Source organism: Dysidea avara, chromosome 8, assembly GCF_963678975.1.
Source record: "Dysidea avara chromosome 8, odDysAvar1.4, whole genome shotgun sequence".
NCBI lineage: Eukaryota > Metazoa > Porifera > Demospongiae > Dictyoceratida > Dysideidae > Dysidea > Dysidea avara.
The window spans coordinates 36,146,059-36,269,766 of record NC_089279.1 but is presented as its reverse complement, the minus strand read 5'-3'; the positions used below and the strand labels follow the sequence as shown (position 1 = coordinate 36,269,766).

General features: G+C 38.2%; 8 protein-coding genes and 2 long non-coding RNA genes across 13 annotated transcripts; 8 read left to right on the top strand and 2 right to left on the bottom strand.

Annotated features, from left to right (window-relative positions):
- The first annotated feature begins 10,566 nt into the window (after nt 1-10,566).
- LOC136265192 (galectin-3-binding protein-like) lies at nt 10,567-20,706 on the top strand. Its single transcript, XM_066060032.1, has 4 exons — nt 10,567-10,662; nt 10,716-10,887; nt 16,875-17,014; nt 20,286-20,706. Exons 1-4 carry the CDS (start codon nt 10,602-10,604, stop codon nt 20,582-20,584), a joined length of 672 nt encoding a protein of 223 aa, XP_065916104.1. The 5' UTR covers nt 10,567-10,601; the 3' UTR covers nt 20,585-20,706.
- A 3,249-nt stretch (nt 20,707-23,955) lies between these two features.
- Nucleotides 23,956-40,084, top strand: LOC136265193 (macrophage scavenger receptor types I and II-like). Its single transcript, XM_066060033.1, has 4 exons — nt 23,956-24,124; nt 24,180-24,351; nt 38,493-38,632; nt 39,831-40,084. The coding sequence occupies exons 1-4, from the start codon at nt 24,064-24,066 to the stop codon at nt 39,944-39,946; spliced, it is 489 nt and encodes a 162-aa protein (XP_065916105.1). The 5' UTR covers nt 23,956-24,063; the 3' UTR covers nt 39,947-40,084.
- A 6,056-nt stretch (nt 40,085-46,140) lies between these two features.
- LOC136262894 (egg peptide speract receptor-like) lies at nt 46,141-66,521 on the top strand. 2 transcript variants are annotated; one of them, XM_066057312.1, is made up of 4 exons: nt 46,141-46,358; nt 46,404-46,575; nt 63,537-63,676; nt 66,153-66,521. In XM_066057312.1, the coding sequence occupies exons 1-4, from the start codon at nt 46,301-46,303 to the stop codon at nt 66,416-66,418; spliced, it is 636 nt and encodes a 211-aa protein (XP_065913384.1). In that variant the 5' UTR covers nt 46,141-46,300; the 3' UTR covers nt 66,419-66,521. The 2 variants fall into 2 exon arrangements, with proteins under 2 accessions (XP_065913384.1, XP_065913383.1); XM_066057311.1 differs by having other exon boundaries at nt 66,114-66,521.
- A 6,250-nt stretch (nt 66,522-72,771) lies between these two features.
- Nucleotides 72,772-78,495, top strand: LOC136262892 (galectin-3-binding protein A-like). Its single transcript, XM_066057309.1, has 4 exons — nt 72,772-72,911; nt 72,962-73,133; nt 77,110-77,249; nt 78,129-78,495. Exons 1-4 carry the CDS (start codon nt 72,854-72,856, stop codon nt 78,398-78,400), a joined length of 642 nt encoding a protein of 213 aa, XP_065913381.1. The 5' UTR covers nt 72,772-72,853; the 3' UTR covers nt 78,401-78,495.
- A 31-nt stretch (nt 78,496-78,526) lies between these two features.
- On the top strand, nt 78,527-84,856 carry LOC136262891 (galectin-3-binding protein-like). Its single transcript, XM_066057308.1, has 4 exons — nt 78,527-78,680; nt 78,735-78,906; nt 84,321-84,469; nt 84,521-84,856. The coding sequence occupies exons 1-4, from the start codon at nt 78,614-78,616 to the stop codon at nt 84,787-84,789; spliced, it is 657 nt and encodes a 218-aa protein (XP_065913380.1). The 5' UTR covers nt 78,527-78,613; the 3' UTR covers nt 84,790-84,856.
- Nucleotides 84,857-86,059: 1,203 nt separating this feature from the next.
- Nucleotides 86,060-109,154, bottom strand: LOC136262890 (scavenger receptor cysteine-rich type 1 protein M130-like). Its single transcript, XM_066057307.1, has 4 exons — nt 108,974-109,154; nt 89,033-89,222; nt 87,677-87,825; nt 86,060-87,623 (listed from the first exon to the last, which is right to left on the bottom strand). Exons 1-4 carry the CDS (start codon nt 109,062-109,064, stop codon nt 87,391-87,393), a joined length of 663 nt encoding a protein of 220 aa, XP_065913379.1. The 5' UTR covers nt 109,065-109,154; the 3' UTR covers nt 86,060-87,390.
- On the top strand, nt 102,357-104,724 carry LOC136262889 (zinc finger MYM-type protein 1-like). The gene has a single exon (XM_066057306.1). It carries the CDS (start codon nt 102,964-102,966, stop codon nt 104,551-104,553), a length of 1,590 nt encoding a protein of 529 aa, XP_065913378.1. The 5' UTR covers nt 102,357-102,963; the 3' UTR covers nt 104,554-104,724.
- Nucleotides 105,089-107,287, top strand: LOC136262893 (uncharacterized). 3 transcript variants are annotated; one of them, XR_010704386.1, is made up of 10 exons: nt 105,089-105,776; nt 105,923-105,966; nt 106,017-106,194; nt 106,244-106,303; nt 106,355-106,539; nt 106,579-106,730; nt 106,781-106,861; nt 106,913-107,000; nt 107,054-107,111; nt 107,163-107,287. It is a non-coding gene; the product is annotated as an uncharacterized lncRNA (long non-coding RNA). The 3 variants fall into 3 exon arrangements; XR_010704384.1 differs by having other exon boundaries at nt 105,102-105,776; nt 106,590-106,730; XR_010704385.1 differs by having other exon boundaries at nt 105,103-105,776; nt 106,244-106,299; nt 106,590-106,730.
- A 2,074-nt stretch (nt 109,155-111,228) lies between the features above and the next one.
- LOC136264183 (neurotrypsin-like) lies at nt 111,229-113,998 on the bottom strand. The gene is made up of 4 exons (XM_066058892.1): nt 113,782-113,998; nt 113,457-113,637; nt 111,787-111,923; nt 111,229-111,738 (listed from the first exon to the last, which is right to left on the bottom strand). The coding sequence occupies exons 1-4, from the start codon at nt 113,834-113,836 to the stop codon at nt 111,512-111,514; spliced, it is 600 nt and encodes a 199-aa protein (XP_065914964.1). The 5' UTR covers nt 113,837-113,998; the 3' UTR covers nt 111,229-111,511.
- Nucleotides 113,999-114,195: 197 nt separating this feature from the next.
- On the top strand, nt 114,196-115,538 carry LOC136264184 (uncharacterized). The gene is made up of 2 exons (XR_010704995.1): nt 114,196-114,518; nt 115,233-115,538. It is a non-coding gene; the product is annotated as an uncharacterized lncRNA (long non-coding RNA).
- The last annotated feature ends 8,170 nt before the right edge of the window (nt 115,539-123,708 follow it).

Sequence of the window (123,708 nt, the reverse complement as noted above, 5' to 3'; positions counted from 1 at the left end):
TGTGGGAAAGTGGTCTGGCTACACAAGACTGCATAATAAGACTGCATAATACTGCAGTGGTCTGGCTACACAAGACTGCATAATAGGGAGCCCCTGTTGAAAAAATATAAGCTTTGAAGAAAAAATTAGCAGTTTACATTATTGGTATTATCAATCTTTTACGATGTAAAATTGCTGCAGCTTCTAGGGGTTGTTCCTTCCAGCCCCTTGAAAATCCTACTTTATATTACAGCCTTACATGCTGTGCTCTCAGGTCTAGAATTGCCACTGATACATGTACCCTTCTGGAGAATTATTAGACTGTTCTATACAAGTACTCTTGACTGAATATCTCAAATGACATGTACCTTACTTTTGAGAAATAAATGTTTGTTGTGAACTTATTGCATTGCCTTGTTATAACTATGATTTTGATAAACTTTGTAACTGCTGCAAACCTATACTACATAAGTGCAATTTCAAAATAGCCTAAAGAGATTTCCAGAACTTCAGAAATGCACTAATCATCCCCTATATCTATAATACCTGCAGCTGTATATATAAACCATAGCAAATTCAGGGACTTTCAAACTATAGTATAGAACAGAGAAGCCTCATTGGACATAATATATGAATGGTGGCTATCCAGAGAGAATGGTTAGTGTTTGTGGTCACTGGAGGTATAGAACCACAGTCATCACTGATATTTTGGAAACTGCACGGCGTCTATATTAGCAGTAAAGTAAAATGTTTGTAGCTTCAGTGCAGACTGTTTTGCAGTGATTCTCTCATTTAGGTCAGCTGAAATATGCACTTACTTGCAGAGTCATCGATCATCAGTCATTCCATACCATCTAATGGCCTATGCCCTTGATTCTAACACAGCCTGTTTAGTTTTGCTGCATGTCCAGCATTTACGTTGTGCAAAGGCATAGTCTAGGTAAAGCTGACAAAACAAATGATAGACATACAAATCTGACATGTACAGACACACATGAATAACTATTGATCTGAGCATCAGCTGGTACCTATAGTGCTAGCAAGAGTTCATATAATATTTGTATGGGGAGAGTGTCTAACTGGAGTACATTCAGCAAAAGCACTGCTATTATAGTAAATAACATCTCATTAGAACAAACACTTTCCCTAATAGAGCCACTTATCATGGGTCCCATAGGTGGCGGAGCTTCAGTGTACTTGTGTATTGTATATGTGGTTCAGTGTGCAACTGTGCATGTTTCAAGACGGAATTTTTTTGTGCACAGCATAGTTTTAGCTCAGATATCTAAATCATAGTAAGAAATAAGAGCTGCATGTAGGATCAGGGACAGTCATGAGTTGAGCTATGACACTATCATATAAGAATGACATACACAGGAAAAAAGTGACATTTCCGAACCAAAAATCAGCATGGAATTATACAGGAAATGTCACTATTGAATTTAGTATCAAACCTGGAGTAAACCTGCATACCATAAATGTCACATGTTGTGACATTTTCTAAAACATTGGAAATTTCATATGTCTGGACATTTCCTCTGCCAAAAAGTTGACATATTGTTAGATTCCCTGCATGAATTCAGAAATTTGACATTTACATGAGATTTCCTGAGTGCAGGAAATGTCAAGAATTTATGAAAATTTGATCTTACCTGTGTTTCAGAAATGTCAGTAAATTTCATCTATCCTGCATTACAAAATGTCAAGAAATACCATCAATCCTGCTATTAGGAAATGTCATGGAAATTGTGCCCTATACTACTTCAGGAAATGTCAAGGAAATGTGCAAATTTCATGAACACTGGAAATGTACAGAAATATGGAATTTCAGCACATTTACTGTGGATTTCCGAATACTTGAAATGCAGCTTTTCTTCCTGTGATACAAGGACCTTATAATTTATAAAAAACCTACAGTTTTCATACTCAATGGAGGACTAGATATAGTGTTAAGTACAATGACTGTTCTATTAGAGCATCTGACTGACTGCTCAGACTGTATATCAGTAAAATTATAGTGAAAGATTCAGAGGGGAGCACAAGTGGGCATGTACTCCTACCAAAGTTTTTTCTATACACAAGATGAAGTAGTTACATGAGGAAATTACAAAACCAAAGAAGAATATTAATGTGTACATATCTGGCATTCTGGTTATTACACTTACAGTGCTACCACACACATATATTTAACATAAAATATTTTATATTTAACATAAAATATTTATTAGTTAACTACTATAGTGCCTGAATAAGAAGGCTGGCACTGCTAGATGTTACACTAGACCACAGCTAGGATCACTAATTTGGATCACTGATTAACTCTCTACACTATTAAGAGTTTACACGAGGGTGCATAGGCAGTCATTTTGTTCGAAATGTGCTATACTTCAAGAGTCATTGCTGAGCTGCATTTTCAACTGATTAATCCACTAGTTTACAATGATATAGCTATGGTCACTACACTACAGTTTATTCATTGTATATAATAGAACATTACATAACTACACAAAGTCTCTTGAGTACTAAATGAGAAAGTCTGGCAGCTATAAGGTATCTAGCACTCTTATCAGTCTCAGATGAAACCAAATTGTCTGAGAGATATATGTGACCCAGTCAGACACAATCAGTCTTATTGCCCATCAAATTTTGACGATAATGTCAAAGTTTAAACTTCAATAACTTTTTCTGTGGACGTGATAGCTGACTACACTTATGTAGAAATTTATGGGGGGTTTCCTGAAACTTACAGAATTGTTATAGATTACAAATACAAAATATTAAGCAAACACATGTATTCTCCAGCTATAAGACCGATTTTGTCAGACTTGGTCACATACAGTCTACATGTACAGTAAATCATAAATTACAATGTAGACAATAGGCATATTTGCTCACATATGCATTAAGCAGTAGCTAAAAATTATTGTCTTACAGTACATGCAGTCTGACTTATGTGCACTGTTACATTTAAGTATTTGCAGAGCTCAAATTGAGGGTATATGGGGTACATAGAGTAGTATACCTTGTTAAGATCAGCTGTTTAAATATATAATGCAAAAATAATGAAACAGATTTTCTGCAGTTAATCTATATTATAAGAGTGAAAAGCCGTATGTCCGTCCGTCTGTCTGTCTGCATTCCATTTGATGTCACGCATTGTACTCTCGAACCGCTGCGCGTTTACAGCAGCGTGAAACAGCTGCCCGTCGACTTGCGCGTGAAGACCCAGTAACAAGGAGGGAGGAGCAACAACAAGATACAGCTTCCCATCAACAAGCTCGAGCTGATCCACTCTACAGAGCTCTGGAGCAGCAGGCTAACACAGCACGCAGACAACAGGTACGTGCAAGCACACACCCAAGCTTTAGGGGGCTTAACTATCAGCCACACAACTTCTTCAACACTACAGATGTAGGCACACTTAGTGTAGAATGCACACACTGCGGCGCATTAAAATTTCTCCAGGAGACCGAATCCCTTTGTTGCTTGAAGGGTAATGTCCAGTTAGAGGCATTTCCACAGCCCCAGTCATTCTTGAGACACCTGTATGAAGGTACAAACACAGCAGGTAAACATTTTCTAGCTAGCATACGTAAGTATAATAGTGCATTTCAAATGACAAGCATTGGCTGTAACGAGATAACTATGGCTGGCTTCAATCCTTCTTTTAGAGTACAGGGTCAAGTCTATCATCGTATAGGTAGTTTAGTTCCATCAACAGGTGAGTCTCCTAAATTTTCCCAAATTTATTTTATCGACAACCAGCAAACTGAAGTAGCTACAAGATGTGGGATAGTTGATGGGTTAAGGCTTGACATAGTTAGGGGTATTACTGAGCTTTTGCATGACGATAATCACTATGTTCAACTTATTAAGGTAGCTAAAGAAATATTTGAGCAGCATGATGAGCCAGCAAATATTAGGGTAGTGATTAATGAGAACAAACGGCCTGTAGGAGAGCATGCTAGGAGGTACAATAACCCGATGTGTGACGAGGTAGGAGTGCTAATGCCTAATGATAATGTAAATAATAGCGTCATAGTTTTGCACTATAGGGATGGGTCTTTGCAGCGCATTTCTGAACTTCATAGGGGGTATGATCCTTTACAGTATCCTTTACTCTTTTCTTATGGCACCGATGGATGGCACATCAACCTGAAATTGGCTAATGGTAGGAAATTGACAGCCATGGTGTATTACCGCTACCACATCATGGTCAGGCAGCAAGTGCCTGTATTGCTTAAGGCTAAAAGGCTTTTCCAGCAATTCCTGGTTGACGCCTACTGTAAGATTGAAACTGAGCGCTTACAGTTTCTCAGGCGTGAGCAAAAGGCACTACGTGCTGATTGCTACCAGGATTTGCGGGATGCAATGGTAGATGGGGATGGTGACCCCAGGAATGTTGGTCGTAGGGTGATCCTACCGTCGTCATTTACTGGTGGACCACGCTACATGCATGAGCGTCAGCAGGATGCAATGACCTACGTTAGGAAGTATGGCCACCCCGACCTCTTTATCACCATGACCACCAATCCTAATTGGCCAGAGATTAGGAACAATCTACTACCAGGTCAAGAGCCTCTGGACCGTCCAGACTTAGTGGCCCGTGTGTTTAGGCTTAAGGTGAAGAAATTGTTAGAGATGCTCACAAAGGAGATGATTTTTGGGAAACCACGGGCTTGGCTCTACTCAACAGAATGGCAAAAGTGCGGTTTGCCACATTGCCATTTGCTGCAATGGCTTATTCCAGAGCACAAGATCACTCCAGATAAGATTGATGACGTCATCTGTGCTGAGATCCCTGATCCAATGGTTGATCCTGAGCTGCATCAGATCGTGATATCCAACATGGTACATGGGCCCTGTGGGAGCATCAACCCTGACTCACCCTGCATGGAAGATGGCCACTGCAGTAAGAGCTACCCAAAGCAGTTCAAGGATGATACCCAACTACGTGCTGACAGTTACCCACTGTACAGGAGGAGGAGCCCTGAGGATGGTGGACAAGTGGCTACCATTAGTATGAGGGTGATGGGGTCTCACGTTACTCAAGAGATTGACAACAGGTGGATTGTGCCTTACAACAAACTTCTGCTTCATTCTTTAAACTGTCACTGTAATGTCGAGCTTTGCGTGTCCATCAAATCCATCAAGTATGTACTGAAATACGTACACAAGGGTTGTGATCAGGCAACCTTTGCTCTGAGGTCTGATCAGGTGGATGAGATCTCAGACTTCCAGAATGCACGCTACATCAGCAGCAGCGAGGCTGCCTGGAGAATGCTGGAGTTCCCCATACATGAAAGGTTCCCTCCTGTTGAACAGCTTGCTGTTCACTTGGAGAATGGCCAACGAGTGTATTTCACTGAGGAGACTCCAAGAGAACAGGCTTCTGGTGACCCTCCGAAGACTACGTTGACAGAGTTCTTTGTCCTCTGTCAATCTGATGATTTCGCCAGGACTCTGTTGTATGAAGAAGTGCCTCAGTACTACACGTGGAGCAGGAAGACTTGGAACAGGAGAAAACAAGGAAAGGATGTCGCTGACCATCCTGGAGTTAAGGAGGCTCAGGTTATAGGCAGAGTCTACACCATCAGTCCACGTCAGGGAGAATGCTTCTACCTTCGATTGCTGCTTCATCATGTTAGGGGACCCCAGTCTTTTGCTGACTTGAGAACTGTTGAAGGTGACCTCTGTAGTTCCTTTAGGGATGCATGTTTGAGGTTAGGTCTTCTTGAGGATGATAATCAGTACCACTTGGCTATGGAAGAGGCATCAGTCAGCAACTCACCTGCAAGTCTTCGCACCCTGTTTGCAGTGATCCTTAATTGGTGTGAACCATCCAACCCTCTGGAGATTTACGAGAACCACAAGGAAGCAATGGCAGAGGACTTCTTGCACCAGCAACGTACTCAACATAGGGATGATGACTTGGAGTTCAATGATGACATCTTCAATGTGGCTCTCAATGACTTGCAGGAAAAAGTTATTTCCATGGGAGGTAGGGAACTGTCTGAGTATGGGCTACCCCAGCCTCAGGCAGTGGATAGCGATAGGTTTGCACGTGTGTACCGTAGGGAGATTGACTATAATCCTGAAGAGCAACAGGCATACGTAAATCGTAATGTTCCATTGCTTACTGCTGACCAGCAAGATGTCTATGACACCTTTTGCTCCATGATAGATAGAGACGAGGGAGGCATGTTATTCTTGGATGCCCCTGGTGGAACTGGCAAAACTTTCTTGATCAATCTTATTCTAGCTAAACTTAGGTCTGTAGGTGACATAGCATTAGCTACTGCTTCTAGCGGAATAGCTGCTACTCTCTTGACTGGAGGACGTACCTTGCATAGCACCTTTAAGATCCCTTTGGACTTGCATGCATTGGACATCCCCATGTGCAACATCAAGAAAGGAACTGCACTATGTAGGGTGATCATAGAGGCTAAAGCCATAGTAGTCGACGAAGCCCCCATGACCAACAGAGGTGCTTTTGAAGCTTTGGACCGTACCCTGAGGGATCTGACAGGGAATGATAATCCAATGGGAGGCAAGTGCATGCTACTGTGTGGTGACTTCAGGCAGATTCTACCTGTCATTCAAGGTGGCACTAGAGGTAACATTGTTGATGCTTGCCTCAAGCGATCTCATCTGTGGGACAGTGTGGTGGTTAAACAACTACACACTAACATGAGAGTGCACCTGTGTGGGGATGTGGCAGCTGGACAATTCGCTGAAGAACTATTGGCCATTGGAGATGGGAAGTTTCCTATTGACACTCTACCTGATGTTGTCCAGCTACCTGACACCATGGGAACCTTTGTGGATAGCAAGGAGGAACTGGTTTCCAGGGTGTATCCAGATTTGCTCTCTAACTTTAGCGACTTGGCTTGGCTTTCTGAACGCTGCATTCTTGCTCTTCTTAACAAGACCACTCATTCCATCAACATGACTCTGGTGGAGCAGTTACCTGGTGACTGCTGTGACTACAGGTCCTTGGACACCATACCTGATGAATCTCAGGCTGTTCACTTTCCAACAGAATTCTTGAACTCTTTAGAGGTATCTGGACTATCTCAGCATCTTCTCTTACTTAAAGTAGGCGCTCCTATTATTATTCTACGCTCTCTAGATCCTCCAAGGGTTACTAATGGCACTAGGTGTGTAGTTACTAAACTGTCGGCTAACACAGTAGAGGCCAAGATTTCTCACGGTAGATATGCAGGACACGATATTATAATACCACGCATTCCTCTCATTCCGAGTAACTCGGTTTTGCCTTTTGAATTTAGACGGCTTCAATTTCCAATTGCACTTTGCTTTGCCATGACCATTAACAAAAGCCAGGGCCAAACTTTTAAGGCTGTAGGATTAGATTTGACGGACGAAAGCTTCACACACGGCATGCTTTATGTGGCACTATCTAGGGTAGGTTCAGCAGATAGATTGACACTTTTAGTTAGAGGGGATTGCAAAACACGTAATGTAGTCTATAGTGAGGTTTTTAGATAGGCAAACACATGCACTTTAGTTAGGTTTGTCTGCTGCTACTGCTGCTTTGTGATATTGTGGATCAGCACCTGTGGATGGTGGTAAGGAAGGTATTATGGTAAAAAAATGTATCAGATGGTTGCTTTGTATATTTATGTATATGTGAAACTATTTATCTTTTCTATTCTTTTGTCTTTATGCATATCCTGGATGGTTTGCTCGGAGGAGGGATGACTGCAGCTACACAGTGAAATGATACGGTCCCGTGGCAGACTGTTCTTCACAACGTGGGGCACGTTGTGAAAATGGGAGCTATTTATAGACTTTGCAGCAATGATTTGAACTCTTTCTACACATGCATACAAAGCAGAGTGGAGCATTTTTCGGTTTTTCCTGTGCAGCAAAACAAAAGAAAAGGCTGGCAAGTTTTTTCCATGAGCTGTCTTGGGCTGGATGACTCAAAATTTTTTGTTTTCATTTATTATTATTTCTTGCTAGCCCCCACTCTGTGCCCATGCTGTTATATTTTATAAAGCTGTTATATTTTGTCATAACAGAATCGTTGTAGTGCAGATTACAGTAATTCATGGTATGTTTGGTTGATGGTAGAATTTGAGCAACTTAAGTCACAAAATATTCCAATAAGAGTGCACTTCTCCACAATTATTGCATTCATGCAATCCTTACACCACATTGTTTCCTTAGTCTTTTATAAAGTATCTATAATAGTATATTACCAACTGTAATTTCATTTAATTTCCATGTCATTGTACATACTGCCCTGCACGATAGGGCAGGTACTACAGCTAGTATCACAGATAAAAGAGTGAGAGCAGGGGTGGATCCAGGAGTTGGCAAGGGGAGGGGCACAAACAGGCTAAGTTGTAGGTGGTTGGGAAGGGCCAGATTCTCTTGTTAGTTGCTGCATTTTTGAAGCAACAAATAATCACCTCTGAGTAGTGTTTCACTGGTGATTTTTGCCATTTTGGCCTTTGCAGATAGTTGCAATGCCTTAAAAGCTGTTTAAAAGGCCCTGAATGTCTTAAACAACAGCATCACGATAATTATTTTAGAGGCGCTTATATGCACGAAGGTGCTGAGTGACAATTTTACACCGTACAGTTAGTAATAGTTTACAGTTTGACTTTTGTTTCAGGTGAATTTGTAATAGCTACTAGTAAAATGTGCATATTGATGAGTTTTATAAACTGATCTTGGCTTGACAAAGTTTAATGTTTTAATCAGAAGTATGACTGGCTCCTCCACAAGGTTGGGGGGGGGGGGGGAATTTGTCCCAAATGCCCCATCCTGGATCCGCCACTGGAGAGCTATCTCAAACTATCCCAACAATGTGTATAAGAGTACAGGATCTGGTCCCAGATTGATTTACTCTAATAGAACAGTCATACATTCTTTCTAATAGAACAGTAAAGTAAAGTACATGTATACTCTACTGTTATAACCGGAACAGTAATAATTTTCAAGATAGTCTGTTGTCAATATAACTAACCTCCAGCACCCAAGAACTAGAAGTGAGACAGCTATAGCTGTGGCCAAACTACTGACTGGATATATCAATAGTCGACTTGCACCTCAAAATTCTATATGGTATGCAACACATAATTTCATGAATAACTTTGATCCAGACAAGCAACAGTGTCCATTTTACTTGTCCTTGCTGTTCCAAGCATCTCAAGCCACCTAACTTTGATGTACACAACATGTACAGTCAATTGTATTTTGTAGCCATCATGTATATAATATTTTGGCCTAAATAAGTGACCACCGGACTTTGAGATTCTGTGACTTTAGCATCTCGTGGAAGGTCAAGTGTGACGACATAACCTGTACTCGCTTAAATAAAATATAAATGCATGGTAAGTATAACATCACTAGCTGATTTATTTATTTATTTACTAGCCGATCTGTAAAAAAAAAATCCCTATAGCTGATCTAGTAACATCACTAGCTGATCTGTATTAGTAGAGTAGCTTAGCATCAAATTTTGAGGAAATCATTATGAAGCGGATAAAAGCACCAATTTTTTCTGAAGGTTTGTTGAAGCATTTGGACCATTTTTAGAAGGGGTGTCACGCCCTCATTATTATTGGTCACTGCTTGTAGCAAGAAATCTGAATACCCTAATAGAGCAGTCAACCGTTAACATATATATATTGTAAATATCTCCTTTAGTAAACTGTAGCTAATAATTTGTTGTTTATTTAGTATTAGTATTGTTAATTACCAGTAAAGGCACTGCCTGTATACCGGGTCAACACAAAATTTGTACAATCATAAGATGGCTATACAAAAATAAATCTAGAATTAGCTAAGTGAGAATCTAACAATGATTTAAAACAATTAATTGAACTAGCATTTACAACATAGCTAGTCAGGTAAGCCATTCCAGTCATTGAGAATCCTATTAAAAAAATAATCAGATCTACATTTTAATCTTGAAAATGATTTAAATAGATTAAATTGATGTCACCTTGTGATGGTATTAGTAGTGCAAGAGAAGAAGTTGTGAAAGTATGAACTAAAATAATTGTTTAGAATTTTGTATAACAAAATAAGATCACCTCTTAGTCGTCGATGAGCTAAGGATGGCAATTGTAGTGAGGATAATCTTTCAGAGTAGGATTTATCAACCAGTTTTTGTTTTGCTTTTTTTGAAAGTATAAAATTGTAACAACACACAAGTAGCTAGCTACAGTAACCAACACGCTGTTACATTTTTACATGCTGTTAAATTTCTGCTCATAACTCCTCAGCAGTTGATTGCATCGAAACGAAATTTGTACTGCAGGTGCACCATAAGATAGGCTTTAAAATGATCCGTAGGGTTTGTGCTAACTCATTGTGAGTGCAGTGTTAGAGTGATTTTATCAGAGTGTCCGGAATTACCCTCATTTACCTTACCAAAAATGGTGCTTTTATCCATTCTGTAGCAAATTTTGCTAAGCTACCCTACTATTTAGAGTCACTAAATAGCCGGAAGCCTGGGACAAGGTAGTCTCGTGCCTAGCCGGGCTCGCGCTAATGCGCAAACACCGTATTAGCGCGAGCCCGGCTGGGCACGAGACTAGTCACGAGGCACGTCACACCCCCTGAGTCAAAGCTGCAACAGGATGAAGAAGATCCTTCGATTAGTCATCGCATTGGTGGTCATTGCGTCGCCTGCTTTAGCAAGTAACGGAATGCAACTTTAGGTTAGATTTAATATGCGATGTATTTTCTTGCAGAGTATGGTAATCTGAGGATTTATAACGGCGGAGATTCCGGTAGACTAGACTTTCAATTGGTTAACGGCACGTGGGGTACCGTGTGTAATAGTGGATTTGATGATGATGCTGGAGACGTGGCATGTAAACAACTAGGATATCGCCGATCTACTGATATTCTTGATAGCCAAGAGTGAGGAATTTAATTCAATGTTTGAACATAACATGATTACAAAAACTATAAAAGAGTTTCTAATGCCAACAGTGTTGGCATTAGAAACTCTTTTATAGTTTTTGTTACAGTAAGTGGGTCTGTGAAAACTTGTATTGAGCATGGATGTTGTTGCACAAACAGTGAAGCATTCCTTGTAGTAAACTCGAGTAAAGGTTTCATATGGGGCAGTTAACCAAACATGTCTAAGGCCACACCAAATAGTTTCTGGTCACCCGCCCACATGGAAAAACCTGGAACCAGTTTATGAGAATTATTATTAATATTAGTGCTGCTTAAGTGCACTTGACCCAGCAAGATGATTGTTTTACTGGAAAAGATCGAGATACTCCAATAGAGCAGTCGTACTACCCTTTTGTCCTTAACTATATAGCTGTTATTAATGCTTCTGTTACCAGTAACCAAAGTAGTTTGAGTAGCATTAACCACTAACCTAATAGCATCAGATAGGCCATAGTTTTAACTTTCCTAACAATATAATTCAAATGTGGTCCTCTAATGATTAGTCTAGTAAACTTTAAGTTACTTATCACTGAGCAATGGTATGGAAAGCCGTTAATATTCGGTAAGCTCAAACTTCAATTTTTCCAAGACTAAAATGTATGGTCCAAGATTGGCAAGTGGCAACCCTTAGTTAAAACATCAACTTTCCTACATTATCACTGAAATACACTAGCCTGGAGCACTCAATGACTCAAAACTTTGACAGTTAGCTACTTTACTTAAGGTTTACTGAAAGAAGGCTGGAATCACATAGGCTACATTTGAATGAAGAGTTTCTAATGTGTATAAGTTCATTTTGGATCATTTGAACAACTTAGCTAATAAATCATAGTATAAATACTTTTCTGACATAGCTCAGTATCACTTGGAAAGCTACATGTCCTATATAGTGCTTAGCTATAAATTGTTGTGCTCAGTTGTTTTAAAGCAGCATAGCTAGCCATGATTCATAACAATTTTCATAGTACATTTTTGCAGAAGTATAACTACTTACGCTGTTAGTTAAACTTGGCTAAAAATAAAATCAACATGAATTTGCTAAATTGAGCAAATAATAATAGTATACTGTGTGTCATCACAGTATATACATTACTGGTGTATATATGCGAGAGTCTAAAGTCCTGAAGTCCTGATCATCCACCTGCCCACATCCATTTGTTGGCTAGGTAGTGACCAGAAACTAAGGTATGCCTAAATAGGACGCTTCCACTGCCAGGATTTGTCTATAGGGGAATTCGTGAATCATATGAGTTGCGCATATTTATGAATTCTTCATGCATCACGAAAGTTTACGACACTGGACCATGGCTGGATGTATAAAACACAGTCAATGGACAAAATGTGAAAACGCTGTAGCTCTCTCAGGTACTCTTATATATTAAAGAAGGTTTAGAATTGGTTGCTGATGTGTTCTAAAGCTTTCTAGCGTGTTATTTAGTGAGAACATTTGCTAAGAGGATAGTTTTGCTCATGCCTATGCCCGATATGGACATTGGCATGACAGCCTTACTGATAAAGCTTTAGAGCTCAAACTCCTGATACAACATTGCTGTGAACTGGTTAACAACAAGTCGTGTTTAATTACAAAATTGGGCTGCTTGTTCAGTAGAAACCTCGACTTAAATATCACCATTGGAATTATGTGTTATTGAAGTTGAGGTTTCTACTAAACAAGTAGCCTTATTTTGTAATTGAACACAACTCGTTAGCCAGTTCACAGCAATGTTGTGTCGGGAGTTTGAGCTTCAAAGCTTTAACAGTAAGGCTGTTATGCCAATGTCCGTATCAGGCATGGGCACAAACAAAGCCACCCTTGTAGCAATTTTTCTCACTAATATCTCGCTAGAATGCTTTTAAAAACATTAGTAACTAATTTCTAAACCTTCGTTAATACATAAGAGTACCTCATAGGGTTGCCTTTTCACGTTTTGTCCAGTTACCCAATGAATTTATACGTCCAGTTTTGGGCGGTTTTATTTATGTTCCGTATACTTCAAGTCACAAATTCCCCTATATTCGCATGCAATGATTTAGTATGGACTGATGTTATTAAATTATTGATTTTCCTACATCAGGTTTTAAGTTATATATATATTTTTTAATTCAGCAGCTGTAGATTTTGGCTCTACCTATAGTCATGCTTGTACTCACCTGAGCCCCCATTCACCTGAGCCCCACTAAAAACAGTAATATCAAAGAGGTGAACATGTGTTCGCTCCCAATGGTTATGTACTGGAACAAGCATATTTTCATGTTGTAAATGTGTTTGTGTGCCTGAATCATCCATACTGAATGTGTGAGATACTTTTAAAGCCTCATAACTCACTTGTTCTTGCTGGTATCAAAGCATTTTTTGACTATTAGTTCTGGTTCATGTATCAAGAGCTATTAACAAGAAAGAAGGGCTCAGGTGAACACAAACTGGCTAAAGTCCGAAGTCACCCTACGACAAACATATAGTCCAGTTCCAACTGTCTATCGCTATAACTCCAAGACTATTTATCACATAAGGCTGAAACTTTCTTTTAATTGTGTTTTGTTACAAAAGTACTGTTGTGCGTAGATCAACAGCTTTAATTTCCCGTCACAAATAAAGACTGTATTGTACTTCTGTACAGGAAAGCTTATATAGGCTCAAAGGTGGTTTCATTTCCTAGTATTCCCATTGGGATTTACCACCCAAAAAGAAAACCTTTGCAGGGCCTGTAGACTACCAGGAATAGCGTTTCTTTTCAACTTGAAAGGGGACATGTCCCCTACATGTCCCCTACATATGCAAACAAAAATGATTGGCAGCTTCAAGGCTTTGTTGAGTGAATTTGCAGGAAATAAAACTTATAAAACAATGGTTGAAAAAGAGATTCTCTGTATTATACGGTTTGTTTAGCAAGTGCTACCTTAGTAAGAATTGCGACAAAGTATCTCATAAATTACTGAATCCAAAATTACAACAACTTAATTAATTGATGTATTATGTTACACCAAGGTTTCTATTGTGTCATTCTAACACCTCCTATGAAGCATTTATGCCTAGAAGACGATGGTATGTGGTATCTAACTGTCTTAGAAATGGTCAGCCAGCAATGAAAAGAAACATTGTAGCTATGCTTTGCAGCGAAGAGTATTCGAAAGGCTGCATGGGAAACCCCACTCAATAATATACCTGCCTCTCAAGGCTGAGATGACCATAGTGATAACCAATTAACTAGTGTGGTTAACCACTGAGTCTCTTGGTAATTATTACTAAGCGACTTCTGTTGGAGTTTCTTCAGGAATAAGAAACTTGTAGCATTGCTAATTTCTAATACAACATAAAGCCTATTAGCTAAAATGTGACCCAGTCTGGGAAAACCGGGCTTATTGCCTATTTAAAAGTATCGAGAAATGCCAGTTTTAAGTATTTAGTGTGTCGTAGCTGGCCAATGGTTGAAGCTATGTGTACCAAATTTTCACACGTTTTACACCAATTCCTTACCTTCCACAGCATCCACTGTGCAAGTAGCCAACAACTAAGTTTCCCGCCATTTTAGATAGTTTTCAAACCAAGGTTGGCTGTATCAGGTGAGCTGCAAAATGGGTGGGAGGCAGGGGGCCTGGAAGGTGGGCAAGATGGTGTTCAAAATTTGAAAAGGAAGGCGTAAGGATAAAAATAGGCCAAGCTTTGAGCCATTGAGGTCTCAAAATTGGCTTAAATGAAAGGAAATTCACAGCAGAGGTACTTATTCAACACCACAGAGCTGTACAGCCACATGCAGTCATCCCCAGGCTAACCAGAGCTCCATTAAGGCCCCACACCGCACGTACGGATCGCCACTGGGCTTGGGAAAAGCAGTAAGCAAAACCAGACCACTCAAATCTAGCTGATTTTGATTGTGGAATTAGATAGTTTATTGATGTAGCTTTGTGTCCAGGGTGAAAAATTGAATCTGCTGACATGGGCGATAAGACTGGTTTTCTCAGACTGGGTCACATACAACTGTGTCATGTGAGATCACGTGATCCACCCAATAATACAAAGTTACAAACTGGCTGCTGTGGCTGTTCTAAGTGGCTAGTACTACTTCAGGACGTGTTTCATGGCTGAAATAGGTAAGTTAGCTTGTATGGAGTATCTGGCTATAAATCTGTAGTTGTATGTGACCCAGTCTGGGAAAACCAGGCTTATCGCCTATTTAAAAGTATCAAGAAATGCCGGTTTTAAAGTATTTAGTGTGTTGTAGCTCGCCAATGGTTGAAGCTATGTGTACCAAATTTTCACATGTTTTACACCAATTCCTTACCTTCCACAGCATCCACTGTGCAAGTAGCCAACAACTAAGTTTCCCACCATTTTAGATAGTTGAGGTTGGCTGTATCAGGCGAACTGCAAAATGGGTGGGAGGTGGGGGGCTGGAAGGTGGGCAAGATGGTGTTCAAAATTGAAAAGGAAGGCGTAGGGATGAAAACAGGCCAAGTTTTAAGCCATTGAGGTCTCAAAATAGGCTAAAATGAAAGGAAATTCACAGCAGAGGTACTTATTCAACACCACAGAGCTGTATAGCCACAAACAGTCATCCCCAGGCTGACCAGAGCTCCATTAAGGCCCCACACCACACGTATGGATCGCCACTGGGCTTGGGAAAAGCAACCAGCAAAACCAGACCTCTCAAGTCTAGCTGATTTTGATTGTAGGATCAGATAGTTTATTGATGTAGCTTTGTGTCTAGGGTGAAAAATGGAATCTGCTGACATGGGTGATAAGACCGGTTTTCTCAGACTGGGTCACAAATATTATTTCCAGATGAGTTAGCTAGCTGTATGGTGGCTGGTTTTTAGAAGTAACATAACATCAACTTGTTTCACTATTTATATCTATGGTCCAGTTTGAAGTTAAAATTTCCATGGTACAGCCAACTTGCTCAAAGAACACATTTTCATATGTGGCTCAGTGTTTCTAATAGAACACACACCTGATACAAAACAGTTGATGTTCTGCTACTTTTAAAAGCCAGGTGCCATGCAGCTAACTATAGGCTCAACAGTGCATAAATTAATGTTATATAGTATGCTATTTGTTTTGCAATGATCAGAGTTGGGGGTAACTAGTTACTTTTGTAACTAAGTTACGTAACTGATTACTTTTAAAGTAACTAGTAATATAACTAGTTACTTGCTTTGTAACTAGTAACTTGTAACTAGGAGTAATTGTCTGAAAAGTAACTAAGTTACAATAGTAACTAATTACAATAGTTACATTAGTTACATTGTAACTACAACTAATTTTGCCGTAAAAGCAAGAGCACTTCAATTTTTGTGTCATATATGCTACAGACACATTAAGTAGACAGATTCTGTGTACTGTTCTCTATGATTCAGCTTGGGTAACAGACGTAGCAATATTTAGAATTGACCTGAAATAGCCACAGAAATATTATTGTAAGTGCACTTATGTAATGCATCCCTTAATGATGCATAACTGAGCAAAATTCATGTTACAAAAGCTAAAACAAGTCATAATTTGTACTACGAAAGTAACTAGTAACTAGAGTACTTAGTTACCTTTTGAAAGTAACTGTAACTGTAACTAAGTTACATGGGATAACAGTAACGTGTAACTAGTAACTAGTTACTTTTCTGAAGTAACTACCCCAACTCTGGCAATGATGCATACAGAATTGTGCAATTTTGTACTTCATAATTAGTGAATTCTTTGTAATTCTCTAATTATGCTGCTAAGGAAACACTATTCAAACAAACTGCTTTATATGCATAGAACTATCTTCTCAAACTGTTTTATAGTTATCTATCCATAAATTCTGTCAACAAAGCCACAAGGCTGCCCTACATTTTAATTTGTGTAAGAATGAGACACTTTCCTTTTCAGCTAGGCTATTCCTGAGAACGCCAATCAATACGGCAGTACATAATGAGGTAGTGTATTATGTTTATCACATTGCCTCCTACAGGTTTCCCCCGTCTACTGCTCCAGTTGTAATTTGTGAGACTATCTGTGGTGGATATGAAGATAAGCTGATAGACTGTTTCATATCATTTTGTGATTCCTTCTATCAGTGTGAACACTCTGATGATGTCGGGGTGACATGTAGTAAGTGATGACAATGGTTGTATGGTTAGATGTTCACAAGCAACTTTTCAAAGGGTTATGCAAATAAGATATTTGCAGTACCAGATTGTGCACCTTACACTGTTGCTGTATTTGATTACAAGCTGCACCACATTCTTAATGCTGCCCTTGAATAGCTACCGTGGTTATTGTTGGAATTTGTCGAAAAGTGTTTTGCCAGTGGAATACTGGATTTTTATAAGTATACACTATTCTGTAGTATTGTTCAGTGACAAGTGTAGAAAGTGTAGATTATTCCAAATGACATCATGCGTATTTTATCAAACAGTATATACGGTAGTAATGTTTAGAGATTTCCCAAAAGTGACAGGCACCGCCTAAAATGTTACCTTTAAAAATCATCCTAGAAACATCTTGCGTGACAAAAATAACCTTTACAGAATAATATTAGTCCATCAAATACATAAGAAAACACAGGCAGCCGTATTTGGAATTTTAAAAATCACCAAAACTCAATTTTTTTCTGCCTGCCTGCCTATCTGCCTGCCTGCCTGCCTGCCTGCCTGCCTGCCTGCCTGCCTGCCTGCCTGCCTGCCTGCCTGCCTGCCTGCCTGCCTGCCTGCCTGCCTGCCTGCCTGCCTGCCTGCCTGCCTGCCTGCCTGCCTGCCTGCCTGCCTGCCTGCCTGCCTGCCTGCCTGCCTGCCTGCCTGCCTGCCTGCCTGCCTGCCTGCCTGCCTGCCTGCCTGCCTGCCTGCCTGCCTGCCTGCCTGACCACAGTTGCAAGGCTGGAGGCCAAATGAAGCAGCACACAGCCACCATTTTACTCCACATTAACAAATTCACCAGTGGTATGTGCCTTTTTAGGATGCTAACAAGTGTGTGCCCTCTGTGTCTTATCTTTCATTTATCTGATAGTCGTCTTCTTCATGATGCAATGAAACCATATCAGGGTTTTAATTTTCTGTGTCAACACCTTCCTCGAGCAGCATATTTAGATGCCACGAATTATTCAAAGCACTTATACTCAGTAGATACCTTAGTAGGTTCAAGACAATGCCCATTCATGGTCTTGGTTGATTAATGACAATCGAATGCAGAGACCATACAGTATATATATTTACTCAATCATGATCCCTTATTATTGGTATAGCTGCATTCATAATGTTAGTAGAATGAAAAATATGAGATAGTGAAATGTGAAGAGATACTCTAATACAACAGTCACCCTAATAGAACAGTCATCTTGGATAGCTCTATATAATTTAAGAATATGTTAAACTAACTACAAACTTGTACTTAAAAATGATGTAAGGTTCCAAGCGATGAAACAAGAGATGAATGATGGTATTACAGCATAGCTATATACCATGATTGTTATAACATGCCAATGTAGGGATTTTCCCACCAAGCAATGCTGTAATATATACCATTGTTACACTACATTTTATTGCTTGGATCCCTCAAATTAAAAATTAGTCAGTCAGTCAATGAGAATATCCAGAAGAAATTTTGTAGAAACTCATTGGAAACATTTTGAAGAATGCATGCTTAGACTTGGTTGTGCACATCCAATACTGCCAAGGTATTGTAAGGAAAGTTATGGTATATAGAATGTCAGCCTTTGTGATCTCTGCTATATACGATACTGAATAGTTGTTGGTTTTAACCTACTGTATGCAATCTACACCTGGGCCTTCATAGGGCAATACAGCTTTGCTCTACTTAAAATTTTTTGAAAGGAATACTGGTTAGTAGCTGCGGCTACTATAACTTTCAGCAAGGAAAACCTGTGGCTACTATGTGAAGGCAGCTACTATGGGCTTGTGTGGCAGCAGCCCGCAGCGTTTATGGATTAATGAGTGACTGACCTTGTTTAATCATCCTTCAATACTATCATTCATTAATTAACTTCTCTCAAAAACGTTATTTCCTGGCTTAAAACAACTCCTTTGCCTGGTTTCTGCTTCAAATGTGTCTTATCAACACTTGGATCAGTATATTCCGATACAAGCTGCAGCTCTTATCCGAGGGAAGCTCTTATGACAATAATTCTAAGCTGTGGAGCTGCTACTATCCAGGGGTGGCTATTGTGTGAGTTGTGACTATTAACTGGTCAAATACGGTATTATATTGCTAAAATGACTTTAATGTTTGTAACAGATTACTAATTTTGCTTCTCTGCTTACTTTTGCTGGGAAAAAGCTTGCCCGCCCTCCCTAGTGTTCACCCTTTTGAGGCTTGGCTAATGCTATGCTTAAACAAGTAAATGTGGTGGGAGATGGACTTTGCACAAAGAAATAAAGACCGTATAACAGTAAGTACCGGCAAAACTAATATTTTGACGATTTGCTATAAAATTGCAGTTGGCAAAATGCTTTCACTGAAAAATTGGCAGTGCACTGAGGTTGTACATGGTGTAAGCTGGCAGAAGGACTAATCAATACATGTACAGTACTCCCTCATTTTTTCAAACACATGCTGAATCCGAACAGTAGAAATGACTGCTCTTGTCTAAGATGTATGTTCTATTAGAGTATTTGAACAGGGCTCTGTATATAAATGAACGGACTTTGATTTTCCGAACTTCTTGATTGTCTGAACATGCCTTGGTCCCATGGAGGTTGGATAATCGAGGGAACACTGTACAATCCTTTTTGAGCAAACTTATATATCTGGCTGGGTCACTTTAACAGGATCAGGTCATCTGGGTCTGACCCTTTTTATAGAATATATGGTTCCTGCTTCAGCCCAATTTCTTCGTGAACCACACCCACTTATCAGGATCATGTGTTTCTGTCATACGTAGAGCCTCACCCATTTTGTGCATGAATCCATGTATGTGGAACCACACTCACTAATTGAGTACAACTTCTAGTATAGTCCTACAGCAGGCAGCTTCTGTTGTGAGCACACCTATTTTTGCATGCATAGAATTTACCAGTACAAGGTGTGCTAAGTAATATCCATAACCATTAGCCACACTTGAAACAAATGCCATCAAAAGCTTGGACACAAGGTATGACAATAATATTGACAAATTTTAAATTAGGCAGTTTGGTAACATACCAATCACCAAATTTAATTTATCGCCGAATTTTGTTGTTATATGGTATATGTGTGTTCTATTAGAGTGATGAGGTAATGAGTCATCTGGAATTTTAGAACTAAGTGTCATTTTAACTAAGAGTATATAATGGCCCTCCCCATCATATACTCTTGTTTTAACAGAGAATTAATCTAGTAGATGATACAAATCATAGATTATGATCTGTAAATGTTTATTTCTTCATAGCTGATAGTCTCACTGCTGGGGAGGTCATAGGGATCATAGTTGGAACATTGTTTTTCTTCGCCTTCATCACTTCCATGATAACATTGTGTGTGTGCTGCTTCATCCCCACTTGTCCCTGCTACTACAGGGGACATGCTTACTACAATGTACGTACCGTACTAGTGGAGCCACCACAAGTTGTCACAACTACTGCAACTGTTGCTGCTCCTCCTGCATATGGTAAACCAGTTGGTTATTCTACTATGCCACAAACAGGATATCAACCTGTCCCCCCACCTCCTACCACACAATATTATTAACTGTATACACATTAACTGTGTAGTGCTATTAATTGTGTGTCTGTTTGCTTCGATTTGTATACACTTTTCTACATAACAAGATGCTGTGTTTGTTATTATTAAAATACTACGATTGTGAACAACACTGTACCACGCTAGTTTGTGACAACTACCCATCAATACACCAGTTACTTAAAGTAATATTTATTGAGCAATTGCATACAGACACACTTTAATTGATGACCATTTGTCAAGCACACTAGTTGTATGTGTTCAAGGAGCTGGGGTGGAGTGGAAGATATTGTGTTTAACAGGCAAACCTAAGGTTAGTGTTAGGGTTGGGTTCAGCTTTGGTTTCTTCTTCAACCTGGCTGTAGGTATACAGGTTACACATTTATAAGATAGAAAGTGGGAAAGGTGGTACACACTCGGTGGTAATTAATAGCTGCTATCGCTTTCCAGGAGTGATAGGGCCAGGGTTAAGATATGTGGAAGTCAGACTGCATGCTGAATGATATCATTAAATTGTACATTTCATGGAATGGGCAGCCATGTGGTAATAGTTGCCTTTAAATTTTTGTTCTAAAATTCATGATCAGTGCTGAACTGAATTAATTGCCTATGACTTTATAAAATATTACTCCAAGATCTCTATTGTACAATCCCAGTATATGCAACAAAGAAATTCTGTCAGTTATATCCCTATAAATACTGTGTATCACTTGTCAGTAAGGTTTCTTCCTATAGGGTGGCTATAGGATAATAACAAAACACTCTGCCTTGGTAGCAAAATCAAAGCCTGATATTAATTACATTCCCCACATCAATTTCAGCCTTACAAACAGTATAATGGACATTGTTGGTAGCTATATTGTTTGTTCTCATCCCTATATAGGTACAACAAAAACATAGATGGGCAGGAAGAGATTATGTTATACTGATAAATTTTGTTAATAGCTTTTGTATAGTGGCAGATGCCTTTAGCATTCCAACTGATATCATGAACCATCAACTTCTTTGATGAAACATTCAAAGTGTGTGATTTGAGCAATGATAAGAAATGATGACACACATAAAATCTATGCAGTCATTACAACTGTTAAAAACTGTCATGATTCATATACATGCATGTGCATGTTCTATTATAACCCACATGTGATTTCAGTACTGCATTGCTTGTTAGTTGTCTTTATCACCATAATGTGCTGCTGCTGCTTCAACTACCACAAGAGACGTAGGAAATGCTCTTACTATAGTGTTGTTAGTAGCTTACAAGTCACTAGAGCTAATGTCACTACATTGGAACTGTCACTGATGAATCATGACAGATGTAATGTAATAGATTTTAATATGTATAATCCTGTCATCAGTATTGTTTCTTAACATTGCTCAATCACACACTTTGAATGTTTCATCAGTCAAAGAAGTTGATATCAGTTAGAATGCTATAAAGGCATCTGCTAGCTATATGCTATTAACGAAGTATATTTCCAGTATAATTATTATAATCTCTTCCTGCCCACCTGTGTTTTTGTTGTATATGCCTACATTATAGGGATGAGAACAAGCAATATAGCTACCAACAATGTCCATATACTGTTCGTAAGGCTGAAACTGATGTGGGGTCTGTCTCCCACCTAATAATAATGTACGTATTTGTGTGGTATTTAAAGTGTTTGTATTTGCTTTTGTATACACTATAGAATTACAATTTGTAATGCAATCGTTTGTATAGCCATAACTACAGTAATGATTATTATATTGCAATGCTAATAAATTCATTGGAATCTGTGGCAACCACTTCACATCTACAGTACACCAACCAATTGGATACATTAACAATTGGTTATGTGAGGGGAAGCAACATCATCTCAGGCATGGATATCTGCATGGGATATTTTCAGAATATATATGTGACTGAGTTTGACAAAACCACTGCAGGCTTCCACATGCACGCATCAGTTTCATGGCTTTGAAGGACCATATAACTTAATGTAGGAGTATGCCATCAATTTTGAATTTTGACCTGTATACTACACTGTTAATTGAAGAGTAACCACCACTCTAAAGTGTTCCCAGTGTATGGAGGATTTGACACCCTGGAGAGTTATAACCAACACTCTTATGAGAACCATTACTCTGAAGAGTAAGTGACACCACCTTCAGAGCATGTGTCACTCCTTTAGAGTAATGGTTACTCTCCATGGGTATTACTATTATGAGAATTCATTCTTTAAGTGTTGTGGTTACTCTTCATTGTAACAGTGTATAAACATAATTGTGTGCTAGTGTCTTGCTATAAGTACCTTATTAGACTGTTGACCATAACTATACTAGTTGGTATGCTAAGTGCATGACTTTAGGCAAATATCACTAGCTATCATGCCTCTAATATAGGCAAATTGATTTGATCGGCTAACTAACATATTGAGACCATAATTCATCCTTCTATATAGACATATAATTAATATAGAGGCATACTTTGATTATTGTAAGAATTAGCTATAGCTACCTCTCTTATAGTCATAGTATGTGAAAATTAATTGACTATATAAAGCAATACCACAATTAAGTAGAGATACAACCCACAATTGATCATGTAAAGAATTCATGCCCTCATCTGGAGCAATAATACAATATAGTGTCAGTATAGACAAAATTTTTATTGCTATATTAATTATTTGATAATTAGCAAAGCCCTTTAGGGTAAAATGCTAATGTACAAAAAAAGAGTATAAATCATGTAAACGAACCCTTAAAAATGTTCAAATCTAAACTGTCATGGCCAGATCCACGAATTATTCCAGTTGGGGATTGCTGTAAGTTTGTTCTAGACTAAGTGTACAATTGTTAAAGAGTGGTTGTAGCCGTATAGTTTAGGCCTTTAGGGAGATGGCACTGGTAGATACGTTTAGAAATGTATTAACTTGTTCTCTGAAAAACTTCAACAGTTGCATCAAACGTGACTTTTTCAAGTGATAGCCAAATTCAATGTTAGTAACATGTTGGTATGATTTCTCCTCTATAAGGTCTGTTTAACATAAAAACATGAATTATATATGATATATCTTGTGTACACCCTCCAGTGCCTAACTAGTAAAGTAGATAATATCTAACCAACGTATATATATAGCTAGCTCCTTAACAATAAGTTTACTTTTGACATACTGATCAGTGTTCTGTATACAGTAGTTATGTGAGATTGTGTTGAGTACATTGCATTCTGTTCATAATGAAGGTGCTGATCAGATGACAAAAGCAGGATCTCTAATGAGTTCAGTTATAGCTCTGCCTAATGATTTCCTGTTTGGATGTCCAAGCAGGAAATTAATCAGTGTCATAACAGAGGTCATGTTCATGATCTGAACTCTGAACTCATGCACACATCTCAGTAGGTCATTAATTTTTATGTATCACTGTACGTAACTGTTCTGTATAAATATGCAGTAGCTACGGTGTTCAGGTACTTCTCGTAGTGAATCATTTCACTGAACTAAAAGATGAAAGTTGTTCGACTAACTTTCTTCACGCTGGTGGTTATTACATCGCCTACTTTTGCAAGTAATGAGATGTAACCTAACCTTGTGTAGTAAAATGAGTTTTGTTGCTCTCGTAGGTTATGGCGATCTTCGGATTTATGGAGGCGGAGACTCAGGTAGACTAGAATTTCGATTGGATAACGGCACATGGGGTACTGTGTGTAATGAAGGATTTGATGACGATGCTGGAGACGTGGCGTGTATACAACTAGGATATCGACAGTCTAGTGACGTGTTTTTGAGCCAACAGTAAGCATGCGTGTAACCAGTGGTGGGGACTATTCTACGGAACGGAACGGAACGGAACGGAACGGAATGATGGACTAAACTGCGGAACGGAATGCTTTCTCAGATTGAAGCTTGCAGCTTACCATTGCTGTACAAGTTATCAGTGGCACTTCCAGCAGGTAATCAAACGTACCCCAAGAAAGATAAAACGAATTTAAGGATCGATTGTGGGTTCTTGTTGGTTGTCATTAGTAACGAAGTACTAATTGTGGGAATAGCTGACTCAGTGATTTCATCTTCGGATATATCAAGTAGGGAACTTAATGCATGACTTTTTTTTACTAGTATGTGAGTTATTTTTACTTACTTGACTTCAGAATGTACAGTCTGAGGCCCAGCCTTTCTAATCGGCATAAATCAGTATGTGTATAGCTACACTACAAAGGAAACAAGTATGGTGACAAGCTGAATCAACTCAGTCTAAGTAGAATCTAAAGGAATTTTGTGCAGTGTGTGAGGAGCAAACATTCAGATACCTCAAGGAGGCTATATTGTGTGAACATCAATGATTCATTAACAGAGTAGTGGACTATTGTCAGATATCTCAGCCTGAGTACTGAGTTGAATTCTGGATGGGGTCTATTTTACAGAATGGAGTGCTTTCTGAATCAACTTGCAGCTTGGCTAGCTGCATTTTATTAGTGGAACCTCCAGGAAAATGGAATAGGATAATTATAAAACATTAAATTAAGTGATTGTTTAGGTAATCATGACTTTATTCAGTCTAATAAACAGAATATATGGTTGATTGAGTGAGGTATCACTTTCAGAATGTTCAGACGACCAGTGATGAGATGCATGGATTCATCGAATTTTTGTTGTGGTGGAGACATTAAATATCCAAAAGCAAACTGACTGTATAATATTAATTCACTTTCTTTATATTTTCTCAATTTTGAGCCTGTATACAAATAATTGAATTTTCCTTGTCAATAGAAATCTAATCCAAAACAGCCAAGCTGTAAAAAAAAGTGTGCGGCCCTCAGAAAGGCTATGGTGAAAAAAGATGTGAAATCCAAGGTGGCGGCCAAGAAATGGCTGTGATGGTAGGTTAATGGTAAAAATTTTAATAATGACAATTTAGGTAAATTTTGTGAAGCAGCACAAAAATTCACCTGAATTGTCGTTATTAAAATTTTTACCATTAACCTACCATCACAGCCATTTCTTGGCCGCCACCTTGGATTTCACATCTTTTTTCACCATAGCCTTTCTGAGGGCCGCACACTTTTTTTACAGCTTGGCTGTTTTGGATTAGATTTCATTTCTTTTGTATTTGTATACCCCAAAGCCGGCCTATGGCCAGCTTTGGGACTTTTTTAACCTATGTTTTTTTCTTTACTACAGGAAGAAGAAAAGATGAAGTAGATGTACTTTAAATATTTTATCAGTAAATGTACAAATTATATATACTGTATAATACATATGTGACCGGATTTGCGAAAAGGGGTCTTCCACACACATCCAATTTGCCAACTTTGACAATTGATAACTTCAGATTGGAAAGAGCTATTGCCTTGATATTTGGGCAGTGGTGAGCACCACTATAGCTGAATACATGGTGAAATTTTCAGGTTAATATGTTACTTGAACACTGAGTTATGGTCTGCAACATTTACGGAATTGGATGTGTGTGGAAGACCCCTTTTTGCAAATCCGGTCACATATTGATTACAGAAATCTCCATGGTGGTTTCTTTGTAACTGAACACTCTACAAGGTGACTTCTTCTAATTGCTCTCTCTACAGGGTGAATTGTTTGTAGCTGAACGATCAACAAGGTAACTTCTTCTAGCTGATCTCTCTACAGGGTGATGTGTTTGTAGCTGAATTTTGTATAGGTGATTTGTTTGCAGCTGAGCTCTTTACAGAATGGTTTCTTTGTAGCTGAACTCTCTAAAAGGTAACTTCTTCTAACTGATCTTTCTACAGGGCAATTTGTTTCTGGCAGAATTTTCTACAGGGTGATTTCTTTGCAGCTGAACTCTCTACATGGTGGTTTGTTTGTAGCTGAACTCTCTACAAGGTAATTTCTTCTAGCTGATCTCTCTACAGGGAGATTTGTTTGTAGCTGAACTATCTACAAGGTAACTTCTTATAGCTGATCTCTCTACAGGGTGATTTGTTCGTAGTTGAATTCTGTACAGGTGATTTGTTTGTAGCTGAACTATCTACAAGGTGACTTCTTCTAGCTGAACTCTCTACAGAGTGATTGATTTTTTTTGCAGCTGAACTCTCTACATGGTGGTTTCTTTGTAACTTAACTCTCTACAGGGTGATTTGTTTGTAGCTGAACTCTCTACAGGGTGATCTGTTCATAGCTGAACTCCCTATAAGGTAACTTCTTCTAGCTAATCTTTCTACAGGGCGATTTGTTTGTAGCTGAGTTCTCTACAGGGTGATTTGTTTGCAGCTGAACTCTACATGGTAGTTTCTTTGTAGCTAACTCTCTACAAGGTGACTTGTTTCTAGCTGATCTCTCTACAGGGTGACTTGTTTCTAGCTGAACTCTCTACAGGTGATTTGTTTGCAGCTGAACTCTCTACATGGTTTATTTCTTTGTAACTGAACTCCCTGCAAGGTGACTTCTTCTAGCTGATCTCTCTACAGGGAGATTTGTTTGTAGCTTAACTCTCTACAGGTGATTTGTTTGCAGCTGAACTCTCTACATGATGGTTTCTTTGTAGCTGAACTCTCTACAAGGTAATTTCTTCTAGCTGATCTCTCTACAGGCCGATTTGTTTGTAGCTGAACTCTCTACATGATGGTTTCTTTGTAGCTGAACTCTCTACAAGGTGATTTCTTCTATAGCTGATCTTTCTACAGGGTGATTTGTTTGTAGTTGAACTCTCTACATGATAGATTCTTTGTAGCTGAACTCTCTACAAGGTGATTTCTTCTATTATAGCTGATCTTTCTACAGGGTGATTTGTTTGTAGCTGAACTCTCTATACATGATTTGTTTACGGCTGAATTCTCTACATGATGGTTTCTTTGTAGCTGAACTCTCTACAAGGTAACTTCTTCTAGCTGATCTCTTTACAGGGTGAATTGTTTGTAGCTGAACGATCTACAAGGTAACTTCTTCTTACTTATCTCTCTACATGGTGATTTGTTTGTAGCTGAACTTTCTACAAGGAAACCTCTTTTAACTGAGCTCTGTACAGGGTGAATTGTTTGTAGCTGAACTATCTACAAGGTAACTTCTTCTAGCTGATCTCTCTACAGGATGATTTGTTTGTAGCTGAACTATCTACAAGGTAACTTCTTCTAGCTGATCTCTCTACAGGGTGATTTGTTTGTAGCTGAATTCTGTATAGGTGATTTGTTTGCAGCTGAGTTCTTTACAGAATGGTTTCTTTGTAGCTGAACTCTCTACAAGGTAACTTCTTCTAGCTGATGTATCTACAGGGTCACTAGTTTGTAGCTGAATTCTCTACATGGTGGTTTATTTGTAACTGAACTATCTACAAGGTGACATCTTCTAGCTGATCTTTCAACAGGGTGATTTGTTTGTAACTGAACTCTCTACAAGAAAACTTCTTCTAACTGATGTCTGAACAGGGTGAATTGTTTGTAGCTGAACTCTCTACAGGGTGATTTGTTTGTAGCTGATCTCTATACAGGTTACTTATTTCTAACTGATCTCTTGAATTCTGTTCAGGGTGACTGCTCTATTAGGATGACTGCTCTATTAGAGTATCTCGATCTCGCACTTGCTACACCAAGTTGGATTTCGTGTTATAACTCCGTGGCTTTAAGTCTGATTCTTCTACACCATTGAAGAGCCTTTCTAAGATGATAACTCCATCTGTACAGCGATTTTCAAAGCATTACCCCAAGTGGTTTATCTGGTAGGCGTGGCAAGCATAATAATAATAATAATAATAAAATAAAATAAATTAAAAATTAGCTAATCTCGATTGCGTAATTGTTACACACTGTTGATTTTTTCGCTGTATCTTCCTGGTTTTTAGCTCGATTTCTTTCAAACCACAAAAGGTTTGAGGTTCAATAGTTAACCTATTCACCCACCGATTTTCAGCTTCTTCCCATACGCGGTTTACCCTGTAGGCGTGACAACATATTGGTGTTATTTTTCGTGCATAATCGCTCATAACTCTTTGCCTGTTTATGGTATTCCAGCCAAAGTTGGTACCGAGATGCGCCTTTATACCCCCCTTCTGTGTGCCAAATTTCAAGGCAATCGGATAACGCGTTCGCGTTTTATGGCAGTTTTTGTAAGTGTGCGAAAAGAGGAAGAAAAATAAGAAGAAAAAAACGAAGAAACTAAGCCAATTTTTGAAGTCGCATATCTCAGGAATGCCTGAAGCGATTTCGCTCAAATTTGGAATGTGGAGTACTGAAGTTAGAGGGAATGTACACAGCAAAATGTGTCTTGTTTCATCAAGGCAGCACAGAGCTACGGAGGTGCGAAAATTGCGTTTTCTTTCTTCCTGTCAATATACTCACGGGGTTGCGCGCCGGCTTCTTGGGCCGCACTACACACTACCGTGTGTCTTGATCCTAGAATAAGATGGGAGAGAAACTTATCTTTGTTTACCTATACTGTACAACCAAGAGTTCGTAATACTGATTTGTATGGGGGAGAGTGTCTAACTCTCAGTATGGCCTGTACAAACACCCTGTGTAAAGTTCACCTTTCATCAAATCAACACCTTTACTGGGGGATAGAAAACTGTTGATTAGAGTTGCTGAAGAAGGTAAAGCCTTTGTTCTGAAATAAGGCCGAGGTGTTACTTTAAGCAGGGTGTTTGGTGAATGCATTCAAGTTAGACACTCCCCACCTTATTATGAACTCTTGGTACAACTTCAAAGGAAATGAAGAAAGCATACAGATGAATCAATAAAATCACTACAGTAAGGTGAATTACAGACTAGTGAGATCTTGGTTAATTAATGACAGTGGTTGGAGATTAAGTGTGGTAGCTTCTTGCTCTTGAATATGTTGCAAAGTGGAAGTACAAATCAAAATGGGATATCAATTTCATTATGAAAAATTTGTATACATAAATAATCTAGCATTACTATTTCATTTGTCCTCCACTTAAACATGCTACAACAGTACTAGTGTCAGTAAATTGGCAGTGAGTCTACCTTGAAATCTCAACTCTAGAGTAGATCCAACACAGGGCAGCCCGCACTGTAACAAATACATGTGATCCCATTGTAATTTCATGGACCAGCTGGACTGGGAATCACTTGAAAATAGACGAACAAATTTAACCTGTTTTGTTTGAAGTGAAGCATGTGAAATGTTACACTTTAGAAATCCTAGGATTCTTAGGTGGTATGTAATTAATGTAAGTGTTTCATTTCAGGTCTGACTAGATACATTGAAATTACACACACATCCTGGTCCAAATCACGTTTGCCTGGTGGCTACGGGCATGGTTTCACATGCAGCTTATAATAGAGATTTGGCTGATCTTGGAGTTTTGACATTTAGCCTGATTCAAGGCTAGCAGTCAGACACATCCTTGAATTGTGCAACAGATAAAATCAGCTCACTATTGAATATGGCATTAGTCCACTGCACCAGCTGTTAATATATAAATAACTCCATGCATACACTTCAGTGATGTTTGCAGAATATACCCTCCTTGCGGTCTGCCAAAATATTTGCTCTTCACACACTGCACAAAATTCTTCAAGTTTTAATTCAGCTGGCTCTTTCCTGTTACCATGCAGTATCTTCCTGCTTGCTTTATTTATACACTGACTTATGACTTGAAAGACCGGCCCAGACTGTTTTGTAAAGTCTAAATAAGAAAAACAGCTCACATAAAGTTCCCTTCCGTATGGATGAACATCACTGATACAGCTCATCCCACAATAATACTTCGTTACTAATGACAACCAACAAAAACCCACAATCGATCCGTTAATTCTTTTTATCTTATGTTTAACCACCCACTGGAGATGCCACTGCTAACTTATAAGGGAAGTTTCAGCAATGGTAAGTTGCAAGCTTCAGTTTGAGAAAGCGTTCCGTTCCGTGGTTTAGTCCATCATTCCGTTCCGTTCCGTTCCGTTCCGTAGAATAGTCCCCACCGTAACCAGTCTGTCAACTTATGTTTAATAGCTAACTTTAATAGCTACATCATTAGAAATGAGGGTGTATGGTATATTCGTATTCACTATAGACTCTGAATAGCCCATTTTCAATAAGGCTAAAGCACAGATTATATATTCCCTACCATAGATAATCGGGAGATTATCTATGCCATAATCTACGGCTAAAGTATGCAGCGCATTTTTTGGCTTCTTGTATGGCTTTACTGGGGTGCCTCGAAAGTCTGTTTTCCATAGGTCCAATGTATGACATGTTCGCAAAAGATTTTCTTGGCCCAGAATTGTAGTGACTGGTCAACCGAGCACTTAATTTAATTTTATCTTGTAATTATTGTTGTTGCTGTTGTTGTTGCTGTTGTTGTTAAGTCTTCTTCTTTTTTTTTACATGTACACACTCCTTGCCGTGCCCACAAGATCTCATTTTGCTTGATCTGACTGTGGTCGCACGAGACCGAGGACTAATAATGTATTGTATGTATCATCTTATTACTAATGATGGTTCTCTCTCTCTGACATCACTTTTGATTAGCTGTTGATCTCTTATGTTATGCATGGTGTAGCAATTAGTATAGGGTTTTCCACTCTAAATAGGAAGGTGCTTCATTTAGTTGTTTCTGATGATTTTCACACAGACTGCCCTTAAGATAAAATTATTAAACTGTATATTGCTTTCAATATCAATGCAGTTTTAGCTGTAAATATCCTAAAAGTGGTCATGTGGCCAACAATCCTGTTACTGCTATACAGGATATGCTATACTACTTCAAGATGTGGAAGTCTTCATTTATAAGGTAAGAAATATACCAATTGTGACTTAAAATGCAAATATTTTTGAATAAGCTGTCCAATGTAACTATTATGGTATTTTTGGTCACGTGACCACTTTTTGTATCTTTTTGTGTGTTAAACTTATGCCGATACCCAATGCTACAAGCAATATAATAACAAATTAGCACTTGTTTGCTTTGTCTTGAAGGCCAGTCTGTGTGAAAATCTCCAGAAACAACAAAAAAGAAAGCACCTTCCTATTTTTGAGTTGGAAACCCTAAATTAGTAACACGGATTTTCAGAAGCTTCTGGAACCACTCTATTAATTGATCCTTGTTGAATAACGCTGTGACCTCTAATGAAGTTGATATGCAGCGATATTGATGACTTGTCAATTATGACATCATTTGTACATGCGAGTTGTCTTGTAGCCATTAGCAAGTGCTGTATTGCTCCCACAGAAGCCATAAACTTAATTGCATAACTTGGTTGCTTATTGAAAATGGACTTATGACTTAATTAAGATTTTTATATGGGAGTGATCTCAGGATAAGATGCCCCATGCACTGTTAAGAAGTTAGCGCACTTTAAATTTTTTTCCCATACATTCATATAGGGGAAGCTGTTTAAGAGGAATCCTTTGAAGCGAGCAACTAGACAAATTTGTGGTTGAAACCCTACTGGAATCTGGTATGGGAGTTATATATGTAATAGTTGAACATGGGCATGAGGGCTTTGCCTGATATGTATGCCCGACTACCTGAGGGCCACAGGCCCATGGGTATACATATCAGGCAAAGCCCAAATGCCCCATGTTACAGCTAATATGTAACACTTATTAGGCTGATAGGGCAATCAATCACCCAAGCCAATACGAGTGCAGCCACTGGATGTATTGTATGCATACCTTGATTATGGGTCAGCAGCTAGTATGTTTTGGTTCCGTCTGGTTACAATGAACGGATATATCCTAGAGATTTCACGATAATGCAAGTGTAATGTTTTAATCAGTGCTATTGAATCATTTTTGGAAAAATTACAAAGTTCACTAAAGGCCTATATAGACAGGTAAGCTTGCTTATAGAGTGGTTACTCCATGCAGAGTGGTAGCTTTGTGATGGGTGTGTGTCCATATTCAAAAACATGCAGAAACGATTGGTGAATAAGCTATAGCACTAATTCTCACCTTAGCCCAATGTTTTCCAACTCGTAAGATGATGAGGATAATGCTCTCCACCTGAGTGGTTTTCATGGCGAAATCCAAGTTGTGCATCCTAATCACGTGAGTATTAAGCGATCCCCACAATCGATTTCCGCCTCAACGTCTATATAATCACTGCCCAGTTGTAGCCCGGGCTACATACGAAATGTAGCCTGGGCGGCTCCTTTGATCTTATGTGTGAAAGTATTACATCATTACATAACACCTGTTCTTTTCTTCAAATAACCACTGTATACCATGGAGTTCTGTTGGTGTTCTAGAAGGCATAAGTACACAAAAAATTTGGAATTTTCAAATTAGAGTAGGGACCATGTTAATTGTTCAACTGTGATTTAATATCATGCACTACTCCAGCTTGTTCAGTAGCTACTTTTTATCAATGTGCTATGATCCCTACTCTAGTTGAAAATTGTTTGTGCACTTGTTTGTTAACTTTTTTTTGTAAATAATCATGACTGGTGAGCCCATGCATACCGTGAAAGAATGGCTCCGTGCTCCCCAGCTATATCAATTATCGTCTGAAAAGTGAAGTATCCATTACACTTCGTTGTCAGCTATATTAGACCCGTTACACAACATTACGAATCAAGAACTTTTCGAAAAGCACCCCTGCGATCAAAGTAGCCACTATGAAAAATACAGATGGTTTCCATTACTAAGGGAAGCCATCACGTGCTACCACCAAATCAACGCTTTTCGCTGTCAGCAAAGATGAATGGGACACAAAGGAGGACCCTGTTAAGCCCATGAAGAATGCATTGTATATGTACTGTGGTATGCCAAAAAGCACCTCTCGGGTTGAAGCAATGTTGAACAGTGAAAAAATCAAGCCTGTAGCCTTAACCATTATCGAGTTACGCTTGTCTGAAGGCATCGGTCAGTTAGTCAGTCAGTTACTTAGTTACTCAGTCAGTAAAAAATTCCGTTTAATATATACAAGTACACAGGAATTTTCAACTAGAGTAGGGACCATAGCACATCGATAAAAAGTACTGAAACAAGCTGGAGTAGTGCACGATATTAAATCACAGTAAAACAATAAGAAGTGCAAAAGCTTCTGCTTCTTTGTGAGCAACCACCAAACTATTTTTCTATAGGTTTTTATTGTGTTTTAACAATGCAAAATAGAAAGCTTCATAGGTGTTTATATACTGTAGCACAGGAAGTGATTTTGGAGAAATAATGGCAATCAATGACATTCCAATGTGGGTATGAGAGGTGGGAGAACAGAACCTATATCAAGACTTGGGAAGCCATTTAAGAAGCCACACAGCTCAAAGGAACCATAAGTTAGCTGTCGCATAATGAGATAAGTGTGTGTCATTATGTAAGCCAGTAAACTTTGCAACAAGTCACAATGGCATTGTCAAGTTATAGAATCATACAGTACTATTCCACAAAGGAGTGGGTGTGGCCCATGAAAAAGCATCACCCAAAACCAGCCTCACTTTTCCCTGACAATGATCGGTTAGGTAAAACTAAGCCCAAAGAAGTCTTCAGATTGACCCTAAAAACTTTCAACAAGTTGTTACGGAATATTAAAATATATCATACAGTACGATATAAACAGAATAATGTGGAATTTTCAACTAGAGTAGGGACCATAGCACATCGATAAAAAGTACTGAAACAAGCAGGAGTAGTGCACAATATTAATTCACAGTAAAACAATAAGAAGTGTTATATCCCTACTGTGCATTTCCATAATGGTATCTTGAGCACAGTAGGGATTCTCTGATTCTTGTTGGATAAGGCTGCTAATATGCAATGATATTGATGACCTGAGCTCTTGTGAGGTAGGCACATAAGGTGAAGCTTTTAAATGATTTCTGACCTTGCAGCTATTAACAAGTGTTGTGTTGCTTTTCCACCTAGTGATAGTGTTGATAGTGGAATTTCCCTTAATGTAACCATCAAGTCTTATAGTTTAGGAATTGTACAATTGATGTTCTCTTTGTGCTATTGTTTCTAGTAATATTTCTTATGAGGTCTAGTCTTGTCTTCACTGCTTTCTATATATATATATATAAAGAACTTTGCGTGGGAGTATCAAAGCAAAAAAGTGTTCTATATTCGCCATAATGGCACAAGTGTTCTATATTGGGCAGTTATAGAACACTTTGGGCAGTTATAGAACACTTTAGTAGACCACAGTTCTTTATCAGGTAGTTATAGAACTGCTATGTCTATTTCGTAGGCTGATAGCCTACTTTGAGTGAGTAATCACTCATTTTGGTCAGTACAACCAATCAACCAACCAAGCCAGTGTAGGCTGATAACCTGACTGTGCTGGCTGACCAGTCAACCCAACCAGTAAGATGAAAACCACTGGATTTTATTTATAGACACACTTGAAGATTTCGATGATGGTTTCTTGTGGTCAGCAGCAGTGAACGTTCTTAGTACGTTTTGCTCACATAAACGGACGAGTCCTAGAAATATCACGGTAATATGCTTATTAATATACCACAATCAAAAACTTTACGTATTGAGAAGACGGACTAGACTCACAAAACGACTAATGAAGGCGTAGCACAGTGCAACGCAGGTGAAACACAGGTGCGATGCCTATTCTACCAATGATAACACTCCTCCATGAGTTTCTAATTGTTTCGTGTGTCTTGTGTGTACCTCAAGTTGACAGTTCTCTATACCAGATAAAGCACTGCCTTCGCTTGTGATATATGGGAAATATAGCACTCAAAGAGTGGTATCGAGACGAAATATAGCACTCGGCTTCGCCTCGTGCTATATTTGTCTCTCGCCCACTCTTTTCGTGCTATATTTCCCGTATAGCACTCGCGGCAGTGCTTTATCTAGTACATATATATATATGCACAAATGTGACACCAGATTTACACAAAATGGCAGGTTTTTCACATGCACACATCCAAGTTGGTTGGTTACATTGGTGCTGAGTCTGCTGACTACTAACCAAACTGTAAGTCAAAACCATTTTTCAATCTGAAGTTATGAATAGCAAATTATTTTGATGTATGTGGAAGAGACCCCTTGTTACAATCCGGTCACAATTAGGCCACCACAAATGAGGCTGTAGTTTCTCGTCTAGATGTTTTTAAAATTTGGAGATTTATTATCATAATTAATTTATGTGACTGCTCTATTAGAGTATCTGAGAGGATTTCAGGGCCAAGAAACTATAGAAATCTGTATCACTTATTGCTACACCAAAGTAAATAGGATTAACGGCTGTTCAACACAAGAAGCCAAAAGTGCACAGCATTGAAAATGGGCTATTGAAAATTTTGAGATCTGGAATTACAGTGGTCCTTCAATTATTTGAACTCATTGGGATCTAGGTATGTTGGAATAATGGGGAAGTTAAATGAAACCCATACATTTATATACAGAAAATACTCTAATAGAATACACACTTTAGGCAAAATTATCTAATCTTATAGAACAATCACTTCACAGGTTGGATAACAGTATGTAGGATCCCAGTAGCACTTCTTCCATGAAGCCCAGGTCCCTGGCTGAGCTGCACAAATTCCCAAAACACACATACCATATTGAATGACTTATTATTCAACAATATAAACAAAAACGTTGAGCTAAAAGTTCTGGTTAAGTAGAGCTGCAACTTTCTCTGCTCGACTGATTCCTGGATTCTCATTACAGTTGTCCATGGTATCACATGACTTCTCACAGAAAGTTCAGATAATTGATGGCTGGTTAATGGAGGAACCACTGTATACAAAATTGGCTATTTTCATTTCTGTCTGTTCACAAACTTAATTATGAATCCTTTGAATAAAATCATGACAAATATGTATTCTCAAATATGGCTTTGAGAAAGGCTTCAAGGATGGTTTTGACAATATATGGCTGAGCTATTTGGAGTAGCTAATTGACTACTGGATGTTTTATTAGTTAATCTGTGCAAAGTACATACACCTGTGCCTGAAGTTGCTGTTGTTCTGACAGCTGGATGCATATTTCCAGGGCTATTGTTCTGGCAGTCCACTGATCACCAAACTCTTTAAGGGAAAGAGCAAATGCTAGAATTGTTGTCTGGGAAGTCATCCCTGAACACGGTTATTTGTGCTACCATTTTGTGAGTGAGCTGGAGTTATGTTGAGTCCTTATTTTGACAATAACTGTTGACAATAACACGAAAAACTGGCAAACGAGACCTGTTATCATGCACATATGCATTTCAAATTACCATTTTGTGTAAACGGACAATTACTAAAATATCTTGTGTTGCTATTTTACATAATCATTATCACAAGCTAATACACCCCGTGTGATACTCTTGGTTACCATTATTTACTCTTGCCGTCACCTTAAGAGCAATTAGGTAGTGAGGGCAGGTGGCTATTATTGTTAATAGCTAAACTTCATTGCTTTGTGGAACCTTCAAAATGACAGTACAAGGGAACCTGTACATGTGTATAATGGTCACCTTCAGACTAGAATGTGTTTTGGTCTTTGTGTTATAGAGAAAAACTGTATAAAGTGGTCAGCAGTATTTCAGTGGCTATGACCAATGTAAACATTAAGAGGCTTGTGCGAACTGCTTCATCATTTTGAGAATATTGCTAATGACCATTGAACACCTTTAATAATGAAGCCAGATGTATTTAAGCAGTGCCAATTATTCAAGCCACTTACTGTTAATTCGTTATAAGGCAGTGACTGCCATATGGAGTTGAAGTTATGTATACAGTGATTCATCACTGACCATTTAATACATGCATAGCTACATTTGTATGGGAAAATATTTGGGACCTTGTGACAATGGCTGTTATACAAAGATGTCCACTTAATTCAGGTGACTGTTCCACTGTACAATGTCTAATTTCAAAACAACAGATTAGAAATGTTTCAAAAGATTGTAAGTTTTTTTGTAAGTGTAACAAATGACAGCATAGCACCTTACAAGTTAGCAAAACTAGCACTTTAGATCTCTCTAATAATGGTTTCAATTGCTGTAAGAGAATAACTGGGTATTATATTAGAGTGGCTGACTGCTCTATGATTATTTTCGCTTTGTTTATTTAATAACCTGAATACTCAAGTGAGCACTTTCAGAGAGGGGTAGAGTCCTACTCCCATAAGTGGCACATTTTTGTATCATCTTTAAGTTCTTATTTTGAGCAGTTTGAAATAGTGTATGTAATGGGTGTGCCTATTTCAGGAATAATGGCAATGGTATGTGGTGTGAGTTTGTTGTGATTTTTATTTGAAAATAGATTATTAGGAGGGCGAGTAGATCAAATTTATATGATGTTATTCAGATTAATAAATGGGATGGTTATGGAGAATCTCGGAAAGATGGGAGGGCGATATTTTCCCTGAATCAGTGGTACAAATCATTGCTACTCCTGTTATATCAACCTTTTGAAAATCACTGAAAGTCTCACATAGTGGCATTTTTAGTTGTATGTCTATAATCCATTCCAGGGTTTAAACTGTGTTGAGCATCCAGGTCACTGCTCAACTACTGGATGTAAGCATCTGCAGTATTGATTGTAATGTCTTCCTTGACTCTACACTGTAATTCAGTCAAGCAGTTTGGTGACCACATTTTTAGTTAATCAAACTGTATTGAACTTGTTGAAGTGTTTGTGCATACCTGATATGGCAACATAGGTGGTGGAAACGGGGGGGAGGGAGGGGGCCATGCCCCCCCCCCCCTCCCCCACTTTTATGGGACAATATTTGCAAGAAAAGATTGAGGTACTTTAATAGAACAGTCAAGATCTAGATACTCTAATAGAGCAGTCACAGTATATTCAGAGAAGCAGTGTAGCAAGCTACTTAGCTATGTATGTGTAGTTATAAATAAGGAGATATAGTTGGTGGAGGGTGGCTATTGTCAGCAGGTAATTACCTTTATTTTGTCTTCAGCTTACAGCTGGCCTGGCCCTGTCACTCTTTGGCCCGCTCCACCGCCCCTGTATGGTAATTAACAAGCTAGTAATATGATGTGATTCACAATGCAATACAAATTGTATCCAGGGAGAATAGTATTGTATTTGTCACTGCAGGTTTGCCCCAACTGGTAATCCAGTTGTGATTTGTGACACTCTGTGTGTTGGGGATGAAGGTCGTCTGACAGATTGTATTTTGGATTCTTGTAATTCATTTGATCAGTGTAATCACTCTGATGATGTCGGAGTTACATGCAGTAAGTAATAAATAAGCAACTAGAATACTTGTTTAAACTGATTTGTGGCTACAGCATGTTATTGTGGAAATGTTGTTATTTTTATAAATCTGAAAGTGTTGGATTCATACTTACTCGGCTACTTGCCTAATGATAGGTAGATTATCCTCTGTGTATGCAGTTAGTAGCCAGGGCTATCATAACTTTTAGGAAACCTTGTGTAACAGAAATCAATTATCCAAACGTCTGAATGTTTTGATTTATAATATTAAAGTGCTATGAAATGGTTGTATGCTCTAATAGAACAGCTAGATGCCAAATATATTTGTGACCAGATTTTACAGAACCGATCCAAATCGCACATCAGGCAAAATCAAACTAACACCACCAGTGGATAGCTACACTATCGTACTACAAGTTTTGACCCTCAGCACTACTCAAACTACACGAGGCTGGTTTTTACACACGTCTTATCTGGGTGGTGTGGAGTGCTCAAATGGCGGTTTCAGGCCTTGTGAAGGACCTGGCTTGGCAAGAGTCAGTGGTTTACTGGTGGACAGCCTTATAATGTTGGCCAGACGTGTTCTCTGTTGATTTTGCTACATATCAGCCACTAAGGAGCCAGCACAGCCCTGTAATCTCGTCTCTGGACTCCAATCGTGGTCTGCCTCCATTTTGAGGTCTATCTCTTGCCCTCCCCGCCACCCCCCAGCCTCCACCCCATTGTGAGCACTCGTGATACTACTTCGCTCGTCCAACTGCTCAGATTTTTTATCTTATTTGGCGGGAAACTGTACAAGCAGCTACAAGTACTGGAAGTGGCCTGAAAGATAACAGATTGATGCATCTTTTGTGTAAATTTCATACGCGTGCTTGCTATCCTTGGAGAGTTATGCTGGCTTCAATTCTTTAAAACCGTTTATCTCGGAACTTCTAATGTGCGATTTGGATCGTTTTTCCAAAATCCAGTCAGATTTGTTATTATTGAACTGACCTGTATACAGTAAAAGTGTGTGCGATCTTTACAAACTTGTACAAGTACCCTGCCCCTCAATAACGGCCTCTCCACCGTAACTCAATGCGGATTCCCATTTTATGAAGATAGAGTGAGAGTCTTTGTAACTCAGTAAATCATTTTTGTATGCATGAGTATTTGTAAATTGTGTGGTCCATTTCTATCATGTAGAAGATTGTCACATCATTGTTTGTTTCCTCATAGCTGATAGTTTAACTACTGGACAGGTTGTTGGGATTGTACTTGGAGGAGTTGTCTTCGTCATCCTTGCTATCGTTATTATAACTGTGATTGTGTTTTTGTACTGCAGAAGACGTTAATAATTATGGTAACTATTTTGTACATAATATGATATTATGTTATTACTTCACTTCACTTCATGCACTGTACTAGTTTGTGGCAACTACTTCGCCAGTTAATTAAATAATAATTGAGTAATCACAATTATGCATATTGGATATTTATGTGCTTGTTGTTATTATTTAAGAAATTTTCACTCCTCGTATGACTATAGCATCATCCCTGCACGCATTACCTGTATCCTGAGAAATTACCAAATGTCCTTGTCTAGTGTACATCATGTGTGGTCTACTTGCATGGACTATTGGTAAACCTGCAAGTATAATATTTGCTTGTATGACCTCATAGAACCAAACTGTACAGTTACACGTGTCCAACTTTGTCACTTGTTTATGTCTGCACTGCACATTATAATACTATTCATTTGTGGTGTTGTCTATAGGAATATGATTATGAAATAATACTACAGTAATTATGTACAGTACATGATACACAATTCTGCGTAGCCAATTGTAAAAGTCAAATGTGTCAAAATACAAATTATTTGTAACTATGGTTAGCTTGGATGGCAAGGAATAAAATCCTTAGCCATATAATCACTTTCAGGAAAGAATAACAGAATTCAGTTTTAAAGTATTGCCTATAGAAGTATTAATCTGGTATATATGTCATTGTGACTGCACATTGTTCTTGCATGGAGCATGCATGATGTGTAACTATATGCATTGATCCTCTAGTAACAAGCTTAAGGACACAATAGAAAAACCTCAATATAATTTTTCCATACATTTTAACCCTCTGAAAGGAATTTTTTTTTATCTGTTATGTCACAGCGTTCTTTTGAGACATTGGAAACAGCTGAAGCTGAAAAACTAAAATTGGACAAAACTTCCTATTAACAGGTACTTCTTGATAGACCATCTCTGTAATAAGACCACCTCATTATAGTAGTAATGTCAAGTCAGGGCCTAAAATAAGGCCTTTACACTGCACGTATTTGCAGTGTTTAAAGTTAAGTGAGCAGTGATAAAATGTAGTGTTAAAATTATGGTAAATTCCATAATAAAATTACATCATACATCACCAAGAGTATGATACCACATACTCACATACGTAAGCAGCTATGTCCATCTTCACTGAAAACAAGGATAAGGAAACAACAATTCAAGTATCTGGTACATTACAAGTGGCCGGGCTTAAGTAGTCCGATAACATTTGTATGTTTCAAAAGCTTTGTAAAAAGTTAATAGCTAGAGCTAAGCCATTATAGTGCTGATCTGGATTAACTCAGTGTTGACATAAACAGTTCTACACAATTTATGACCCGCACTGTAATACTTTCATGTGCTTAAATCTTCTTTAGTTGGTAGTTATGCATGTGCATGCTTGCTATGATATACGTACATAATATAAGCATAAGCAGCATACTTCATGTCACCATAATGCATGTATTGAGTGTGTTGTGGGTAATCTATGGTTATTTAAATACCAATTCTTATAACTAAAATTATCTTTTTTGCACAAGTAAATGTTGATAAGCTAATGATTTACTTTGCTGGTATATATAGGTCCAGATTGTACCTTGATGTAAGTTAACACATGCAGTTTTGAAGTTTAAAAGTGTTTAGCTATGTTGAATTCCTCTACAAAATTGGAATTTTGTCAGCATAATGAGGGCTTTGCTCCCAAACTCCTGCATCTGGGATTTATTGCACAGCCACAGACTGTTCCTTATCTATGAGTCAGCTCTGTATATCACTATATACCATGCTTTATAATACAAAATTGTACATAAAGCTACTGATATGTTTTGCTAAAAGATGAGAGAGCCATGAGGAAAATTGACCCTGTATATGCCCATAAATCTAGTAGGGTAAGAAGAGATAATAGCCCCATGCCTACATATATTATTATATAGATGCATACCTTTGCACACTAGGTGTGCTGTCCTTGTAAATTAATACAGTTACTGTATCACCTGGCCCTGGCATCATAACGAGTTATATAGTGTGGCTATGCCCCTGAATGTGCAGTACACCCAAAAAGGTTGTTTCTTTTGCCATTCAAACATAGAAGCCTGGAGAAGTGTGCAGTATTAAATAAAAGTTACACTGTATCAACATCAAATATAGGTCCAACAAATATGGCTAATGGGTGTACTCATAATGTAATAAATTATCAATCAATCAATCAATCAATCAATCAATCAATCAATCAATCAATCAATCAGTACTTAAAAATTCATGACAGCTACAGGGTTGTACAGAAGGTCTTACCATGCCAAGAACTACTAAAGTCCATGGCCATGTCACAAATGAAAATGGAGTAATTGCATACATAGTTTACTCCACTGATACTGGATTTGATAATGGATTTCTCATGAATTTTGCATGATTTAAGAGTTGCATAGTTACAAAATCAAAATAAATTATGACTTTATGTCTTGGTAATAGTTAGACATTCGTAATAGGCGTCTTCGAGGATTTAAAAACCTGAGGTGACATCAATAATAACCAAGGCGCAGGTAATTATTGAAGTCGACTCAGGTTTTTAAATCAGAGAGGTGTGAACACCATAACATAACCTTAAAGCATGTGTTACAACAACTATTACTGTAAACAAGGCTAGTTTACTATCACCTATAAGGACTTTCTGCAGGAAGACTGAGCAGTACACTATGTAGCACCAGCTATGATTGACTATTTGTAAGTATCATGAACTATTCAGTATCATGAGTAATCGATCATGATACTGTATCACTCAGCCCTATGGTTAAACTACCTTTTCAGCTGAATAGATAAAGATACTCTAATAGAACAGTCATCATGATGTGTACTCTGATAGAACAGTCATTGCAATACTCTAATAGAGCATTCAATAGAATATAGCCACTGTTCTAATTACACCAAGCCATTTTAATTGTCTTTTCACAAGTTCTAGTGAATCATTTGCATGATCATACGTGTGTTGCATTAGCAATGTCAATCAAAGTTAATTGCTTCTACTGTAAATCTTGACTCCATTGGATGACCACTCATAATCTCTGGGTTCTGGCCCTGCTATTTATTGTCTACCTGCTTTTTTCTTGTCGCACCTAGGGAATAATTATTAAGAAACAAGCAATGTTCTATGTTATGTGATCAGTGCTCATAGTGCAAAATACCGATGTAATTTCTGTACCTCCTCATATAGCTAATAGTCTCAATGACGTGGAAATTCTTTTAATTGGAGTTGGAGGATTTTTCTTCACCATCTTCCTCATTGTCATATGTTCATCTATTATTGCGTGTTGCTTCATCCCCACTTGTCCCTGCTACTACAAGACACTACCTGAAATATGTTGCTGGTGCAAAAAGACATATTATACTGTACTACATGAACTGCCAGAGACGGTCACTATACTACCAGACTTGTTCCTACTGCTCCTCCAGCACATGATACACCAGCTAATTATGATACAATACCACAAACAGAACATTACATTGATGAACCTCCATGCACCTCCTTATACTAAATTTTAACCCAATACAAATTATGTGCATGCATATATGTGTGTGTGTGTGTGTGTGTGTGTGTGTGTGTGTGTGTGTGTGTGTGTGTGTGTGTGCATGCGATGTGATGTGTAGTGCACCATAATAAATAATTTTAACTATTATTGTGTTTATACTACATGCAGAAAGACACATGCCCTGTGTATTAGTTTGAGTACTGTCCAAGAGTACTGAATTGATGTGTTTACTGTATGTATTGATGTCGAGCAACTATTGCTTCAGGTTGATGATCATTCCTCTCAATTGTTCCAACTTGACTATTTCATTGATCAGTTATCCTCAGCAGTTGGCAATAGTATATGATCGCACCTTGTTAGAGCTTGTTATAGGCATTATAGCTTGTTATAGCACATGCAGAAACACATTAATTTCGCTAATACTTTGACCTACTCACTCGTGGAGCAATCAATAAAATAACCAGGGCACAGTCCCTTTATATTGTAACCCAAGTTATATTTCATTGTTTGTTCTTTGCATGTAATTGGTCAATCAGTTCCACTTTGATCCCATGCATGCACAAATATCGTAAAGTAACCAGCGACTACCATGGCCACTTCATCATACTACTCGTCACGAGAGGACATAATGTAATGCCGTATCATGTGAGTCAATGACCTGACCACCTGCCAAAATTACACATTGTAAATGCAGAATGGGAATTATATTATGACAATTACAATTAAAGGTTCTAGTGAATGGTATTTCTACAAACTTGACATTACAAGACAGAGTCTGTCTTGGAGCAAACTCACATAATTATAATAGCTGCTAGAATATACAGCTAAAGCCAAGCTACTTAAACTACAGCTGCATGGCCATAGTATAATAGCTACCAATATACTTATTGCTTGTATAATTATTACAAAGTGCAATTGGCATTTTACTGCCACAAAGTCACGGAAGTCACTCACTTCTGTAATTGCCAGGTGGTTTGGTTCTACAAAATTACACATCGTAAAAAGTGTATAATTATATACTTACACACTGTCCACCTCCCAAAATTACACATTGTAAATACTGTACAAGTATATTCCAAAAATCCATTAACAGTGACACCTTTCACACCATTTACATCAATTGAAGACAATCCATTTTTACCTCGCTACATTTTCAATACAGCTGACCTGCACTACATCAAGTAGCTACCTCAACTGAACATGCACACACCACGTGCACACCAATCCAAGGACCATGCACATATTACTGTAAAATGTTCACCCACACAATCCACTGAGTGATCTCACTGTACATGTCTCAATACACAAAACACTTAATTACATTTTGTTGTACTATATTGCACTTTATCTTTAGTACTTGGTTGTATAGCCATGATGTGCATGTGTATAATCTGCAGTAGTAAGTGGAAAATTCTCTGGAATTGTAATGAGTTAGCTTTGTATATTTCCCAGCCTGTTGGCATTCTGCCATCATGTGCATCAGGGTTTGTTATTCATCCAGTCATCCCTTTAAGGTCATGTTACAGCCTCAGTTGATCCGGCTGGGGTTGTTTAACCCCCCACCTCTTCTGTTCTTTGTCAGTTCTGCTTTTTAGTTCTGTAGGTGTAGTTATAGGCAAATAGAACATCTTCACTTATATATAGAGTTACAGTGTACATAGGGTTTGTTATTGTTATTAGTGCTTCTTCTATTCTATCTGTAAATTAAGTTATTAAGTTATTAGCTATTATTGTTTGCCATGCTACTGTGCAACTTCAAAAAGAAGATGGCATGCAGAGAGAGAACCATCATTATTATAAATGAGAAAGCACAATAAGTAGAGTTAGCTTACAGTATGTGCAACCTTGGTCTCGTGCGACCACAATCAGATAGATCTGTGTGGGCACAGCAAGGTAAACACAAGAACAAAACTGACAAACATACATACATACAGAAAACAACAAAAAAAAAAGTGATTAGTAATTACAAATTTAGGGAGACCACTCACTGCAGTTCCTAGCCAAGAAAATTCGTTGTGAGCATGTAATGCAAGTGTTGGCTGCTCTATCTAGAGTCTGTCTTATGTTAGATTTGGTGGCAATAGACGGCTGAGTGAAATCAACAAAACTCTTTAAAGCGTGAATACTGCTAGGCAGATAGTGACCTAGCACACTAATTTCTATTGCTTCATAACAGTTAGGAATTTGTAAGTGGTCAAATTCCGAAAGCAGCTGTAAATATTCAGTCTTGTTTTGCTTCCTGGATCTTGCTTCCTGAATGTGATGCTTAAAGTCCAAAGGAAAAGTCAGTTCTAGTAAAGCCACGGTAGATGCTTCAGAGTTGTAGACAACAATATCTGGCCTGTATGGCGTGAACAGTAGGCTTGATGGTACAGTTCCTTAAGGTCCTTCACTGGCTCATAAGCCATGTATGTCTGCATACACTTGAATTGATGAAAAGCCGACAAAAATGTCCACAAGCCAAGATGCCAGAAGATAGAGAACCTTGTCATGCCTATATGTATAGCGCTGTTGAGTTAGTCACATTGCCACAGGACAACCACCTAAGATGTGAGCTGTTGCAGGGCGAGAGTATGCACATAACGTGCAGTGTACGTCAGACTGAGTGCACCATCGTCTCAAGTTATGAAACAGTAAAATTACAGTACATTAAATGTATACAATACATCAGTAAAACATTAAAGTACATTAAAGATAAACGGACGAAATCGGAGGTGTTTGCATCATAACTAGTTAGGATTAGTCTCTTCTACGCCCGCTTCTACACTGTTCTACCGAGGTATGTAAGAGTGGGTACTCTCGCTCAGAGTAGTATCATTATTGATAAAAGTGAGATTCAAGGACTCCCGGCAAAAGGAAGTAAATCATGAGCCTCCTAAGGGTTGTTGTCACTTTGATGGTCATTGCTTCTCCTTCACTAGCAAGTAAGAGTACTTCCCTTACTCGCCTGTATTTACTGACTGCTTTAGTTTATGGCTCCTTGCGTATCACTGACGGTGGTGACTCCGGGAGACTGGAGTTCCAGGACGATAGTGGTGTTTGGGGCACTGTGTGTAGTAACGGATTTGGTGATGATGCGGCGTACGTAGCGTGCAGCCAATTGGGCTACCATCGAGCGAAAGATGTACTGCGTAACAAGGAGTGAGTGAGTGTTTGTTTGCCCTTTATGCTAACCCTTCCACCTGTTTACTGATGTATTATGAGCGTTGCTCAGCATGAAACAAGGGGGTTCTTACTGTAGGCAGATCTGCAACTGTGGTCAAATTAAAGTCAACGGTCAAGGCCACAAAATTGCTCTACTGTAGGTCAAGGGTCAAAACAAGACGAAGAGTTAAAAACCCACAATCAAAAACTATATGTATTTAAAACCAAGTTTACAGAATTAGCACAACTCACAAGACCGTAAGAGTCTCCAACACGATGTTGTTACAAAGCTTCGGCACTGAAGCATTTTGTTGTAATTGTAAAGATGTTTCTTCCATAGCTGTTGGTAGCACACACCAAGAAATTATTATACCAAGTTATAAGCACAAGTGCATGTTAAAAAACAGCTAGGGAAAAAGTAATTATAGTCACAGCTTTGAGAATAAATACTCAAATCACAGGTCAAGCACTGATAGACAGGTCAAGGTGAAAATTTACCTGGTCAAGACTTTGACTTTGGTCACAGATTGACCTACAGTGCATGCCTAGGTGACACCACTTTGTGAAAGAAGCCACAGGCATAAGGATAAGAACAAATTAAAGTTTGATAGCAATGAAACAAGGGAGGTTCATCTACACTTGCAACTATATAATAGTGGACATTTAATCCCTACTTCTGTTGTGCACTAAGGGTTTTGAAATCTTGTACAAAAAACACGGCAGAAATCTTACTGTAAATCAATAGAATTCTGAAATCATGATAGATAGCATATAGTTCTGTAGTTTTCTGCTTTACATTGTTTTGACACAACGTGCTGGTGACAGCTAGTTGAGTTTATGTTTCACAGGGCTTCCTTCCTTCCACTGAAACTACAAGTTAGATATAATATTTATATATTGGGGTTACTATCACGTTTGATGAGAAGACATGGCTACAATTATGCAATCTAAAACTCATGTGAATTACTGGTCTGCCGTTTTTGTAAGGTAAAAACATTGTTTAAGCTTTAAGCAGTGATGGCTTTCAGCAAGTTTTCATTGTACTCCAGATACTCTCTTTTGATCAGTTGTACATCTCAGTAGTGTCATGTGGAGGAATAGAGGGGATATCAGTTGGATAATCTGATAGTGATGTACGTAGGGATGGCCAGGCCATACAAAGGAACTGTAGTGCCCTGTATGCTAAACCAAGATACTCTAATTGAACAGTCAAAGCTAGAGCAGTCTTGACTTGTATGTAAGTAACAGCTTTAGGGGTTACTGTCCATTTCTTATATCAAGTTTCCCATTGTGACCCTTGCTAAGTCTTGGATCAAACTTTTATATAGCCAATAATTATAGAGGAAATTAAGTTCATCTGTATTCCTTAATATCTGCTGATGATTTTGAGTGATGTACACATGATCCTTTACATTATAATTATATATGATTGGGGTTTCACCCTATGGGCAAACCAACTGAGCTGATAGCCCAATAACTAATCACATGATCTTTCTTTAAAATAATAGTTACAAATATTATGAACGCTTGGTGTGACTGTCTACGTACTTAGTATTTCAGTTGTTTTGCCAGTAATTGTTCTTATGATTGTAAATGTCCCAGACTTGTATATCAGGCAGTGTTCTAGCTAACCAGATAGTATAGACATGCAACTGTATGAAATTGTACTAATTAAATTTATTTCTTCTGTTAAGAATGCCGACCCAAAAATATTCATGAGGAGTGAGCCACACTCCTGTTTAGGTAAAGTAGGCCCTCATAATGTTCATTACACTTTAGTGCATATATCAGCAACATTGCAACTTTGTAATATCCATACCAAAAGGAATTGTCATAGACGAGCATAATAGAACTTTATTCGCAGACACTTTCCAGAAAACCAATTTAAATTTGCTGAGTTCATGATTTTTTGGAGCAGATTGTATTCAGTGGGAACTGTATTAGCTTTGAATATAGGAGCATGGTAAACAGATCATATGTAAGAATCCATCCCATCAGCTTGTGGTAATGATTATGAAGATTTAGTGCAATGTTATGTTTACATTTAAATTGCAATGAAACACACAGCACTGCATTATGTAGTATTATCAATTGTGTCATATGTTCTGTAAATTGTGTAGCATCTCATCCACCTAATGTGCTATATGTGAATTCTATAGCATTTGAAAGTTTCTGTGATAGCTACATTTTATTTTTATCAACTTTACAGGAATATTTGGACTAAGTACATATTGTTCCTAAATCTTGAGACCTCAGTCTGCAAGTGCTTAATGTGTGAGCTTGTCAAGGAAACCACTCTTGCTATAGTTTTGTCTGTTGCATATCCTGTGTTAGGTATAGGGATGTTGCCATCTGGACTATTTGTACACATTGTCCTGGCTTAAAGGTCCACTGAAATGGTAAAATACACTTTTGTTGTTATCAATACTTGCTATTAGTGGGATAGGTTGGTGCATGTGATTTAGTCAGATTTTGTTTTGTTTGGTAGATATAATACATATTAGTGTATTGTGGTTAGTCAATTATATTACATCATATTGCATCAGACAAAGAAACTTTAGTATGTGTGAGGTGTGATAAAGCGACAGAAGTGGTCCATATACAGCTAGTATAGTTTCACATCATATCTACCATAACAACTTGAAACATGACAAGAACTTGTACTGCAGCCAGTTACAAACCTACGGGAGATAGTGAATTTACGCTGATGTTGTGGTGAAGAATGCTTGAGAACGTCTGTTAAAGGGACTGTAAATCAACAGTACAGTGGTCGCAGTTTATTTCTTGGATGTTTGAATACGTTTAAGGGTACACAACAGTGGATGGAAATAGAGAAACACGAGGAAACACAATTGTGATGGTGCCACTGGCAAGATATACATGAGATATTATCCCTACCAGGTGGAGAAGCGACTCAGCAACATAGATACCATTGTTTGTTTCATGGTATTGCTAACCCAGCTTTGTAAGCAAACTGAACTAATCTTGCATAGTGAAGTGTGAGCTTTGATAGTGCGAAGCACTACAGGCTGAGCTACTGGCAACTACAGAACTTGTTTTCTAGCAGAACATTCAAGAACACTATGAAGCTGAAAAGGAGAGCTGGGCATTGCCATCTGCACATTAAACTTTCACTGTCTATCTACCTTTCCCATTGTAAAGTGTGTAATAACAGTACTTCCAGTTCTTTGTCTTACGTCACAACGTGACATACACCCCCTGTAACTAGACTTTGTTGCTTAATATATCGGAATTGCACTATCAAAAGGATGTTTTTGTACATTGCATGATATAAACAACCTATTTATTCAATAAAATGGCAAGTGAATTTAAATTTCGATGGACCTTTAAGCCCAATTGAAAAATCCAGGTAATGCTTTCTTAATTGCTTCTTGATCAGGCCACTATACAAGTGATGTGACAGGATATCTGTCCACTCAAGAAATTCTTCCAGAAAGATTGCTATACATCAATCCTGTATGCCTAATAATTAATATTAGGAACTCCAGTTCTCAGTTTTGCCAGTCTGAGATTTTCCTTACTGCAATCTATTGGGATTGTAGTGCTAGACAACAGATCATAGTTTATCACACAAGGCTTCTAGCAAAGCATTGAGTCCTGAATTATAATGACCATTCATCATTTACTAGCCTTTAGGACCTACTGGACTTGGCCGTGCTCATTCTATAGAGAACCAGTGAATTATTTAATTGATACTCCCATTTCTCCACATAACACTTTTGAGATGTACAACTATTCAAATGAGAGGAGCTGGATGGAATACAATGAAAACTTGCTGAAAGCTGTTGCTGTTCCTGAGTTTTTGCCCTACAAAAATGGTGGACCAGTAATTCATGTGATTTGTAGATTGCATAATTGCAACCACGCCTTCTCGTTAAACCTGTCTATTTCCATATGTAGCTACAGCAACAGAGTAGCTAATATCCTATATGTACGGTGGAACCTGTGTATAAAGGTCACCTTCAGACCAGAAAGTTTTGGCCTTTATATATAGGTGAGAAAACCTGCATAAGGTGGTCAGCGTATTTTAGTGGCTATGACTAATAAAAAGGCAATTGCTATTGTGAGCTTGCTATGAATGTTGCTAATGGCCATTGAATACTTTTAAGCAATGAAGCCAGATAGATTATATGGTATTCATTGAAAGATAGGAAGCAGAGGAGGTTGACATGATTTAAGCACCCCTAAAACAAATTATGTGAAACTCGTTTTATTGAAGAGGTTTATACATTAATCTCAGTTTAATTCAGTAAAGTATCATTGTTCTGATTATAGAATACGTACATGACAATTCTGGATAAGTTCTACACACCAAACCGCAACTTATTAATTTCACCCCAATCACCAAGCGCTTTTACAAAACAGAGTACATCACCTTGAAGCTTACATGAAGCACCATCCGAATATCTAATCAACCCCAGTCAACCCCATCGTTTTTCAAATTTGTATTGTGACTATTGAGGGTCACATGAAATACCAGATAAAACAATGCAATTAAGGGCAATATATTTTATGTGGTGCTTAGAACGCATCCAACCTCCTCTGGGTAGGAAGTGTGATAAGTGCCATTTTAGTTTGAATGGCCAGTCATGGTGGCAGATTATTGACTGAAGAAACCACTACCTGTTCCTTATAAGGCAGCAACTGCCAGAGTCGTATATAGTGATTCATAGGTTGGCTGATTTGTGTTAGAAGATGACAGGTAACTGCTTACATAATGCATACAGTTGTATTGGAAAGTGTTTGGAACCTCATGACAGTGGCCATTGTACAAAGATGACTGCTTAATTCAGGTTACTGTTAGCTCAGGCTCCATCGTATCAATGTAGTCATAGCTACTTATTAATACTGTTATAAGGTCAACAGCTTATAGCTCCCTTCTTAAGATTAGCTATAGCATACTGGAATGTATATAGTGCAGGCCTCAAGATATAACTAAAAAGGATGTAAAATTCTAGTAGCTATAGCTATGTATCTAGTTAGTATTTGTGTAGCTATTCAATCAAGAGCAAATAGACAGACAGACAGATAGATAGATAGATAGATAGATAGATAGACAGACAGATAGATAGATAGATAGATAGATAGATAGATAGATAGATAGATAGATGGATGGATGGATGGATAGATGGATGGATAGATGGATGGATGGATAGATGGATAGATAGATAGATAGATGGATGGATGGATGGATGGATAGATGGATGGATGGATGGATAGATGGATGGATGGATAGATGGATAGATAGATAGATGGATAGATAGATAGATAGATGGATGGATGGATGGATGGATGGATGGATGGATGGATGGATAGATAGATAGATGGATGGATGGATGGATGGATGGATGGATGGATGGATGGATGGATGGATGGATGGATGGATGGATGGATGGATGGATGGATGGATAGATAGACAGACAGACAGACAGATAGATAGACGTGCAGGAAGCATTACAGAAGAATTTACATTGAAAATTGCCTTACCAAGAATAATTATTGTAACAATCAAGATAAGATTGTATAATGTTTTAGTTATGGCTATATCATAACAGTTATGCAATACACACATGAGCTTTGTATTGTATTTGGGTGCTAGAGGGCTCACAAGGCAAAAGTCAATCCATGTTAGAATTTGACTAGTATACAATGTAAAAAAAGATTTTTTGAAGAACTTATTATCCCTGCTGCAAAAAACAGCAAACACATCATTTGTTAAAACAACAACGGGCAATTTTTGTTGTTGTAACATCATTTTCTCGTTAAAGTAAAAAAATTGTTGTTATACTAGCAGTCACTTTTCATTAAACATCTAGAATGTTAACTAATTTTTTTTTTAAACTCTGGTGGTTTTTTCCATTCTTCCACAAATCCCTATTTCAGCTCAATTAACTCAAAATAATAATAATATAATAATAATCATACAGGTGAAAAAGGCAAATGCCTGTGTGTCCTGCTCTTTACATAACATAACTAACTATTATTGATTGCAAAATAAAAATCATACAATACTAAACAAACAAATTGTAGACAAGCGATTGGGGGTAGTAGTGATTATCTATGTTCCTCTTGAAATCATTAACGGAAGGTGAGCTGACAGCAGCTGCAATAAACATTTCTTGATAGAAAATCAAAATAGGTTTACATTACAATGACCCCTTCTTTCACAATTTCTCCTATTCCCCTTTTGAATTTTTTCATTGTTAATCGGATGGCTGCAGGTTCGAGGCTGCCCAGGTCCAGTCATGGATTTTTTTTTTCTCTTTTCTCCTCCTTTTCAACCATTCTTTCTGTAACAACTTTAAACAGGCTGTAGGACCAGGTGTCCTACAGACCTTCAGCACTTGTGCTGTAAAAAAATCTATAGCTTGTGTGGTTTTTATTGTGGATTTTGTACATTGTTAACTGATGTTTGGATAGAACAATTTTGCATTCTGCACACAGTCAGTGTTTTGGTAGGAGTGACTCAGTGTTGTACAATATGCAATATTTCATATATCACCTATCATGATTGTTGCACAATTTTTGATCATAAAACTATAATCAATTGTCATGATATGTACATCAGCATGAAACATGGTACAGTAAATAACTGACACACAGGGACCTAACCTGGGAAGCAAACATCACCAGGAACATTTATACTGCCAAATCCAGATCCAGTTCCCACGTGCGCTGTACTCTTGGTCATCATGAATTTCAGTCTTACACATGATGTCTTTATTCATGATTTCATCAAGGTCGCCATCTCCTGTCTTGACAGTTTTGCTAGTGAAAGTGACACTGGAGTTTCAGCCATTGTGATTCCATACGGACCACCCACCTTGAACTTAGTCTATCTCCATATCATTCCACAAGGGTCTGGCTATTCCAGACAACCTTGAACTAGTAGCATGTTAAATCTGGACAATCAACAATGGTCAGGTTTATGAGAGAGAACAAAGGTATCGGGGTTACTTTACGGGCTCATTTTTCACAGCTTATATCGCAGTTCGTCACTCTTCTTCACCCATTATATGCTCTTGATGTACAACACAAAATCACCTTTCAGCAAAACTATCAACATAAATTAAACTGCCTAGTCTATATTGACAACAACAGCCTACACCAGCTAACCAAACTGCGGGTGCATTTTTATGGCTTTACACGCATAATTAGCCTGACTTTAGTAGTGGGTTTCAAAGTTTCCCAAAAGCCAAGATCTTATACATTTGTGGCTTTGGTGATGCTTACTCAGTTCGACAAGACACATACAAAGCCATTCTAGAAACAGCTACAAGCCAGAGGAGACTAATACCATTTGAGAGTACACTTCAAGTTTAGTCTATTCAACCAGTCTACCCCATTCAACCCCACTACTCCAGGCACGTAAATTGCTCTTGAAATCTATGGGGATCATGTGTGAAAGCGTTTGATGGTGGAATTGACGTGTAATACTCTATAGGTACGCCTTATATTCATAAATTTTAGCACAATAATTGTCAAAGAAAGCAATGTGCATACTCACAAAGCCTCCCAGGGAAAGAAAAGCGGACGCCGCTAGTTTGGCCTCACAGAGAATCAAACAGAGAATTAGAAACTCGCACACTCGCCTTGCAATAAGAGTTAGCTATTCATCTTAGGTAATGTGGTGTGGACATTGGTAATGCTAAACATTTCTTCTATCACTTACTCCTCACGACTCCTCATCGCATACACAATTAACCATAACAAATTTCAGACACTTATATCATGTCCAACCTCCTCTGGCTACATGCATCCACATGACATGTTTTTGTGCATGACCTATTGATCAGCATTTCTGCTGCAGACAGGTACCTTTTGCATTGCTAAAGTATCAAACCTAATTGTAATATTTTTTAAGTCTTCACATGTGACAGCTATGTGTAGGAACTATATGACTGACACATGTATACACACAGTAATTGTATTCATAATTGTAACTGTCATGTGATTTATGATATGGTTGTTCCTACATGGCACTGCAAACAGTTGACCAGTTGTTTTAACCAGATAACTGAATCCCTGTGCTGGATTGAGGCACCCATTAAGTTGAATTTATGTATCATAGGCATTTTTTAGATGTTTCCTTCCTACAGCACTCAACGATGACGTAATACAAAGCCAGTTCTTTCTTACACTTTCAGACTCGGATGACGTCCAAGTGGACCAAGGTGCAGACTATGGAGAGTGCAACGTATGTTAGCTTATCTGGACTGTCAACTGAATCTCCAGCAAAGCAGGTACAATCTTTAAATTTCTCCCGCGAAACACTCACCATTCATAGGCTTACAGCGGAATAGCAAAAGGATGTCAAAGCTATCATTTCAGCTGTTAGGCTTTACATTGATGTTATTGAGTCTGTAGAATGGCATAATTTGCAGACACTTGCAGCAAAGTGTTAAAACCTTTGATGGCTTCCTGGTGGCCTTACATGAGCTGAATAAAACTTACAACTTTTGTTTACTGCAATATTTATCTAATCCTTCCCCATGTCCATGATCACTTTATAAACCATACATGGGTCACCATCCACCCTTTGCTCAATAAATTACTTGCTCTCCATTAATTGCCAGCATTTCTGCATATTAAAGAAGCCTTACAACAATTAAATTATGTCAAGAATGATGTTGCATGTTATTTCACTTGCTTCGAGGCTATAGTGTCTTCTTCTTGTACATGATTTGTTACGAAAGCATACTCAAGCATCCACCACTAGTGTTGGTACCATCATATAAATTTGATTTCTATAAACCATTCCTTTTTCAGACAAAGCCAAAAGTAGCAGAAGTACTAGTGTTCTTTATTGCATTAAAATATTTATGGTGGTGCCTTATTGTTTGACCACAATTTGTAAACAACTCTCATGCTGACTATAATTTCTTGACAGCATCATCATTCCTTTTAGAGCAAATATTGGGTCAAATAGGGCAAAATGTAGGGCCAAATTTCATATTGCTGCATGTAAAATTGAAAGATTTGTTGTTACATCAAAGATTTGCCAAAATATTTTTTTCGTAATAAAAAATGTAAATGCTAGCTACTGGCAGTTAATTTTCGTGGCTATAATGTTCATTACATGATATACAGACAAACTTCTAACCACCTGGCAGGTGCTAGTGATTGATGACATTGCCAGAAGTAAGTTTTCTTCTTGCGTGAGAGGATTTTATGTATAACAAGGACAGGTGGACACCAATTCGAGGCAGAAGTACTCCTTTGCCAGAGGGAGATAGGAAATGCGCATGATCCGTTTACTGTAAAAGTAACAAAGTGTAGAAATATTGTCGGGAATTTGCCAAAAAAGATCAGCTCAACATGTTTGTTATTTCTGAAAAGAGGGGAATGCTAACATGTAAGATTACAACCCCAAAACAAACGGTACTCAAGGGATCTGGAACAAGGGGGCCTTGAAGTTCCTTGTCTTCTATTTTTTCAAGGCAAACAGAAGTTGTTGAAAAGTCATTAACGAGAAATTGTCAACAACAGCAACAACACAGTAGAAGTCTGGTGAAGAAGCAAACAGTGTTGCCTTTTACACACCTCAGCTAATCAATTAAAAGTGAAGCACCTAGATGAGCTAACAGGTGAGATAAATTATAGCAGTACTTCAAGAGAAGTATGGGCTACTTGCACGGGTATGGAATAAAACTCTACAGAAATGACAAACTCTTGCTAGAGGGAAACCTCCAACTGAACAACAAACCTTGTTGTAATCCCTTGGTGTTTTTTTCCAGAAATCTATTATTTTCTTACCTTAAAATTTTAATTTTACTATATATGTCTAGTATTATTATTATTATCAAATGTTGTGAACTCTTGCATATTGTTATTTTGTTTCACAGATGTACAGCAAAAGTTATCTATTTTTTCATGCTAACACTAATAGCCCTGATTTTCTGAGTCCTCCCATGTGACCATGACCTTTTAATAAACCCATATTCCACAGATCTCCACTACCTCGATAAATTTCTACGTTCTCTTCGCCATTACTGTATTGGCACAGTTCCTTATGTGTATGAATAATGCCGTATAACAATAACATTACAGGATTCATTGTGTGAGCTCCATTGCCTTGTAGCTTTTAGTCAAGGCTGAAGCAGGACTCCTTATTAGAAGTATAATATTGTCTCTGCATGGTGTGTCATTCCTGTAAGAAATGATTAAAAACAAACTACCCTTCCAATTGCAGAACTCTATTAGCCATTAACCAGTGAAGTGATCCATGACCCTCATGTGACAACAAGAATTCATAATGTGATGTAGGGGTGACAGTGATGTCTGTGAGAATATATTTTAGGCTGTGTGTAGTTTAATCATTGTTTGATCACCCAGAACACTGCTACTAGTTAACATACGTATCTTTTTGTTGTTATGTACATTAAACTTTGACTGAAAGTTATGTTAATATTATCACTGTGGTTGGTTGATTTAAGCTTTATCTATGATGTATAACTTAATGTGCCATGAAGCCACCTAACTTCAAAGGAAAATTTCAGGGTTCATATCTTATAAACTCTGGCTGGCCATGGTACATTTAAGTTAAACTCTGGCTGGCCATGGTACATTTAAGTTAAACCACGGCCTTGATGTGGGACCAGTACCGCCGAATTCTTTATATAGAAACTCTAGCCGAAATCGATTGTGGGAAATTATTATTTGTCACGTGACGAAAACGATACTTTCGATTTTGCACCCTACAATACTCAGACCGAAGCGATTTGTCACCCTTTCCTCCTATGAGTTAAGAAACGTTGGTTTAAGGTGAGAACTAGTGTTATAGCACATTCAGAAGCGATTCGCCGCATTTTGGAATGTAGACACACCCACTTTTTGAGTAACACGATATAAACACTCTACAGTGAAGCTTATCCCTAGAGATGTTTAGTAAATGTTGTAAACAGTCTATAAAACAATGCAGCAGCGTAAAATCGCTAAATTGAACTTTTCCAGGATACTCTTAGAGGACTTTCCCGTTCATGTTTACAACGTAGTCACAACATTTTGTACCATAATCGAATTTTGCAAGTTGGTCTATATAATGAATTCAGTATTCTGACTCGTATCTGGGTGGTTAATCACCCACGGGCTATCAGCCTACATTGGGCAAGGTACATATCAGTTGTATCACGTGCCCTTGTGATTTGCCTGATATGTACACCCACGCGCTCTCGGGCCTAACGGCCCTCGAGCTTGGGGTGTACATATCAGGAAAATCACTCAGGTACATGATACAACTATTACATATTCTCTGTGTTGTCATACGTGATCAACTGGCCGGCACCAGAAAATCCATGCATACCATATTTGACCAGTGGCTCTTCTAATTGCTGCCCCCAGATAGTAGCTGCTTCGCAGCCTGGAATTATTGTCATAAGAGTTGCCCTCGGATAAGAGCTGTGGCTTGTATCTGAATATACTAATAAGACACGTTTGAAGCAGAAACCAGGCAAAGGAGTTGCATTGTTGAATAGTATTAAAGGATGATTAAACAAGTTCAGTCATCCATAAATCCAGATAAACACCGTGGGCTACTGGCATACAAGCCCATGTGCTTGGATAGTAGTCACATGGTTTTCCTGGCTGAAAGTTATAATAGCCACAGCTATTAACCGGTCAAATACAGTACTTATTATGTGTCCTCCTCCACTAAAGTCATAGAAGGGTGGTCATGCATCATCATTCATCACATTCTAATTCAACATATAGACACTTCAGATCAATACCAAATATTGTAAAGGACAAATTGTATATCCATGTCTTACCGTATGGAGGGAAACTTTGGATGAGGAAAAGTTTTGCATATCAAGCAAAATATCACTGTTGGCAAAATAAAATTTGATGAATTGTTAGCAAAGCGCACTCCCTATTTAATTAGATTACTAATCACTGTGTCTGAAGCAAGGATCTGGAATGCCACGCTTCTTTGGCACCTGGAGTCAGTAATCAACTAAAAGGTAATACTATATAGACAGTAAATCTATACCCTCTGGAATAGCGAATATCGTACTTGATATGGTAGTACTCACTACCGTATAGTAAAAAACTTTGACGGTAAAAAACTTTGGCGAATTTGGCGAATAAGGTTCGATTCGCCAAAGTTTTTTACCGCCATTTTTTTTTTTTTCAGTTATCACATGATCACAATCGAGTGGCCACGTTGACGGATTGTGATGAAGTCTATCCTTCAATATTTCAAACCGCTACCAAAAGAGAAGACAGAAGATATTGCTCTACCTGCTCCACATGGACCGTTAAGCAGCAAAGTTCCACCGGGAGCAATCGAAGCGGCCAATGAAAGGGTATCGTCTAAGCTACAACCTCCGCCGTCAACGAAATCCTCCAGTGATGCTGATTCCAGCAGGGGTAACTACATAAAAGTGAGTGATGCCCAAAGATTTGCTATCGCAAAGCGAGCGGCACAGTTTGGAACAACCGCTTCGATGAGATATTTTGCTAGCAAATACCCTGATCAATTTGCGTCTTTGAAAGAACCTACTGTTAGGAGGTGGAAGAATAAATATAAGGCAGACTTGGCAAATAATAAATCTGTTGGCACTGTGAATGACGATTCTGAACAGGAAGAATCACGAGAACTCTGTCTGAAAAAGACTGGACGACCACTCAAGCTGGGTGAAGAACTCGATAAACAGGTCAGGGAGTATGTTGGGGTTCTAAGAGCTAAGGGCCTTGTTATCAACACTGCTGTTGTTATAGCTAGTGCTGAGGGTATACTCATGCACAAAGATGCCAACTTATTACAACAAATCGCTTTGACAGAAGGATGGGCAAAGTATCTGTTACGGCGAATGGGGTTTGTGAGGAGGAAGGCTACAACAAAAGCTAAAATCTCTGTTGAGGACTTTGAAGAAATCAAGAGAGACTACGTTTTAGACATGGAGGTAGTGGTATCAATGGATGAAATTCCTAAGGAGCTTATAATTAATTTTGATCAAACTGGAATACATTATGTTCCAGTTTCAGATTGGACGATGGCTGAAGAAGGGGCAAAACGGGTTGAATTGGTAGGCAAAGACGACAAAAGACAGCTAACTGCTGTTTTTGCAGGTTCCATGAGTGGAGAGTTTTTGCCACCTCAATTAGTTTATCAAGGGAAAACAACACGTTGCCTTCCACATTATGACTTTCCGTCGGATTGGCACATAACATTTTCTGCTAATCATTGGTCAAATGAGGACACGATGAAAGAGTACATTACCTACATTATTCTACCATACATCCATAAGAAGAGGGAAGAATTAAAGCTTGCTAGTGATTATCCAGCATTGCTTACCTTTGATAATTTCAAAGCCCAGTGTACTCATGCAATCCTCACTCTCCTCGATCAAAATAACATTAATGTTGTATTGGTTCCAGCAAACTGCACCGATAGGTTGCAACCACTAGATTTGAGTGTGAACAAATCAGTGAAATCTCACTTACGAAACGAGTTTCAGACCTGGTATGCCAAGAAAGTATGTACACAGTTGCAAGGAGAGTCGAAACACGAACCTGTTGATTTAAAACTTAGCACAGTCAAGCCATTGGGAGCTGGGTGGATGAAATCTTGCTATGACTACATTAAAAGCAAACCTGACATCATTATAAATGGCTTCAGGGAAGCTGGAATTCTACTTTAACTCAACCAGTATTTGATTTTAATGATAATTTTATTAATGCAATAAATTATTTAATGAATCATAACATAAACTTATAGCAAAGCATGAGAAGTAGTGGGGTATATATCCACATTATTTAATTGCATGCCCTGAAAATGGAGTCATTTGTTTTGCAGCAAAACAGCGGACTAGGTGCATTCTCATTGCCGACTGTTTATACTTTTGCTTGCTTGGGTGTAATCCAAAAGCCAAGGCTGTAGCATTAGCAATAGAGAACAGCCCACAATCCATCCCTCCTTTCTGCTTTTGACAACGTCCCATTGTTATGGTGAGCTTTGGAAAATTTGCTGTAGCAAAGAGTTTGTGAATTATTCCAGTTGTTTCTTGATCACAGTGATTGAACAACGTATCAAAAACCTTCACTTCACCTAACTTGCAGTTTATAGTCGAAGCTGTAACCCAGTGATGCCTTGCTTGACAGTGAACAATTTGGATGCAGTTAGTGAGAAAACCATTTGGAAAAAGCTGATTTCTTTCTTGAAAAAGTGTAGACTGAAGTCCACTCACTTTTGGATATTGAGCTTTTAGCAACTCCTGTGAAAGATTGATCTCAAGATCAGAGAGTTCTTGGCCCATTATTATGTCTTCTTCACAAAAGTTTTTTGGCTTCTTTTTTGGTGGTGACTGATCAACCTGATCTTGAGTGCTGCATTGAGCAGTTAAATCCACCATTGATACAGACCCATCTATAGATTCCATAGCAACTGGCGGTGCAGTTGACTCAGCACTGGCATTAGCAAGAAAGTCCAAATTAACTAAATCATCCACACAATCTGCAGTTTTTATGCCCAACTTTACATTGATGGTTTCCTGTGTCTTTGCCCATTCCTTTTGGTCATCTATAATGTAGGTTAAAATACAAGGAATTTCTAATCCTCCTTGCTCAAGGTCAGCTGAATAACGTCGGTGCCCATTTACCCTACACTGAATCGTGCCACCACGCCTTATGAAGATTGAGCTCACTTTAGAAATCTTCCTAGGAACGTGTCCCACAGTCGAAAGTACTCCAGAAATATATTTCTTGATGGCAACGGCATGTGTATCGTGACTATTTCCAGGTTCTCGTTCGCATAAAAGTTCATCGTATGCGGTTGGATTCGGCCATATACTTTGGTACTCATGATAACCTCTGCTGCTAGAGTCCACTGAAAAACGAAACGACGATCTTGGCATCGCAGGAGACTACAGCAAACTACACGCTTTCACTAGCACGTGGTTCCGGTTTGACCAAACCAGTTTACGAGAGTCCACGTGCCTTGTCGTACGCCATTACGTAATTTCACAAAAGCCACCCAATCGTCAATGTTTTTTCCGTCAATTTTCAAACTGCGGGCATTCGCCAAACTTTTTTACCGTCAAAGTTTTTTACTATACGGTACTTGTCATGCCCATTTCGAGGTGAAGTTTGAGGATCAAGGATATAGCTAGCTACCTAGTGAAGTAGTCGAGGCAGGCTTGGCTCTAGTTTGATGCCTGGCCCAGTAGCCCTTGGTAGAGTAGAAAATTGTTTAGTTCGAGGCTTGATTTGCTCACTAGCAAAATATTTGGATGAGGAAAATTTGACAAATTCATGGTTATTCGTCATATTTGCCAAACTTTAATGGCACCAAGTTTCCCTGTATCCCAGATCCCTTACAAACCTTCTCAACACATTACTTTTCCAGCTAATAAACAACCCTTAACACTTGGTGCCATATTTGGTAATGTACCACTTTGCGTGGGCAGTTCAAAGGCACCGCCAGTGCCATAATTTGTATATTGCACTGCTGCAGACCGCAGCGAGTGCATTATAACTATTAATGCACTGGTTGCGGTTTTGTAGACCACAACGAGTGCATTATAAGTTATAATGCACCGACCGCAGTGCAATATACAGATATTGCACTGTACAGATATTGCACTGGCTGCGGTTTTGTGCAGCATAGCACAAGTGCCGGTGGCGAAGACCACTACGACACCTCACCTAATAGGTGGAAAGACACTTCACAGATCACTCAAATTCTTTTATAGCCTGACTTGTAAAGGTCGATTGTGGGCCATAACGTCACCAATACGTATAATGTTTTCAAGCAGCCAATGGCGATTGAAAAAGCCAACGCGGGTGGCCACAACTCTAGTCTACATATATAAACGTACTTATACACCTTACTAGTCTGGTACCATCTTAGCCCAGATTAAACTGTAGTCCACTTCGACAATGACTCAATAAAACAAATATATTCTAAATAATACTAACCTTTATGTTCGATTGTGGGAACCAGTTTTGTCATGCCACCAGATTCGAGTTTAGCCAGTGTAAATAGTAAGAATTAGACTAGTATCGTTTAGTAGTTAGGTTTTGTTTACTTAAACCGTCAATCTAGTTGCTTTTTTTCGCTCAAGAGAATCACTATGGTGATTAGTCTGGTGCTTAGTCTATATGGCACGTTGGCATGCTGAGCACTACATGATGAGAGTCGAACAGCAAATGCAGGTTAGTGATATAACCCATAGCGTACTAGCTTTCAATATCTCAGGTGGCTGCAGTACTGCAGGGGGAACGTCATCGCAACGTCTGGCTTGGTTACCCACAATCGATGTTAGAAACCTGGCCTTTATAAGTGTTACAGCTGTCTTGTGAGACTCTCCCCACCTATTAGGTGAGTGGTACATAACAGTTATACAACGTGCACTCGTGCTCTGCCTGTATAAACGCACTTGCCTTCGGGCCTAACGGCCCTCAGGCTCGTGCGTTTATATCAGGCAGAGCACTCGTGGCCGTCATATAACTATATAGTGTAACCACACATCAAAGGGTTATGATAGGCGACCAACCTCCACTGGTACACTATAGTTAAAGGGAGAGTATCCAATACTGTATTGCTGGTGCACTGATTGCATCATACCTGGTCTGCATAAAATGTTCACCTGGCTTTCCCAACAAAGGAGCATTGATATCACAACAAAGGATTTGAAACATTTAGCATGCCTTGTTCGAAAAAATACTGTTTTTCAGTAGCATGCTTATAGCTCTTCAACACCTTTTGTTAAAAAATTCGGTACCTTTTGGTGACGATAGACATTGCAAAATCATTCTATTATTGAATTAAATACTCTTACAACATTGGTTTGAGAATCTGTGGTTTATTACTTTGGTTACTTTGTGGCGTGTATAGTGTGTATAATGAATTATGCAAATCTCTGTGGGGCAAATCTAGTACATGTACTTATACGCACACTACAGTGTAGAGCACATGTTAATTGTTTATGATGTTACAGTTATCCTTCAAGAGGATTACCCATTAACATTTGTGGTACATCTTGTGACGGTGATGAGGACAGACTGATTTATTGTACACTGACCCCATGTGGGACCGTACCAAGTTGTGAGCACTCCCAAGATATTGGTATCAGCTGCAGTAAGTACATGTACAAAATATTTTTTTTTAGTAAAATTGCTCAATTAAAAGGATCATCACTTCAAGTGTAAATTTAATTTTCAGCATGGCCAAATTAGGAATCAAATTTGCAATTGATGATGATTCCCTTTGTATAAGTACTTTTTATTGTAACGATCCCAACTAGCTTGTAAAATTGATGTTTCCATACACTTGTTTATAGACTTTTAATAACGTAATTTATCATTAGTGAATATACGACATCAAAGAAAAAAGTTGTCAGACAGATGAGGCTTTATTCTATGCACCTCTCACCAAAGCTATTTTCATATATTTTTTGACTACGTTCTGCCCATTACACAGCCTTACAGATAGAGAACAACTAGTCTACAACCAATCTTTAACCTTTAGAGGAGTGGTGCAACAATTATGAACGATTTTTGTTCTTCTTAGGATGCTTTATTGCAAATCACCACCTTGCACTGACTGTTAGCAAAGTGGAAGACGGGTGAATCCAGACTTATGGAAAGGGGGAGGGGGGGGGGGTCAAAATGAACTGAGACACTACATTGTCTGGTTTGGTAAGGTGAGACCAAAAAAAAGGTCACAGCCACCTGACAATAGCAGCCCACCTCACCAACTACGAATTTATAGCTGATAAAGTACATGAAAATCCTTACATAGTTTGCTCTAATACTGTGACTGCTTTATTAGAGTGACTGCTCCATAGAGTATCTCGATCTTGGTATACTAAAAATTTTTGGAGGAGGGGGGTCAAGAGCCCCCTTTGACCCCCCCTGTATCCGCCCCTGGTGGAAGAGCATGACAGTTTTCTAACATGTTCCATTGCATGTATTGCATTGGAAAACTTCAAAGCAACTGATTATTTTGTAATTATAGAATTATTATTTACTGCTAATCGATAATGCAGTTCACACCATATACATGCCTGGTTGTTTAGATGTGGTTGAAATATTGTTGTATAGTTATAACTCCCTGCTACACTAGTAACTTTCGAATAGCAATTCTGTTGTTAACAGGTTTCTGCAATTGAATTCGTCGCCTTTGCAATTGACTTGGTCCCATTTGCAGTAGAGTTCGTCACCTTTGCAGTAGAATTTGTCCCATAGAATTTGTTGCGCTCGCACAAGAATTTGTCCGTAACAAGGTTGGAAACAAGATTTAGCAGCTGCTTCATGATCTTGTTGAAGTACAACTGTTGTAAACAACTCTTTATAAGGCAATAATTCTTCTGCTACGGCTTCTGCAGCAACATTCGCAACTGTGCTTCGCTATTGGCAATGGGTGTCAGTGGTCACTCACAAACAAGCTAATTAACTTGACAGACAGCTAATGGCTTCACGTATAACCAGCTTCAATTGCTCTCTAGTGTCTCAAGATTCTCCATGGTGAAAATGATTTACCTTGTTATGAGCGGCTGGTTTCTTGCAGTCAGTGTAGTTATGACGAATTCTTGTGCAAACAAGACGAATTTAATTGCAAAAACCTGTATAATAATTCTTATAGTATAGTAGTGGTACTAGTACATATAGTGCAGTTGCTCTAGCACGTAACAACATCTTTACTCAACTCTAATACTTTATCAGCAATGTTCTTCCCGCCTGGTAATAAATGATATTGTTGTTGTATTGCATGATCAGATTGTTGAATTTGATGTAGATAGCCAGAAATGCTTTAAATAATATGGATCTGGTGAAGCAGAAAATACTCTACCCCCTGTTGATAACAATTAGGGTATTGTACCCCTGTTAGGCTATCATTAGGAGCCCGTCACATAACATCAGTTATATTCTGTTAACCAGGACTAGAGCCCAGGGTCCAGCTGGTCTGTCACTGGTCAGACTCCTGTTCAGCTACTTTGTAAAAATCAAGATACTCTAATAGAGCATTCAATAAAATATGGCCAATTACACTAAGGCATTTAAATTGTCAAACATTCCAGTGAACCATTTGCATGGTGCTAATTAATCTTGCATTAGCAATATCAATCAAAATTGCTTTCAAAGTCTGCTTTTTTTTGTAAACACCAAGAAAATATTCTGGTATTTTGTGCACAATATAACATTTATTGCCATGGGGCCCATGGTACAAAAAATGGATGTTTTAATTGCAAGAGACTTTGTATTTAAAAATAGTCTCCAGACACAATTTCAGAACATCTGTTATTTCCAAAAAAAAAATTCTGTAGGAGACTTTTGGATGCTTATATACAAAAGGAGATAATCACTGATTTAAATATCACATCAGAACATTAAAACTTGTGCATGACTATGACCTCCATTGGATGTATGGCCTGATCACTCAAAATCTCTGGGCTCCAGCTCTGCTATTAACTGTCCATGTGTTTTTTTCCGAACCTATAAGAAATAATGTACTGTACTTGTAGTGTTTTACTGTAAAGTACTTACTCTTATTGTACTTCTACATTTCCTCTTAGCTGATGATCTCAGTACTGCAGAAATTATTTTTACTGCAGCTGGAGTATCTTTCTTCTTCATCTTCATCATCGGTTCTTTTATTGGGTGCTGCATCATCCGCAGGTGTCCCTTTTACTACAAGAAAGTACATGTACCTCCATTTTGCTGTTGTTGCTGCTGCTGTAAGACACAAGACACTGCACCATATGAACCTGTACGATATGAACATGAGACAGTCACTACTACTACTACCAGAATTTTTCCTTCTGCTCCAAGCTATAATACAATCAATGATGAACCTCCACCACCTTATACAAAATACTGAATACAAATTGCATTTGTGTACTATGTATCTCAGTATGCATGTATCTCAGTATACATGTATCTCAGTATGCATGTATATAGTTATCATTAATATATCATAATGACACAGGTCCCTAGTGGGATAGCACTTAATATATAAACCCTTTGATGGCAAGAAATCAATGTCTAAATAGTGGTTGAATGGGGAAATTGGAAACAGTGGAAATGGAAAGTGGAAATGGAAAACGGAAATGGTCAATTTGTCTTATAAACGTACTCTAGAGTAAAACCCTTGTTCAGTGGCCACCTCTTAAAGACCACCTCTTTACATGGTAATATTTGGTAAGCTTCAAACGTGTATTTCATGCTTCATATCAATGTCTTTTCTTTGTCCACACTTCACTCGAGTCATATACCATCATCAGTTAGTTTGTACCAGCATAGATAATACTATGGTACCAGAATGTGTCATACAAAAATATTCCACACAAGTGAAATGTAGCTAGTACACTACAACCTCCTGTATCAGCCTAGTCTTTTTAACTGTTTTGATAAAGCGGTCTGACAGAAGATGTTTGGAACCTAGCTATTATTGCGATGTGAAGAGGTGGTCTTTGTACAGAGGTGATCTTTATAAAAAGGTGACCATGATGTGGTCAGTATGCCTTAGTCATCTTTGAGATCTAATTATAATGTGGTCTTTGTATAGAGGTGGTCTTTATAAGAAAGTGATCTTTAAGAGGTGGCCACTAAACAAGGGTTTTACTCTAGGGATGACGATTTGACCATTTCTGTTTCCAGTTTCCATTACCACTGTTTCCCAATTGTCCCTCCAGTGGTACTGTATAGCTGCTGAAGCTGAATAAACTAATAATCTGCTGGCCACAGCCCATTACAACCAATTTCCGATTATGGTAAAAACAGCTAATTATCGGCTTCTACTGATTACTGATCTGATTATTCATTATCGATACAACTCTTGTAGAGTAAACATCAGTACTCCACATTAAACAACAGCTCTTTTTAGCTTCTGAGAATGACTCTGCAGTTTGCCAATCAGTTTTGGACATTGCCTGTATACAAACAAAAGAGGAAGACATAAATGCCAAACATATTATTGTGGCTTAACACACTGTGAAGGTTAAATTGAAGGAATTCAGCACAAGAGGTTGGACATGAGGAAAATCAGGTGATCACTAACTTGGGAAACTGCTGTAAAATCCCGAATATCATGGTGCCAATTATTCATGAATAGTTTGCCAATAATTGATGTATATATGCTGATAATAACTTGCTCTAATAACTGCAAATATCTGAGGATGGTTACCATGGGCTTGTGTATAGCAGTAACCCATGATGTGTGTGTAGTGTGAAGGATGATTCTTTTACTTCCAGAATAGTACAGCAACACAACGTACACTTCTTTATAAAAGCATGAAACTTTCCACATTAGTACTCCTCGCAACAATTTTTTGATGTAGTGCAATAGCAGATTTGACCCCAGAAATTTGTCTTTAACTTGTTAAAACATGTGCTAAAATAAAAACATTGCTGAACAAAGCAACTTAGTTTTTATTTTATGTTATTAGGTGATTCATTCCAAAGTTATCATCATTTATGTTACATATATACTTTACCTCACATGAGTAATTTACACCTCAAGGGCAGATAAACTCAGAGAATATTGCCACTAATAAAAGCAGTCATAACTTCAAAATGGAATTACCTATTAACTTCAAAGTTGTTTCATTCAACAAGATCTTACTTTTGATGCCATGTTTTAACACATCAATTACTGTCTAAGGCGAATTAAAGACAGGCATGGTCAAATTTCTGGGCAAAATGGCCATAAAGGTTGCCAAAGGTCAAACCTATATATGTCATGAGGAATACTATATATTATGTACTCTTGGTTTCATGCTATTATTTAAAAAGTGCACGATTTGGCTAATTTTGAGGGCTATGCTGCTGTACTAGAAGGCAAATGGTTTACTAAACCAACACTATACATGTATGTCTATAGGTACTTGCCATCAAGTGTGTTAAGGAAGCTCTTATATTGATCTATCTGGTTTTGTTCTCTTGTTATACCAGATAATGTTGGACCCTTGATAGATGGACTTTAAATACCACATTTTCTCAGCTATATCACTAGGAGAGCTGTGAAGTGTTCATACTGATTAGTTTTTACTTCAACATATTCTACAGTTTAACTAACACCCAACCCCACTGCTTCTGTTGCACATTCTCAACTTTCCTTTTGCTTATTTCCTTACAGATGAGAATGATAACATCATTTTTTTTTGGTAGTCATTGATGATGGTGGTTTGGTGCATGGGCAATAGAGTTGCTTCCATAGGAGAGCAACAATGATCACAAATAAACAGGAACCAGCTATATGTTTTTCACCACAGAGTAGTGGGAATTTCTTGTGATAAAAGTCTGCTAATATTACAACAACAAGTGTAGGAATTTTACAAGCTGGACACTATAGAGCCTCACATGTGTACACACATAGGGACATGCTTTTTATTATTTTATTTTTACCAGGGTTGCCCACAGGGGGGGGGGGGGGGGGGGGGGCAACGGAGGCATTTTGTCTCGGGGCCCCAACATGAAAGGGGGCCCCATCAAGGACCCCTTTAATACCTGTTTAAAAGATCGATATACTCTAATAGAGAAATCAACATCCACAGTATTCTTCAGAGGATCAGTGTAGCAAGCTTATCATGAGGAGATATAGTTGGTGAGTGGCAGCTATTGTCATTGTAGCATGTAATGACCTTTTTTTTTAGTCTTCGACTTACAGCTAGACTAGCTGAAGTTGTGATTCATAGTGGAACCCTCCTTGCCCCTGGGGCCACACTTTAACTCTTTGCCCTGGGCCCCTTAATTTCTCTGGGCGGCCCTAATGCTTACAGCAGCGACAAATAGTCACAGTGGTCTAGTCACAGTAGTAACTCTGGTCTCTTTCTGACTTGGGAAGTATTGTCAAGTCACCTTGTGATGTAGTGTTCCTTTTAGATTGCTGTGTATTTGTGTTTTCTGGTCCTGGTGGGGGGAGTGATGGTGTGACTAGTCAGAATAATTGTAAACATGCATCCTCCTATGTGCATGTATGCATGCATACGTGTGGTATAGTGTATTGTTGAGAGTAGCCTGCATGCTCCACATTGCAGCGTGACAGGACCTGCTACATAATTATAATTTATATAGGCATGTACTAGCTGTGGGTACTTGTGTAAAATTGGGAGTGCACACCCACATAGGCGAAAAGACTATCCCAAGGAATGTACCAAAATATGAAGGAGGTTAATAATAATTCTCCAGATGAATAGGCTGCCTGCATGTCTTACATTACAAATTTGATTCCCTAATGATATTGTCTATAGGAAAGGCAAACCATCTCTATTCAAAGGGTGGACATGATAGTTTCAAAGCAGCTTCATACTGAAGTGTATAGCTATGAGTGACTGAAGTGTATAGCTATGAGTGACTGAAGTGTATAGCTATGAGTGACTGAAGTGTATAGCTATGAGTGACTGAAGTGTATAGCTATGAGTGACTGAAGTGTATAGCTATGAGTGACTGAAGTGTATAGCTATGAGTGACTGAAGTGTATAGCTATGAGTGACTGAAGTGTATAGCTATGAGTGACTGAAGTGTATAGCTATGAGTGACTGAAGTGTATAGCTATGAGTGACTGAAGTGTATAGCTATGAGTGACTGAAGTGTATAGCTATGAGTGACTGAAGTGTATAGCTATGAGTGACAGTTGTACCTTCCATTGGCAAACTGCGAGGATTATTACTGAGTAAAATTGTTACATTAATTATTAGCTATTTGTTGTTTGCTTGTTTTTGTTGTACCTGTAGAGATGAAAAACAAGCAATACATAAAATGCTTGTAGTGTTTGTACAATAGCTACCCATTAATTTTGTGTATTTTCTGTATTTCCTATAGTTAATAGTCATTGTTTTTATTTCAATTGGACTGCCTTATCTTTCACCATTGCCCTAGTCATGTCTGTTGTGGGTTGCTTCATACACACATGGCCCTGCTACTACAAGAAACAGATTATACTACGTGGATTTCGCTGCCCGAGGACACAAACTGCAGTGTTTGAACAACCAAATGCTGTCACTACCAGACTTGTACCTACCGGCATGTTTCTCCTGCCTGCAGCTCATCATATTCCAACAACTAGTTATGCTACATTACCACAAACAGAACATTACTATATGATGAAACTCCACCTCCTTATACTAAGGTGTGTACAAATTGTGTGTGCTGTGTATTGCACATTGCCCAACAAGTGGCAACAACGCAATCATGTCACGTGATAAGGTGGTAGTTTCACACATGACAGCTTAAGGCTGTGGACACAAAGTAATATAATATGTAATATTATTATAGTTACTTTACTTTTTGGGTAATATGTAAATAGTTCCGTTGTAATTGTAAATGTAATTGTAATTTTTTAACAGGGGATCCACTCAGTAACTGAATACTGATTTTCAGTGGAGTAAAGATTATAAGTAAAATACAATAAAGCTAAATACAAAACCACACAAACACACATACACTAAACAATTGCAATAATAAATACAACAGACATACACACACATACAAAACAAGTTAATGAAAATACAACTTTTTAAACCAAGACAAAGAAGCAGCCTCTAAAACAGCAGATTTTAAATTGTTTCCACAGAACAGACCCACGAAAATAAAAACTTCTCTTTCCATAATTGTTTGAAACTCTGGGAACGAAAAGACGATTCAGATTGCGACCAACACGACCCGTAACATCTTTAGAATATTCAAAAATACCTTGCAGATATGATGGGGAATATTTACATATCAACTTTAAAACTTGAATAGTTGTGTGGTACCGTCATCGCTCAGTTAAAGTAAAAGACAATCTATTAGATGGTGGTAACCTCTTAACAAACTTAGAATGTACTCTTTCAATCATTGCAGTCAGCTTGGCAGTAGTAGGACACCAAACAACATCACAGTAATCAAGTAATGGCAACACAAAAGCAGTATACAGAAGACAAAGTACCGCTGGTGGCAGTGACCCATAACGAATAATAGAGGCAATACGAGACCTGACTCTGGAGACCACATTGGAGATGTGTAAAGTCCAGGACAATGTATTGTCAATTAAAACTCCTAAATATCAAACAGAATTTACCTGAGCCGGTAAGGTACCTCCCAATTGACACATTAAGTGATTTATTAGCAATTCTTTGTCGACTTCCTATCAGCATTAAGCTAGATTTAAACTCAGCTGTGAACTACATAGCCAACAAGCCACAGCATTTAAATCAGACTGTTCTACAACACACAAATCTGAATGACTACAGTGCAACTCAGTATCATCAAGTAATGTGTAGTGTAACTAGTTACTTTTACAAGTAACTGTCCCAACACTGACAGTGGTGACACTGTCAACACATTCACAACCATTATACAAACAAGCCGAAGGGCATAATGTATTTCGCTGACTGGACTCACAGATTGGACTCACGGACTGAGCTGGAAACAGCTTTTAACAATTATTGGGAAGTGCCAGATGTGTCCATGTAACAACCATGCATGGCTTCAGTATCACTTGTGAATGTTGTATTTTTTTAATGCAGTGGATTGTCACATCATTGCGTTATTTCCTCACAGCTGGTCATAGCTATCTCCTTTGTATCATACATGATATGATAATGTTTGTATGTACGTGTGTGTATGTACGTGTGTGTATGTGCGTGTATGGTTGGTTTCATTCAAGAATATATTCTTACTAAAAGTGTACACTAAAAGTGTAGATTACAGCATAATATACTGTACTAGTTGAACAACCACAAGTTGTCACCATTATAGCAACTGCTCCTCCTCCATACCAAGATCATAAACCAGCTGGTTATATATACTGCCACAGGTTATATCAGCCTTGATCTCTTGAAGAGGCCAGCATAAACTGGCATCAGTGGCATGCTTATTCATCAGGACACATTATTTGGAATTTAATTGAGGAGTGCATGTTATCACCAAACTATATACACAGCGTATGGGGCTTACATCAATACTGAAATGTTTCTTAAAAATTACTATCAGTAGTTTGCTGCAGGGCAGCTAGTACAAAAATAATGGGTAATGGCAAGAGTTCATAATATACCTCAGTATATGAACTCTTGGTACATGTCAGCCAGATTGATATGATGTCACCATGATAGCAGTAGGCCAATGGAAGAGACAAGCTGTACTCAAAGTTTTGTAAGTCAGCATAAACCTTAACCTTTTAGCTAACAAGGTGCAGGTCAAAATATCAATTAATTTGGTCGCAAAACTTTAAAGGTTTCACAGTCTGTAGGCGTGCGCCCCAGATCAGATTAGGCGTGACTACGGAAATCACAAGACTAGACCTAAAGACTCCGCAAAGGGAAGAACGTCAAGAGCCATGAACATCCTACTTGTTGCTGTTACTTTGATAGTCATTGCTTCTCCATCTTTAGCAAGTAAGAGTAGCTGTCTTTACTACCCGTCTGTTATTAACTGACTTCTACAGATTATGGTTCCTTGCGTATCACTGACGGTGGTGACTCCGGGAGACTAGAATTCCAGGACGCTGATGGCGTGTGGGGCACCGTGTGTGGCAATGGATTTGGTGAAGATGCTGGAGACGTAGCCTGCAGACAACTGGGGTACCTGCGAGCGGAAGATGTACTGCGTAACCAAAAGTGAGTGCTCTATTGTGTTTTACACATTACCGTGAAAGAAAATCTGACAGTTTTAAAGTTTGCTTTATCCCTCTACGTGATTCTTAGTCTTGCCCCAGACTGCAAGTGTCTGGTACGTGACACACACACACACACACAATAGAAACACTGCAACTGAGTGACAAATCGTCAGTTACAGCATAGATCCTTTGATAGGAATCTCTGCATACTCTCTGTACTTACATGCTGGACTGTCTGCACCGTTAATTAATTGGTGTTAACTGGGAGGAGAAAGTCTGAACAATGTGTAGGTGAATTTCATGTTGTTTGATACAGTAATCTTGTTCTTTACTTCGAATAAGGCGGAAAGGTGATTGTGGATGCAAAAACAGTGACAAAACTCGCTGACAGACCCAAGCGATTAAAACTTTGGCTAGCTGTAACTCTGGAATTGTTCACTCTATGAGCGTCAAATTCAGTCCGTAAGTATAACTTGGGATAAGGAATCGAACCAGCACAGTCATTAGTCCATGTCTCCGTGTTCAAATCTTGCCGCTTGAATGGTGGTGACAAATTTTGGCTAGCTCTACCCGCCTGAAACAACATCTTCTTAACTTACAATTTGTTTTGTGTACTTATCCATCCTTTGTTAATCAAACTCAAGTAAACTCATTGCCTGTACTGTCCACTAAACAGAGAATTAATACGCTAAAATCGAGTTACTGATGCATCAATTCATAGATCTCTTTGTAGAAAGGTGTTGATGAAGGTGCGGATGGAAGTGTTAAAAACAGAAGATTCCAATCCCGGGGGTGTAAAGGATCTATGGTTACAGGGGGGTGACACAGACACTTACTGTAGGTAGATCTGTGAGCGCGGTCCAAGTCAAAGGACAAGGCCACCAAATCTGTGCCAAAGTCAACAGTCAAGGGTGAAAATTTCCAACCCACAATCGAAAAGTACTGAAATATTGTTGCTAAGTCACTGGTCAAAGATTGAAAAATACTCTTATAGTGGTCAAAGTGAAATTTTAGGCTGGTCAAGACTTTGACCACGGTCGCAGATCTACCTACAATGCATACCTACATGACACCCCCAAGAGCACCTCTGACATCAGGCATTTCATGCAATTAGAATTCCTTTCATAATCTCCTTGTCAACGGTTTTTGATGGTTCTTTACGGTACCATTTTAAATTCATGTAGTATCCTATCTCTAACAGTCACTCATCTTGAGTAGAGTGTGTGAAGGTGCTGGGTTAGTGGTTTCAGGTTTTGTCGCAGTATTTCAGGTTGTTTTTACTGAATTTAAGAAAAATACTTTTCAGCAGCTCATCAAGTTACATTAACTTGAATCTTCCTAAAGGGGGTTACATAGAACCCTTTAAATACCCTTACCCCTGGATTTGGCCTTGGCATGTAATAGGTGGTGTAATAGGTATGTATATTTTCACTCTGGTAGTGGTTGTATGTGGTATAACTTCGTGTGTATTGAAATATAACTCGTGTGCAATATTGTACTATATTCTGTAACAAGCCCTCAACCATTGGCTTACAATTAAATTGATGTTAGCCATCACTGTGACAAAGGTTACAGGTACAGACATCATTTAGTGCAGTTCATTATTGTATGTGCTACTGCTAACTACATTCATCTTGTCATATCTCACTTGATTCATACTGTTACCATCTGTATAGTCAGTTAGTTGACGCAGTTCCCATTGGCCTGAGCATTTTATTTTCAAGATGGAGTAATTAGCCAATATTGCTTATCAAAAAGTGCTTTCATACAAACGAGGATATGATGAGCTTTTAATAACAAGTGTAAGGATTCAATTAGGGATCATTTTTTCTATGATCCCTAATCGAACTTAAAATTCCTAATTTTTCCTCTTACACTTGTTTGTTTACTTCTTTGTAACATTATGACTGGTGAACCCACGCATACCACATCAAAAGAAAGGATGGCACCAGAATTAATATTTTCATCTGAACACACGCCCCAGCTATCAATTACCTGCTTCGAAAGTGCAGTGGCCATTATGCTTCACTTTCAGATATGTTTAGCCCATTACACAGCGTTACAAATGAAGAACAGTGTTAGAATCATCTCTGTAATCAATCCAGTCACCATGGAAAATACCTCGCGAAGTACGGATGATTCCCATTTTTACAAACGCACTGTGCCATGCATCGCGCTACCGCGAATCGGCACCTTGGGCTGTCAGCAAAGGGGCACAGAAGAGGACAAAGGTAAGTCCATGGTGCGGGAATTGTATGTACTGCGGTTTGCCAAAAGGCACGTCTCCGGATGAAGCGACGTCAAACAGTGAAATAATCAAGCCCATACATATCCGTTATCGAGTTACACTTGCCTGAAGGCATCAGGCGGGCGGGCGAGCAGGCAGGAAGGCAGGCAGTCAATAGAAAATTCTATTGAATTATTATTTTTTTGCCTTTTAGGATTGTACTAAAGGCACTTTTGGGCTTGGTTATACCTAACCAATACTGCCAAGGTGATGTGACTGTTTTTGATAGGTGATCAGGTGATATATACTAACAAAATATAGTGTCGCAGAGAAAATTGATGACACATCATAGTCCTTGATGTGTGATTACACTACCACTTATAGCACCAGATGTTAAGGGTTGTTTGTTAGCTAGGAAAGTAGTGTGTTGTGTTGAGAAGGTTTATAAGGGACACGTATGACGTGGACATACAATTCGTCCCTAAACATGTTTGGAATAAATCTGAGGTGTCAATGTTGAATTAGTTCAATATATAGATCACATGATGCATTCTATGTATTTGTGCCAGTCAGCTCACCATGTATTGTGGTTTGTAGTGAGCAACTGGGTTAGTACAAGTGTTACATTTTACACATTGTTTACCCTATGAGGCATGAAGTAGAAGTTCTGTTGTGTTCAGTTTTTTTTATGGTTCAAGGATGACTAGAACACTGTGTGGCTTATTTGTTTGATTACTTTGTGGCATTGTATGTATAAAATGAATGTAGTCCGGTTCCGGATGCTGACTTAGTCAGACTATTCGTCTGGCACTCGCTCATCATAACTACAATTGTATGAAGGAAAGTTTTTGGTGAGTTCGAAGTAGTGGTGTGTGATATCAAGATTTTTATTTCGATACGATATTGGGGGTAAATATCGAAATTTCGATACGATTTTCGATAATTTTTAATTGTGTGGGTGGTGTAATTGCGTGGGCGGCCGATATTTATAAATATGCTTGAAATACAATTTACACACTAAAACTATTGCATAAAACTAATAAGCCTAGAAAACTGGTAGACAGGTTTTTAAAGTGGCTAGATAGTACAGAACTAACCTTCATTTCTAGCATGATTGTGCAATCGCACACTAAATGCTGTAGATTTATCGAAATATTCTTCGATATTTCGATAATTATCGCAAAATATTACTCTGCTAAAGCAGTATCGATACGATAATGATATTGACAAAATTATCGCGAAATCGATATTTTTTCGATATATCGCACATCACTAGTTCGAAGCAAGCGAATTGAGCATCCTGGGCCAACCCTCAAACTATCCAAAACTTACCTTTATACAGACAGTGAAGGACATCCATTATGCTTAACAGGCACACCTATGGTTTGGGTTAGGGTTGGGTTTAGCTTTGATTTCTTCTTCACTCCGGTGTATAGGTTCTTACTATAATGACTATAAAGGTTACTTATAGAATCACATTTATATAGAATCAAATCACAAAAAGAGGTGGGTAGCTAGCACAGTCAGTACCACACTGGCCTTACATGCCAGTAGTCAAGGTTTGAGCCCCAAAAGTTTTGCAAAGTTTTTGGGTTTTGACAACCTTTTTGTCTAAGTGTTTTTAAATTATGTATGGAATTGGATGAAAAGCCCCTTCCTATAATGAATTACATACAAATCTCAGCAAATCTGGCATACTTATGCACGCACTACAGTGTAGAGCACTTGTTAAATATTTATGATGTTACAGTTATCCTTCGAGAGGATTACCAATTAACATTTGCCGTACATCTTGTGACGGTGATGAGGACAGACTGAGGTATTGCCAACTGACCCCATGTGGGACCATACCAAGTTGTGACCACTCTCAAGATGTTGGCGTTAGCTGCAGTAAGTCACTGAGGCATTGTGTATGTATTCACGATGACTCCATGCATCCTGTTATGTACGAAAAACAAGCATTGTACGTAACACCTCTAACAGTTGAAGTAAGCAGTTTGGTTATAGGCTAGCTAGTTCACATATCTTTCTATAGTCAAAAACTATAAAATTACTGTTATGTTCATAAGTAGTACACAGAGGTGTGTGTTTGGTTGTACAATTAAGCCTCATCCACCTGGTGCCATTCTTTCCCTTAATGTTGTATTCATGAAGGTGGGGCAATTCCAAGTGCAGGGTAATTTCATTTTTTCCCCAATATATTATGGTATATACCGCTCAAATGTGACGTCGTCTCACACGAGTGCAAGTGATTTTAAAAATGGCTAATTAAAGGGTGTGGCACATATTCGCTTGCAAGTATTCATCCCATTTCAGTTGGGATGGATCCGTATGAGCAAAAACGGGCCCTATGCCCTTTAATTAGGGAGTTTTTAATCTCTCACACTCGTGTGAGATGACGTTGCATTTGAGCGGTACCATATATTCTGTGGTATGGAGTTGCACTGTCAACAAAAAGAAAGGTGAGGACAAAGGTCAGTCCACGGTGTATGCATTGTACCTACTGCAGTGAGCAAGTCTCTAGCAGCAAGCCAGTAGCATTAGTTGTTGTTGAGTTACACTTGTCTGAAGGCAGTAGTTACTAAATTAGAAAAAAAGCAAGCATTATTTACTGCACTGAAGGAACTCTAACCTAAACAATACTGCTACAATGTTTAAAGGTATTTATCTAGTCAATATTATTTTCATAAATAAGTGTAAACGTTTATGGTCCCTACTATGTGGTACTACCATACTGTATGATATAACATGTTCTTATTGTGTTTGTAGCTGATGAGCTTAGTGCTGCAGCCATAGTGGGAATTGTACTGGGAACAATCTTTTTCTTCTCGTTCATTGCCTTTATGATCACTGTTTGCTTCTGCTGTTGCCTACCAAGCTGTCCGTGTTACTATAGAAACAGATCCTACTACAGACGTACAGTTGTGGTCACACAACAACCACAAGTCCTCACGTATACTCCTCCTTCATACAGTGCAGCTACTCAGGGGTATTCCCCAGCACCACCTTCAGGATATCCTCCACCTACCAACAAATATTAACTGAAATTTATCAACGTATTGGTGTGAATTTTGTGCAAACAATCACTATGTATTCCATGTGTGTGTTGTAAGAACAAGGTGTGATATGTAACTAATTTGGGCGAGGTACTTAGTGGGCGTGGCTAGCCAACGTTGGGAAGTGACGTAATTATACCTGTCGGATGTATAAATGAAGGATGAGATTGTTTTATCGAAAGCTGTGATTTCTTCAGTATGGGATCTGAGGCACAGGTTATTGCCGCTATCCTCTTGTTGACCATCGTGTCCCCAGCTGTTACAGGTATATGCGTACCCAACCTGAATTTGTTTTGAGGGCTACAATCGCTTATTTCAGATTATGGTGACCTGCGTATTAGTGATGGTGCGAAGTCCGCGGGTAGACTGGAGTTTCAGGAAAGAGATGGCACGTGGGGCACCGTGTGCAGCTATGGTTTCAGTCACCATGCAGCAGGCGTAGCTTGTAGACAACTGGAATATGACAGCGGTCACGTGCTCAACCATCAAAAGTGAGTTTAGCTGAAAAATTTTGTGAGCATGTTAATTTTGTGGCACTTGAAAGTTCACTTTCAGGGAGGTATTTAGAAGGCTTCCTGGGGTTCTGATCATGAACTTATGGGCTTGCAGCAGGAACACCGGACTAGTTTGGCAGCACAAACATGTAGCTAGAAAATTGAGAACGAAGCAGTTGGGGTGGTAGCTAGAGCTACAGTGTATAATAGGAAACTTACATTGATTGTTCAAAAGTGAAATTTAAAATGGGAGAACACACTAGGATAACCTGTGTTCAACTACAAGGAGAAATTTTTAAAGATTCAGATACCATATAGTGGGAAATTTTCGAAAGGTTAAATTTTCGAAAAAGAGTACTTGATTGGAAATTCGAAAAAATATTTTCAAAACAATGCCTCTTTACTGCGCCGCCGCACCATAGATAATTAATTCATGGAGGGAGCTAACAGTGGTTGCGTTGATCACATTAGTACATACTACATAGCTAGAATTTGCTGCTGGCTTTGATTGTTCAGTATAGCTAGATAAACGCCCAATCTGGCTTTGATAGAATCTCATCTAGCTATCCTAGGGTCTTCCTTTGTAAGTTGAACCATGTTGTTTGGCAGATTTTGCCTCAGTAGTATTGAGCCATAGCTAAGTACGTACATGGCGTTTTTCAGCCCATATAGCTAGATGTTTGCTGATAATTATAGTCTTTCCTAGTAATTTCTGGTCTCTGGAGTTCTTATAGACTTCAAGACTCGTGGTGTCATTCTTGCTCACATGCGCGTGTGTGGTGGCTATAGCTATATGGCTAGCTACTTTAGTATGTTCACGTTGAGCTGAATCCTCAAAAACATTTAATATCTCATGGATGCAATTACACATGATCTTGAAATTTGGCTCATTTGTAGTACTGCTTGACCCACTGAAAATGTTTCAAAATCTTTTTGTTCAAATGTTTGACATAATATTTACGACCAATCAAAATTTCCACAATACATTTCCTATGGGGGAAGCCATATAAGCACATTGTCCATTACAGCCTTTCCCGAACTTGTAATGGAGCCAAACTGTATGTGTCTGTTGTTGTCACCTTTGCTGTTACCAATAATCATCTGGTTAGCTGAAATATTAACTCTCTTGAGGAAAAATCCATTTTTAATTTTTAGCTGTTTTTCAGGATTCAGCTCAACGTGAACATACTATTGTGTCTGGCCCAGTGCCTAGCTATAATACATTAGGCCTATAGCTAACTGATATTAGTAGAAACTATGCATGCGTGCACTCGCAAAAATCATTTATATATACGTATACCTAGCTAAATTTTTTGATTGTCAATTAAAAGCCGGGATGTACTATTTTCGAAAAAATATTTTCGAAAACACATTGTTATTTTTGAATTTTTCGAAAATCTCCTGCTATACGGTACTCTAATAATAGCATTCTAACCAAACTACTCTAATAGAACATTCATCACAATTCTAAAAAAACATGGCTAAATATATTGTACTTTAAAGGAACCAAGAACATATTTATATCCATGATGGGGTGCAAGGAAGCAGTAGAGATGTAGAAATCAACATTCTGCTTGCTAAGAGTCACTGCAGAGTGTTGTGCAAGCACACACTGGAATACAAAACATGAGCCTTCTTGGAGGGTCTGGAGGCATTGTCTCCTCCTCCATGGCCAGAAAATTTAAGGCCTTTGAGATTGAATGGTTTATGCTTTGTAAAATCGAGATTGTGCTGGAGACTGTCTGATTAGAACTTCTTGACTTGAGTGACCACTCCATTAGTAGCTCATCTGAAGCGTAAATATTATTTGTCTAGAAGCAGCAATTTTAATTACATATAATGCAGTGGCAGATCCAGGGGGGGAGGAACGTGCCCCCCCCCCCAAAAAAAAACAATCGAGATACTTTAATAGAGCAGTCAGTCAAATACTCTAATAGAACATTCATCACACAACGTTATTGAGAATCCAGTTGATGAGTATAAACAAACTAGCATCTACAGCACTATTTAATGCATGAATGGACACACTTAGCTTGCTAAGGATATTTTAATGCATATGGTCTTGTGTATGTCATTCTTTAGGTCCATAATAATTATATACAGCTATAACTAGCTGAACTACTCATGACTGCACGTACTTATCTCTACACAACTCTTGATCAATGTAGAAAGCAACATGATTTAGATATTTGTGTATAAAACTACTCTACATCAAAACTTTCAGTCCTGAAACACATCAAATAGTTATAGCTTCTAGGGGACCGGACCACCAGTTCACCCCCCCTTGCCAAACCCTGGATCTGTCCCTGTAATGGTTGTTAATCAGGACACACTATAGTGTGCCATGCATCCAAGTACAGCTAGTATGGATGCATGACATGTATTTTACAGAAACCAATGCAAGAAAACACCATTTTCATGCATCTAAAGCTTGATAGTGCCTGAATCAAAATGAGGGAGCACCTCCTATATTTCAAATTTGAATCAAATCTGCCCAGCCATCATTACTTGTTTCCTTTATATTTTTCTTCTTAATCTTCTTACATACTTTCAAGTCTTTTTCTTTTTGCACACTTTAGAAAAACCACAATAACTCATGCATGCTTTACTCCATTGACTTCAAATTTGAAGGGTTATAGGAGCATAATGTAGCACATTTACCATCCAATTGTTATACAGATCATCAAATTATGAACCAGGAAGATATGCACAATTTAGAAAGGTGAATTGTTGTCACACTTATAGGGTAATCCATTTAGCTTGAAGATTGGTCTATACATGCAGTAACTATCATAGTTTGTGATTTGAGCGTATCAGCTAAGGAGATATAAAGCAAAACCCAAACATGTGAAACAAGCATGATCAAGATACTCTAATAGAACAGTCACAGAGAAATAAATAAACATGTAGAAAAAGTTTCTCAGGGACCTCCACACCTACATGCCCAAATCTTTTACCACTCTGCCACTGCTGTCAGTTTCTCACCTGTCATTTCTACCTTATAATTCAATTCATACACTAGATTAACAATCTCATAGATCTATTAGTGATTTATTGTATAGAAAATTAGAAATGCTCAGAAAAGCTGTGTGCTCAATTAGAGCACTACAAAATATAGATACACAGTAGTGTGTTGTGCGGCCAAGTACAGCTGGTGCAAGTGCATGACAAGTTCATTTTAAAAAACACCATTTTCACATATCTATAGTGCTTGAATGGTAATTAAACATTTTTTTCTGCCTCAGGGTAGGGCCGGCACCTCCCATCCCAAATTTGAGTCAAATCCACCCAGCTATCACTAACATATGCACCTTCAAAGTTTGTCTATTATTCTCTTTTTTATTCAAGTCACCATGTAGAGCCAGTTATAAACAAGCTGTCACCCTGTAAAGCATTCAGCCGTATACAATCACCCTGTAGATATTACTGTAGATACATAGTTCAGCTGTACATACAACAACACCCTGTACAGGGTTCAGTTGTGTAGTTAACAGGCCATCCTAATAGCTACATGATAATCATTCAGTTTCAAATGTACAATAAATACATAGATTCACACAAAAGCAGCAGTCATTGACAATTTCTAGCTAGCTGTAGTAAGTAAAACAAATTAAAAGGAAGCCTCAAAGCCAACCATAGGCTGGCTTTGGGGAAAAAGAAGTGATATCTGTGCCAAAACAGCCAAGTTGTTTAAAAAGTATCATTGTAGCCATTTCTTGGCCACCGCTTTTAATTTCTTGACCCACTTTGCCTTTTTTTGGAGGGTTATGCTTTTTTCACAGCTTACCGGATATCACTTACAATAATAATTATGTGTAGTGTGTTCATTGGTTGCTTTATTTTAGGTAAACATGCACTAACTACATCACAAATTTCGTTGCATTCATCGTAAGTTATGAGTGTAAGTACAAAATATTCATGGAGTTACCTCTCTTTATGATGAGGGCTTGCATACTGTATAGCAACAAGCACTATTCCAATATGATATATAGGAATAATTTTTAGAATGTGCCAAACTGTGAGTGATTCAATGTAGCCATTATGAAGATGTGGCACAAAATATCTGGCAAAATATCCTGTGGTGTTAAAAAACACTTATGGAGCTTTGTGAATTTCTGACAGGCCTAAATGATCAGCAAAATCGCTGTAATGCAAGAGAACAGTCTTATGGTACCTTGTTAGAAACACACCAGTCCTTATCTCAACTGAACTATTTGTCTTTCAGTGCTGCATTAACTCCCTCAGGGGATATATCATCTTTAATACAATATCAGTAATACTATGCGATCTTTGAAACTAATACTTAGCAGCTACTTTCTTGCCATACACTGTTAATTGTATTGCTCTAGTGCAATATTAATCACATCCAGATGGTATTCAAGGTTCAGTCTACTTAGCTTTTCCTTCCTATAATTCCTTCCAGTAATTCTTTTTATTTTTAGCCAATTATGTTCAATGTATTACCAAAAGTATTGTGTTTCTTAGCATGTATAGCATATGCAAGTCTGTGTTGAATGGGTTTATTGTTGATGTTCTGTTAAGAGTAGGCTTGAGTACATTATGCTTTTTAAATTACCTATTATTCTTCTGGCAATTCTTTTTTTATTCACCTATTATTCCCAAATATTCCTGGAGTAATTCCTGGAATTGTAAAAGTTAAATGGATATTCTTCTGCTGCTGAAAATATAACCACTTGCAAGCATAAAAACTATACCCAAAGATCGAGATACTCTAATAGAGCAGTCACAACTACACTGTTCTATTAAGGTAAGTGACTGCTCTATTAGAGTATCTCGATCTTTTTGCCCGATTTTGTGCTTGCAATGATTGTGTATGTTCCTTTGCGAATTTTTCTGCGATACTACACGAAAAATGTGTGAATTCTAATTAATTATTTCTGAAGATCACCCTATTATTCCAGAATTATTCTGATTCTTTTTGCCACCGATTATTCCAAAATTATTCCGGCATAATGTACGCATGCCTAGTTAAGAGTAAATGTGATTGATGACTGCTCTATTAGAGTATATAAATCTCCAGTGATGACTCGGTTTGTGAACTTCTGAAGGAGGCATGAAATTTATGCACCCCGATCATACCCAAAATTTTGCTAGCATAGCACAATGACGATGATAGCTGACACAAGTGGTTTCAATCAAAGTTCAGAATATCAATAGCTACCGATTACTATTAAAACAGAAAATATCAGCTTAAATTCCATACTGATGCAAGTAGCTATCAGTGGATACTACACAAAGTTTAGTGTGATTGTAGCTGATGACATCAGTAGCCTTCAGTTGACACAACTCACTAGTCTTGCACCACCAAATAATGGCACAAAACTAGTAGGGGCTTTTGGTTATATATTTGTACTGTCACACAATTCACATCTCTGGTGATGTTATTGCAGTTATCCTCCTGACAACCTGACCATTGCAATATGTTATACATCATGTGATGGTGATGAGGATGAACTGATCAATTGTAATATAACACTTTGTGGTAATCAGATCACTCCATATTGTACCGATCACTCTGATGATGTCAGTGTTTCTTGCTGTGAGTAACTACAATAGTAGCTATAATGTGTTATCATTGAATTGTGTGTAGTTAACAATGATGATGATGAGGAGGACCACACCACAGTGATTGTACTTAGTGTAATTGGAGGAATAGTATTAGCCGGAATTGGAATTGCTGCAATTACAACAGTTCTCTGTCTTAAGATTTCAGTTTGTCCATGTTACCATTGTATGCACTCAAAATATCAAAAACTTAGTGGTAAAACCACAACACTTAATGGGAGTACAAGTAATAACAACACCGAGGGTGATCATAACAGTATATTAAATGACTCCCTACGTACACTAATAAACTAATTGATTTTACAGATACAATTTGTAAACATTTATGCATATATGTATAACAAGCAGCTATATAACTGTATATACAGCAAATCCTATACTAATACTGTTAATATAAATGTGCAAGTGAAATCACAAAGTGTACAATAATCGTATACATATGACATTTATGTATAGCAGATGATATACTGCATGTACATTATGTGTTTTGTGGTTGTATATATTTTGACTATTTTGATTTGATTTTTAGAGTAAGCTAAAAGTTAATTTACAATCATAACTTTAATAACAAAAATTATAGTCTTTTGGATGGTCATGATCAGTTGTAGGAAGCTCTATACTATTTATAGGCTGATCACATAGCTGATACATAATGAACATGCAAACTATGCAGAGAATTGAAACTGGAACCTTGTGTAGCTACATACCAGGCGAGCACTTTAGCTATGTATATACCAACAGTGATTAATAATGACTATAGTGTGTGTGTACTGCCTCCCAGACTTTGAAAGAGGGAATTGTCATTGTTCCCAGGATGAAGGAAGCACATTGTAAGCAATCAGCCATACAACACATAACTAGCTATAGTTGACAGCATTCTATTATATGTGCTGTCAGCAAGAAGAAATGCGACAGAAAGGAGGATAAAGGTAAGTCCATGATGCACACAGTGTGCATACTGTGGTATGCCAGGCACCTGTCAAGCTGAAGCAACATCTAACAGTGAAAAAATCAAGCCCATTCATAGCGTTAAGTTAGCCATTATTGACTATGCTTGTCTGAAAGCATAAGGCAGGCAGGCAGGCAGTTAATCAGTTAGGCCCAAAAGTGTCTTTATAGAGTGGCCAAAAGTGCTTCCAACAAATTCCTACAGAACTTTTAAAAAAATTGTTTAGCAGAAGTTTCTACTAACCAATACCATGAAGGTATTGTGAGGCTGTCAATATTTTTTTTGTGAGAAAGTGCAAACCTCCATGATCCCTAATATACACTACCAACGTACTGTATGATCTAACTATACATAGTCCTTGCAATACTTGGCTTAAGTTGCACACATTATGGTATTATGTACAAGTATCATGATAGCTACACATTTCCTAGAAACACATATATGTTTGTCCTCCCACACCCACTACAGGAAATAGTACTTTTGCCAGCCTGGATGTGAAAAATCCAAACATGGTATATACATGGGAGTACACTGGAATGTGCATTGCTATGACATTAAAAGCACCTTTAGCTACAATATTACTTCTTCACCACTCTGTAACTAGGTAAATAGAAATTCAAGGAAATAGCTAGGGCATTGCTGAAACAGGCAACAAACAAGAACATACAACACAGTAAAGCACAACTATACAGGTATAATACAACTGATTGTTACACTAATACTAGACAGATGCTAACAGCATCGTGGGGCAAGCCTGAGTGTATATTTTTGAAGTATTGATGGCAGTGAAAAATACTGAGGAATTCTGTTTCTCAAAGACAAAGCATGCCAGTGTGCACTACCTCTTTGCTGCTGGATTCATGTTGTTGTCTGCAGAATATAATTTAGGCATGTGCTTATCATTAGTGCATCTTCTGCAAATATTCATGACATCAACAGATATAGAGGGAAAACGTTCCATACACTGAGACTGAACAACATGAAGATGGTAAACTTAGCAGGCTGTTATGAAATTCACACATCTTTCTAATGATGGCAGGATCATTAAACGAAGGAAGTTCCTGATTGAAAGGCGTCGCAATTTGCAGAGAAGGTTGGGGTGTGCTAATGTGTACATCAGTTTCTGGTTCTTTCAAGTCTTCTCTGCTCCACTCTTCGACACCGGATATATTCACCGTTATTTCTATGCCTTCTACTTTCTGCCTCTTCAGGAGTTTCTGCATCCCTTCTGAGCCTGTACTGCTCCCTCCTATGTCGAAGACGTTCGTCTGTATCGATATCCATCACTCACATGGCATAACAGTAATCTACACCAATAACTCTCGTGATATGAACCATTACACATACCAAATATGGCTATACGTCCCCATTATGCACTTGTCAATTTCATGCCCCACTCCCCCACCCCCGGGCGTCCCCACACCCCAGGTGGGGATTTGACATTGCTTCTTGCCCCCACCCCTGGGGCAATTGACAGTTGTCCAATTCACTGACCGATTTTTGGTAGTTGCATTTCTAAACAATAAAGTCGCACTCGCTATAATTTTACTAGCTACAGGTGTATACCAGGCTATTTATACTAGCCACATGCATGAAATATACACTTAGTCAACCTTGAGGTGTTGTCAAATCCCCTACTATGAGAGTGGGGACATAGTGGGGATTTGACAGCCGATTTTGCCCCAGTAGTGGGGAATTTGACACCACGATTTGTCAAATCCCCTGTATTCCCCACCCTCCCCGGGGGTGGGGGGTGGGGCATGAAATTGACAAGTGCATTACACATACCAATTATGGCTAAGCAGTAATCAGATTACTAAATAGTGTGGGGCTCGCTCAGGCTCGCCCCAAATAGTGCTGACAGATGTTATCCACCATATAGAACACACAGGTAGCTAGCTATATGCAGAAACAATAACACAATTATGTGTTGCTATAAATTTATGTCAGGAGGTGCAGTTCATACAGTGACATAGAGACATTGTACCATCTACAGTTAGAGTGTCTTCATCACCACCACTGCTTTGTTGCTCTATACGTATATAGGAATGTCTTTTCTTACGAACTAATATACAGCAGATGCACCCACTGACAGCAATGAACAGCACTAATAATATAGCTCCTCCAGCACTACCAGCAATGATAATCCATAGCTTGTCATCATCTTGATCAGTTATAGCTATACAATTTGATAATAATACCTTAAATGGTAGTAGCACTATAGCCACTTACAGCAAGAGATACCAATATCACGTGAATGTGTTGTACAGTATCGTGTACTAGGAACATGGCACGATTCAAGAGTACAATTGTATAGCACTTTCTCATCTCCATCACATCCTGTATAACATACCGCAATGGACAAGTTGGTTGGAGGGAAGCTAATAATAAAATAATAAGTATCTTTCACACATGTTGCAGGTTATAATACAAACTACCATTTATCATGAGTTGTACATATAGTGCATGCTTATAGAAAAAGGCTATATATGCTCTCTGAACTGCTTATCATGTAATCCACTCTATATGTGTGTATATATATTATAGATCTATTTTAGGGAGCAGTATTTATATCACTTAGTTGACTATGTTATATATTAACATTACAAACACACACCCCAACATTCAGCTGGTACTCAAGTTGGTTCCATGGTATGACCATTGTATAAATAGCAGTTTAATGCAGTACTTCACTTTTTGTGCATGTACTTGTAATTCAGACAACAATCAAAGGAAAGTTACTGGAAAGAGAAATCTTGTTTGGTTATACACTGTCACTAATACACACTGCTAGCTGTGTACTTTATGCAACACTCACATATTTAATTGTGGGTTTTAATAAGCATGTAGGCTGGCCTTTGGGAGCCTTGGGACTACAGCATTTATAAGATCAAGATAAACATTGGTAGTATTTGTGTAGCTAAAAGTTACAAACAGAAAGATAAAACATCACTGGATGAGATTTTCATGACATATAGCTATAGCACAATTGACATGTAGCTATACTAAAAATTTTTGGACGGAGGGTCAAGCGCCTTCCTAAATTTGCCATTGTGTGTAATTCCTGAGTTGTAAGCTAGTTAGTCATATATTGACAACACTAATAGCTAATCCATTTAAGCACCACGTCCTGTCAAGTGGTGCTTAAACAGCATTATCCATCTCACTAGGTGTTTGCTATCAATCAAAACAGCATTACATAAACCAACCTATGACAATAAAACAACAAACTACCTTCATTTCCAAGTCTACAAGTTCAACTATACATTATTCACAAAACTAAAACCCACAATTGGTTCAGCAAAGTGTTAAATATTAAAGCAGAGGAGATAACAAGTTTCATCAAAGAAATCTGGGAATATCTGGAATGCATTAATGAGAAATGGATGTAGTATATCAAAAATATAAGGGATATCTATTTGATATGACTCTGTTTCTTGTTGATGTATTCCCGGCTGCATGAGCACACAGTTTTTAGCAGTGCTATATGGCATTTATACACCTCTTCTCTTTGAATTAAAAGGTAAAAGTGGTACGTTATATTGCTTGCTGACATCAAAAAAATTTCAGACCATAGTTACAACTCACTGTTGATCACTAAGTAGATTTCCAGTGTGATATCCCAGCTGTCTACATACCACTTGTACAGCATTGCTATTATCATCAAATCCATAGCTGCACACGGTACCCCATGTGCCATCCTCGTCCTGAAACTCTAGTCTACCAGACTTTACACCACAGCCACCATCATCATTACAGATACGCAAGTCACCATAATCTAATATCATAGTGTTGTGACAAGTTATGGCAAGATCATACAGTAATAGGAAGACATGCATAGCCACTATATTCTGAAGGTTTACCAGTCACCAACACTGGTATGATTATAGACAACCAATGGACTAAACTGATGGAATGGACTATACACAGTTGCCAAGACACCCATGTATGCAACCCTTCCTGCATGTGACATGTATTGGACTTTAGGTTTGTTCCTTATAGTGATAATCGACTATAAGCTATGTATCAAGAGGTAATGGCATGTACCATTAAAGAACAAGTCCTGATCATGAATCACATGATAACTGCATGTCAAGCAAAAGCATCTTATGGCTACAGCTGTGCAATACACAGTTGGCTAAAGAATTTCATAGGTACATTATACAATACTGAGGCCAGAAATTAAAATTAACATGTAGATTTTAGTCTACTTATCCCTCCTTTGTAATATGCGTACGCAAGAAATTGTAATACAGCTATAGTATTTCCCACATAACATAAGTGATCATGCTACAAAATAATGAAAACTTTGGTACAGCCTTTTCATATATGCCAATAAACCAGTAATACAGTTTCAATGAGTCAATGAGTTGTGGCAGCATGCATGGCTTATGGCCATGATGTTATGAAAATAATTGTCATTCACTCCGGGCAATTGGAAACAGTGGAAATGGAAACCAGAAACTGAAACTGGAATATCAAAATGAATATGCTAAGTAAAACCTTTGCTTAGAGGACATGACTACCTCTTTACAAAGACCACATGTAATAGTGAGTCTGTCAAGTATATATAATTAAATTCTATGATGCATACTTCAGGACCTCATTAATAAAGCTTTATTACATTGGGCAAGGCATAAGGGTGTAATTTGTGTAGAAAGTTTCATAATTGCATCACAAAATACGTGAAATGCCCATTTTTTTTGCAGTATGCCTAATATGAAGTTTGTCGACATTTATTTTTTGATATAGTACCACTGCAAATCTGACCTTTGGTGACCTTTACAGCCATTTTTACATTGAAACTTTACCATTTATGTATTTATTTCCCTGGGGCATATAACGCCAAATTTGGTCTGGATCAAAAGTTGGTCCGGCCAGACCAGTTTTGGTCAGCCAAAACTGGTCTGCTCGGACCATTCTTGGTATCCAAAACTGGTCCGGCCTGACCAAAATCAGTCCGGGTAAAACCAGGGGCTTCCAAACCAATTTTCAGGTCTAGTGTGAGTTTTGGGATGTAGTCCACCAAACTACATGCAGTATGTAGCTATCATCTTTGTTCACCAAACTGGTCCGGATGAAGCAGGCTTACCCGAGAACTTATAGCTACCACTGGATGTATGGAAGCTTGGTAGGTGCTTAGCCGGATTAAGCTCTTTTATTTTTTCAGATTTGGTGTATACAGCTATACATTATTTTGTTCTGGCTGGACCAGTTTTACTCATTTTCAGTTACATACTTTTTGGTTAACAAAGAGTTGCAGTGCTGGTGCAAGTTATAGCAATCCATTGCAAGCATGCAGACTGACTTACCTCGTGGCCAAGCCCCCTCAGCTGAGCCACACCTCGGTATATGTTGTAGGTGATATCTCCTCTATACACTCTGGCATCGACTATTCAGTTCTACCAATAAAGTGAATCAAACCATAGATCTATATGATCAAACAAAGTTGCTATGTTATGAACCGTACGTGTATTTTGCCCCGTACACGTATGGGGCATCCCATTCACTGTATTGTAGATGTCAAAGGGGAGATCTAATTGAGACCTACAAGATATTGAATGGTTACTATGACATCAACCTTACCTCATTTCTCACTTTGAGTAATACGGATACCACCAGAGGTCACCACCGTAAACTCTTTAAATTTCGATCTCGGCTGCTAGTGAGGCATAATTTTTTCACCAACAGAGTAGTTAATTTGTGGAATTCTCTTCCAGCAGATGTTATTTCTGCACCAACCGTGGCGGCACTATTTAAGAAGAATCTCGATGATTTATGGAGAACAACAAGATATGGGCACTCTCAAAGGCCTGTGGCCTAGCTTGACAGTCTTGTACTGCCAAGCAATTTTTGTCCATTAATAATAATAATAATAATAATAATACGCGTATGGGGTACCCCATATGCGTATGGGGCAGATCACTTGCCTAGTCTCGCATGGCCAGACCACTTTTTCTCGGCACGGCGTTTATCGATTGCATTATAAGCACAGGCGCTTATTATGCAATCGATAAGCGCCGTGCCGAGAAAAAGTGATCTGGCCATGTGAGACTAATCACTTGCCCCATACGCATATGGGACACCCATACGTGTATGGGATAGCTCTCCTTTCTATTTTAGCTACCTGGGTTTGATGGACTGCCATCCCCAGCTCGCCCCAGCCGCATGTGATTTAAAGATGGCACATGTATACAGTATTAGCTACTGACCCTGCCCAGGCCAGTCAGGGGCGATTGTGAGGTTTCCAGAAACTGAAATATTAATTGTTGCAAAAAAATCGAGATGCCTTAAAACTAAAATAGATGTTGCAAACTCATTGGCTGATCTAGGATTTTTGTAAGGGGTTTCTGAAATAATATAAAAGTTCTGAGGAAACCCAGCTAGAAAATTTTGATATTCTAGTAAGTTTTGATATTCTAAAAGATTTTGGGCTACCTTAACTACTGAGCACTTAACTAATTTGTGGCAATGGCTCAAATCCTACTTAAAGTACCAATCTCAGTGTGTCAAAATGCTGTGCAATGTTCTCTCAGGAGTACCACAAGGTAGTATCCGAGGGGCCACCATTATTATCAATGATTTTCCAGAGAGTATTCGCTCTTCAATTCCTTTTCTGTTTGCTGATGATACTAAATGACTACAGATTATCAATTCATATAAACCAAGGACTTAACATCATCTCACTCTGGAGCTGCAACACTAATATTCTTTACAACGAAGCTGAATTTAGCTATTCATGTACAATTCTGGCCAAGAGCTTCAACTCTCCAAACAAAGCATCGCACAAAAAGACCTTGATATGATTACTTTTACTGACAATCTGCAATGGTCAGAACACTATAGCTATAAAATCATTGCAGGAAAAGCCTAACAAACCCTGGGACTTCTCCATCGTACTTTTAGGGACAAACACTATGATCCTAGTGAAAAACAATTATACATTTCTTAGTCAGATCTCAGTTGCTTTATTGTTCTCAACTATGGAGTCCACAGTTAATCAAGGACATAATACACATTCGAATGCATTCAATGCAGGACAATGAAATTCATAATATTAAATCTTTTAACTACGATTTTAAAAACTCGACTTGAGCAGCTACAATTGCTACCACTAATGTACACATACTACTACACATTATGAACTCAATGACTAATGTTTCAGTAAAGTGCCCTAAACAGCTATCTGATCATTAACATTCATTAGTATAAAATTAGCAGTAAGCTAATGAAATAGCTGTAAGGTACAGGTATACAAGATCTGGAAACTCTTGCAAGTTACCGTAGTTCATTCTAATTCACCTTCTTCCATATATCAGCACTTTTATTTCAGCGGAATTGTCAGACTGTGGAACCATCTCAGGGCAGATCTAGGAATTTTTTGAAAGGTATGGCTAAGCCAGACAGGGATAGCCAGACATTAGATGATACCAAGCCTTTTCACAGGGATAGCACTTATATATATATAAGGGGTATTTTAATGCAGATACCAAGTGATAAGATTCATCTAGTATCCATAGCTGTTTGAAATAAAGGCTACATTAGTGTGCAAAGCACACCAACCTAGAGGGTCTGGGGGTACCTCCATTAAATTTTTGAAACTTAGACTCAAAAGGTGGATCTGATAGTGTTTTCAGCTGTTTTTAGTGGAAAATAATGATACTTTATATCATTTACTTTTCCATTGTATCAAGGCTGATTGCAATTCAGTGAAAGCTCAGTTATTCGGACCCTACTTACCCAGATTCTTGCTTAACCGAACTACAGAAATGACTGCTCTATTAGAGTAGTGTCTGTTCTATTAGGATAGTTGAAAATGCATATATTTTAAAAGGCTATTTATACACAGTTTCAGACTTTTCAGACTTATGGACTACCCCTGCATGGTCCCAAGGGGTTTGGATAACTGCATGAGGTTCCACTGTATATGCACTGCGTATCACACATAATATTATAATCTTCATTTGTAACTACCAAGTTTTCATTGTAGCTATAGCTATATACCATTGTTACCTAATGAATCAACTCCTCTTATAGCCATGGAGCTAAATCTGTGATATGGAAACAGGTGTGGCAGTATAGTGGGGGAACTGTGTCAAAGGCTTTTTGAAAATCTAGATATATCACATCAACAGAGTAACCTTCGTCTAAGTGTTTAGTGAAATAATCAAGTACATGAAGTAATTGAGTAGTACACGATCTGCCAGGTACAAATCCAAATTGGTAAGCTGAGAGCAAATTGTTCGATATTAAATGACTGATCTTTAACTCTTTTCGCACACTTACAAAAATGCGAACGCCATATCCGATTGCCTTGAAATTTGGCACACAGAAGGGGGGTATAAAGATGCATCTCTGTACCAACTTTGGCTGGAATACGATAAACAGGAAAAGAGTTATGAGCGATTATTCACGAAAAATAACACTAATATATTGTCACGCCTACAGGGTAAACCACGTATGGGAAGAAGCTGAAAATCGGTGGGTAAATAGGTTAACTATTGAACCTCAAACCTTTTGTGGTTTGAAAGAAATCGAGCTAAAAACCAGGAAGATACAACGATAAAACCAACAGTGTGTAACAATTATGCAATCGAGATTAGCTAATAAAAAACGACTGCTTGCCACGCCTATCAGATAAACCGCTTGGGGTAATGCTTTGAAAATCGCTGTATAGATGGAGCAATCATCTAAAAAAAAATTTAAAAATCATCTTAGAAATAGAGGTGTACCGATAATCGGATCGGCTAAAATATCGGCCATCGATATGGCATTTTTTACCAATATCGGTATCGGTACAGAACAGTAGGAGGACCGATATCGCTACCGATTTTTAGATAGTAGCAATAGTTTGTACATAAATGGATTATGCATTGGTTTTCTACGTTATCCATGTGACTGTTTAGTGCCAGTGGCTTATTGTTCTCTCTGAAACAAACGCTATGCTACGAGAAGCCATATAAATACACGCGAGTCTAGTGTTTGTTGCTGAAAAGCTTATCACAGTCTTTACAAATGAAGCAACTATAAAGTACCTTGCAATAAAAGAAGGGTCAAAGGATAACCAATGTACCAGCTTTCTCACAAGCCATTAGAATACAGAGTAATGCAGAAATATCCGTTTAAGGCTTCATGGGAGTATACATAAAAATGTTTGTGAGTGCCTAATTGTCTGGATTGCACAATAGAAACCCAAGCTGTATACCACCACAGGCAGAGTATAGCATGCACATGTTATTGTAGGGTAGGTAAATGTACACTTTTAACTATAATGCAAATATCGGATCGGCTATAGGTTATTGGCTTCTTCTGGTGGCATCAATATCGGATATCGGTACATGCCAAAAACTCATATCGGTACACCTCTACTTAGAAAGGCTCTTCAATGGTGTAGAAGAACCAGACTTAAAGCCACGGAGTTATAACACGAAATCCAACTTGGTGTAGCAAGTGCGAGATCGAGATACTCTAATAGAGCAGTCATCCTAATAGAGCAGTCACCCTGAAGAGAATTCAAGAGATCAGCTAGAAACAAGTAACCTGTATAGAGATCAGCTACAAACAAGTCACCATGTAGAGAGTTCAGCTACAAACAAATCGCTCTGTAGAGAGATCAGCTAGAAGAAGTTACCTTGTAGAGAGTTCAGCTACAAAGAAACCATCATGTAGAGAGTTCAGCTGCAGAGAGTTCAGCTACAAACAAATCACCCAGTAGAAAGATCAGCTAGAAGAAGTCACCTTGTAGAGAGTTCAGTTACAAAGAAACCACCATGTAGAGAGTTCAGCTACAAACTAGTGACCTTGTAGAGACATCAGCTAGAAGAAGTTACCTTGTAAAGAGTTCAGTTACGAAGTTACCTTGTAAAGAGTTCAGTTACAAAGAAACCACCATGTAGAGAATTCAGCTACAAACTAGTGACCCTGTAGAGACATTAGCTAGAAGAAGTTACCTTGTAGAGAGTTCAGCTACAAAGAAACCATTCTGTAAAGAGCTCAGCTACAAACAAATTACCCTGTAGAGAGATCAGCTATCTTGTAGATAGTTCAGCTACAAACAAATCACCCTGTAGAGAGATCAGCTACCTTGTAGATAGTTCAGCTACAAACAAATCATCCTGTAGAAAGATCAGCTAGAAGAAGTCACCTTGTAGAGAGTTCAACTACAAAGAAACCACCATGCATGTAGAGAGTTCAGCTGCAAACAAATCACCCTGTAAAATAATCAGCTACAAACAAATCACCCTGTAGAAAGATCAGCTAGAAGAAGTCACCTTGTAGAGAGTTCAGCTACAAAGAAACCACCATGTAGAGAGTTCAGCTATATACAAATCACATTGTAGAGAGATCAGCTAGAAGAAGTTACCTTGTAGATAGTTCAGCTACAAACAAATCACCATGTAGAGAGATCAGCTAGAAGAAGTTACCTTGTGGATCGTTCACTACAAACAATTGACCCTGTAGAGAGAGCAGCTAGAATTAGAAGTCACCTTGTAGAGTGTTCAGTTACAAAGAAACCACCATGGAGAGTTCTGTAATAAATATATGTATTAATATATATAATTTGTACATTTACTGATAAAATCAGAAATATTTAAAGTATTTAACATCTGCTTCATCTTTTCTTCTTCCTATGGTAAAGAAAAAAAAGATAGGTTAAAGAAGTCCCAAAGCCAGCCATAGGCCGGCTTTGGGGTATACAAATACAAAAAGAAGTGAAATCTAATCAAAAACAGCCAAGCTATAAAAAAAGAGTGCGGCCCTCAAAAAGGCTATGGTGAAAAAAGATGTAAAATCCAAGGTGGTGGCCAAGAAATGGCTGTGATGGTAGGTTAATGGTAAAAATTTTAATAACGACAATTCAGGAGAATTTTGGTGCCTCTTGGTCTTGGCACAAAATTCACCTGAATTGTTGTTATTAAAATATTTACCATTAACCTACCATCGCAGCCATTTCTTGGCCGCCACCTTGGATTTCACATCCTTTTTCAACATAGCCTTTTTGAGGGCCGTATTATGCTGTTAAACATTGTTTCAAATTAAAGGTGTTGATCTAAGACATAAAAATAGTAGTTCGTTTAGTTTTTGTTGTAGTAAGGGTACAGTGTAACTTGTGAGCTATCTACTAAGTTCCTGTACAACTTATTAAAGTGCATACTGTGCCAAAATTGGAAGCACATAGGCCAGTAGTAGGATGCATAGCTTACCTTTGATCATAGTAGCAGTGGCGCTCATCTATGACCTGTGTCAGTATAATAGTCTGCATTCTATCCACCCGGGCTGGAAGTTGTTCGAACGAACAGCCCCTTTCAGTTGTCTGGAGCTTAGTCTTGACTAACAGGATGAATTAATACAATTTCCACTCGAATACTATCCAATCACCCGCTGATCTCGCCATCCAGCACTGAGTGGCTGAGTCAGTGTGTTCAGAGAACAAGCCATCGAGTATCAGTACATCTATTAAGTAACAAATTTCTTCGTCGATTGCAGTCCATGCATTGGCAAAAGTCGAAGTGACAACTCAGCAGCCTTAATGTTTCACATTCAACACTTGAAATTATAAGCGCCCCACTCTTTCAGCAGCATAAGCATTTTCTGAAATAATTTGTGGTGTCTACAGAAAAGTGTTGATATGGAAAATTAATGCCTCAGTATGGTTTTGATGCTTGAAGAAGAAGACTGGTTGAAGATAAAAGGAAAGACAAGGCGCACAGGACGTACACTCATCAGAATCCCAAAAAGCACATCCCACTGGTGAGTTTGCTGTTGTGGCATAAAATGGTGACTGTGCACTATTCGTTTGGGCTCTAGGCTTGCGACCGTGGTCTGTGAGTGAGTGAGTGAGTGAGACAAAATTTCAAATTTTGGAGATTTAAAAAAAATTCTATATCCAGTCACCGGTAAGTGTTTTCTTGTTTTTAATGCTGTATTCATGTTAGATGGACTAATATTATTCCGTATAGGTGATTTTCATGGTGTATGATGTCTCTAGGATGATTTTTAAAGGTGGAATTTTAGGTGGCGTGCATCATTATCGGGGAGAATTCCTACTTAAATAGTACCACCGTACTGTTTGATAAATGTCATAAGGAGTGGAATTTGTGTGGAAAGTTTCAGAATTATATAATTTTTTTTTGCACAAAACCGCAACAAGATCACCTAATTATACTATGTCAAGTGTGTATATAGGTTCCAGATCTCATAAAAGGTCAATGTCATCTCTGTCCACACTTCACTCAAGTCATCAGACTATACTCATACCATAAATCAGTTAACAGAATGTGTCATACAAAAATGAGGAGGTTTGTGCATGCGAGTGAAGTGTATTGCACTATAATCTGTATCAAAGAAAAATGTACTCTCATAAGATGACCTCAAGTGCCTATTAGCCTAGGCTGGACTTATATCATATTCAATGTACAGAGTTGGTCTTAGTAAAGAAGTGTGGTTTTTGTAAAGAGTTAGTCTTTGTAGAGAGGTTGTCTTTGTAAAGAGATGGTTATTAATAGGTCAATAAGTATGCATGCCTTAGCTATCTTTGGGACCTAATTACATTGTGGTCTTTGTACACAGGTGGCAATTGTATTAACTGTAACTGTGTGATAACTAGCAATCTAAAAGGTCTGCTGAGTTGAGAAAAATTTAATAGACTATCATGAGGCTGAATATGATGGTATTTTCATAGTTATTAGGCCATTTTCAAAGCCAAGAATACTTTTAAAACTATATAACTTGGCTTTCTGAGATTAAATTTCTGTTGCTATTTGAACTGAAAGAAAGCTGGCTCAGAAATTTTAATTTCTGTTTAGGATATTTTGTGTATGAGTACTATTTTGAATACAAGCCTATTCTATGTAAAATTAGCTTCTCAGATATTGAATAGCTACATTATGTATCACAGTGTGGGAGTTTTTGATCGTTGTATATGCAACCATGGAACATCCGGAAAAATTAGACTACGTAAATCTGCCACTTTATAAGGCAGCAGGGAAATTTTAGTAAACTTTTGGAGATTAAACTAAGGACATTTTGGATAGCTTTGTGTACTATTGGCTGTCACTCACAATTTCTGATCTCATAAGAAACCAGACCATAGAAAATATATTGATGGAGTGAATGGGGAAACAGTAGAATGAAAAACACACCAGGGTCAGCAATCTGAAAAATCAACTTTTACAAATCAATCCCCTATCATTGTGAGATGTTCATTGTAGTATCCCATTGCTAGATCCACCATGAAACTGGAGGCATGATTGTTGTCTTCACAGAAACATTGATGTTTGTATTTCGCAAGATGCAACATTTATTTTAACATTTCAAGCTCCACACAAAGGACAGAATAAAATTAGCTAGATATTATTTAGAGTTATTGTAGTTAAAAAGTACGTACAGTAATAAGCAAACGATTCACCAATTTGAGTGGGAGAAATGGTGAAGGTGTGAGCAAAGAGTCCGTGAGGTAGGAATGGGTTCATTCACCCCTTTGGTGTTTCCACCTTTGGGGGAATGGACTACTGTTTATAAGTGAATTGCTTCCCTGCTCTCCTGCTCTGGGAAGAGGGAACGGCCCTGTAGCTTGGTGATGTCTTGGCTGTGGTGCTACATTAGTTTTTCCTTACTGCGGTCTGCTATAACCTGCCTATGTACGTGGAGCTAGATCCATCCGTGGCAGCCCAGTAGTAATTGGAGCACTTGACCCTACAACATCTGAAGGTTAGGTGCTTCCTTCACATTAGTCTAAACATCTTTGTCCAGCATCTTACCATCTGATGCTGTGGCAAGGGTTGCTGGTCACCCCGGGGGAAAAAAAGCTTCCCTTGCCCTGGGTGGTAGGGCAGTTTGAAATCAAAAGTTCGTATTTCTTTGCCTTTTTTTTTAAAGAAAGCAGCCCTAGCTGTGCTGGGTACCAAGCAAATGGTTTGCAGTTACTGTGCATACTTTTAAACTATACAACAACTCTAGATATGATCTGGCTAAGTAGCAACTTTTGCTCGGTCCTTGTTGAGCACGAAATTTTTAAAATAAATTTTGTATATCACAATATACTAAAAACAATATTTCTGTCAAGACAGCAATGGTGCCTCTGGATCTAGCAATGGGATACTACAATGAACATTCCACAATGGCAGGGGGATTGATTTTTAAAAGTTGATTATTCAGATTGTGGACCCTAGAAATGGTTAAACCGTCATAATTATTATGCGCTATGGGTAAAGCCCTCTCTTATTTGCCACCTCTTAAAGACCACACAAATCGATCATTTGACAGATTCTATATGTATGTCATCACCCAAGCATCAAGCTCTATACCAAAATTTAAAAATTGCCAGGGCTGGCCAATTAAATGCCTAATTAAAGCATAGATACTACAATACAGTGTTGGGGGTAATGCATATAGGTAACGCGTTACATAATAATTATTACTTTTGTGGTAATGAAGTAATGTAATGAAATATGCTGTAAAAACAGGTAATATAACTCAAGTAACTTTACTTGCAAATGTAACGCGTTACCTAATTATAAGTAGTGAAGTTATACTGTAACGAGTCTAATAGCTATTATATAATATTATTACTTTAAGTAACAAAGTTACTAATCTCGTTAGTAATCCACTGAGTAACACCTAGTCACTACAAAGTAATGAAGCCTACTGAATGAAGCTTATTCACCAGCTTCTTGCTTATAACCAAGATTTGCACATTGTCCAACAATGCAACCATGTCACGTGATAAAGTGGTAGTTTCACACATGACAGCTTAAGGCTGTGGACACAAAGTAATATAATATGTAATATTATTATAGTTACTTTATTTTATGGGTAATATGTAACTGTAACTAAATAGTTCAGTTGTAAATAATAATGTTATATATGTAACAAGTTACATTTAAAAAGTAACTGTCCCAACACTGCTACAATACATATTATTATATATTCTAGTTGGATGTGGATTTGATTACTGTGAAAGACAGCCATATGGCTGATACAACTCAAACTGTATATATTGCTAATGTACAAACTCAATCATGAGTATACTGAACCGTACACATGTAGCTACTCAGTTACAAATTTATATAATTATTTAATAAGTCAAGAGATGGAGCTTGGATAATATGATAGCCTCACAATAATAAGTAAATAAAAATCATCAAGTTGTCCCATAATTTTATTGTACAACACAGGGGGTGCAACTGCACAACCCCAAACAGCGTTGAAACAGGGACACTACTGCTGACCCGGATGACCTACTGACTATAGGATCCGGACTTGACCAGGATGTGACCTGGATTAATTAAAGCCGAGGCGTGTGATAAGAGCTATGTTTTGGGTAGTCTTGAGCGAGCGAAACTACGTTTTGAGCGTTCGATTCGTGTTGAGTATACAAGTAGTTATGTGATAACTAAGCCGGTAAGTTTATAATTTAAATCAGTCAGTGGGTTTGGTTCCACGTAGCTACTGTGAGTTTACAGACAGCAATTGGGTGTGGCTTCATGCATACCTAGTATTACAATTTTCCGATATGTGACCAAATTTTGGAAAATCACCCATATGGGCGCATTTGATACCTAAAATATTTAATGATCAAATCACAAACTTTATAGTAGTGTAAATCTACTTGTTGATGGTTTTAAGCCATTCTCAATACCTTAAATTACAAGAAAACTCTTGAAATATTTTCAAAACTGCACCCTGCTCTTATTAACAACCCACTAATCATGGAAATTCTAATTATTTCATGCGCGCCCATATGGGTGGTTTTCCAAAATTCAGTCACATATATTAAAGTGGGTATGGCTCACAAAAGTACTTATCCTGCTGCAAGACTAGACTATGTACAACTCGTACAATAATCGATTAGTGGGCGTGGCTCTATGTAAGCTTGCCTACACAGTTTTATGCTACAGACTGCACTTGCTAATAAATGGGCGTGGCTGAGCGTATGTTTGTAACGCGATACGTGGGTGTGGCTCACGAAAAAGCTGCGCGATTAGCGTTAATAAGTTTCGTTTCTCACGTGATCCAATCCGGGATAATCTGTAAACCGGGTCGGACCTAGTCTCGCGTGGCCAGACCACTTTTTTCCGTATATTGGGTGGGGAAAAAAGGGTCTGGTGCAACTCCAATAGCTGTTTACTTCTGAGCCGTCCCCAGACGCTGGGGACGCTAATTGAATAACATTGGTCACAAAGGAGGTGCCATGACGTCAGTAAACCAATGAAGTATTCCTACACTCCTGCTCCGGTTGTGAGTCTTGTTATACGATGAGCATAGGCGTAGGAAGCGGGGGGGCCATGGCCCCCCCAACAATTGGGAAGTTGAAATACAAGACCATGGTTGAAAAAGAAACAAATTTTCACTATCAATATGAAGGGACTAGCTGGTTAGCAATACAATATAATCGAAATATGCGTACATAACTAGCACTCACGATTTTCCTTGGTTGCCTTATTCTGCAATGGCCTCGTCTCATTTTCGTTACGTGGCAACAAGCACCCCTAAAATTATTTTATGCATTATTTGGAATTGCTATAAATAGTGAGTAAATTTATGGAATTTGTGATGGAATCAACAGAAGAGCACCTAGAAGAGCAAGAGGTAACTGTTTGGTGTATATCTGATGGCTTATTATTATTAAATTATATAAACAGGTGTGCTCTATCAAGCCACCAGCTGCCAAAAAATTTAAGCAGGGAACACTTTGTTTTGCTAGCAAACGTTCCAGTGGCAGCACAAATAATGAGCCTTCATCAAGTGTCAGGGGGAAGAGTTCCATTCCTAGTGATAGAAACATTGCTGATCAATTTACTGCTCAGCAAAGTAGCAGCACCACCACTACTACCACCACCAGCAGCACCACCACTACCACCAGCAGCAGCACCAGCACCACCACCACTACCACCAGCAGCTGCACCACCACCAGCAGAGATGTTCAAATGAACAGCATGCCTACTTCTGTGGAAAAATGCTCAGCTAAATGTTGTGAGCTGTCATTAACTCCATTTCAACCCACTAATCCATCTGTGCTTAACAAGTTTCAGCAGCAACAAGGGAAGCGCTGTCGTAACTTTTCACCCAACTGGTATTCTACCTACTCATGGTTGACATTATGCACCACCAAATGCAAAGCATTTTGTGTTTTGTGTCGATACTGTGCAGAAAGCAATCTATTGTGCTTTGCTAAAAAAGGAGATGATGCTTTTGTTAGTAACGGTTTTAATAACTGGAAGAAGGCTCTTGAAAGATTTTCACAACATTCTCAGTCTGATTTGCACAAAGAATCTATTTTAAAAATTCAGCTGATAAACCAAAAGGGTGTTGACACCCTCAACAATGAGCAAATTATGGTTTCACAGAGGAACCATCGACAAATGCTAATTAAGCAGCTATCATCACTGAAGTTCTTATTGAGGTAAGGCCTTGCAATTAGGGGGCATGATGAAATTCAGAGCAATCTTGTTCAATTATTGAACCTCAGAAGCAATGATTGCAGTGAATTAAACAATTGGATCAGAGAACGCAAGTATATGTCACCTGATATAGTGAATGATCAAATCAAATTGATAGCTGATAGTGTGCTAACAAACATTATAGCAGACATTAGAAAAGTGCACTGGTTTTCAATCATTGCCGATGAAGCTACGGATGTCAGTAACAAAGAGCAGTTAACTGTATGCATCAGATGGGTAGATGATGATTTTTGTATATATGAAGACCCAATCGAATTGATTCAACTCCCAAAAACTGATGCTGAAACAATCACTAGGGAGCTGAAAAGTTGTTTGGGTAAGCATGTTTTACCAATTGCTCAGTGTCGTGGCCAAGCATATGATGGTGCCAGCAACATGAGTGGTCACTTAAATGGTGTTGCTGCTAGAATTGAAAAGGATGTTCCAGCAGCTTTATACCTACATTGCTTTGCACACTGCACAAATTTGTGTTTGCAAACAGTAGGTAGGAAATGTGTTGTAGTTAGGGATGCTCTAGATTTAGTTATGGAGATATCCCAGCTAATCAGATTCTCTCCAAAAAGATCAACACTTTTTTCGGATGTACAAAAAGAGCTTGGAGCTTGTTCTGTTTCATTAAAACCATTATGTCCTACACGATGGACTGTTCGTACTGCAGCTGTATCTGCTGTTTTAAGTAATTATTCCAACTTATTAGCTGCTTTAGAACAGATAAATGCTGAAACTCATGATGACTATGGTCGAAAAGCTGGAGGTTACCTTGCTCAGATGGATAAATTTAGTACCTTTTTTGGACTGAAACTAGCTCATTTAATTTTTTCAGGAACAGAACAGCTCTCTTTAACATTACAAGGTAAGGACACCACTATCCAAGAAGCTGTCAATGCTACTGAGTTAGCTGTAAAATATTTGACAAGGCTAAGGTCTGATAGTACTTTTGTTGACTTTTACTCTAAAACAGTAGAAGAGGCTAAAGAATTAACTTCTGACCCTGTTTTACCCAGATATAGAAGACCCCCTCATCGGATTGATGATGGAGAAGCTCCTGTACTGTTTTCTGACCCTAAAAGCTATTTCAAGCAACAGTATTTTGAAATATTAGATCTGCTTGTTAATGAACTTAAGCGAAGATTTCAACAAAAACGAGGATTACCTGTAATGTCAGTCTTAGAGAAAACCTTACTAGACTCTGCAAATGGCAAATTTTGTGCTTTAGAATTACCAGAAGAATTTGATATATACAACAGTGACCTTGATTTATCTCGATTGAAAATTCAACTGACAATGTTGCCTGATTTGATTACAACACATAATACTAACAGTAAGGTGCCAATAAAAAAAGTGACCAATGTAAGAACTATCTGTGATATCATCAATGAACCTGGGAAAGTAATGTTCTCAGAAGTAATAAAGCTTTTAAAAATCTTCTACACTCTACCTGTGACAACTTCAACTGCAGAGAGAAGTTTTTCTGCACTGAGACGATTGAAGACCTTCTTGCGTAGCACGATGTCTCAATCTAGATTAAACCACACATTCATTACATTTATACATAAAGAGCGTACAGATAGTGTTGATGAGAAAGACATTGCTAAGACATTTATATCAGCTAATGATAAAAGAAGAAAATATTTTGGAAATGTTTAACAATAGTAAATGAAACTATCACTGAAAAAAATTTATTTTTAACTGTCTGCATGAGGTACAGTAAAACGATTAACCATGTTACTACAAAGACTATGAAAAATTCAGTCATATGCAAGTAAATTTCCAAAAGACATGTACATCCCGGGGGCACATGGCCTTAGACCCCCTATAACTGAGTTGAATACATATACAAATAAGTCTAATTTGTTTGACTGAAAATTGCTCCAGATCCTATCCATGTGCATATAAATTTCAAAATTTTCCTGGGGGGGGGGGCATGCCCCCAGACCCCCCTAGACTGCAGCTGCTTCGCAGCTGACTGATCCTCAATCAACAGCATGCAGTCCATCTCAATAAGTATAACAATATACAATTACTGTGACCCCCAGTACTTTATATAGCTCATGGCCCCCCCAACTTGAAGATGCTTCCTACCACTGTGAAAAAAGAGGAATATAAGATGGTATATCTAATGGTTTAAACTATACAAATAATCTCAGTATAGTCTTGCATTATACTAACTATCTTATACTTTAGTATAAACCCCATCTTATATTATGGGAAACAGATTATATTTTAGTTTAATACACATTCTTTGTATGGCTTTGTTTACTTAACTAAATGTGATAACTTTTTAGCTTCACCATCAGGTCTCATTATTGTCTCATTTTTAGCTTCACCATCTCATTATAAGCATCTCATGTGACTTAAGTTTTTTTTACTGTACCAAACAAAGTCATGATGATTTTACAATAAGTAGCTACACTTCTGTTAATCACTATAGCTAGCTAACTAGCTATAGCTTCAGTTTGTTGTGATAATTTCATACGCACACATTTTCATATAGCAAAGCATATAATACCACTAAAATTAATTATTCAATCTAAGAGCCATACAAATCTAGATTTTCTTGCACAGTTAGCACACCTGCAAAAGTTCGTAGTAATGCCTGTTTAAAATTGAAGGGGTCAGTGGTGTGCGCATGCGTATTAGGTGCAATTAAGTCGCCATCTTTGTCGCTATTGTTGTATCAGAGGTTGTAAATGTGAGTGATACGACGGTGTATCTCGCGGAGAGAGTGTGCGCGATCGGCGCTATCGTCCAATGAGCCACGATGATAGTTGTGGACCACAACTGTACGTCCCTGCTGGCTGTAGTGGTGAAGTGGCGCGGCCAAGTGGACAATTCCTTCGATGACAGCAATCAAAAACAGCTCTAGATGAGTAAGTATTAGACTAAAATGATAGCTTGTACGATAGGTTTAGCCGTATTAAATTGTTTATTGTGTATTGTATGACAATGGCCTGCAAACGATTCAACTTTGGTGTTGCTGTGTACGTATTACATGTTTTATATCCTGTTATCTCAGCTTATGGCGGATGACGAGTGGACACAGTTCATCAGCCATCAACGGTAAGAGGATACATGGTCTGCTCTTACGATTTTGTATATTATCTCTTCAGAGGTACAGTTTCTTGTCGAACCTCTTAGTTCTACAGGCTGTCAGTGTACAACATCTGTAGTGTTAGTTTCCTTCAATGGCAGCTGCTTCCTTTAAATAATCTGGTAGTGACCATATGCGGACAGTTTTGTTCTGTTTTCACGGAGTTGATCAACGTCATCTTCTAATTACTTACAGCTGTAAGTGCATTAAGCCTGATTGTGTTTTTATTCATTCTCTTTTCAATAGGGTAGAATTACAGACTTGGTCTCAGTTCTAGGAGATTCTTCTTATTGCTAACATCTGTAAGTAAGTACACTGAGAGTGTCCAGTATACAATTTATATTTACCTTCGTTTAGGTTTGTGGAAACTGGTCTCATTTCTTCTGGGAACCGGTCTCATTTCTTTATGTTTTTCACTACTTTTTATCAACAACTGACAGCTGCTACCTTGTCTGGTACTGTAAATGAGTTGAGTGTTTTCAAGAACCTGTTCTGTCTTGTTTGTCCTTATTTCACTGACCATGCTCGTATTGCTAACAAAAGTAAGTTCACTGAGAGTATGCAAATTATATTATATTTAGTCTTGTTTCAGTTGTACTTAGTGATTACAAGATTCTTGGACTTGGTTATCAGTGTATCAGATGCTTCTTGTGAGCTTACGTAACACGTTAGCCCAACAAAGTCACATACTAAGTGGCTGTTTTATGTCTGGTTAGACTCACTGATAACACCTGTAAGTGCACCAAATAATCCAGAATATGAATTATGTTTGCCTCCATTTAGGGTTGTGAGACCTGGTCTTATTAGACTTGTCTTAGATGTACATGGATTGTCGGTCTCAGTTTTAAAAGATTGTTACAAACTGTAAGTACAGTGATTGTTCAGTATACGCATTATATTTACCATCTTTAATAGAGTTGTGGGACCTAGCCGCCGTTCTACATGGTAATACTAGGTTTCCAGACAAGGTCTCAGTTTTATGAGATTCTTATTGTTGCAAACTGTAAGTCCAACGATTATCCAGAATACACATTATATTTACCATCTTTGTATTAGAGCTGTGGGAGACGACTATCAGATTGTCACAGAGTTCTACATAGTGATGATAATACAGGTAATTTGTAATGGAACTTGTGAATTGTATTTACTGTCTTACCTGCTGCAGTTGGATAAAGACTGATAAATGACGAAATTGATTTGATACTGCCATGGCCAAGGAGACATTGATTTACTAGCTGTACTTATTGTGGTTTTAACATATTTACAGAATTAAATTCATTACAAATATAATTATAGGAATTATTTAATTAAGGTAGCCACAGATTATAGGAAAGTAAAAAAGTACAGTAGTATAGTAGCCAATATATGGTTGAAATAGGCTTAGTATAGTCTGATAATACACTGCACTATACTAGTGATTTAATCTCTAATATATGACTGTCTTAAATGTATTCAATAAGCTTGTTATAGTAAAGTCCTAATCTAATAATATATGCTGTACTATTTCATTCCAATACTAACATAATAAGACTGTTATAGACCTTATTATTCTGAGCTTTTTTCACAGTGTACGCCTATGATGAGGATGAACTTTCAAGACGCTATAAAAGAGACATCGGAGCAAATTAAGATTCGTTTAAAGGATAAACAGATCCGAGTTGTCGTCAGTAAGTAAACTAGGGATCTGTTTATCCTTTAAACGAATCTTAATTTGCTCCGATGTCTCTTTTATAGCGTCTTGAAAGTTCATCCTCATCATATAACAAGACTCACAACCGGAGCAGGAGTGTAGGAATACTTCATTGGTTTAACGTCATGGCACTTCCTTTGTGACCAATGTTATTCAATTAGCGTCCCCAGCATCTGGGGACGGCTCAGAAGTAAACAGCTATTGGAGTTGCACCAGACCCTTTTTTCCCCACCCAATACACGGAAAAAAGCGGTCTGGCCACGCGAGACTAGGTCGGACCTGGCGACCCGGTTTCAACGCTGACCCCAAATAATAAGCACGATACATTGTAAAATTTTATGATTGTCTGAATGTTCAGTCCAGAGCCGCTGCATGATCATAAAAAAACTTAGGTGATACGAGAATTCATCTAGGGTAGAGCATTCAATAATTCCATTCGGTAAATTATTCCAGTCAATAATGGTGTGAGGGAAGAAGCTTTTCTGATAATAGTTGGATGATGTTAAAGGTGGAATTAAGCGTCAGGGCTGCCCGGAGAAATTAAGGAGCCCAGGGCAGAGTTTAAGTGGGGCCCCATGGCAGAGGCAAGGAGATTTCCATTCTAAATCACAACTTAAGTCAAAAACCAAAAAAGGGGGGCATTACATGCTGAAAATGACAATAGCTACCCCTCACCAACCATATCTCCTTATTTATAAACTTGCTACACTGCTCCTCTGAAGAATATTGTGACTGCTCTATTAGAGTATCTAGATCTGACTGCTCTATTAGAGTATATCGATCTTTTAAACAGGTATTCAAGGGGCCCTTCGTGGGGCCTCCCGGTGCCCCTTTCACTGAGACTGGGGCCCGGGGCAAATGCCCCAGTTCTCTCTCCCTCCTTCCTGTGGGCGGCCCTGTTAATCGTTGATGGTGTTATAATCATGTATAGTGAGATAAAAAGTGATGCGAGTAATGCTCTGGGTCAGGTGGATCTTGATGTAAAAATTTCTAAAAAAATAATTAATTCTACTATCTAGCTATATGATTAAAGTATTATAGTTACACCTGTCCGACCCCAGCTCACCTGACCCCAAATTCCTGAGACACTGCGTGGCCAGGCTATATGGTTCCTTTGTCACTCGGTTTCTTCCTTACCCAACTGGGCTGATGAAAACAATATAAAAAGCGGTCTGCATGCATGGCCACGTGAGTCGCGAGACTATACCGTCACGGTCACACCGTTTCCCTGTTTGTCTACATTCCCTTACACCTTGCCGATATACACAATACAATTTGTAGCCTACTTGCAATAGCTGTGGAAGCGATGAGCATCACTAAAATAAGCTGCGTGCCTCGCTGAGTGCCAGTGCGGGTGCACGTGGTAATAAATTGCATTTCCAACGAACGTAGTAGTAGTTAGACAGTTACTGATAATGAATTCCAGCAAAACGTGCAGCTACGCAGCGACTCCGACACTCCCACGCACTAGCACTATGACGTATTGCTACGTGTGCATGACCACACATGAGTAACCGTTCACAAAGAGTAATCCTTGATAATAAACGCAAAGCTTTTCTTCTGATGTTCTTTCTAGTGTTCCACAGGGCACTGTTTTAGCCCCCTTGTTATTTCTATTATTTATAAATGGCATCCCTTTACAAGTATACAAAGCAAGATCAGACTATATGCTGATGATGTCATTCTTTACCGCAACATACATATACATTCCATAGAAGACTGTTATGTATTACAGAGAGATTTGATCTTCTCACACAATGGTCACACAAATGGCAGATGATATTTAATCCTAAGAAGTGTGAATTTTTAAGGGATTTCTAACAAAAAGAACATCATACCTAACATCTATTATATTGACAACCACTCAATAAAGGAAGTCACCCATGCCAAATATCTCGGAGTAATATTTGATCAGACCCTTTCTTAGAATGAAAATATAAGCACATAGCAAGCAAAGCCACCAAAGTCAATGCCTTCTTACATCGCAACTTATACCACTGTCCTGTTAATACCAAACTTAACTGTTATAAAGCTATATGGTGAGACCAGTAATAGAGTACGCTTCTCCTGTATGGGACCCCCACACATCTACCAACACAAATCTTCTGGAAGTGGTTCAACGATCGGCAGCAAGGTTATGTTACAAGGACTACTCTAGATTCTCAAGTGTTTCATTAAGGGTGACCTGCAGTTCGAATCCTGGGGTTGGAGGGATTTTTTCCTTACTTTGGCCCCTTTTCTGTAACACCTTGTTTGCTATAAGTTATTGTTTAAGTCTGAGTCCTTGTAACTAGGTTAGGTAATCCTAAGGCTGCAGCACAAGTTGTTGTCAGACCTTCAGTGCTGGTCACTGTAAAGCATTAATAATAATAATAAATGTTAGAAAATCTACCCTTAAAAGCAGGAGGAACAGAGCCAAATTACAGATGATGTATAAAATCACTAACAACCTGGTGTGTATTCCAAATGATTGTTTGACTCCTATCCGCACCCTTCTTGAGAAATGGCTACTTCAATCAACTAGATACTAGAATTGATAGTTTTAAATTTTCCTTTTCCCCTCGACAATCAAACTGTGGAACTCAATCCTCCTTCATATAGTCAACTCCCCCACACACGATCAGTTTTGTACCCTCTTAGATAATTATCACAATCACACCTGTGCGTTATAATCACATTGATTTCTGCACAGCACACGCAAATAATAATAATAATAAAACACATGGTGCCAATGTTTTGGTTGGAGCAGAGCTCTGGTTATTGATATTATTTCACACATTATATCGATACTGTTAAACTTTTCTTTGAGATCACGAGATGTTTGATGACGCATGACCACCCTCCTCTGATAATGCACAATAATACCAGCTTGCACATTATAGCTTACATCACGTTGCTTCTTTGATTTGATTTGATATGATTATGAGTTTACAGTCAGACTGCCAGGCATACATGCATTACAATCACTGGTATTGGGGGTACAGTGCTAGCTCTGGCTAGCGGCCATTAAAAGAAAAACCTTAATCAATTACGGATCAGGACATGATGCAAACCACTGAACTTTATGATTAGTTAAGTTGTTAGTAATAATTTTACTTTATGATATGGCTGTTGGTTGCTACCAACAGACCTTTGGTGTTCTGTTTTCACACTATAAAGTTTAATATCCCTGGTCAGCCTTGCATTGGATTATTATCTGGTATATATATGACCAGCTGTGTTGATGTCACAATATAATTTTACATTTGTATTAGTATCTGTTGGATGATCACAGGATAAACTATAGACCACAACTATATTAACCTTACTATTTCCTAGAAATGCATTTCTATGATTTCATAAGGCCATAATTTAAATAATCACCTGACTGATGATTGTTATTACACTTGCTAATATCAATTATACCAGTATACATGTAGCTACATCAAAAATATTAAGCAACCCTTACATGCATGTATTATGCATGCACACTCAATGCCTTTATAGCAATTATATGGGAAGATGTAAATCACTGGTATGGTTATATACACATTGACTGTGGTCAGCAACATGTACTATTAATACAAAAGCAAGCATATATCACAGATATATAGGTCACAAAATTTTAGATATAAAAAGAAATTCAAGTAAGTGAATTACAACTGTTGTAATGACTATGGGATACGTATGTTCACAGTGAAAACCTCATTACAGTGAGACCTACTAAATGCTTGCCACTTTATAATAAAGCGGTTTATTAGAGAGATGACTGCTAAGTGAGGGTTCACTAAAATTCCCAACTACAAGATTTGCGTTCATGCAGTGTAGCAGTTACATACATAATATTATGTAATACAACAACAACTGTCAGAATTATGGTCACTATTTAAACTGTTACGATTGCCTTCTGATGGATCTAGAACCTCATATTTTTTTCGTCTCTTGTAAACTTTATAGCCAATACATGATGATATTGTAGTAACAATCACACAAATGATCAATGCTAGTCCTCCTGCTGAACTAATAACAAATACCCACCGCTTGTAAACATCATCATCTTTATCCTCATTAGCTACACATGTACTGTCTGATAACACATTACAACACTACAACCACTTACAGCAGGAGATGCCAACATCAATTGTATGGTGACAATACGATTCACTGCAAAATTCTAGGATACAATCGGATAGATTCTTCTCATTTCCTTGGCAGTTTGTATGGTATATCACAACAGGAAGGTTGGTTGAGGGGAAGCTGTAACAAGATTACAATAAAAAACCGGCACTGATGACTTCCAGTGTTCCTATCAGAGGCAGGTTGCATGGACCTCCCCTTTAGGAACTAAGAAGAGCCTTGATAACATTAAATACTGCATGCTTGAAATATGATATTATTCAGTTTATCATCCTAAAAGTTACTAGATACTAAATCAAGGAAATCTCAGTACCACCCCCAGTACTTTCATATGTGCTTGATTTTGTTACTCTGATGTCAGTTGCTTTGCCAGAGGCCTGAATTATATGATTTACCTCATGAAATATTGCTGGGCAGTGATCACAACTTGGTAGCTACAAAACTGGACTCCTTTTAAAAAGACTGGACCCACCATGCACTGATAATATATATGCATGTGCACCTCACTATAGTGTTACACTTAAATATGGTGCATGACAATTTTTTGTTTAAGAAAATAAATTATGGTGGTTTACCTATTGATCTAGTATAGCTGTCACCTAATAAGGTTTATCAAAATAGCAAGCAAATTTAAACAATTCTCCAAAATTTTGTCCCTTACACAAAAGTTTTCAAGAGACGTAACTTTTACATTGATCATGAGGATTTTTAATTAAAGGACAATATAACCAACCCCCAAAATACAGCCCTCAAAGGGATGCCAACTGGATGCTACTAACCTCAGACTTGACACTATTTCATGGGGGATATTCCTAGGAATTAGAGTCATGGACAAAGATTTAGTCTATATGGTGGGAATAAAGAGTGATCCTTGGACAAGTGTAGCAAGTAAATAAAATGTTTGTCAGCGTGTGTCACCGAGCCTACCTGCACTCCCACATTAAGAAAAGGTGACTAAAACCATTTCAACACGACCATAACTGCATGACAGCAGACCACAAAACTTATGGGCAAGGGCAATTGGAAGCAGTGGAATTGGAAACTGGAAACGGTTTTTGTCAAATCATCATACCCTAGAGTAAAACCCTTGTTTAGTGGCCACCTCTTAAAGACCACCTTCTTATAAAGACCACCTCTGTACAAAGACCACAATATAATTAGATCTCAAAGACGGCTAAGGCACAAAGATCACCTCTTTACAAAGACCACCTCTTCACATTTTCCAAACATCTTATGTCAGACCATTATATCAAAACACCTAGAAAGACTATAGGTTCTTTGTTGATACAGTAGGTTGTAGTGTACTAACTACATTTTACTTGAATGGAATATTTTTGTATGATGACACATTCTGGTACCATAGTATTATTTATGCCGGTAAAAATTAAGCGATGATGGTATATGACTTGAGTGAAGTGTGGACAAAGAGATGACATTGTTATGAGTAATGAAACACTGACATGAGTTTGAGGCTTACCAAATATTACCATGTAAAGAGGTGTCTTTATCAGAGGTGACCACAAAGCGGTCTTTGTACAATGTGGTCTTTGTACGAAGGTAGTCTTTAAGAGATGACCACTAAACAAGGGTTGTATACATTTATATGATGATTTGACCATTTCCACTTCCAGTTTCCATTTGCCCAAAACTTACTGTGGTTTTTCAAGCACATCACCACTTTGGTATTCCAGCTGTCTGCAAGCCACACCAGCTGCTTCCTTGTGAAATCCATATTCACTCACAGTACCCCATGTGCCACTTTCTAACTGAAACTCCAGTCTACCAGACTTCACACTACAGTCATCATCATCACAGATACGTATGTGACCACAATCTACATATATATATAGGAAACACAGTATCTGCACACTACATCTATTATCTGCACACTACATCTATTATCTGCACCACTGAGTATAGCTAAACTGATTTATAAGCCAAAAACATTGATACCAACACAATTTACTATCCTGCCTACTTGTAACAGCGAGGCCCTTAGCAAGTATAATAATGGCGGCTATGACAAATTTCATAGCTTGGCTGCTTTAGGACCAACGATCACGAAGTCGGGACGCGATCAACGCGCCGTAGACGTAGCTGACACGATATGAGCAGCACTTCAAAGCCAGAGTTTCCTTGGGGTTTTCAGGATGCTCAGAGTCAGTTTTGATTACTAGCGAGGGGTCACCAACGGCATAGATTATCTCTCTATAATCTATGCCAACGGCCTGGGATTTTCTCTGTCACGGCGCTTATCGATTAGAGTTTATACCGTATAGGAGGGTGAAATTTTTCGCTGGTGCAGTTTTGAGTCAGTAGCGCTGGTATAAAGTAAGTAAAAGTATATAACACACTTGCTGCATGGCGAGTTATTCCACTAGGGAAGGTTTTTTGCAATAGAACGCTCCGGGCGAATTTTTTTTTTGGGCACACTTTCGACTTAGAAAATTTTCACGCATTCCTTTTTCCGGATAATGTTGCGCATGTAACACCGGATACTAACTTCGTCAAGACTTGGAGTCCATAGACAGAGACTTGGTTCACAGTGCCTCAATGTCGTGTTCTCCGCCAGGTTGACAGCAGAAAAGAAGGACGAAATGGCTTTAGGGGAAAGGTGGTTTTTCACAGCCTGCCTCAACTGCAATGGCGTCTCGCATTTTAAGGCACAGCACAGAGCTACCCGGCAGTATCTGATTCAGTGAAGCTGTTTAACATGTGAGTATGAAGCAGCTTGTGTGTTCACTAAATAAATGGACTGAAGATTAATGTACTATCTTGTCTCATTAATGATGCTGGGGGTTCACTGAACAGGAATCATTCAGTATGAATTCTGGCACTAGATAACTGAACCATAGGATTTTTAGTATCTATAACTGAACAAGGAATAGTTACTACCTAACAGTATGGACTTGTAAAACCCTCTGTCACCGGGATCAAGATGTTTGATTAATTGTGATATCATTTGAATATGGGCCTCGATTGCTTGACTTAGTGAGTGTGGAAGCATATTGTTTTGGTGGACGTCTTGATTGCTTGGTTAAATTTTAATACTGTGGTTTTACAGGAGTTATTGGTGTAGTGACTATACCTGAACAAGCAGTTGTATTTTTGATTGAGTGTTGTCTTATTACTACTAATTGTTCAGAAAGAAATACAAAGGCATGATGTGTGTTTCTTATTCTATTGTCGTAAAAACTAACTTCAACTTCTTACATACTGATACCTGTTTCAATCAAATGTAGCGCTGTCACAATAGGAAGTAACGTTTCCCAGCATTTGCCGCTTAGCCCTACAGAGATGGCAGCTGATTTTTATGTTGTGTTATAGGTATTACATTATTATTACTTCATGTATGTAATGATGTGGTAATCACTTTGTGTGATGATCTGTGATCACATGTGTATTGAGTGTGGTGTTCTTAATTTGTAGGTGGATTCACTTCAAGATCGCAAAGCGTTTCCACAAAACCAACATCTAAAGTCCATATAGCTGTATTCTCACGGTGATCACGTGCAGCTAAGATGACTTTGAGACAGGAACAAAGACAATAGTTTGGCTTTACTAGACTAAACACTCAAGTGTATAGATATAGCATAAGACATGATTAAAGTACTTTTTATGTATACTATAATGACACTGGTATGTTGTGATGTATTGGAAAGCACAAATATTTGTTGATGGGCTATGGTCTATTGTTATAATTTTTATTATATAGAATTTGGTTTAGTCTTATTACTCCAGTGCAGCCAATTGTACTTTTGCTGTGTTGTACGTATGCCCACCTCATTGCACACTATGCTAGCTCAGTTCCACCTTGTCTATGTCTGTATCTAATGCTAGACTGTCACAAAATCATAATTTAGAAGGTTGATACAGAGTATTTCCAATCTCTGCATTATCCAGTGGTGAATGAGTAGTGTGTAATTGAGTAACTTTTACTCAGTAAGATATATAGCTAGTACTGGGACTGAATATAAAAATCCACACCTAAAGGCTATGTAGTAAGTGTAGAGTAAGTTATTTGCTACAAGTGTTTAATTAATGTGGTAAACTTGTTTAATGAACTTGTAATTGTATAAACAGAAGTATTTTAGTTACTTATCTGATTGTACTTTTTTTTGACAATGTCTTGTCCTTTTGTGTGTTTGATGGCTATACAGGAAGTTATTCACATTCCATGCTATTAATTATAGTGCATTGTTGTGTCAGCTATAGTGGATGCTTTGTGGTGTCTCCGTATATATCTCTTGTTGTCCAACTAATTGTACCCAAAAACAATGTAGGAGATAGAAAAGAAAGTTATGAGGTTTACTCTACTACAGCTATGCACAATTGGTATCAGTTCTCAGGTACCATAGTCTACGAACATTAATTTTGGCATTTGAAATTTCAAAGTACACTTTTTCATTATAGGCATGTTTGAACTTGAAGAGCTACTAGTGTTATCTATTGGTATTTTCCTTGGAGGTCACCTTGTCAAGAAACTTACTGTAATGTGGAGCCACACCCACATTAAAGAATGTGGTTTGGGATCTTTAGTGATATGTGTGTGGTGCTACACCCACATTGCATGCTGCACACTTATGGGAATTGCAGGCAACTAGTCTGTATGACGTCAAGCAAGGGTGCAATGACCACTTATGGGAATTGTGGGTTGCTGCAGCTGCCTAGCTGGGTTAGACTTTCATGGAGCCACACCCACTCACCAATCATTGACTATGAGTGTTAAAATATTGTTAGGTATTTGTAGCTACTCATTTATTTCTCTTGCAGACAATTGTGTAGGTAATATCCTATAATATAATGATGCTATGAATGTAGAACGAACTAACAAAGCTTGGAAGTGTGGACATTGTGCCAAAAAGACTATAATTATAGCTCTTGATGCCCACCTCAAATTTCTATTTGGGTTGGTGGGTCAACTGGATCAGCAGTACTGAACCATTTACAACCGTCCTTTGCATTATATTATGCGTCTGAAGAAGTGCTAAATGGAATATCACAGAAGTACTATAGAACCTGCACTCTCCACTATAAATTTAACCTTACAATGAAACATTTCTGTTATTCCTATAGAATGCAATATAAAGGACAGCCTCCTTGTAGCTATCAGTAAAGTTGGTCTCAAATTGTCCATTACATAGAGGTTCAACTTGTTAAAGTATACATATACTATTCATGCACTAGGTCATTAAAAGTTCCAAGCGTGCTTGACTCATAATATTACTGCTCCTGTACAAGAAACAGCACAGAAGCAAAAATATTTGTTTATAGTGAAATCCCTTTAAAATCAGGAATTTGTTTGGTCGTTTGTATAAGATGTACTAAATAAGTGACCCTATTGATGAGGTGACCTTTAGTACTGTGATTTACACTATCATAATGGTTATTTCACTACTACTGGGTAGAAATGAAACATACAGTTTAGGCATAAGTCAGAGATGACTACAAGTGGAATATATATGTTGAATTAAGCGTTACGTACAATTCCCAAATAATAAGTGCAGCTTTGATAGCTAGATTGGACCTTGAGTAAGCAGGTTTTGCATAAAAGTTTGCGAACTGTAATAGAAGAACAGTCACTCATGATCAACTATGTATCATGACAAGTAGATATAAAGAAAGCTTCCTTTATTGATCAAGTGTAGTATGTGTGAAAGTAAAATTTTAGTCATTTTGGCTTTCTGTTTAATGTTGGGCTTAATGCCTGCTCAAGTACTGGCCACTTTGAATTTTACATTAGTGTCATCAGTTTGGTCCTAAAGAAAGTAGCCGCTGGCCTACTACTAATGAGGTGGCCATGTTAACAAAAAATAAATCAATGAGATGTTATAGGAAATAGATCTGGGTTTCATGATTGTGGCCCACTGTAACGAGGTGGTTGCTAAGTGAGGTTTCACTGTACTACAGCTGTTGATATATATATATATATATATAGGACCTAGACAGATGTCCTCCAAAAACAGGGTGCCTACAATCCAGCGGAGTTTCACCATGATTGAGTCATATACGTAGAATTATTTATCTATTATTATTCACTCTTGCTGTTATGATAGCCTGTAAAGTAACCCCTATAGTCACTCGTTTAAAAGGTCAACAATTTGTGTAATTACATCTGTGCCTCTGTAGACATGCATACATGATTCCTGCACACTATATGACTTGCTGTACTAGTGGGTAATTTTCGCTTTACCACAAATTACCTGTTATTGCAGATTTATCCATTGTTTTGTCTGAATTTTAAAAAAAATGAACATGCACAGGTCAGTTTTTCAAATGGCCATGTTTGTACAAAGCTACACAATGCTCTGCAGAGTGTCAAAAAATGCTTAGATTTGTGCAGTAAGCCCTCTATAGTTGTAGTGCTTGCAGAATTTTACAAGCAAGAAGTTGGTGTCAAACAGACAATGGAAATGCTATCAGTTGAGATTACACATTGGAAATACACCAGAATACACCAGAATCCTTTTCAAAATCAGGCATAGCCTAGCTGTTGACATGTAGTGTGATAATGGATAGTGGTGGTGACCTGCCCACCCGCACTCCACAGTTAGAATTTTTTGATGAAAACAGAAGTTCACATAATAGACCAATTGTTGCCATCTTAACTCACAGTCTAGTAAAGTCAAACTACTGAATAAATACCATCTTTGTTCCTGTCTCAAAATCATTGAAGTCATCTAAGCTACATGTGATCACTGTGAGAATACAGCTACGTATATGGACTCGCTCTTATTTAGATGTTGGTTTTGTGAAAACACTTTGTGATCTTGAAGTTGTTGAAGTGAATCCACCAACAAATTAAGAACACCACACTTAATACACACGTGATCACAGATCATCACACAAAGTGATGACCACATCATTACATACATGAAGTAATAATAATGTAATACCTATAACATAACATAAAATCAGTTACCATCTTTGTAGGGCTAAGTGACAAACGCTGGGAAACGTTACTTCCTATTTACATACGCAGGACTCAACCCAGATTTTTAAGCTGGGAAGGGCAATTAAGCCACTTCAAATTCTAGGGGGGGTCTGGGGGTATGCTCCCCAGGAAAATTTTGAAAATTATGGATGTAAATATACTCAATTTTGGTGAAATTTACTGTGATGCCATTGAATATTGACCATTCGATTATACAAATTTGGGATCAACTAAACCTTTCCATTTCTCAAGGCTTTAGGTATAAACCTAGGGAGGCAATAGCTAAACCGGGGGGGGTGGGGTTGGGGTTCGGCCCCCCTACATTAACCCCTGATATAATTGAGATACTGTAGGGCAAGAAATTTTCATGGGATACACATTTTCGTGGATTTCGTGGGCATCTTATCCACGGAAAATAAATATTAAGTAGTTCCTATACAAGTTGTATGGCGATCGATGTCTAAACCACAAAAATTACTGATTTTACCACATTTTAGCAATCCACATATCATGCCTTTGTATTTCTTTCTGAACAAGTAATAAGACAACACACAATCAAAAATACAACTGCTTGTTCAGGTATAGTCACTACACCAATAACTTCTGTAAAACCACCTGCAAACAGTATTAAAATTTAACCAAGCAATCAAGATGTTAGTTTGTAAGGAATCAAGACGTCCAACAAAACAATATGCTTCCATACTACTAAGTCAAGCGATCAAGGCCCATATTCAAATGATATTACAATTAGGCCAGGCAAACTTGATTACTTGTTTCTCATCCACAAAAATTTGGATTTCCATGCGGGCAGGAGGTCATTTTTCATTATTCATTATTAAAGAAAATATTCCAAATCAAGCTGTTTGTTACTATAAAGGTTAGCTAAAGCCTTTTAAGAACTAGTACTTACGTTTTACCACCGTAACTGAGGTGCAAGTAACATTTGCTGTGCTGTAAAATGATAGCCAGCCTTCTTAGCATCAAAATACGAATGCACGTGATTGATAACAGCAATAGTGTTCTGCGATACAGTGCATTTTGTGTATCGCGTATCACCATCAATAAACTGTTCGATACGATACTGTATCATGATACTATAATAAAGTGGTCATGGCTAGTTACAGGACTTGATGAGCTCCTGCTAGTTATGACTGGCATATTAGCTAATAGTTGTAACGATATCCAATTTATCTGTACCTTAAACAGCCAACACTGATTCTACATTCACTGTGTATACAATTTCTTTATTCAGTGAATGCTACTAAACTACAGTAATAATTATACTGATCATGATGTGACAAATAGCTAGTGTTTCCTTGTATGATTTTTAGTATGGAAAACAGAGTTGCTGTTAAAAGCACATCTCTACCTGGATACCTGCCTCTATTACACCACCCAGACAATTAGCTACCAAGGCTTGTCCAGATTTCTCTGCATTTTGCTGAGTTGTCAAGATGGCTAGTATATATAGCAGATGTTTACTGCTAATTCTTTATACCAAGAGTACAAAATGTACTCTTGTTTATACTAAAAGTGTAACAGCTACTGTTTTTAGAAGAATACTTTAGCCATAACACAGTAACAGCAGCACTTATAAACGCATTTTTGTATGGCTTCTTGTAACGTTGCATTTTATAGCACAGGTAGGCTTTCTGTTCGAGTATTTAGATCACTGTTGCAGCAATAGAGCAATCACTACCTGTTCTACTAGAAAACTTCGATATATCGATATTTCCTGAGTACAGTATTGTATCGTGATACGTATTTGCAGTATCGATATATTGCCGTATCGATATGTATTGCAGATCCCTAAACAGCAATAATGAAATTAGATGCGGTGGGGTAAAAAGAGATGCAAGCAGGGTTGCCGAGAAACAATTAATCAAGTTTGCCTGGCCTAATCAAACATCTTGATCCCGGTGACAGAGGGTTTTACAGGTCCATACTGTTAGGTAGTGACTATTCCTTGTTCAGTTATGGATACTAAAACCCCTATGGTTCAGTTATCTAGTACCAGAATTCATACTGAATGATTCCTGTTCAGTGAACCCCCGGCATCATTAATGAGACAAGATAGTACATTAATCTTCAATCCATTTATTTAGTGAATACACAAGCTGCTTCATACTCACATGTTAAACAGCTCCACTGAATCAGATACTGCCGGGTAGCTCTGTGCTGTGCCTTAAAATACGAGACGCCATTGACAAATCAGTTGAGGCAGGCTGTGAAAAACCACCTTTCCCCTAAAGCCATAATAGCCATTTCGTCCTTCTTTTCTGCTGTCAACCTGGCGGAGAACACGACATTGAGGCCCTGTGAACCAAGTCTCTGTCTATGGACTCCAGGCCTGCCAACTCTCACGGGTTTACCGTGAGTCTCACGGTTTCACTACCCTGCTCAAGGGCAGCAGATCGAATCTCACGGTTTTTGAGAAAAGTCGAGACCTTTTTTTTTTTTTTTTTTTTTTTTTTTTTTTTTTTGGTCTCAGCATAGCATATACCAGTTTTTTTTACTACACACTGCAATACTACAATAAAGGTACAGAAATCTCAAGATTTTTTTACTTTCCAGGTTGGCAGGCCTGGGACTCCAAGTCTTGACGAAGTTAGTATCCGGTGTTACATGCGCAACATTATACGGAAAAGTAATGCGTGAAAATTTTCTAAGTCAAAAGTGTGCCCAAAAAAAAAATTCGCACGCTCCGGCGATACTTTTAAGTCACCACCGGCAGCTGGCTGATTGACAATTTCAGTACTAGCCGTTGGCCTAGATGTTCACAAAGCCTCTGGTCCTGATCACATCAGTGTAAGGGTCCTCAAAGAGGCACACAGTGAACTTGCCCCTATATTCCAAATCACTCTGGATTCCGCTAGTCTAGTCCCGCAAGATTGGAATTGCTAATATTGTCCCAGTACACAAGAAGGGGGATAAGAGCTCTGCCTCCAATTACAGACCAGTGTCATTAACTTCAATCAGTAGCAAAATCTTTGAACATATTTTAGCGGCACAAATAATGCACCATCTACAGTCTTAACAATATTCTCTCTGACTCGCAACATGGTTTCAGAAGAAATAGATCTTGTGAATCACAATTAATTGCATTTGTACATGATCTGATGTTGAACCACAACAATGGTATTCAGTCCGACATTATTTATACAGACTTTGCCAAAGCCTTTGACAAGGTTCCTCATCAGCGTTTACTTTATAAGTTGAAATGGTATGGCATAGACAACAATATTTATCAGTGGATTAAATCTTTTCTAACAAATCGTCATCAACAAGTAATCATAGATGGCTCAATTTCTTCTCCAATTCCAGTTACTTCCGGAGTTCCACAAGGCACAGTCCTAGGTCCCATACTGTTTTCAATATACATAAATGATCTACCAGAAGTCATCAAACACTCCACAATAAGACTATTAAATTTTGCTGATGACTGCATATTATACAGACAAATTAAATGTACAGAAGATGCTATTTTACTCCAAAGCGATATTAATTCCTTTATGGAATGGGCCTCGATATGGCAAATGAAACTCAATGTAGATAAATGTCACAGCATGAGTGTAACCCTAAGTAAGCTTTACACTATCTCAAGAACCTATTACATGGATAACTAACTCTCCCTTGTCCCAAGTTGATAGTTGCAAGTACTTAGGTGTCATCATCAAATCAGACCTAAAATGGAACATGCGTGTCAACTACATAACAGCTAAAGCCAACAAAACCTTGGAATTTCTCAAACGTAATATCTCATGTACCTCAATCCATGCTAAGAAATTAGCATACACAGTATTTATTCATTCCCAACTCGAATATGCTGCAACAGTGTGGGCACCCTGGCAGTCTACCTTAATATCCCAGTTAGAGCAGATACAACGAAGAGCAGCCCGGTTTGTGACCAATACATACACATGTGATCGTGACCCTACTGTTAGCGTAACTAACCTTATGGACCAGCTGGACTGGGAATCACTTGAAAGCAGACGATCAAAATTAAGATTATCCATGATGTAAAAAATTATCCACAATGAAATTGATATCCCATTTGATTTGTATACTAACTTTGCAACATATTCCAGTACAAGAAATTATCATCCTTTTAACCTCCTATCATTGCAAGCATCAAAGACCTCATATCAGTCCTCATTTTTTCCAGCAACAATTTCACTTTGGAATGATTTACCTAACCTAGCTAGTCACTTGAAGTATAATTAAATTATAATTTACTTACTGTATTAAATTATTATTTTTGTGATTCGTCTGTACATTTTTCTTCATTTCTGAAGTTGTACAGTATAGGTAAATATATTAATATAATTTGGCTTAGCTAAATAGGCTAACTCACTGACTTCGTTCTAGGAAACTTCGTTCTAAATATGGTTGATGAACCACAACAGACTCTTACAGATGATCAGCTAAGAGATCACATTATCAGACTATGTGCAGAAATGCCAGCTGTTGGGGAAGCACTGATTATTGCCGGGGTATATGCGTTCTAATGGGTTTCATGTAACATGAGATAGAATTAGTCAAAGTATGCATGCTACTGATCCAATCAATACTTCTCTTAGATGAAGGGGAAATCTTTCTGGTTGACTTCCATATTCTGTTCCTGGCCCAAACTCATTGTGGCATATAGGTAATGTGTCTTGTTAAAGTGGGAGTCTCTAAAGTGGTATAATATATTATGATGCAGCCAAGGGGTAGCTAACGTCTTGGGACTCTCGTACACTATCTGAGAAATCCAATTATTAATACATGAAATATTTATTGAAATAATGCAGAAATACGTGTTGAAATACTTAAATATTGCGACTCTCATACACTCGGATGCAGCATTACATCTGATCATAAGCTGCAATTAAATTGCTGAATGTCGTAACTATAAAAATAAGTTTTATAGTGTCTGTTAAATGTAGCTATGTCTGCTGTGTGAAATGTGTATGCGTTTGCAGTACTGCA

Excerpts from the sequence above, each read along its gene's own strand:
- LOC136265192 (XM_066060032.1), top strand. The coding sequence starts at position 10,602 with ATGAAGAAGATCCTTCGATTAGTCATCGCATTGGTGGTCATTGCGTCG. Across the intron at positions 10,663-10,715 it reads TGCGTCGCCTGCTTTAGCAA|AGTATGGTAATCTGAGGATT; the intron begins GTAACGGAATGC and ends ATTTTCTTGCAG. Across the intron at positions 10,888-16,874 it reads GATATTCTTGATAGCCAAGA|GTTTCCCCCGTCTACTGCTC; the intron begins GTGAGGAATTTA and ends TGCCTCCTACAG.
- LOC136265193 (XM_066060033.1), top strand. The coding sequence starts at position 24,064 with ATGAAAGTTGTTCGACTAACTTTCTTCACGCTGGTGGTTATTACATCG. Across the intron at positions 24,352-38,492 it reads GACGTGTTTTTGAGCCAACA|GTTTGCCCCAACTGGTAATC; the intron begins GTAAGCATGCGT and ends TTGTCACTGCAG. Across the intron at positions 38,633-39,830 it reads TGATGTCGGAGTTACATGCA|CTGATAGTTTAACTACTGGA; the intron begins GTAAGTAATAAA and ends GTTTCCTCATAG.
- LOC136262894 (XM_066057311.1), top strand. The coding sequence starts at position 46,301 with ATGAGCCTCCTAAGGGTTGTTGTCACTTTGATGGTCATTGCTTCTCCT. Across the intron at positions 46,359-46,403 it reads TGCTTCTCCTTCACTAGCAA|TTTATGGCTCCTTGCGTATC; the intron begins GTAAGAGTACTT and ends TGACTGCTTTAG. Across the intron at positions 63,677-66,113 it reads AGATATTGGTATCAGCTGCA|CTGATGATCTCAGTACTGCA; the intron begins GTAAGTACATGT and ends ATTTCCTCTTAG.
- LOC136262892 (XM_066057309.1), top strand. The coding sequence starts at position 72,854 with ATGAACATCCTACTTGTTGCTGTTACTTTGATAGTCATTGCTTCTCCA. Across the intron at positions 72,912-72,961 it reads TGCTTCTCCATCTTTAGCAA|ATTATGGTTCCTTGCGTATC; the intron begins GTAAGAGTAGCT and ends TGACTTCTACAG. Across the intron at positions 77,250-78,128 it reads AGATGTTGGCGTTAGCTGCA|CTGATGAGCTTAGTGCTGCA; the intron begins GTAAGTCACTGA and ends TTGTGTTTGTAG.
- LOC136262891 (XM_066057308.1), top strand. The coding sequence starts at position 78,614 with ATGGGATCTGAGGCACAGGTTATTGCCGCTATCCTCTTGTTGACCATC. Across the intron at positions 78,681-78,734 it reads CGTGTCCCCAGCTGTTACAG|ATTATGGTGACCTGCGTATT; the intron begins GTATATGCGTAC and ends CGCTTATTTCAG. Across the intron at positions 78,907-84,320 it reads CACGTGCTCAACCATCAAAA|TTATCCTCCTGACAACCTGA; the intron begins GTGAGTTTAGCT and ends ATGTTATTGCAG.
- LOC136262889 (XM_066057306.1), top strand. The coding sequence starts at position 102,964 with ATGTCACCTGATATAGTGAATGATCAAATCAAATTGATAGCTGATAGT.
- LOC136262890 (XM_066057307.1), bottom strand. The coding sequence starts at position 109,064 with ATGCAATTTATTACCACGTGCACCCGCACTGGCACTCAGCGAGGCACG. Across the intron at positions 89,223-108,973 it reads CGCTTCCACAGCTATTGCAA|ATTATGGTGACTTGCGTATC; the intron begins GTAGGCTACAAA and ends CTATGATATTAG. Across the intron at positions 87,826-89,032 it reads AATCTACTTAGTGATCAACA|CTTCCCTCCAACCAACTTGT; the intron begins GTGAGTTGTAAC and ends TTTTATTATTAG.
- LOC136264183 (XM_066058892.1), bottom strand. The coding sequence starts at position 113,836 with ATGAAATTTGTCATAGCCGCCATTATTATACTTGCTAAGGGCCTCGCT. Across the intron at positions 113,638-113,781 it reads TAAGGGCCTCGCTGTTACAA|ATTGTGGTCACATACGTATC; the intron begins GTAGGCAGGATA and ends ATATATATGTAG. Across the intron at positions 111,739-111,786 it reads TGATGTTGGCATCTCCTGCT|CTAATGAGGATAAAGATGAT; the intron begins GTAAGTGGTTGT and ends GTACATGTGTAG.